This window comes from Sphaerodactylus townsendi, linkage group LG06, assembly GCF_021028975.2.
Source record: "Sphaerodactylus townsendi isolate TG3544 linkage group LG06, MPM_Stown_v2.3, whole genome shotgun sequence".
Lineage (NCBI taxonomy): Eukaryota > Metazoa > Chordata > Lepidosauria > Squamata > Sphaerodactylidae > Sphaerodactylus > Sphaerodactylus townsendi.
In genome coordinates this window covers 61,047,105-61,160,861 of record NC_059430.1, presented here as the reverse complement: position 1 = coordinate 61,160,861, position 113,757 = coordinate 61,047,105, and the positions used below count along the sequence as shown (strand labels likewise).

General features: G+C 41.7%; 2 protein-coding genes across 2 annotated transcripts; one reads left to right on the top strand and one right to left on the bottom strand.

The window, feature by feature from the left end:
* Positions 1–21,595: 21,595 nt before the first annotated feature.
* On the bottom strand, positions 21,596–83,952 carry WIF1 (WNT inhibitory factor 1). Its single transcript, XM_048500700.1, has 10 exons — positions 83,765–83,952; positions 82,495–82,634; positions 48,286–48,394; positions 33,679–33,819; positions 32,145–32,240; positions 29,646–29,741; positions 27,471–27,566; positions 25,935–26,030; positions 25,575–25,670; positions 21,596–22,423 (listed from the first exon to the last, which is right to left on the bottom strand). The coding sequence occupies exons 1-10, from the start codon at positions 83,913–83,915 to the stop codon at positions 22,302–22,304; spliced, it is 1,143 nt and encodes a 380-aa protein (XP_048356657.1). The 5' UTR covers positions 83,916–83,952; the 3' UTR covers positions 21,596–22,301.
* Positions 83,953–93,044: 9,092 nt separating this feature from the next.
* LEMD3 (LEM domain containing 3) lies at positions 93,045–110,435 on the top strand. Its single transcript, XM_048500539.1, has 13 exons — positions 93,045–94,401; positions 97,914–97,942; positions 98,814–98,868; positions 100,894–100,961; positions 101,475–101,554; positions 101,937–102,085; positions 102,603–102,704; positions 103,159–103,261; positions 104,233–104,411; positions 106,509–106,590; positions 107,914–108,019; positions 108,103–108,181; positions 108,355–110,435. The coding sequence occupies exons 1-13, from the start codon at positions 94,008–94,010 to the stop codon at positions 108,516–108,518; spliced, it is 1,590 nt and encodes a 529-aa protein (XP_048356496.1). The 5' UTR covers positions 93,045–94,007; the 3' UTR covers positions 108,519–110,435.
* Positions 110,436–113,757: the final 3,322 nt, after the last annotated feature.

Here is a 113,757-nt window from a genome sequence, read left to right as displayed (position 1 = left end):
CTTGATTTAATGTGGAGTTATTTCTATTCTTAAATTGGGACCCATAAACAGAACAATCACCACTTGCTGTGGGGGAGATGGATAAGATAACCATTCTCCCTGAGCAGTTCCTCTGGAGAAGATGACAGCTTCAGACAGTGGCCTCTACAGAATCATACTGCTGTTATGGGGTAATAAATTGGCCATAAATTGGCCATAACTCCCTCCTCTCTCCAATTGGCCATAACTCCCTCCTCTGCAGTCCCCAAATTTCTCTCCCAAATCTTCAGCAGTTTCACAAGCTGAAGCTGACAATCCTTGGAAGGAAAAAAATTCATAAATATATATCACTAATTAAGAGTGGGTCAACACTGCAGATTGGGCTAAAGATGAGGCGCATGGGTATTGATCTAGAAGGGGAAGGGGAAGGGAGCTAGGTAGCTAGGCCTTCCCCTTGGGAATGGCGGTAGCAGCAAGAGGCGACGCCTCCTGCCGAACAGGGCCAAGGGGGAATATCTCTTGCCAGGAGCATCCACACAACAGAGCCCTGCAGTAGGTGAAGCTTGGGTATGGGGCGCCCACCCTGCAGGAGCTTCAGCACGTTACCCGCATGACCAGATCCAGATCAATGCTTAGCCTCACGCTTCCGCTCAATAAAATGGCTATGGCCAATTTATTACCCCAGCAATGGAGTGGTGTGTATTATTGGTAAAGGGTTTCGCACAAGGAAAATGGGTCCACCCTCGGAAAGCAATGGATCCTCTTATATCCTTCAGCAACAGGTAAAAGTCAGACTTTTTTATGCAAAGATGACTCAGACCCAGCAAATCAGCCATGTGATGATGTAATAAGTAGACAAATCCTAAACTGCATTTATGACTTATGTCTGTTTTGGAATACAGGAATAAAAAGAAAAAAACTGGTGACCTGGAGTATGACTGACATGCATAACAGCAAATGTAAGGAAGGACAGGACTCTGGCCATTTTAATTGATGTGCAGAGAATAGTATCAGCTTGCTGCACCATGGACACAGTTTTCACAAATGGCAGACGAGAATCTAAAGCATTCTCTGTACATTTCACAGTGTAGTCACACAATTCAGTGCTTCTCTATAACAACCTCTCCCCTGCCCCCAAGCCCTTGCAAATAGAAAACTAACTTACTGAGGAAGATTTGTCTTTTGAAACTTGAAGAGTCCTGTGTTGTTGCACTCTTGTGATAATGGGTTTACCTCACTATTTGTTTGAGAAAAGTAGAAGCTACTACTGCAGAACCAAGGTTTCTGACATTCCCTACTCTACAGTCTTTAAAGTCTCCATCTTTTAGGCCTCTGTTGCAAATTCTGCAAGACAAATACTGCAAGCAAGAATGGTGAGAGTGGGCAAAGCTGTTTCATTAAAGAAAATCTTGATGGCTCCAAATTTGAATTGACTGGTGCTAAAAAAGACTATCATCTTAAGCATTCCAAACATTTTTGGGGTTCTTGTTCTAGGAAGGCTAGATTGGTTTGTGTGGTGGAGAGCAATTACATTCCCCCATCGACACCACCAACCAACACTGTCATTAAAAACATGGAACAAAATTTTGTTTACCATTTGAGGTTCTTTACAATGTATATTGAAGGAGGTATATATTTTTGTACCAAAACATAGCAGTCACCACAAACTGTATCTTGACATCTTGTATGCAACTCTGTGATGGCTTCCTGTTTTTTTCTGTTCTTTGTCCTGTTTAACCCAAAATTATTATACTTTTAAAGTACAAGACAAGAACACTGGAAACTTTGAAAATGAATTCATATGACCATGTCTGCCACTTGTTCAGAACTCGTAGACTCATTTGGATGATCAATTTTAACTGATTTTCAACTCTTCAGAGGGAAAACAATCAGCATAGGGAACACACTGATTATATGAGTTCTTAAGAATATGATCGTGTAACAGAATAATTAATACTGTTTTGACTGCCCTACTTCTCATTACATCACATTCTGAGCACTAAGAAGTTGGTTCATATTTCAATCTGCATCAAGGATGTAGGTAAGGGGGGATTCTCAGGTTCAAACCCCCCCATTGCATGTCCGAAGCTCCGCCCCCCGTTTGTGGGTTTTTTGTATTTTAAAGTGTTGTTTCAGTTTTTGGCCTGCAGGGGGCGCATTTTTAGTCTAGCGGCACCAAAATTTCAGGCTGTCGCCAGGTGACACTCCTGATGATTCCAGCCAAGTTTGGTGAAGTTTGGTTCAGGGGGTCCAAAGGGCGTGTTTCCAATGGGAGCTAATAGTAGATGGGGGTACCCTTTTGAGGGACCATATCTTTGGACCCCCAGAACCAAACTTCACTAAACCTAGGTGGTATCATCAGGAGAGTCTCCTGATGACACCACCCAGGCTTGGTGAAGGTTGGCTCAGAGGGTCCAAAGTTATGGACTCCCAAAAGGGGTGCCCCATCCCCCATTGTTTCCAATGGGAGCTAATAGAAGATGTGGGCTACATCTCTGAAGGTTCATAACTTTGGACCCTCTGAACCAAACTTAACCAAGCCTGGGTGGTATCACCAGGAGAGTCTTCTAAAGATACCCTGAAAGTTTGGTGATGCTAGCTTAACAATTAACCCCTGACATCAAGCACCCCCCAAATTTCTCCAGGTTCTCTTTTTGAATCCAACCCCTTCGGCATGGATTTAAAGGGAGAATCTGAGGTCCCCAGATTAAACCTTGAAAGTAATGCTGTTTCAGGATGGGGGATAATCCACCCCCAAACAGCATCACTTTCAATGTTGTTTTAACTGGGGAACCCAGATTCTCCCTTTAAGATGGATTTAAAAGGAGAATCTGGGCTCCCTAATTTAAACACCATTGAAAGTGATGCTGTTTGGGAGTGGATTTCAGCATCACAGCAGCCACCCTTGGTGGGCCCCCCCCCCGCAAACCTCAGGTTTTGCACTAGGCTCCATTTTCTCTAGCTACCCCTCTGCCTGGAGGGGAGGGAGAAGGGACTGCTGGCTACCAGCTGGAAGCCCAGTCGGTGGGGGGGCGGGGCAGGCAGGGCAGGGAGTCTGCCATCTCTGGCCTCGAAGAGCTGCTTTTATAAGTACTGAGGCCAGGGGCGGGGCTTAGGGAGGTGTGGCCACACCCCGAGGGGCAGGTGGGGATGTGGCCTTGCCCTGAAACCCCCCCCCCCAAATCTATACCTACGTCACTGGTCTGCATACCCCAACCTTTAATAATTTTTTTAAAAACTCTATATTAAAACCACATTTTTTGCTTCCTTACAGTACTGCAATGCTTCTATGAAATTCATGTTTTTTCTTCTTTACTCTGATCTTTCCCAAACCTCCTTTGGTGCAATGTTTTGGGAAGATCACAGTAAAGCTGGGGTGGCATCCCTGTGAATGGGATAGTCCATGACTGCTTCGTTCATCCCTTCTACATTGGCTCTATCTTCCCTGACCCAGTGCCCTGTGGTGGTCAAGCCCCACATGCCATAGGAAGGCTGTTTAGTGACCAGTAATTATCATATTAACATCATGTAGGTGGCCAGACGAAGTGTACCTCAACAAGTGTGCATACAAAACCTTATACCAAGAATAAAACTTTGTTGGTCTTAAAGGTGCCACTGGATTCAAACGTTTTTATATTGATATGTTTCACCATAATGAAAGTGGGGTAGGTTGCTCAAGGGTTGACCATCCAAAAAGCACCTATATGGATAATGGTATTAATGTATCAATATCTCTAATATTCAATATACACATACTTAAACAATTACAAATAAGCTTTTATACTGTATGACAAAAACAATCTCCACACAGGCTTATTACAAAGAAACATAAACAAACAGTCCCTCTGCAAAGGACTCACAACAAAATTAACATTAAACAATATCCACATAGGCTGTCATTCCCCAGTTGTTGACTTCATATACCTTCACAATATCCTGTTATCTTGTAATTTTCCAAAGAAATCCTTTTCCAAAAAGGCTACAAAATCCTTTCCCCCACTTTTTGCTTAACTATATAAGAACTGGCTCTTCAGGATAGAGACTCTAGCCCAGGGGTAGGGAACCTGTGGCTCTCCAGATGTTCAGGAACTACAATTCCCATCAGCCTCTGCCAGCATGGCCAATTGGCCATGCTGGTAGGGGCTGATGAGAATTGTAGTTCCTGAACATCTGGAGAGCCGCAGGTTCCCTACCCCTGCTCTAGCCTGTTACTCCGCTCTGGTCTCAATGCCTTCTATTGCCTGTGTAGAGACCGTTTATGTTATACACTATAAAAGCTGTATTGTAATTGTTTAAGTATATGTAAATTGAATTTTAGAGATATTGTTACATTAATATCATTAGCCACACAGGTGCTTTTTGGATGGTTACCTCCAGGTGGTGGTTGGAGCTCTCTTGTTATTACAATTGCTCTCCTTCTGACACAGATCAGTTCATCTGGGAAAAAATGGTTGCTTTGGAAGGTGGATTCTGTGGCATTAAACCCCACTGAAGTCCATCTCCTACTGAAACCCTGCCCTCCTCAGGTTCCCCCCTCAAAATCTCCAGGTATTTTCCAACCCAAAGCTAGCAACCCTGCACCACCACAAAGCCATCTTTAGATTAAACATATCACTGTTTAGAATTTGAGCAATCTTTCAGTCATCTGTTTAGCTTTATGGTATTTTGCAGCATTGTGAACATTGCTTTCTGTTTTGCTACAGTCAGTCTAAGGAAATCAAGTTAACAAGGACCCCACCTCTCAGAAAACTGCATGTAAGTATTGTGTTTTGTTTACATGTTCACAGTTTTGGGTGTCAGACGTCTTGACCAGAAATTAGTTTCCAGCCAGGTGTGTCTACAATATTGCACAATTCTTGTTTTCAATGTTGAAAGCATTAAAATGTTCACTTGGAATTAAGTTCCTTTGTTATTGCTGGGATTTCTTCTGGATGATTATCTCTACGGTTAATTTCGTCAAACTAATGCTAGATCCCCCACAAGGAAAATGCCCTGTTTTAAACTACAGCAATATGATTTAAATTGTGCATGGTTATAAGTGTGAATTGATATAATTGAATTGATTGAGTGACATTAGGACAATTCGACGTTTGTGTAGTCTAGGGCAGTAACTCTCAACCTTATCAAACATGCTTGTATCATCTCTCTCAATCTGAATCTCAACATAGAACCATTATGCATGCAGTGCTTATGCCACAGCTCTCCTATTCACAGTGGGGGTTTCCCATGGTTTTCTGTCCTCATCAGATTGCTCTGTTGCAAAGTGTCCCAAGCCAAGATAATCCACCATTTTGTCCACACCACTTCCTTTTCTCTCTGTTTGGAGAGGTTGCCTGCTGCCTTTTTGCTATTGTTGTTGCTGTCCATGGTCTAGATTTAATTTGCTACATTCAAGTTTCAATTGAAAATGAACAAACAGCCTTTTTGATCCCAAAAGAATGGGGGAAACTGTTGCTGTGTGGGAGGGAAAAGGCAAGAGTGAGTGAAAGAACGCAAAGAAAACAAAATGAATGCTGATTCCCTTTGCTTTCCCTGTGCAGGGAGAGAAAAAGTCGAAGTTTAAGAGATTTAAAAAAAACATGGGGATTTTCTGATCTGCAGCATGGTGAGTTTGGGAGGTAGTGGAGGAGAACATATACACAACTGAAAATCTGACCCAAAGGGAATATTTGCTCTCTGTGGGTCAGACCGCAAGTGCATAAATGGCCATAGAAACAAAAAGATCGCTGTTTTTGAAAAGGACTTTTGTATGTTTACAGGCACTCTGTATATGTACATATATGAATATACTGATTATTATTGATTTTATTACCATGACTTTAAACACAAACAAAAATAATAATTCCATTAGCAGCTGAAAATTGTGATAATATTTAAAAGTATGTTTTTTATACTCTCCTGTGCAAGGGTAATTTTTACTGCTGCAATAAGTGATACAAAAAACAAAACACTGGTGAAGCAATGAGATGACACACAAAAAGGTAAAGATAATGCAAATACTAAGTCATTAATGACCCATGGATTGATCTCACATCATAGCAATTACGCAGCAGATTTTATTTATGGGGTGCACAGGGTTCCAACAAAAGGATAAAGCGGTCTGTTGTTCTACCGTGTTTCCCCGAAAATAAGACAGTGTATTATATTAATTTTTCCTCCCCAAGATGCACTATGTCTTATTTTCAGGGGATGTCTTATTTTTCTGTGTTCTGTTCGTCGAGCATGCTTACAAACAAAAACTTTGCTGCGTCTTACTTTCGGGGGATGCCTTATATTTCGCACTTCAGCAAAACCTCTACTATGTCTTATTTTCAGGGGATGTCTTATATTCTGGAAAACAGGGTAAGCTGCCACAGAAGGAAGTCACAAATATCTATAATTTGGAAAATATAGGATATTTTATTAAGTAGGATGATATTGGGGGATTCTTCACATGATATTCTTTAGTTGCTGTGATAATTAGGACAATGTTGTGGCTCAAAATGGAAGCATGGGAAATGAAAGAAGGACAGAAGCACAAAAGATGATCCTTGGCATGAAAAATCAACAGGAAGCAGCACATCAAAGACACATGCTAGTGGGAGGGGGAGGGGGGATTAGGAGAAACTGTTCATGGTTACTACTAATATGCCAAAAGGTCACAGATGGATAATAGTGCATCAGCAGGATATGGCATGTCACACTTGCAGGTAACATGGGTATTGAGGAAGAGCAAAGTCTTAGCTATTGCTTTGAAAACTCTGCGTCTCACATAGACTACTTCTGCATCCCACTGATGGTAAACATGTCACTGTTTAAGAACTAGTGGTTTAGTTTTGCATATAATAACATGATGGTATTTTATATCATATAAACAAAGACTTAGAGGAAGCTGAATAGCTAGGGTGGAAGATAAACATGTTTTCTTCCTACTCAAGTCCCGGAAATGTGTGGACATAGAGTCCACCTTTCAAAACCACAATTTTCTCTAGGTGTACTGATCTCTGCAATCTAGAATCCATTGTAATTCTGAGAGATCTTCAGACTCCACATGGAGGTTGATAATTCTTCTGGTGATGCACACTAATACTGCTGCTAACTTCTGCTGGTCAGTTCTTTTGTCCTTAATAGCAACATGCATAAATGTGACTCCTCAGACATTACAGGTATAATCCTCCACCTGAGTGGCAGAGGCTTATCTGATGAACCAGATGTTTTTCTGCACTCCTACATTCCTTCTGGGTGACGTTGAGCTAGCCGCAGTTCTTCAGAACTCTCTCAACCAACTACCTAACCAGGTGTCTGTTGTGGGGAGATGAAGGGAAAGTAAGCCACCTTGAGTCTCCTTACAGGAGAGAAAGGTGGGGTATAAATCCAAACTCTTCCTCTTTGCAAAACTTTGGAAATTGTGTTACTGCCAATGTTGTTGTTGTGAATGTTCTTTTAAAAAGTACATTGAATTTTATATATTTACATCTTGCATATTTTACATCTTTTCTGCATTTCATAGCATTTTGATCCTGCTGTTTAAGCAATTTTCAAAAATTCATATCCTCAAGTATAAATGTCTGGCCAGTAAGGACCCACTATGTCCATAGGCTGAAGAGGTTTGTAGTCCCCAAAGGCTTATGCTATTGTTAGTTTTCAAGGTGCAATAAAATGCCTATTTATTTTTACCTTTAAGAAGATAAAACTTTGTTGTCTCACTTGACATCTGCTGCTGGGGGAAACTTTAATTTTGGGGAAGAACTAATTTAAAAAGATGGTTATCCTCTGACTAGAAATCTGCACTACTGAAGTTAAAACGTTCTTTAGAACTAGCTGGCAGACTGCAAATATCTCATAATCTAGCACTGGCTGTGAAGAATCCTACTATTAAAATGAAAGGTTTCTGTTTTGGTGCCTGCTGTTAATAGTTAACCACAGGCTAAGTGTTTTATGATAGACAAATTAATTGAAGATCATTGGGAGAAGCTGCATAAAAACAACTAAAATAATTTATTATAATTTAGGCAACTTAGAACTTAAAGTTTTTTTAAAAAAGTTTAATTGCTTTTCATTAAAATTCTCCACCCTAAAACATTCTTAGTGGGTGGATCACAAAGGGGGCCAGAGGAAACTTTGTTCTGTTTTTCTCTCTCTTGCAACAGCCCCCCCCCCCCCAAATAACATTCCTATCCAGGCAGAATAAATCCTTCAGCAGCATTCTTTATCCGTGGCTGTTTGATGTAGTTCCAGCAACTTCAAACACAAGAACCATCCAGACTGCTTAAAGTCGAAATGACTGAGATTCCACTGTCAAGGGAATGGGCAATAGTGACAATGCAGCCTGACTGTGATTAGTAAGGAGGGCCGCGAGGGAAATGCAGGGAACAAGCTGGCTATAGAGCCTCCTCAGCCCTCCTGCTTTTCAGCGGACCTTGATGCATCTTTTGTCAATCTGCTACCAACTAAACAAGAGAGGGAACTCCTGAATAGGTCTACTGCTGTGCTCAAAGGAACTGGAGCTCAGCACAAGATGTACGAGAAAACTTCAAGGAGGTCTTGGTTGCTGAAAACAACTGCGTGCTGAAGGGTTTGGCAGTAGTTTAAAATTTCACAGCCCTTTTTTTCTGTCTTTGGAACCATCTTGCAACTTCCATATGCCTGAATTTTCAGCTCATTCCTCAAGGGTGAGCAACTTACAGGCCCATCCCTTAGTCCAGTGATGGTGAACCTTTTCGAGACCGAGTGCCCAAATTACAACCCAAAACCCACTTATTTATCGCAAAGTGCCAACACGGCAATTTATTTATTTATTTATTTTATATTTCAAATTTCTATCCCGCCCCATCCCCGAAGGAAATAAATTATTTTAGTTGTTTTTATGCAGCTTCTCCCAATGATCTTCAATTAATTTGTCTATCATAAATTTAACCTGAATATTGAGGTTTTATTTTAGAAAAAACATTTGGCTCGGAGGCGTGCGTTACTCTGGAGTTACTCTGGAGTTACTCTTGGTGGTAGTCGGTGGCTTTGCTTTGAAGCAACCTTGCAACTCTTCCAACGGGTAAATCACAACCCTAGGAGGGTTTACTCAGAAGCAAGTCCCATTGCCAGCAACTGAGCTTACTTCCAGGTAAAGGAACACGTTTTAGTTCTTCGCATGAAAATCAGTGAGGTTTAACAGGGTTACCTACACTGCTTCCCCAAAACTAGGTCTTAGATTTAATGCTAATAATCAAGCCCAGCTGCCCAGGCCAGCCTAGATGTGTTGGGGGGGGGGAGGGGGGCGACTCTGTTTGTGAGTGCCCACAGAGAGGGCTCCGAGTGCCACCTCTGGCACCCATGCCATAGGTTCGCCATCACTGCCTTAGTCAATATTCAGAGCAATTCTAGGCATATATACTGAGAAGTAAATCCCACTTTCAATCCTAGAGTGTTTATCATGTGTACCATTCTCCAATAGATGAGGAGAGACAGAACTGACCATCAAATTCCAGTTATATTCTGCCAATAGCCAAAGAGTCTTTCTCTTCTTCAGAAGAGCAAGAGAAGGTGTGTGTGATTGATACACTGCTAATTCTTCACATGTTTTTTGGTACACAGCTCCCTGATGAGTGAGTGAAGCACTGAAAAAATGGAAGATTAAAATAAACAAAATGGTTCTATTCTGCAATCAAGCACTAATGCTGCTTGGTTGAATGACTGAAGCCATGAAGTTCAGATTGCCAACCTAGTTGGGAAATACGTGGAAATTTGGGGGATGGAGTCTGGGGAGGGGGAGACCATCTTAACCCCCGCCCTCCTCCCAGGTATTGACAGTAGGCATTTCCCTAAAAATGCTATCCAGTTGGTCACTTTTGAATTACTGGTACACCATCAACAATTATTTTCCACCAGACCGTGGCCACACAGTTCGGAAAACCCACCACAACCAATTATTTTCCAGTTATGAAAATACAAAGATCACTTTGTTTAAATGCTGGTGTCAACTTTACAGATAGAGCTGGGAAAAGGATAGATAAACACTGGCCTTTTAGAATGTTGAAAGAAAGACTCCATTTTTCATATTACTTTTTTTGGAAGGGGGGACTAATTTGAAAATTCACAAGAAGCCATGAGATATTTCCCCTTTAAAAAGCAAGTTTTATATGTAACTGTAGCTATGATACTTCTTATTGGCTAGAACAAGGGGAAAATAGAAGGGGCCTTTTTCCACAACATGAATTAAACAGAAAACTGATTTTTTATTTCTATCATTGTATCTAAGAAATCTAGAGACTTTTTTTTCAATGAAAGCTGGATACTAGGCCATTTAATGGACCAAACAGGTGAAGCTTGGACAATATAGCAACCCTAGCACATGAATTATTAGAACCAAAATCTAGGATAAAATGTGTTTAGCTATTTACATTGCCCTAGACCTTCCTGATAACATATTTGAAAGAACCTTTTATGAGCTTTTGAAGGGGAAAAAATCCCAAGTAGACAAACCCCAAATAAATTTCTCAGAACCACTGTAGTTACAAAATACCTAGTTTAAGACCATGTTGAAAACTGAATAGGTTGTACTTGTTATATGTGGTTAGATTGGGCCATTAACGTTCAACATAGTGCATATATATTGCAACCTTCTCTCATTTAGTTTGTGGTTTAGCTATCACACTTTCCAGGCTCTAGTTAAAAGATTTACTATACAACTTAATTCCTTTCAGCTGTCAGTCAGATAAAAGAGATCCCTAGAACAAGCTGCCAATGAAAAAAGCCAGCTCTCATCCAAAAGTTTGGCTAAGAGTGGGAGCCCCAGTTTGGCAGAAGGTTCAGGAGAGATCACATAACGCTCTTTGATCAGTCCCTGGCACCCAGCAAACTAAAACTTGTATGCTTATGAACTTCATGCCTACTTCTTATACATCACAGTCTTTTTGGCATGGCAGTTTGATTTTTTAAATTTTTAATTTATTTATCTGTTTCTGGTCTTGGCTTATGCACATTCAGTGCACCCAACACTAGGAAGCTTGTCCGTATGTGTATGAAGCAGAAATATCAATTTCATTTATGCTGGATCAAGATTGCTGAGAAGGAAGTAACTCCCATCAATTTTATATTACTGTATAATTTATTTTCTGAATACCACCTCAGATGAACAAGTCAACCTATTAAATACGGGCAGTGGCAAAATCCTCTCAAGACCATTTAGCAACATGGTGGTGGTGGTGGTGGTGGAGGAGGAGGAGGAGGTGGAGGAGGTGGAGGAGGAGGAGGAAAGTGCTGATAAGCCACATCTGACTTACGTTGACTTCTCATGTGGGTTTCAAGAGACACTGAGAGATAGTCTGCCATTGTCTGCCTCTGTGTGGTGACCCTGGATTTCCTTTGAAGTCTCCTATCCAAGTACTAACCAGGGCCAACCCTGCTTTGCTTCCAATATCTGAAGAGACTGAACTAGCCTGTGCTATTCAGGTCGGGGCTCAGCAATATGACCGAAGAAAATCCTTTCCCAATACTAGATAAGGTAATAGACCTTGAGCAAAGAGTGGCTGCGAATCAGCACTGCCACCATTGCTGGCTGGGAAAAGGCACTGCCATGCCTGCTCTTAGAGGCTCTACCGTGCCTGCTCTTAGAAGGGCAGAAGGCATGCAGCGGCCATGCCCATTATAGGCAATAGCACCATGATGCTGATGTGGCATCCTGACGTCATCAGGAGGGGCAGCTGGGAGCTTTATAGGCTTTGCCTGGCCTGCAACCCCTCCTTTGTGAACTAGAGCAGCACGAGTTTCCCACCCACCTCTCCCCTTTGGACAGTGTTAATGCATGTGTTTGCTGTCATAGTCAAGCCAGCGGTTGGCATATGGGAACTGATCTGATGGTGAGGGAAACTGGGGAGCTAACCCTCTTTGGCGGAACCTACTTAAGAGGTTTGGGGTGGAGCAAACCTTGGGTCAGGATGCCCAGGCAAGGGCTACTGAGGCTTGCGCCCCTTAGCGGTAAAATGGTTCTTTAGAAAGGGGCCTTCTGCCCAGCTGAGTTCCACTACTACTGCGCTGCGCAAAATGGATCTCCAGAAAGGGGCCTTCCACCCGGCTGGGTTCCACTGTTGCTGTGCAAGGTTAACGATTTCCTCCAGCAGGCGGGTTGGAGGAAGGTTTCACTGGGGGACAGCACTCGGGCTGCCCAGTGTATAGATCAGATCCCATGCTGCGCCTCATGCTTCTTTTCATCCTTTGTCAATGAAATGATTTGGCTATGGCCAAAATTTTACCCACAGACAAGAGTGTTGTGTCGTTATTTTGGTTGGGCACTCTGAGTAGTCCCGCCCTTGGGTGGCAAAACACATTTGAAGGACCATGGTAAGGGGGTGTAACTGAATGGTAGAGGATCTGCTTTGCATGTAGAAGATTCCAGGTTCAAACCTCACATCTCCAGTTAAAAGAATCAAGTAGCAGGTGATATGAGAGACTACTGCTTGAGACCCTGATAATCACAGTAGATAATGTAAACCTAGTTAATGGCCAATATCAAACTACCAATAGTCTGAGGCAGAGCGATGTCTATATGACAAATTATTTTTACTACAGAGCGTAATGTTTTGCCTTACTGACTTAAGCTTTGATATTTATTAGATGTTATCCCACCTTTCTTCTGTCTTGTAACTCAAGGCAGCACATGTACAGACCCCAGGCAGTCTGAAATCTGTAAGTGCTGACTGAATTACAATCTACTGAGTTTTAGCAAAGTTACTGGAACCATGTGCAATTATACCTTGCAATTTAGGGCAGATAGAGGATTGGATGCCATTTTTTGCTTTTTGTGCAGCAATGGCTTCCTTAACAAGGAATTGTTGCATAGTCTAGATAACAACTGGGAAAATATATCTAGTAACAAGAATAAATATGATGGTGTGTTTTAAGAGCTAGCAAGATAGCTCCTAGTTGCATGTTCCCATAGATTTCCATGTTGCATTTTGTGTGTCCTAAAATTCTGCAATAAGATGTTCCCAGAGTGCTGACTTCTCTTTGTGTTACATTTGTCTGTTTGAATTTAATTATTTACCTCTGCCTTCTCTAATTAAAAAGAACCCCAGAAGGCTGCATAAGGAACAAATAACCTTTATTACAAAAGCAAGGATGATCAAAAACAAATGTCACAATGTGCTGAGATTAAAGGTTCTGTTAGGATTGTGCACCCCCATTATCTTTCCTATGCTGGAACATCTCTGTGAAAATTTTTAAAACAAGTAGGCAAAGTTTGGAGATTAAATTTTATTCTCTTGTTAAATTAGGATGTTTTTAACCCACTTAACAAGTGAATATTTGCCTAAATATTTAATAAACTCTGGCTGCTTGTCTTGTATTTTCTCTTCTTAATGGATCTCCGTCTTTGATTTAGCTGTTTGTTTTTTCATTTGCTGCCAGAGAAAATTGATTGGTGCTTCTCAGGCAAAACAGAGCCATCTGAATGATCAAAAGGAGTTTCAGTCTAAATACAAAGCAACAAACTGTTTTCTCATTGTTCCTGAAATCCTCAAGATATTGTGCAGGCCTAACATTACTGGTTTCTTTTTTGCCTGTGTGTGGTCTCAAGATATACCCAATAGGTTTTGGTGGCAATACATCACCAAGGAGATGTGCCAAACTGAAGGATTTGTTACTCCAGTACATAATACTTTTCATAATGGCCTGCATGTCTTTTCTTTTTTTTTATAGACAGTGTTACCCAAAATGGTGGGTAACTCCCACTTTTCAGGTGGGAGAATTAGTGAGAGCAGACTCTTTGACTTAGCAAAAGGTCGGAGAAGCTCGAGATCATTGTTGCCTATGTATAGCAAGGTCAGCTGTTGCAAGAAATTAGCAGGAGAGCAAATAAAGTTTAACAATTTTATTAAGGGATAATAGAGTTACACAAGCACACAATAATCAAGGAAGCAGAACACACACACAGTCCTAGTATCTAAGCAGTATTGAGTAGATAGGTTTGGAATAGATTAAGGGAATTGGAAAGTAAGGGTTATAGCCACCTGATCTTGGAACAGAAGGTCTGATGAACAGAGCTGACTGACCCATGCTTAGTTCTGGTAGAAGAAAGAATGTGATGTGGGACAGTATCAATAGACAGAGAGGTGTCCATAGACACTGAATACTGGCTTCTGGGAAAGGAGGCTTCCTATAGGGAAAAAGGGACCCTCGGGGTTATGCAGAGTAACCCTTAAATCTCCCAGGATAAAAAAACAGTCTTGCCCTTCTGAGGAAAGACAAGAGGCAAACATCAACTTTAAGTGTTGATTTGTTAATCTAATAGCTGAAGCATTACCTTAATGGGCCAAGCTTGGAAATGCCTGAAGGTGGGAGGAAACTGATGAAATTACAGTTTCTATAACAATAGCAGCGTAAATGAGGTGGTAAAGGAGAGATTAATCAAAAGAAGTGGTTTTGGGGTTAATACAACAATGACTAGAGCACTTGGGACAAATACATTAACAAGTCCTTTGTTCTCACGGGGTGGATAGTCCAGGACTGGAGATGGGAAGTGATAGCTTCCAAGACAGAGGCATTGTGTTCTCTTAATCCCTTCAGGAAGGGGGTGTGACATATTTTGCATGGCAAATACAGGCAAGCACAAGTCCAGACAAGATTTTACGGCCTCCCCATTCTGTCAAGGTGCTGCTGTGCACCCCAACGGGAAGGCAGGATGGGTAGTGACATTGTTCTGTTAAAAACAGGGCTCCTTCAATCCGCCATGGGTCAGTCTGGTAACAACAGAAAAGCATGTCCTGTGTTTTTCATGTATCTAACACAACTGAAGACATGGTATTGGATGTGCATATATGTAATGCTTCATAGCACACATTGTTGAAGGGGGAAGTGAATACAAAGAAGTAACATTTAACCACTATCAAATAAACCTTGAAATTTATTTCAAAATATGATTTTAATATCCTTAACAGACACTTCACAATAAATCACTAGCAGCAGTGCATGGATTTAAATCTTGATACTTTAAAATTGTAATCTATTTGTTCTAGAGCACTGCTGCTGAAATCACTGAATGGCTTTAATGTACAGAGTACTAGAGGTTCTGCCTCTATTGAAATGTAATCTGAATGCATTTGTTTTGAAACAACCCTATAGATTTCAGTGATTTCAGTGAAGGCAAGGACTGCTCCTGCCTGGCTGTTTCAGTGATTTCAGTGAAGGCAAGGACCCTTCCACACAGCAAATGTATAGCAGGTTGCAGTTGAAATAAAGGAACTGTTTTTGCATCCACATGCATCTGTGCAGGTAGCCATTGGAGCCCACATCAACAATCCAGGTTACTGTTGTGCCTTCACACAGAGATGCATCTATTTTTTTTAAATTACCGCCCACCTATGCAGGAATGCACAAATGAAACCCCACAGCCATGCTGATGTCCCACAATACAACTATCTCCACCTGCATAGCTATATAGCTGCAAGCTGCAAAATTAAAAAAAGGAGAAGGAAAGCAAATAAAAAAGAAGAAGAAGAAGAAGAAGAAGAAGAAGAAGAAGAAGAATTTGGATTTATATCCCCCCTTTCTCTCCTGTAGGAGACTCAAAGGGGCTTACAATCTCCTTGCCCTTCCCCCCTCACAACAAACACCCTGTGAGGTAGGTGGGTCTGAGAGAGCTCTGAAAAGCTGTGACTAGCCCAAGGTCACCCAGCTGGCGTGTGTGGGAGTGCACAGGCTAATCTGAATTCCCCAGATAAGCCTCCACAGCTCAGGTGGCAGAGCGGGGAATCAAACCCGGTTCCTTCAGATTAGAATGCACCTGCTCTTAACCAACTACGCCACGACTGCTCCTGCCTGGCTGTTTGCTCACCAGTTGCTGCAACCTGGGATTTTTGAAGACTCTCTTCTTCATCAATTTTCAACAAATGTGGATTTGGAGAAATAACACAGGGCCAGAGGCATAGCGGGGGGGTGGGGGATGGCACCCAGCGGAAAATAGGGCCCCCGCGCCCCCCACACCCCATGCTAGATATGTTCCTCCACATCCTCCACACCCCATGGTAGCTATGCCCCTTCACCCCGCTTACCTGAGCCAGTGGCAGCCTAACAGGGCAAGGCCGAGGGGCGCCATCCCCTCAGACAAGCTGAGTCAGCATGGGGGAAGTAGTGGGGAGTACAAAATCGCCCCCACACAGCACACCCCTCCTCCCTTGCACCGACCCGGGAACGGCATGGCTGGAGAGGCCAGCAAAATGGTAAGGCCCTCTTCCTGGCCAGTGCCTCGGTGCCTCTTCCCATTCGTGCATGCCAGGCAGGGAGGTGGTGCTGGGCCCACAGGAGAAGGCTCAGCTGGCGCACTCAGGGCAGGAAGTGGCGTGGCTGGTGCTGTGGAGGGCATGCTGGCCAGGGAGAGGCTGACCCAAGCACTGTCTCCCTGCCTGGTGTGCCCAAATAGGAAGGCCCTCTCTCCAGCCAGCGCGTCGTCAGCAGCGCCGGCCATGCTGCTCCCGGCCCTGGGTGCACTGGCTGAGCCTTCCCCCTTGGCTGCCTGGCAAAAATAAGTTCACAATAAAAAACAAAACCTGATGGGAAGGTAAGCTGGCTGCATTGCAGACTGCAAGTGTTCAAATAATCACAGTGATTTAATTCTCTTCTTGTAACCAGTGGAAGTTGAAATACTACAGCTGATAATGTATTATACTTTACCCTAAAAGTTTACCCTAAAAGTTTTCATCAGTTGAGAAATGGTGAGACCATCTTCACCTTCACTGTTCTGTTGTATTTCTCCATTTATGTATACAGGCAATTATTATAATTTCATCAGCTGTATCCATCTATACTTGTGAAGGTTAATTAAAAATATCTAGAGACTCTGTTCTAGCCTTCCTTGTAGATATCTAAGGAAAGGTTACACAAGAATCTGGTGAGGGGCATAGGAGTCTGGGTGGGGGAATCCTCAACCTGAGGGTTCCCCTGTCCGGATTCTGCTATCCCGTTACATCCTCTCTAAGGGCTGTGGAAGCCATATGGGGGGGCATGACAGAGCCTGTGGGGCATGGGGGAGGCACAACTGCACATGGCCTCCACAGCTTTTCCCCATTGAAGAAGGGCTGTGGAGGCTGCACTCCCTGGATTCCATGTAAGGATGGGGGGCTCTGCCTGCACCGCAGTCTAAGGAGAGTCTGGGGCTCGAGCCCCCCACCCCTTGGTTATGCATCTGTAATAATGCTAGGAAAAGCTGAAGACAATAGGAAAAGGGGAAGACCGAACATGAGATGAGCTGAGTCTATAAAGGAAGCCGTGACCCTCACTTTGCAAGACCTGAGCAAGGCTGTTAACAGTAGGATATTTGGGAGGACAGTGATTCATACTGTTGCCATGGGTCAGAAGCAATCTGATGGCACTTCATACACACACGTTTGAAGGAAATGCTTCAGTTGAATTTAGAGTTTCTGGCAGCCTGGATAAAAATGTCCATTTAATAGTGGCTTAAGGTATTCCTTCATATGAAGCCTGTTGGATGACCTTGGGCTTTAATCCCATTTCAGGCGCTCCTACCCCCGCTCAGCACACTTTTTTTAGAACCTGGAATAAAGTGGACCTTTTAAAAAAACACGTGGTCAACCTGGAGCGGTGGGGAAATTTGGGGGGGGGGTGTTTGAATCCAGATTCGAACTACCTGCCCTTGCGAGTGACGTGGAGCCCTCCATCCAATCAAGACGCAGTGGGCTGTGAGCATGCACAGCCCTTTTAAAAATTTTTTTGCTGACCAGAGATCCACGTTGATACAAAGCTACATAGGGCCGGTTTTGACTGACTGAATAGAAGGCAATACAAAGCTGTGCTACATGTCGTATCCACGTGGATCTGACTACATGGAGGTGCGCGGAAACAGGGCTTTGCTTTAATCGTCCCTTTCTTCGCCTCCGCGTAGAGTCATTTTGCACATGCTTGTGCAAACGTGGATACGCAGTTTGAAAATAAAAAAAATTTTCCGCCCCAGCACAATGCAGCAGCCAATCAGGATAGTCCGAGCGGATCGCGCGTTTGATCCGCCGACACTGGGGACTCCTGCGTGGCTGCGGCATTTCTGGGAACAAGGGGGAGAAGCTGCAGTGGGGCACATGAAACTGTGCTCAAAAGGTCCCGAATCTAACCAAACTGATTTGAATCTACTTTCATTTTTGAAGCAGGGAATTGACCACAATTGATGTGGACTTTAGCAAGTGCACAGTTAAAGTGGTCAAGAAGGTAGAAAGTGAGGATTCTATTATAATGAAGTACTCTGGCTCCATTCCTATTAAATTTAATAATGACAAACAGTATAATCCATGGCATGTCTTTTCTGAATCAAGTTCCACTGTACTGGAACAGGAAAGGATGCAGCAGTTTGCAACCTAAATCACACTGAAAGCAGTGGTATATAATTTGTTCAGTTAACTTCAAAGGGGATAAGCAATTCAGCAATAGTAATGTTTTGGAGCATAAAGTTATGGGGATCAGTCCCTTTAAAGTGCCATGCCTTTTGAAGGTGCTGAGGAAAGAACAATAAAAATATATAAAGTAAGATCAGTTGACATCAATGGATCTTATTCTTATGCCTACTTACCTGGCAATATGCCCTGTCAGATTCAGTATGATTTACTCCATAGGATCAAGTTGTTGTTGCCCAACTCTACTAGTTTTTAACTCAGATTTTACTATGCACACTACATCTAAGTAAATATGCACAGAATTTCAATCTTCACAGTAACTCCTTACAGTTGGCTGGAAGCTCTGTCTGGTAATGCAGTTATGAGGTTGAAGATGTATGCTTCCACTGCACAGACGTAAAAACTTTTCATGTAGTTTTAATATCAAAAGTTCTAACAGTGAAAAGTTTGCCTTATGGCATCTGTTAGAGGCTAAGCCTGGCAACTGATCAATTACAAAAGGGAACAAGACATTAAAATAACAGAAAAAAGCTGTTGGATAATCATGATTCATAACAAACCAGAGCACCAAGTGCAAAATGCTTACACAGTAGCCAAGACTGTTCCATAAAATCTTGCAGCCAACTCAGAAATGCCAAATGTATGTTTAACCAGGGTCAAGTGTAAATAGGCCTGTGACAGCTACCATGTTATTGTCTAGAACACCAAATGCACAGCACCGTAAACTGGGGAGGGGGGGGGGGAACTGATAATTTATTGTGAATTGTTGAGGGCTCCCGTGGCTGGAATCAACTGACTGTTGTGGGGTTTCCAGGCTGAGTGGTAGTTTTTGCTCCTAACGTTTCACCCCATCTATGGCTAAGATCTTCAAAGACATGGCACAGTTTATTGCATTTGCAACTATATTTGCAACTGCATATGAAATTGCATTTGCAAATGCATTAGCATGTGTCTGGGTGGATTTCATTGGCAGTTGTATTTTAATATCTCTGGGTTTTGGTGTTTTTTAAAGTTCTTTTTTTCAGGTTCTGTTGATTTTCAGACTCTCCCTTTTTCATGAAAGTGTCCTGGTGTTAGTATATTCCATCCTACCATGAAACACATCTTACCATGACATGCCTTTTCAGATGCCAGCCATGGATGAGGGCAAAACTTTAGGAGCAAAAGTACCAGACCATGGCCACAAAGGCTGGAAAACCCAGAACAGCCAATCCATATATCCATATATCTAATATAGCTAATAAATCTATCTAATTCTGATCACAGGGTCAGAGTATGGATCCTAAGATCTGCACAGTGGGGCCATATACAGGTTAGGGAAAGTTTTTGCAAACCTGAGGAAACCCTCAGATTTTCAGAAAAATCCTACAACAAAAAGTTTTTGTAAACACCCCAAAATTCAAATTAAAGGAGAAAACAGATTTTATGAGATGTCATAATACTTTTGCTTAGCAATCCCATTAAATACATTAAAAGAGGCCCACAATTGCCACTACAGAAGGGGAATTAAGGTGGTGCAGAGAGCCAGGCATGAGAGACCAGGAGTCAGGTGGAAGAAGCAGTGAAGGAAAGAGGTAGCAGTGGAGGCAAGGGAGGGAGAGGTGGCAAAAGAAAGAATAGGCAGGCAAATAAGTGAACCAGTGGTGAAGAGGCAGCAATAGAGGTGGAGAAGTGATAGAGGAAGAGGAAGTAGCAGCTGTGTCAGGAAGGTGAACTACCAAGTGAGACATGGTGGTAGCTGCAAAGGAAGGAGAATGTAGCAATATGTAAGGAGAAGAAAGAATTGTGGATCAGGAAGAAACATATCAACAGGGACCAGCATGGGTAGGCGTGATATTTCCTCCCCACTTGTATATACATACTCACAAACCATATTTTAGTTTCTTATAAACCCCTGCAACATCTAGTTCTAATGGTATCTCTGGTCCCTGGACCTTTTCTCTTTTCGTTCAGACCTATCTTCATGTCTAGAAACCAACATTGCTCATATTAAGAAAGGGGGTAGAGGGTATCATATTTACCAGGATAGAAGTAAAAAAGAACGAATCAATCATATACTCTGGATATTTCATTGATAAATATAGGAATATGTATTTATCACTAATTTTCAAGATATGTGTATATTTTTTGATATATTGATTTGAGTAGTATTGCACCATGCCAAGCGAGTAACCTTTTTTGGGCATGCATCTTATATAGAGACACCTTCCCATTTGTTTCTACTATAAATATAGTTTTTCTTCCCTATAAAGGATGAATGCCACAGCACTCATAAAACAGTGGAATCCTAATAAAATGCCTCTGTGCATACTGGCACTATGGCATTACAGTATACACTGAGACACATTTTGGCATAGTGGGAGATGCAGGCATTAAGCAGAGTCTTTAAATGACAACACAGAAAGAAAGCTGGAAGCCCTCTTGGTGAGAATTTCTGAAATTGGTCACCTGGTGACAGTGTACAGAAGCACAGGAAAACCCCATGGAGAGTTAGGTGGTTGTCATTGGGCGGAGGCTCAGGATGACTACCGAGTGCCCAGATGCATCAGAGGGCCAGAATGGAATGGGGTTGGAAATGTTTTTGGAAAGCTGCTTTACTCTGAATTAGACCATTTAGTGTACTGTCTGGGGCCGTTTCCTCACTTTAAAAAAAAATCAGAGGCAAAATGGTTTTGTAAGCTTCGGGTGTTTTTGAGCACACAGTCACGCTCCCCACTGCAGGTAGTCGTGTGTGGTTTCCCAAAAGGCGCTGTTCCGAACAGGAACAGAAATGACGCACGCTGAGGGGTCGCGAGGGCGGCAGAATCGGTGCGGCTGCGTCGTCGCCACTCTGGTAGTGGGGAGTGCCGCTGGAACCCGCATTACTTGGAGCGAGTAGCGCGCAACAAAAGGTGAGTGGGGAAACGGCCTGAGTTGTGATTCTCCAAAGCGTCAGGCAGAGGTTCTTTTGCATCACCTACTAACTGGAGATGCCAGGGACTGAACCAGGGAACTATTTTATGTTATGGCTTGAGTCCACCAGTATTTTTCCTAGTATGGAAGGATTTCTGCTGGTGGGGTATGATTTTCTATCCTTAACCCCCCACCCCAGCACTCCTCCTGCAGCCCAAAAGGCCTCTTGAAATGCTGTTTTCAAAGGTCTCCCATCCTCCCGAAGCAATACTGGGGGAGGGGGCTGCTGCAGGATTGGGGAGATGAAAAAGCCTGTGTACTTCATCACAGTGGTGCATGAAATCAGTCCACTAATAAGATTCTTTAGACACACTGCCCTGTGTCACTGTGTCTCCACACACAAAAACAAAAGCAGCATCTTTATTTCATACATAACCATCAGTATAAAAATGTTTATTACATAAGAGCTGTTTTGTATACAATATATTATACTGCTATAAGCTGATGCAAAGACTGTGTTCATACTTCATAGTTCCACTTTGTTTCCAATATATTATATTGTTTCAATGCCACAACCACATTTTGTTTAAAACAGAGAGTTCAGTAGAAATGTGAATTGATTTTAAATTTAAAAACTTTTTGTTGTTTAAACAAAATATGTTTTTTTAAAATTGTGCCTCCAAATTAAATTATTTACTTTGCTTAAGTTGTCTCAGCATAATCAGGTGCTGTTTACTCCAGCATATTTACCCCCACCCCCCCTTTTTTTTGTCAATTTGTTCCAAGGAATAAATTGCAGATAGCTTTATCTCGGTGAAGATTTGAAATAAAGTACAAAAAGAAACAGGCCAAAAGCACTGAAAATAAGAAGCCTATATAACTGTGCTAGGAGAAGTAAAATTTAAAAAGGAGTAGCAACTATCAACTCAGTGGTTTATAACAAAGCTAGTAAAATTCAGGCCAGTAATCTTAAAATGTAATGAACAGCGTTTTAACATTCAACACATGAAAGGTTAACGAAGGCGATGAACTTTGTGTAACCTAAAACGTTTCAGATGTTGGAGTTCACCAGATATAATTGGATTCAGGTGGCGTTTGCCTCTCTTCGGCCCTTTTAGGTGAAGGTGTGTGTTGCCTGTGCTTGGTGCCTGTTGGCCTCAGGGCATTTGCAAGGTTGGCTCCATACCCTGAAAAATGATCCAGTTCAAGAGTAAAGAAACTACAAATGCAAACCTGCTGTTTTTCACTGTTAATATTTCGCATGGAAAGAGTTTTCTGTCCTTGAATGCAGCAAGAGACCATACAAACCCTGGCACCATCCAAAGCAGTGAAGTGTGACTCAGATCTCACTTGGGCAAAAAAATTTTTGGACTTTCTTCAGATGGCACTGTTGGAGGGAATGGCTATCATAGCTGATAGGTGTTAAATTTGTGTGCCCCATCATGTTTTCTCGTCAATCTAGTTTGGCCAGTTTTTGTAAAATTTGAAGTTCAGTCCCCAAAAGTTTAAGATAATCTCCCCAAAATTGTACCAGTGATGCAGCAATAGATGTATGTTTATCAGTACCTATGGGTAACACTATGGTTCCCTTAATGATTAACGTACTCCCTATACTGGCTAGGGCTTCTGCCTAATCTTTCATTCATATTATTGACTTGTATGTCTGATGGTTTTATCTTGCTGCCTTTTAAAAAAAAAGAAGCAGTAGCGTTGCTTTTTATACCCTGCTTTTCTCTACTGTAAGGAGTCTCAAAATGGCTTACAAGCAACCCCCACACAAGGCATCTTGTGAGGTAGGTGGGGATGAGAGAGTTTTAAGAAAACTGCAACTAGCCCAAGGTCATATGATTCCTTCATATGAAGGAATCAATCCCGGTTCTCCAGATTAGTATCTGCAGCTCTTAACCATTGCACCATTACAGGCTGTCATAGAGATTATTTTACTTTTTAAAAATTAATATCACATTTTTCAGACCAGTCAGAGCCAACAAGGCAGCTAACAACTAAAGACACATAGTGTAAAACATAACATAAATTGAATTAAAAACGAAAACTAAAATATACATATAGATTAAAAACAGAAAAACTTCACACAATAATATAGGGCAGGGAGGAGGGATTATTGACGGAATACCAGATGAAACAATACAGAAATGCCATGATCACTAAAACCTTCACTAAAACCTTGGTGCCATGATCAAAAGACCATCTCTCAGGTTGCCACCTCCCTAAATATAGAAAAGAAGCACCCAAAGCAGGGCCTCAGAAGATGACTTGGTGGTTAGATAAGTTGGTGGTTAGATAAGTGGTTAGATAAGTAGGTGGTCCTTAAGTCATGCTGGTCCCAGATCATACAGGACTTTGAAGGCACCTTGAATTGCTCCCAGGAACAATTGGGAACAAGTGAAAATGAACCGACTGCTATGATATGGTCCCTATGACTCATTCCAAACTACATCCTGGTTGCAGCATTCTGTACAAATTGAAGTTTCTGGACCACTGGCAATGGCAGACTAAATAGAGCACACTACAGTAATGAAACATAAGCCCTTTCCGCACGGGTCAAAAGCAGCGACGGCGGGCCGGTAAAACAGCGTTTTGGCGGGGACTGCTCGCACAGGCTCTGCTGCCAAATCGCTGCAGCGGCTCCCGGCTCCCACCCAAATGGTGTTTTTGAATGTCGCTCAGGGAGTGAGGTATTTTGGAAATTCCTGCTTCCATTTAGTGCCATGCGAATGGCACCAGGTGGAAGCCGGCGTTTCTCTCCCAACCCTCCCAAACACTCCTTACCTCCAGTCACCTTCTGTCGCGTTGTGCAGGCCAGGAGACATGCCCCCTGGCCTCATTCTCCAGTGTCGTTGCTCTGGCAAGGGGGGGGGTGTCTCCTGGCCTCCACAACGCAAAAGAAGGCAACCGGAGGTAAGGAGCATTTGGGAGTGGCGCAGCCTGTGCGAAGGCTGTGCCCCCGCCGCTGCCGCTTCCAGCGGGACCGTCCATGTGAACGATCCCGCGGGGGTGCGCTGGCATAAACTATGCTGACACACACACCCCTCAGTGCCCGTGCAGAAAGGGCCATAGATTTCACCAGTGCATGCAACACAGTGGCCAGATATTTTCTGTCCAGGAAAGGCAATAGCTGGCTAACTAGTCGAAGCTGGTAAAAGACCGTTCTGGACACAGCTGCCACTTGCTTGTCCAGCAGTTGAGCAGGGTCCAGTGTCACTCCTCCCACAAGCTATAGACCTATTCCTTCAGAGAACAGCAATCCTAACAGAGCAAGAGTCCTTCTACCCATCGATAGCACTTTTATTTTTCAGGGTCATTAAGTTTTATGCTGCACATGAGGCTTTTATACAGTTTTGTGTACTATGTTAGTTTATTGCTTCTCTTGTTATTGTATTGCTGTTTTAATTTGGAGATTGCCATGGACAATCCTGTTCAAGAGGTGGTAAAGAGATTTTTCACTAAATAAGCAGAACAGACTGTTTAAAACTATTGTGTAAAGGGTAGAATGCTTCCACATAGGAACATCAGTGCTCATGTAGCTATCACTTGCTTCCTTTTCCCTTCCTTAGATTTGAATGGTTATCAAAAAGCAGAAGCAGAATCATGGTTAGTGCCATCACAGAAGAAGGCCAAAATAATTTCCATCGAACCCTTATAAATACTTATCTTTACAAAGCCTAAGGTAGATTTCAGTCTCATAAAATCCAGGGAATGTGCTTTGAGGAATATTTTGCAATAAGCAAGCAGAATATCTCAATAATTCAAAGACTTTCTTGACTATTAAATAAGTTGCCCCAAACCATTCAAAAACTGTGGCACTGGGCTACTGCTGCTAGTTGAACCTATTTCACAGCAGCATGGGTCCATGTTGTCCTATGAGGAGCAGGTACTATTGCTGGATGTAGCCTAGGGGCTTTGCATAAGACTATTCATTCATTCATTCATTCATTCATTCATTCATTCATTCATTCATTCATTCATTCATTCATTCATTCCATTTATACCCTGACCTACACCGAAGTCCCAGGGCGGCTTGCATAATGGGGTTGAAACCCACCTTAAAACATACAATTCTAAAAGCATAAAACCATTAACATTAACAACCACCATAAGAACATTGCTTGCAACATAATTTTGGGAGGGGCAGGGGAGAGAATGGCTAGATACTCCTTTCATACAACTTTCACGATGGATAAGCTTCTGTACTGAACGGCCTGATTGTATTTCAGCTGGCAGATGGGAAGGAATGCCATTGTGCCTCCCCTATCTTAAGCTGTCACTCTGCTGTATATTCACAGGTTGGAGAATCAAGTATTTTTAAATGCCACTTACTTTTATTGCAATACCTTCCATGCCATCCATCCTGACATTGGCACTTGTTGGGTTCAGTACAGGTCCCATATAATCCACAAACAGGTTCACAAACCGCTGAAAGAAAATATCTGCTCTTAATTGCTAAACCAACTTTATTTTCGTTGAAGGGTCAATATCTTTATTTATGTATAAAAGCAAATCTGTAACATGGACACCCACACATTGAGTCTGAATGTAATACTTAGAAAAGTTTTGGAAAAGCTTTATTCATATTTGAAGTGCAAAACACTTCTGATTTACTGTGTGTCCTAGATTTTAAAAACAAATAACTGAAATAAAACCCTGGGAAAAGAGACATAACATAAATTTGGCACTTACGCTTTGAACAAAGATCTCCTTGGTAGGCTTTGGAACACTTGCATTTATTTTTCCCTGTACATTTACCTCCATTTCGACATGGCTGATGGCATTTGCCTAGAAATAGGAAACAGTGCCTTTAACACCGTAAATGAAAACCAGGCCAATATCACCAGAACCTGGAACAGTTACAAGACAACAGTAGTATGAAGACTATGATATACAAGTGATATAGATGCCATTATAATCAATACAACTGGACTTCCCAGCAATAAGTAGGAGGCAGATATCTTGAGTGACATTGCCTCAATTTCCCCCCTTTCAGAAAAATGGCATGGAGAGGGCTGTTGTTCAATTAAGTTTCAAGGCTCACTGGAAACATAAATACCTTTGTATTCTAGCAGAGAAGTACAAGGAGCAGAGTATGTGTTACACCCACAAATGGGCAACCAAAACCTGGTGCCAGGTTGTTTTAAAGAAAAGCAGCTCTGGGAGAATGGGGAAATTTGACCATTTAACTCAAAATCAATTCATTACCAAGCAGGTTTCTTCAACACTGTGCACAGGATCTGTTACACACATATGCTTGTAACATGTAATCAATCAGCTCATAAAAGTGCTTTGTCATTCTCATGGCTTTTTGCTGCTGTGGTCTGAGAAGGTTTTTAGAAACTGGTGACTAACTGTGCAGTCTTAGACAGACTTACAACCTCCTTAACCTATAGACTTCTGAGGATGGACCATGGCTCAGAGGTAGAGCATCTGCTTGCATGTAGAATTCCCCAGATAAGCCTCCACAACTCAGGTGGCAGAGCTGGGAATCAAACCCGGTTCCTCCAGATCAGAGTGTACCTGCTCTTAACCTCCTACGCCACTGCTGCTCCCTGATGAGCTCCTCAATGTTGATGAAGCACTGAGCCTCATCAGACTTCACCCTCCCTTGGACCCACCCATGTCATTCCGGGGCCGAGGCAGGAAGGACAACATCTGAGGAGGCTCTGTGCCTCATCAGACTTCTGCCTCCTATGGCCCAGCCCATGACGTGTTGGGTTGAGCCAAGGGAGGATGAAGTCTGACAAGGTATGGAGCCTCCTCAGACTTTGCTCTGAGGCTGAGGCAGGGAGGATGAAGCCTGAGGAGGCTCCATGCTGCATCAGACTTCTCCCTCCCTTGGCCCTGACCCCATGCATCCCTGCTGTCGGGCCAAGGGAGAGGCTCTGTGCCTTTTCAGACTTCGTCCTCCCTCGGCCCCACCCACAACATGCAGGGCCAAGGGAGGCAGAAGTCTGATGAGGCACAGAGCCTCTCCTTGGCCCAGCAGCAGGGATGCATGTGGGTGTGGCTCTGTGCTGCATGGGTGTGGCTCTGCCCCGCATGGGGCAGGGCTCCATGCAGTGCACCACATGCACACGCGCAAGGAGGGGCACCATCCAGAGTTTGTTTTGTCTCCGGGCGCTGTCTGGCTGGGGCTTATTTTGGCCACAAATAACTTCTGTGTTTTAGAAACTCAAGCAAAAGACTTTGGCTTTAGTAAAATGATTTAAAACTGGAACTTACTAATTTCACACTGATCCCCCTCAAATCCTGCAGGACAAATACATTTGCCAGGATAAAAGCATGTTCCTCCATTGAAGCAGGTTGTTGTGCAGTTTGCTGGTGGAGATAAAACAAAATATTAACATGAATATATATTTATTTTGAAAATAATTAACCCAACTGGTGATAGTGGAAAGTGCCATCAAGCCACAGTAGACTTACGGCAACCCTGTAGAGGTTTCAAGACATCCGAGTAACAGAGAAGATATGCCATGACTACTTGAAGCTAAATGTTTTTGAGGCTGCTTACAAACTTTTGGGGCTGCCAGCCTGTGTTTGATCCTGTATATATATTTAAGAAAGAATATGGTATAGTTTTGATATACAACCAATTTTTCAGTCTCTTATAAGCAAATTCAGACAAAATGTAAGGTTCTGCTCTATATCCCCCCCAAATAATATATTTCCAGAATGACCTTTTCTATCAAATTGAATGGAATAGCTCTCAGGAAAGAGAACTCTGTGTGTTTAAACACAGACTAGTTGTGACAACAGTTAATGATAGTTCCTGAATCTGACTTATGTGCTGTTGCTGGGAGTCCCTGCTAGGGCTGACAGCCTGAAATGCAAACTCAGAGCGCATGATGTTAAGGTTATTGCTGTATTTGTGCTGGGAATTAACTACACTATACTGGCTTGGTTTTTTCAGTGCAAATTGTCAGCATGTCACAGAATGGATGCTGGTCTGTGCTCTTGTGAAAATTCTGATTTCACTCCGGGAGGTAGTGGGAATTGTGACTGCTCCTATTACTTATGTGACCTGTCAGAGCCAACATAGGCAAACAGAAGCACGAAGCAGAGCACAGGGACTGAACTGAGACAGGGGAAGAGTCTTGACTCTGGAGCCAGAAGGAGTAAAGAGAGAAAAGGAAAGAGGAAATCAGGCCTCTCCTTTTTTGCTGCTGGAAACTTGTTCCTTCCCCTAGATGCTACCTAGTTGGGCATTTAGTCTACCATTCATTACAAATGCGGAGGCCATGGCCTGGATCACACCAATTTTCGCTCATTAACCTATTCTCCAGAGTAGACCTCTGACTTCTCCCTCTTGCTATTCCTTGGAGTCCCTTATTCATCAGTAGCAAAATTTCAGAGGGCATTTGGGGAGCTAGAGAAGTCATGCTCTACAGACATAAATCCATTAGTCCCTGGAGGTTTTGGGCATAATCCAACCCCACATTTGTTCTCCATCAATTTATGTACAGGAATATGAACTATTATTAATCACAATAATAAACCAGAATTAAAATGGTTTCTGAAATTAACAAGTTATCATCTAGCCCATATCACTGAAGTTCCTAACTTACTTGTTCAAATCTTATCCACTCAGTGAAATAATACCCACTGAATGGATGGAGCAAGATAAAGTAGTATTGCTCCTATGGGACTCACTTGAAGCTTTTTGTGTTCAGAGAAAGGTGTGAAAGCATCACTGCACATATGCTTCGCACACAGTCAGGAAACTTGCCTTGTAAGGGATTCTTGCTTTGTTTACAATAACTGTATCAGTGCGCATGAAACTAGACCAGTATAGCTATGGACCGAATGAAAATGCAATGCACGTTTGCTGCAAAGTGGCTTTTTCTATTGTCTTATTGCTGAACACCCCCTTAGTCTAATGTACAAAACACATTAAAAAGCAATATTGCTGAACATGCATCAACCTCTCAACTGAAATGGTGTCATATTAAAACACAAAATATTTGTTAGCTGTGGATCAGTGTGTGTGTGTGTTGTCAAGTCACAGATGATATGTGGCAAGCCCATGGGGTTATCAAGTCAAGAGATGTTCAGAGGTGGATTGCCATTGCCTGCCTGTGTAGCATGAGAGAACTCTGAGCGAACTGTGACTGGCCCAAAGTCACCCAGCAGACTAAAGTCCCCTGCTTTTAACCTAGGCGTGGATAGGATTGGGGAAAAAACAGCAAAGGTGCCCTCCATTAAATCTGGCCTTGGAAAGTGGCAAGTCTGTGTAACCTGCAGAGTTCTGTGCTTTTCAAGAGATTTTTTTTGATTAATTATAACTTCATCAATTAACTGGGGGTCTATTTTCAATCTGCAATTTAAGGCTTTAGTGGCTTAGTCTCTGATTTAATCAACCAAAACTTGGATTTGTAATCATAATCCTTTTTAGCATACCTTTGTCACAGTTGATGCCACTGAATCCAGGTGGGCAGATGCACAATCCAGGCATAACGCAGAGCCCCCCATTCATGCAGTGTGGTGTGCACAGAGCTAATGGAAGGAAATAGAAAGAGGAAATCAAGTGAACGTATGGAACATTAAAAAACGGGATGAAACAGAAGAGAAAGCATTGCAGTTCAAAGTCTATTATAGCTCACAGTTTTCTCTTAAGGTAAGCACTCAGTCTTGTGTGCATACAAAATAATTGATTCATTGGCAGTGCTGCAAATCGGATGGCACGATAGCCACAATTTGGCTTAAATAGGGTCTATAAATGGTATTTTGAACCTCATATTTCTGAGGGAACAAAGGATTAGATTGCTCATAGACTCATGAAGATTACAACATAATATAATGTAATAAACAATATAATGTGATGCTGGCTGTAGAATTGTGGAGACCTTTGAACAAAATACTCTGCATTCCCCTGACGTGGAAGAGTGGGGCATACAAATGGAAGTTTCTCTGAATTTTTGAGGTCCTTCATGTAAAGTATGAAGAGCAGAGACACTGCCTGGCAGTGCTACCGAAGTAAATTTCTGACTTTATCAAATGCTCAGCTGTAGTAAAATCTTTCTACCCAAAGACAATCTGTTTAACGTTTTTTTCACTTTACAACGTGGAGAATTTTCCATTTGGGGATTAGGCTCTGGATCAGTGTTGGGAGGCTACCATAGTGATTACAATGATGGGCAGGGCCAGTGAGCTGGGGCTGCTTCCAGTCCCTTGCACGCTGTTTGGTCTCTCATCTGTCTCCGTACCTCCTGGCTGCTGCCAGAAAATGCATCTCCCTAGACTGAAAGCTGTCCCCACAACCCCATGCATTCTGGCTAGTGCCAGACAGAAGAAAGTTACCCCCCCCCCCCCCCGTCACTATCTATTTTACAGGGCCATCTGTTCAATGCACCACTATCACCACCTGCTCCTCCTTTTTCTGAAGGGGGGGGGGTGGAGGCATCTTACCTTCACTGTCATTATTCTTTTGGGTAAATATGGTACTGTACAAATAGATATCCTGTTATGACACACCATCTGAATACTGGACTGGACAAATGTCAAAGTATCTATTCCTGAAAATATTCTTCTTTTGTACTGATAGTACATTTCATTTCATTTCATATTTAATTTATATCCTGCCCTCCCCTGGAGGGCTCAGGGCAGCAAATATATCAACTAACCCCCAAATCACAGTTCCCACAACTACAGAAACTAAAATACAGTGAACTAGCATAGAGTCTGCTCCAACAACCCTCCCCAAACAGTCCTTGAACGGGTGGTGCCCTTCGGCCGCTGCCCAAGTCAGCTGCCTTGGGCTGCTGGTGGAACTCCTGTTGTAGCTGCCAGACCCCACCCCCTGCAGGTGTTTCCAATGGGGTGGGTGGGGAAGGACTCTCACTCCTTCCCCTGGGCAGCATGTGGCAGCTCACCAGGTGGACTTCTGCTTGGCTGGCAGGCAGGCAAACCAACAGGGAGGATCTGCCCCAGGCAGGGCTGAACAGGCTGGCTGCCTTGGGCTGCTAGTGGAACTCCTATTTTAGCCGCCAGACCCCACCCCCTGCAGGTGTTTCCAATGGGGTGGGTGGGGAAGGACCCTCACGCCTTCTCATGGGCAGCAGGCGGCAGCTCACATGAAATGCCTTCTACTGGGTCAGACCATGAATTTATCAAGGTTACTACCATCTGCTCTGATAAGCAGTGGCTCTATGGGATCTCAGACAGAGGTCATTCACATCACCTCTATCTGATCTGTTTAACTGGAAATGCCAGGGTCTAAATTGAGAACCCTCTGCATCCATATTTTCATAGGATTCACCACTCAGAAGAACTGCTGTATGGTTGCTGAAAACTCTTGCCCACTTGCATGCGTTTATTTTGCAAAAGGCTTCAGTCTTTGCACCATATTGTATGTTAGTCTCTATAAGCATGCATGTATATGTATGTGCATCTGAATCAATGTGCCTTCTCAGAAATTAAAGACCTCTCAGAAGACCTCTCAGAACTGTCCCTGGTTGACTCCTGGGCTTTTGTAGTATCATTTGTTGTCTCTCATACAGGCTGTTAGAGGCATCTGCACAGTATAGATTTACCTTTATGATCAAAATATTCTTGATAAAAGTAATAGCAGATTAGTATTTGTATATTGCTGGGGTTCATTAGTGACAGCATTATACTTAATATTTTGCCAGATGAATTCTTGTGCAGTCATTGGTCAACTAGATTCCATGCTTGATATCATTCACTGGAAACAACATTATCTTTTCTGTAAACAATCCATGCTTTCTTAGAAGCCACAGATCATTAAATATTTTTCTCATGTATTCAGATTTAATTTTTGGAATCATCCTAACCACATTTGAAAATTTCCACAAAACAATATTTTGAAAGGCATTGATGGCTGGCTGTTCTTGCAATATAAACAGTACATAAAATAATTGAAGAAACCATTTTGATTACCCTTTTCACAATGAGGCCCGTAAAATCCATCTGGACACTCACATACGTGCTTTTCATTGCAAAACCCTCCATTTCTGCATCCACCAGGACATTCAGCTTGAAACAAAATAATAATAATAATAGTAATAGTAGTAGTGGTAGTAGTAGCAGCAGCAGCAGTAGTAGTAATAATAATATCTTTTATTGACATAAGATTAAATAAGAATAACTGTAATCATGACTATATATATACACACACATATGTACATATATAAACACATATATACAAAGATTTGAAGATACAAAATGAAGAAAAAGACATGAAAAAACTATTGATTCTGTAAAACTTTAATAAAAAATTAGCTACCCATCCACAGACAGAGAATCAGAGTTACCTAACAAGAAAAGAAGTCTACGTGAGTGTGACATTTCATCTGGTAACAGAGAAATCAAACTGGAATATTTAGCAGCTGTGCTTTGTTCTACCACCAGGGGCTCTGGATTGTGCCATATATAACCAATAGTTTCCAAAAAGTCTGATGTATCTACTACCCCTAATCCAGCTAATACTGGTTCTGACTAAAACCAATGGAACAAGTTAGTAATGTCACTGCTTTCAATGGGTTGTACTTAAAACTAAAACAGGATGGAACATTGAAGATAGTCTTCAGCAACTTGGATTTGTCTTGCAACAAAGACTGTTACCATATATGGAACAAGAAATGCCTGATGTTCAAACTGGATTCAGAAAAGGGAGAGGCACTTAAGATCATATTGCAAGTGTTCACTGGTTATTAGAGCATGCGAGAGTAGAAAATCAGCTTGTATTTCATAAATTACAGCAAAGCCTTTGACTGTGTAGATCATGAAAAGCTATGGCTGGTTTTAAAAGAAATGGATGTGCTGTAGTATCTGATTGTTTTGGTGTACAACCTGCACTCTGGACAAGAGGCTACTATTAGGACAAAATATGCAGAAACTGAATGGTTCCCAATGCTGTTAGACAAGGATGAATTCTATCTCTCTATGTATTCAACCTGCCTACAGAACATATCATAAGGAAAACTGGATTAGATTCAGATGAAGGTGGAATGAAAATTGGGGGAGGAATATTAACAATTTGAAATATGCCGATAATACCACACTGGCACAAATCAGCAAAGACTTGAAACAACTACTGTTGGAAGTTAAAGAAGGAAGTACGAAAGCAGGACTACAGCTGAACATCAAGAAGACGAGTAATGACTGCTGGGGAATTAGACAACTTCAAAGTTGTGTAATTCACAATGAAGAAACTGAAATTGTTCAAGATTTTCTATGAATGAAGAAACTGAATGAAGAAATGAACTGAAATTGTTCAAGATTTTCTATTCCTTGGCTCCATCATCAATCAAAAAGCATGATATTCTGATTGATTGAATAGTATTTGGATAAAACAGGGAAAGGCAGTTTTGCATAGCACACTGATACTAAGTTCAGTCACAGTTTTTTGCATCTGAATGGGTGTATAATCTGTTGAACATCCTAAAATGTGACAAGAGCAACTTCTGGTTACCTTGCTGACATGTTTTAAAGAAGATGGCATTCTGAGGGGTCTGAAGTATGATATTGCCTTCTGAGTTCATTATGATTACCGTAACTTCAAATGCTGCCACTCCGTCTTGTTTCCCCAGACAAGGAAATCCAACCCGAACAACTAAAAAGGAAGTGGGGGGGGGGGGGATGAAATTTGTAAAGTTAAATACAAAGTTATTAATGACCAGAAAGGCAATTTATATGGAAAACAATTACTGTGAAGAGAACAAGACAATTCCATTTTACTGCCAACCATATTTACACTCCTAATGCCTTATTCATTTCAGTGAACATGGTTTGCTGGCATCCATCACAAGATTGTCTTAAGCCAAAAGTCAATCTGTCCCAGTATCCCATTTCTGTAACAACCTGATGATGCTCTCATAGCTATGGAAAAACCTATTCTCCCTGTCTAATTCAAACACTGGAGATAAATAGAAATGGGAGGAGGGGAAATTGTTGGGGTTTTTTTGTGGGACTCATTGCTCGTGGGTGTTATGTTCATATCACAACACTACCACCAATTTTGATGACCTAATTTCTTATTTTGTATGTCTAAATATTCAACTTATTTTATGTAAGTCTTATTTTATATGTATTCTCCCCTCACCAGTCACAATTACTGAGACTTATGACTGTCTTATGTTGCTTGGTTTTCTGTCTCACACATACCATGGTTGGGGAATCCACCAAAGAAGCACTTTCAGTATAAAAGTCACTACTGATGAAGGATGTCTTTTTGTTTTTGTTCTATATAAAGTCAGAAATATGAAGATGTCTGAAGTAGAATTTTAAAAGGTTTATTTTTCTCAGCTTAAGGAATGGTATTGGTCAGGTTAACAAAATGTCATCAACATTAACTTGGCTTGTAACTGAGGCCGTTTCCGCATGGCCTCTAAGCGCCCCCACGCCCGAAGCCAGCTTCTTCCCCTTCTCTTCCAAACCTGGTTTCAGCCAGCCGTCATCTGCTGGTCTTCCTGCCCTGTTTGCCCACGCTGCCCTCCGGACTCTCCAGGGGTCGGAGGACAGCGAGGGAGGGACTTAGGAGGCCAGCAGGACGCATCGGTACAGGGACGAGGTAAGTGGGAGAGGGAAGGGGAAACAGCGTGTTCCCGGCGGTGCTGTTCGCACCGCGCCGCCAGGAAGTCGCTGTCCCCTCAAAAACAACCCTTTAAAGGGTTGTTTTTTAGGGCGGCCTGACGCCGCCCTGAGGGAGGGGAAGGGCAGCCAGGTCGGCGCTGCTGCGTTTCAGCAGCGCCACCTGTGCGAACGGCGGCCTGGGGGCGGCGTTTTTACCGCCCCCAAGCCGCCGTTTTTGGCCCATGCGGAAACGGCCTGAAAAAGAACGATAAGGAACTTCACATAGATATATACATAATATATTTTGTATTTTAAGATGTAACTAAGGTCATTCTCATACAAGTTGATATGTTTATTATGGACTGAGGCTGATTTCTCTTGGGAGTTGCTATTCTGTGTCATGTACATAAGCTTCTAAAAACAATTGTTCTTAACTTGGAAGAGTTAGGAATGTATATATGCTTTCCCAGTTTACTTCTTTAAACTAGCCTGGGATAACTCTTTTCCTTAGAGCTATTTCACATGGACCCCTTCCACACATGCAGAATAATGCACTTTCAATCCACTTTCACAATTGTTTGCAAGTGGATTTTGCTATTTCGCACAGTAAAATCCAGCTGCAAAGTGCATGGAAAGTGAATTGAAAGGGCATTTTTCTGCATGTGCGGAAGGGGTCATTAATCTCTTCGGGATTACCCACTCTAGAATAGGGTTATTTATCTTTATGGATCCTGCTTGATCCCAAAACCAATGTGTGCTCTCCTCAAGGAGAATTCTTCACAGACAGTTTATAACTCACTCAGTTCTCTCCAAATTATGTCTGATAATTTCTCTCCTTTGACTTTCAGCCCTCCACTGTTTGTTTTCAATATCATCCTTGGTATGCCATTCAAATTTCCTGTCAATCACTGGATTTTATGACTGGGACAACTCAGCTGTCCATCACAGTGGCCTCAGTAGTCTTGGTGAGGGCAGAAAAGAGAGGGTTACAAATTCAGGAAATAAAGAAATATTAAGGGAATGCTGTTAGTCTCTCATGTCAGAGCCATCTCCACCTTGCTGCCACGAGGGGTAATGATGATCACAGATGGAGAATAGACAGGAGTTATAACCAAGGATCATTACCATACCCAATTTATCAGATAGATCCATTATGGGAAAATATGTTATTTCAGTTACATTTACTTCAATGCAATTGATAGTTTACTTTGAAGAAGTCGGTGGGAACAAATGCCAGCGAGAAGGGAGTCAAAGGAACCATCCTAAAGTTTTTAGTAAAATTGAACTACATTAACTGTTAGTAGCAGCACTTTGTAAATAAGGTATCAAAATGTGTGGGAATATCAGTGGTTATTAGCTGCAATGAGTAAATGGATCTTCCATGTTTACAGACTGTATGCTATTGAATACCAGTTGCTGAGTGCAGCAGTGAGGAGAGCTAATCTTTTTACTCAGTTTATGGCTTTCCCAAGATGGTTGGTTGGCCACCCTGGGAAGTACAACATCAGATCAAATGAGCCTTTGGTCTAATCCAGTAGGGCTCTTTCTATCATCTTCTGAAGAGAAATGGGATGGGGGGGGGGGAGCAAAAACAGACAGAGCTATAACAAATTTTGTCAAGTGTTCTAAATACAATGAGGAGTATTTAGAATAGAGAGAGATGGCTGCTTCCAATACAAACTTCTTTTTAAAAAAACTACAAAGAGTCAATGGAAGGCAGTAAATCTGTAGTATTTTACTGAGGAGAAAGGCCTGGTAACTCTACAGCCTTGGAATGCTGTTCTGTGGTTGTTTCATCCAGAGATTGCTAAGATTAATAGTGACAGTTATTTGCTTTCTTCATGGCTGGCTTCTCATTGATACTTTAAAAACTACATCTGTTACTTAGTTTCTTCCTCCTTCCAGCACATTTGAGATTTTCATGCAAAATACTATTCTAATGTAGTGTAAGTCTATGGCGTAGGAGGTTAAGAGCTCGTGTATCTAATCTGGAGGAACCGCGTTTGATTCCCAGCTCTGCCGCCTGAGCTGTGGAGGCTTATCTGTGGAATTCATTTTAGCCTGTGCACTCCCACACACGCCAGCTGGGTGACCTTGGGCTAGTCACAGCTTCTCGGAGCTCTCTCAGCCCCACCCACCTCACAGGGTGTTTGTTGGGGGGGGGGGAAGGGCAAGGAGATTGTAAGCCCCTTTGAGTCTCCTGCAGGAGAGAAAGGGGGGATATAAATCCAAACTCCTCCTCCTCCTCCTCCTCCTCCTCCTCTTCTTCTTCTTCTTCTTCTTCTTCTTCTTCTTCTTCTTCTTCTTCTTCTTCTTCTTCTTCTTCTTCTTCTTCTTCTTCTTCAACCAATAATCAAATATACCTTATAAAGCATGTAAACATGGATCATCATAATTTTCTTCACTTAGATGGTCAGGAACAAAGTTAAGGTCATAGTTGTAATGGTCATAGTTGTAATGTTCTTGCTGCTTAATTCTTTTTCAGACATATACCTTTAGCCCTGCTTCAGTTCCCATTGACAACCAAAATGCAACATTTGGAGCCAGGAAATAAAATGTTTCCTCTGAGGAGTTCTGCAATATTTTTTGCTCAAAATGTTTTAATTGCAGCTTGAAAACATTTCAACTGCATCCTTGATTTTAATAATGCTTTTGTTTTCAATGTTTTCAAAATGTTTTGGTTTGCTGTACATATCTCTTTAAAATGTTTCCCATGCCTCTCTGCAGTCCCTGGACTTCCCCCTTGGCACCATTTTCTGAATTTGCTTCGTTGTCTTGCCTGCTTATTTTTGTCAGTTTAAAAAAAATGGAGGGGGATGTCTTCTCATCTAGACACAACCTCTGAAGAGTTACAGCACAAGACTTGGAAGCACTGAAGCATTGGATCCATGGAGAAGTAACTCTGCCTCCTGGAACTATTAGAAAATGGAGATTGGAATCATTTCAAGGGGGTGAGTGCAAACAAACGGGGATGAGGGTGTGCATTTAAAAATGTTTTGCAAACATTTTGAAAATGTTTTCATTGACTTGTGCAGAAATGGCCACTGTTATTCATTTGGCTGAATTTGGATTAACCATTCCTGTTAGCTTACTAATACGTCATTTTGACACATTCAAACATTTCAAACCAGTTTACTGATTCTTACTGCATGCCATATGAATTAATTTAGTGTGAGCATATTCTGCGCTACAAGGTGTAAGTGTATTGGTCTATCTGCACATGACTGCCACATGGAAGTATGATCTTCATCTTGCTAACAGTCTTGAAACTCAGTCACCAGAACTACAATTACAAAACGCCTATCTTCATTCCATTCAGACCTCCCAAAATGATAGTTAGTGGAGTTCCAGCTTAAAAAGTAAGAAGCCATATCTCCCTGACAAGAGTGGGGCATGAAGTTAGTCAAAATGGAGAACTAAATTTCAGCCTTCTCAAATGGTTATTCACTGAAACTGAAGCAAGTTTCAGAATAATTATGTTCTCACAAGTTCTTGGTGCTTTGTTAGCTGCTTTGCATCTGAAGATATCAGCTGGCATATGCATGACTGGACAAATAGAAATATTGTGCACTAGAACCAACCCTTTCACACACCTTGTTCAATTTTTATGTTGAATCAGATTTCACAGCACACTTTCATTGTTGCAGTCTATTGCTGTCTATTTTGAGTTTGTTTTGTGTTGGATGTTGTGGGTTTTCCAGGCCATGGTCTGGTAGATCTTGTTCCTAACGTTTCGCCTGCATCTGTGGCTGACAACTTCACAGAGGGAAGTCTGTTACACACTGTGTCTGGTAAGTTTGACTGGTTCATTGTCAATGCAGGGGAGTCCTGACACTAAGCCTGTTCTGTATCAGTGTCCTACTTCATGCTCCCATCGCCGGCTGAAGTAGCGCATGTTTTATCGGCAATATTAGTCTTTATTCAAGGACTAATGAAAAGACCAGTGGTCCCTAGCTCCATTATGGAACAAACACTGTCTGAGATGTTGAATGTGGAGGAGGAAGCTTTGAAGTCAGACGTAGCTTCAGTAGCTCCTCTGATAGAGCAGTCTGCACCCCACCGAAGTGCTTTCGGATTTGGTGTGGGGCCTTCTGTCCACTCATCTCCTTTCGGGCACCGGGAGGCTATTGGGCTCGGTCGCCAGCTGAAAACTTACAAATCAGTGCAGTCGATGGTTCTGGACATCCTGGCTGACTGGTACTCTTATCTGGGTAACCAACCTGTGGATTACAAAAAACCTGTGGATTAGAAAGTATGGTATCCATCGGACCCCAGTGGAGGAGGCTGGCATCCACGGCATGGGGCCCTGAAGAATTGGGAGTGCCTCCTCAGTCCTACTGGGCCAAGCAGGTTCGGCTGAATGGGGATTGGGCCCAACGGGAGCGCCGATGGGCTTAGCAGTGGTCTACCCCGGCAGCGTGTGCAGCAACCGGTGATAAGGAATCTGAAACAGCAGCAACCAGGGTGACTGGAGGGGACAGCAGAGACCAAGGATCCGACAGAAACATGGCAGCAGTCGAGGCCTGGGAAGAAGAGTGACAGGAATACGAGCAGCGGTTTGCTGAGATGCAGAAGGAGATGGAGAATCTACAAACAAGGGCCCTGACAGCCAAAGGACAACCAACCCAGCTCATCAACAACCCATCAGGCGGAGGCCAAGGAAGTGGTGCTACATCAGCACAGACGAGTACTGGAGTCGCTGGGGGAACGGGAGTGCAAGGAGCAGCGCAGGTAGTGGTTCCGAAGATCAGGATCCTTCCTATACCCACACCTAGTCCAATGAGAAGGCGGATGTCACTACGATTTAATGGATCAGCCCAACAACTACCATTTTCTTGGTACAAGTGGATGTTCATATGCAAGACTATGGACAGCAATTCCAGAGCGAGAGAGAACGAGTTCATGATGTTGGTGCACTCCTGGAAGGACTGGCGGCCCAGTGGTATGTGGAACTGTTCAACAGGCAAGTGGATGAATTACGCACTTTACCTTGCTTCCTGAGAGATCTCCGCAATCATTTCGAAATCCCATTGGTAGGGGAGCAAGCCAAACGAGAGCTGATGAAGATACGCCAGCAAACCTTTCGTTGAGTTCTTGGACCAGTTCCGTGCGGTGGCCAGTAGGATTTCAGATTGGTCCGACCAGATGCTTGTCTATGCATTCACTGAGGCATTGAATCTGGAGCTCCAAAAATGGGCCCTGATGGGGGGCAAACAAACTAATCTGGAAGAGTGGATCCTGTTGATCGGTGATACTGATGCTCGGATGACCATGGTAAAATCTTTTGAAACCAAGCCCGTGATGCCCCGATGCCCAACTATGGCATTTGGAGCTTCTGGTGCCCATAAACCATCAGACTGTACAGCAGCTGAAGAATCAGTTTATGCCCGCAGAAGAAGATTGGGGCTGTGTCTGTAGTGTGGAGACAGTGGGCATCTGGCAGCTATCTGCCCAGCTAAACCGGCTCCTCAACCGGCAGCCCCACCATCTGCCAAGCACCCTAGCGTTAAGCCAAGTAAAGCTAAGCCCAGGAGCTCCAAACTTGCCATTGAAATTGACCCCTCCTTTGCAGATTCGGAGGGGGAGGGGAGCTCCTTGCCAATGGCCCGGTCAGCAATAAAAGTGACAGCTGAAGAGGATAGGGTGAGTGCTGGGGATAAATCCATTGTACTGTCACTAACTGTGACAGCCAAAAAATACCAGGATGTTGGTGCAAGCCTTAGTGGACTCTGGTTGAAATCATTGTTTTGTCCACCCCAGTGTAGTTGAGGGGCTTGGACTGGAATTATTTCCATTGCGGCATCCCATTCAGTTCTCCCAAATGGATGGTAGCCCTATGGTGGGATCACCCTCTCATTTTAAAACCACCAAAGTTATGATCCAATGTGCCCAACATTGGGAATGTAGCAACTTCATTGTCACCAACACCTCCAAATATCCAGTGTTGTTGGGCATGCCTTGGTTAGTGGATCATAACCCAACAATTTTATGGGTTGACTGCATTGTTCGTTTTACTGATCCCCTTGTGAGGAACATGTTCATGAAATCCCCCCTGAGCTTCCAGTAATAGGGCAAGAGGACTTCAAGAGGCGGATTGCCCCACCATTCCAAGTCCATATCAGGACTTGGGGACTGTATTTGAAGAACGAGAATGTGATACGCTACCACCACATCAAATCATGGACTGTATAGATTATAGGTTTTAGCAAGACTGCACAGGCACTTTACAAGTGTAGCTATACTAACTTTTTAATCTTTTGCCATAATCAAATGTATTTTACCTACTGCTTGCTTTTTTCGTGAGCTGACCTTTTAGTAAACAGTCACTGACTCTGTGTAAGTACAATAATAATTATAATAGTGTTGCAAATATTCCTTCTTGTAAATACCATAGACTATGTAATATTTTGTATAGTGCTTCTAGTACTCTTATTATAGATTATAGATTATGTAACATTATCAATAGTGCTTCTAGTACTCTTTTGTCTATATATATACTATGGTAACGGTACCTTGAAACTGATGTACCTTGATCTTGTACTACTGGTCGCTGACTGTAAATAAAATGACTTGAGACTTGAGACTGTAAAATTGAGTTAATTCCAGGGGCAAAGTTACCGAAGGGGAGATTGTACCCCATGAGCCCAAACGAAGGGGAGATTGTACCCCATGAGCCCTTACGTGAGTTTTTGGAGAAGAATTTGGCTAGGCACTTTATCAAAAAGACCACCAGCAGCTTTGCCGCCCCAGTTCTTTTTGTCAAAAAGAAAGATGGTTCCCTTCGCCTCTGTATTGACTATAGGGGGTTGAATGCAGTAAAAAATTCCAATAAATACCCCCTCCCATTAATCAAGGCTTTATTGGCCAGTTTGGGGAAGGGGTATATTTTTACTAAACTGGACCTTCGAGAGGCTTATTACCGCGTTCGGATTGCTGAACGTTTTGAACATCTTACTGCTTTTAACACCCAGTATGGCCAACATGAATACCAAATCATGCCCTTCGGGTTAAGTGGGGCTCCCGGAGTGTTCATGAGCGTAATTAATGATGTTTTACATTATTTACTATTCAAAGGAGTAGTGGTGTACTTAGATGATGTTCTCATTTACTCAGAGGATGAACAAACTCATCTGCGTTTAGTGCGGGAAGTACTCCAAAGACTGTTGGACAATTCCTTATTTGTGAAATTATCCAAATGTGCCTTCCACCAGACTAAGTTGGATTTTTTGGGCTATAGAGTGTCAGCTGCTGGGTTACAGATGGACCCAGCTAAGGTGGAAGATGTAAGGAAATGACCGGTTCCCACTACCCAGAAGCAGCTGCAGTCCTTTTTGGGATTTGCTAACTTTTACTGTGACTTTATTCTGGACTTTGCCAAGCTTGCTCTTCCCCTTACAGATCTGTTGTGGACCAAGGGGAAGGGTTCTGCAGCCACCCGTCCCATGGTCTCCGCCATGGTCTGCGGCATGTCAACAAGTCTTTGACTCTTTGAAAAATGTGTTTACTACTGAACCAATTTTGAGACATGCTGATCCGACCCTCCCATTTGTAGTGCATGTATATGCCTCTGACAAAGTGCTTGGTGCAGCCCTGCTCCAACAGGACCAGGAGGGCCAGTTATTTCCATGCGCCTATCTGTCCCAAAAGTTCTCTGGTTCCGAATTAAATTGGACTGTTGGTGACAAAGAAACCGGTGCCATTGAACAAGCACCGGCTACATGGCAGCATTGGTTGGAAGGGGCGGCGCATCCTTTTGAAGTCTGGACTGATCATAAAAACTTGGCTGCTCTTGGCACCCCCGGCCGCTTGTCTGCTAAACAACTCTGCTGGGACGATTTCTTTTCCCACTTCAAGTTCACAGTGCATTTTTTCCTGGGCAAATCTTCCTCCAAAGACTCACCAACACTCTCAATTTCACCCTCTGATTCAGTGGAAAGACTGTCTGTAGGACCAGGGTAAGCATTTCCTTTCACTCCTACCATTGGCAAAGGCATTGGAATGGGCACTGATAAATTATCCAGGCTCTGCTTAACTGCAGGGGACATCAACAGCCGAAGTAGGTTCCTCAGTAATTCTGGATGCACTAACAGCAGCTGCTCCTGAACTGTCAGAACTGACTCCAAAGGCACAGGAGCTGGAACCAAGTGGGAGTCTACATCCACAATCGACCCAGTTGGTGACAAGGATAGAACAGATGGGGTCCTAGTTGTCCTTACTGGAGACACTTTTGTTTTCACACTGCCTCTCTCTTTTGAAGGACTCCTTCTTCTTGACAAACCATCCTCAAAGTGTTTGGTCTTCCTCTTAGCTTTTTTACATGGGAGTTCTGAAGCGCAGCTCCCCTCTGTCAGAGACTGCCCATGATTCCAAGGTTGAGCTGATGGAACCGAAGGCCCCGCTGATTAAACAGAAGAAGCAGATGGTGATTAAACAGAAGAAGCAGATGGCGATCCAGCCCTTTCTGACAAAAGTGGGACTGGGTAATCGACCAAAGTCAAAGTCTTTTGCCATAAGGCAGCCTTAGGTTTTGATGCTCAGACATTACTAGCCTTGGATGTGAATTTTTGGCAGACTTCACATGCCCCAACGTTGTGCCTTCTTGCAGGCAAAGTAAGCACAAGCTATACTCATCAGTACGAGTCATTATAACACCACACTGGATGAATTTCTTAAACAAACTGTTGTTCGCCGTCATAAACAACCTCCACCCCAGTGAATGGCACAATAATTTTTAATCTTTTACCCAAACATGCAGAGAAGCTTTCACCCAACTGATTTTCGTTGCTTCAAGAAAGGAACTGGGGGGAGGGTTCTCTACTGTTGGGCAAGGAACCATTGGAGGGAAAAGAGGTCATGAGGCAAGTATAATGGTGAGACCGCCCTTTAGGAAGGAAACTCATGACTGATCCATGGCTTGCCTGCATAGGCGCAGTCCCTGTGTGTGGAATGCACAAAAGACTGAAGGAGAACAGCCTTAATGTACAAAGCCTATGTTGTGTCCTCAATCTAGTGTTATCACTACACAGAAGCAAATAGTTTTTTTAAAATGTAGTAATGGTTGTTGTGATATTGAAATGCAGACCCAACATCCAAGAGACCCCTGGCCTCAGAAAAGAAAAACTCTAGCCTGGGAATCAAGCAATTAAATCCTGGAGGTTCAGAATGAGAGAAATTGATTCCCCTTTATGGAGGCAGATAGGCAGGGAAATGATAATGATAATTTATGCACAAGATAGATTGTTAGCGGGCCTGAGTTAGAGCCACAAGCACCAAATACATGATTGGGTAAAAGGAATGGCAAAAAGTGTGTGGAGTCTCATTTCAGGATAGGTCAGATAGTAACCTTCTCAGCTGGAATAGAAGGAGTTAAAAGCCTCAGCACACTGTGAAAACATGCAAGTCAAGACCTGGGAAGCAGGAAAAAATGAAGTTTGTCTTGACCAGCCTCTATGTCAATGTTCCAGCGTTGCTTGTACCCATTCTTCTGAAGAGAATGTCAAGGTAAAATCAGTGATTTGTACAACCTGGTTTGCTTCTTGGTTTCGTTGTTTCTTATTCTGTTCCTCTAAGACTTCTGCAAATGTTTTAATGCTTAATGTTTTAATGTTTCCTGATACTAGAGAAATATAGATATATGTTACTAAATGAAGATCACTGTTTACTTCTGAAGATCTCAGACTGTGGCCAGACATTTTGTACCTATGGACCAAATTACCTGGTCAGGCTCGAGAGCTAGGGGCATGTTTGTCTTTAATGTTTTCTCTTGTTCTCAGTTTGTCTGTGGAATAATGGTGTATATATGTATGTATTTCTTTACTTTAAGTTTTTAATTCTGCCCTTGTCAATAGCAAGCAACTGTTCTCTCTTTTTATGTCTCCATCTTCTTTCTCATGTTCTCCTTTGATTCCCAACATGTCATGACAAACCATTGTTCGTTTTGACCCCAGTTTATTGTGCAAACATTGGTTAGGCTACCAAATGTACACAATAGACTACAGTTAATTTGGTCTATAGTTTGCTTCCTTTGTTGCCTCTAAGTCGTATTCCAGATGGTATCCTGAGCTGCCTTGCATCGCCTACAGGCTGGCAAAGGTTCACATAGTATGCAGCCCTCTTGGATAGCCGCAGTAAATAGAGTGGGAACAGGAAGGCAAAGCCGAGCCTTCTTGGAAGCTCTTTAGTTATGATGACTATTAGCCCCTCCCCCTTACTCTTCTTGTCTAGCCATTCTGTTGCATTCTGCACAAGTTTTTAACAGAAACAACATAGATCTTTTAAACTACTCATCACCTTTCTCTCTTGCCATTTTGCCACATTTCATATTCTTGTTTTCTCTTGTTTTCTCTCAGAATTAAAACCTTGGAAACAAGCATATGATCATAGGCACTAAATCACTAAGTAAAGGCTTGAAACAAAAGTTTGGAGTGATGAAAAAAGTGCTCTGAGAACTGCTTTTGATTGTAACAGTGTTTTGTGTAGAACAATTTCTATTGAGTATATTGGAGAACTTGAATTAAAATACATGAAAAAGTAAGACTACTTATCCTGCTATCTTTTAAATTCTCCTTGGAAGAAGCTGAAGCTACACAGTCCTGTTTCATGAACAGGAAAGAGTAGAGAGAGAAGTCAGAGAGAGGGAAGTATTAGAAAATGCCTGTGATAATTGACTGTAACTGGAAAGGTTATTTTTTTCTGCTGCTCTGTTCAGTCAACTGTATTCATGTACCTAGGAAGAGCTGGGCTATTGAACAAACTGGGATTTGTGAATTCAACAATAACAAAAACAATGCTAATCATATTAACAAGTCAGTTTTATCATCTACTAGCAAAGTACAATACATGTTACAAGCTCAGGCTAGCTTGATCTTATCAGATACTATAAACTAAGCAGGGTTGGCCCTGATCAGTATTTGGATCGGAGACCACCAAGGAATGCCAGGGTCATGATGCAGAGGCAGGCAATGCCAAACCACCCAGTGGTGGGATTCAAAAATTTTAGTAACAGGTTCCCATGGTGGTGGGATTCAAACTGTGGCGTAGTGCCAATGGGGCTGGGCGGGGCACCACAGGGGTGTGGCTGGGCATTCCGGGGGTAGGGCATTCCTGGGCGGGGCTGTGGCCAGGATGCAGCCGCTGCGCCGGTCCTTGGGCGGGAAACGAATACATGCAGGCGCAGGCTGCCACGCACGCCGGTGCACCTCCTGCTAGACTTCTTCAAGTTCCGTGCACTACTGCTGAAAGGAGGGGCGTAACTAAGGCAAAAATCACGTGGCAACATCACCAATTAGTAACCCCCTCTCGGCACACACAAATAATTAGGAACCTACTCTCGGGAACCTGTGAGAACCTGCTGGATCCCACCTCTGAAACCACCTCTGAAAATCTCTTGCCTTGAAAACCCTATGGAGCTGCTGTAAGTCAGCTGTGACTTGACAGCCAGAAACAAAAATACCCCAGGACTTTGCTGGGCAGCTTTTGGTCACAACAGTATGGACTCCCAAAGGGGGTGCCCCCATTGTTTCCAATGGGAGCTAATAGGAAATGGGGGGTACACTTTTGTCCCCATGAACCAAACATCACCAAGCCTGGGTGGTATCATCAGGAGAGTCTCCTACTAATACGACCCAGGTTTTGTGAAGTTTGGTCCAGGGGGTCCAAAGCTATGGACTCCCAAAGGGGGTGCCCCCACCCCCTTGTTTCCAATGGGAGCTAATAGAAGATGGGGGCTACAAATTTGAGGGTCCATAACTTTGGCCCCCATGAACCAAACTTCACCAAACCTGGGTGATATCATCAGGAGGGTCTCCTAAAGATACTCTGCCATTTTGGTGCTGCTAGCTTAACAATTGCACCCCTGACATCAGGCACACACACCCCACCCCACAAGGGGCAGGCCTAGACATCTTCACTAGAAACATGCTGCAGTGAGGATGTTGGAACCTGGATGAAAAGGTGCCAATTTTTTTGAAATGTTTTGGTTGTATCTAGATTACAATTTTTTGGTTGTATCTAGATTACATATTCAGTGGGAATTCGGCCTTAGAGAAGGAAGGATGCATGCAGACATGTTCAGCTGGATCAGAGTCTAAAGTAACTGAACTGTCTGCCCAAACTAGATAATGTTTTGGTGCAATTCACTGGAAACTTTCTCTCCATAAACCTAACTACAATAATTGGAAGGGGTGTGTGTGTGTGTGTGTGTGTGTGTGTGTGTGTTCTATTAAATAATTTGTGTTCCTTTTGTCAGATTCATTTATTAAATTAACCACAGGCAGTCAACAGAAAAACAACCAAAAGATGACACAAATATGCAAGACAGGTAATAAAGTCAAGAATTTATATAAAAATACATCAGGTAATAAAGTCAGTAACATGCAACAAAATAAAACATTTTATAGAATACACATAAACTAAGCTAAAGGACTTTGGGTGTCAAACTCATTTGTTACTAGGGACAGATATGACATAGGTGTGACTTGGTTGGGTCAAGCCCGAAGTAGTGGCTGTGTTGGGTGGTGAGCCTCCAGCAAGTTTTTCAGCCCAGTTTGGCACATGAGAGTTCACTTGCCAAGCCAGATCAGGAGCATGGCCGGGGGGTGGGGGGCTGACTGCCTAGTCTCGTGAGCCTCCAGCCAGGCTAGATTGGAACAGGGAATGGGTGGGTGCCTGAACTGGCAAAGCCTACAGATTGACAGTGAGGGGATGTGTGCCTCATCTGACCTGTGGGCCTAAGCAACCATCTCAAGGAAATGAATCTGGCCCCCTGGTTGCGTGTTTGACACCTCTACTTTACAATATCCAGATATTCAGTTCTACATGCATACAAAAGAGGCTGAACAGAAAGATTTAGTTCAGATACACATTTTTATAACATTCCATCCCTTCAAAAGCTTGCACGGTATTCAAGACAATTCTACTAATATAGTTACAGACTTTACAACTTTATGAGGCCTCTGCCACACTCCGTCTTTGGGCACTAATTTTAGAGAACCCCCACATTTCCGGTCAATTACAATCTTAAAGTGGATGTAAAATACCTTGGCAGTGTTATTACTAACAGCACAGTTGTATCCACCAACTAGAGCCACCAGCTGTTATTTGGCTAACACTGTGTAGATGCTGAAGATTTAAAATAGTGGTGCCTTTGTGAGCATTCTGAGAACCGCATTTTATATACATGAATTTTATGCATTGCACTTTGAACTAATTCCTGCTAGACTGCATCCATTAACAAGTCTAACAGGGTTTCATTGTATAGAGAAAATATATAAAAGAGGCTATTCAGGAGACACCTTAAAGGTGAAGTACAGTTAATTGATGTCACATTATTTCTACATTGTAAATGTGTGTCATTATGGAAACCTTTCTCTGGATGGGTTGCTGACAGAACAGCCTTCTTCTGCTGGAGAAAGCTTTCCTCTGACAGAAGAAGACTTTTTCCATTCAACGATCCAACCCACTGTTTCAAAACATACACATTCATTAACTGTATGCAAATACCACAAACCTGATGCTTTGTGAGGTACTGTGCCAAGTAGAGGGATGTTTACAGTTGGGTCAGCCATTATGCCTTTATCCAGTGAGCGCAAAGACAGGAACTCATAAAAATATTCAGCCTATAAGAAAATGATTTTAAAAGAAATGTTATTCTAATTGTTTCACTTGGCGTCATTTAACCTATTCTAATGAAGAGAGGACAATAATGTGGTTTTTACATTTTAGTCTATTTACAGGTGTTGTCATGTTTATGTTTACTGCTATTGCAAAGTGTTCTACACAATTTTAAACAAAAATCAAAGGACCAGAAAAAGACTGCACAAATATATCTGAAGCAGAGGGCCTGTCCTCCCTCCTACTGAGTCTTATTGTAACTGAGGGGATTTTTAACTGGAAAAAGGTACAGGACAGATGCTCCCTTTCCCAAATCCATATTGGGGCTTGTAGGGGTGCTTTATTTAACTGGACTTGAAATTGCTGTGAAAATTATGTAGCTCTGAAACAAATAATATAAAGTATTCAACACTTACCAAATTGTGCAATTTTTGTCATATGCCAGTCATATTATAAATACAAATTTTAATTAAACCTTCAGTTTAGACTTACTGGGATTTCTTGATTAATTTTGGCAGGCATCAAATATGAAATCTTAAAAGCTGTCATGAAATATAATCACAGTACTAAATATTATTACAGTTCAAGGACGTAGGAAAGGGGGGTTTCCTCTGGTTCAACCCCCCATTACATATCCGAAGCTCCACCTCCCGTTTGTGGGTTTTTTTGTATCTTTTAGTGTTTTTTTCAGTTTTTGGCCGGCAGGGGATGCAGTTTTTAGGATAGCAGCACCAAACTTTCAGGGGTTGTTTGGGAGACTCTGCTGATGATACCATCCAGGTATGGTGAGGTTTGAATCAGGGGGTCCAAAGTTATGGACTCCCAAAGGGGGTTCCCCATCCCCATTGTTTCCAATGGGAACTAGTAGGAGATGGGGCAACACCTTTGAGGGTCCATAACTTTGGACCCCCAGAACCAAACGTCACCAAACCTGGGTGGTATCATCAGAATAGTATTCTTCTGATATCATCCAGGTTTGGTGAAGTTTGGTTCAGGGGGTCCAAAGTTATGGACTCTCAAAGGGGGTGCCCCATCCCCCATTGTTTCCAATGGAAGCTAATAGAAGATGGGGGCTACACCTTTGAGGGTACATAACTTTGGACCCCCTGAACCAAACTTCACCAAACCTGGGTGGTATCATCAGGGGAGTCTCCTAAAGATCAAGAACATTTGGTGCTGAAAGTTTGGTGCTGCTAGCTTAACAATTGCACCCCTGACAGCAGGAATCCTCCAAATTTCACAAGATTCTCCTTTTAAATCCACCCCTTCAGCATGGATTTAAAGGGAGAATGGGAGGTCCCCAGTTTAAACATTGAAAGTGATGCTGTTTCAGGGTGGGGGATAATACACCCCAAAACAGCACCACTTTCAATGTTGTTTTAACTGGGGACCCCAGATTCTCTCTTTAAGGTGGATTTAAAAGGAGAATCTGGGCTCCCTAGTTTAAACACCATTGAAAGTGATGCTGTTTGGGTGTGGATTCCAGCATCACAGGGGCCAGTCATGGGGGGGGGGGAGCAAAAAGATTTTGCACCAGGCTCCATTTTCCCTAGCTACACCTCTGCCCAGAGGGGAGGGCAGAAGGGACTGTTGGCTGGGAACTCAGTTAGGGGGGCGGGGGTTAGGGCAGGGGAGTCTGCCATCCCTGGCCTCAGAGAGCTGCTTTTATAAGCACTGAGGCTGGGGGTGGGGCTTGGGGGTGTGTGGCCATACCCCCAGGGGCAGGTGGGGGTATGGCCCCACCCTCGAACCCATCCATAAAAATCTATACCTACGTCACTGTTACAGTTGCCCGAGGCTGGCAACTGATGGGTGATGGGGAAGAGTAGGAACATGTCAGTGGTGTTATCCATGGCATGATGATGTCATTTTCCAGCATGACTTGGAAGTAGCATCATCACACTGGGAAGTGAGATTCTACTATCTATCTACAATTCTGTGATTTAAGCATAGAGTTTGGAGAAAATGCTACAGCATTGCCCAGTTCAATGACATCACTTCCAGGTTGCGCCAGGTCATATTGATTGCCCCTCCCCCAATTTTGCTGGGCATTTTTTTCCACTTCCCAATTGAGCAATGATGGGCAGAGGCAGTGGGGAGCAAGAAGTCTCCTGCCAAAGTGGAAAACCGTCTAAACCTGATTACCAGTCATCTATCAAGTATAAATCAACTGTCAGGTGTGAGATATTGAAATAAAATATGGAAGTGAAGCCTCAAATAAAATGGAAATGTAACACAGATACCAAATATTTTATAAATTTACATAAACCATGCTGTTAGCTTTTTATTACACAGAAGAGTCTGTGCACTTAAAATTAAAAAACAGAAGAAAGCTTAGAAGTGCTGAAGAAAACAATTTTGTAAGACATACCTCTCAAATGTCGCTACTAATGATTATACTGTCTTTCCCCCACAGATCCATAGAGCTGACGTCCTTAAGCAGGCATACTCAAAATCCTATTCAGGTCTATTCAGTGGGGCTTATTTCCAGGGAAGTGTTCTTAGAATTGCAATACTTGCATGTAGACATAACAACAAATGGAGGGTTTCTCTAATTTCTCCTCTGTCTGCCACATCCCAAACCATCCTGAAGAATTTTCTAACTCCCCAGAGTAATTTTTGAGAGGTACAGGAGCTGCAGTGCAAAGAGGAAGATGGCAACTCCTTATTTTGCAAGGAAAACTCCATGTGCAGCACTGTGAATACAATCCTTGGCAAGTAAGTCAAATTTAGCGAAATATAGGATGCTTCTCTTACTGCAAGATGCTTTGAAAAGATCAAATACAAAGCAAGAGAATAGCAAAATGTGAGATCAGAGATGGACTACAGCACTATTTAAGGCTGGGTTTTAATAAAAGAAATTTTATGTAATGTGGAATAACAAAATGACTCATACAGCTTAGTTTATGTACAGTTGGTTTTTAAAACAAAAGTTCAGGAAAGAAATAATTGTTCTGTTCCTTGCAGACCCTCACAAAGCCATGGCAGCAAAGCTACTGCCACTTTGTCTGTTTCTCATTGTTTAGCTTTGATGTTTTAATTATATCTAAAAACAGGTTATAATGGATTTTGTGATTAAAACAACATGTTCTTAGTAGCAGGAAAACAACAATTGGTTAGTCAACCAAAATAGCTCCACACTCATCTTTCAAGCTTAATAATATTCACTGTATGCTGCTCCTCCCTTAGAAAGAAGTCTCTTTGAGTCTCCAAGGGACTATTTGACATTATTTGTATTTCTTGCATAAATGTTACTAAATCCATTGAGGTGAATAGGGCAGTTGCTGAGAGTACACAACTCAAATCATTCTTTTTCTGTATCCCCATACATTTGCCAACTCTGGGTTAGATAATTCCTGAAGATTTGGTGGTAGAATCTGGGGATGGTGGAGTTTGGATAGGTGAGAGACCCAGATGCCATAGAGCCACTATCCAAAACAGCCATTTTCTCCAGGAGAACTGATCCCTGTAGTCTGGAGATCAATTGTAATTCTGGGAGATCTCCAGGCCCCAACTGGAAGTTGGCAGGCCTATGCCTTCCACCATAATTCCATGACTCCCTGGAGAATTCCAAAGTAATAACAGAAAAGATTTTCATTTTCCAGTCAAAGGTACTGTGGGACAGGAGAATAGGTCTTAAAATTGTATTTGATATTAAATAATAAGAAATGTATAAAACCAAAGATTCAAGAGGGTTTTCTCTATAAAGGCCAGCTGGTCAACAGTTACGCAGCAGAGAAGATTTTATCCCTAAGAAATTTATAACATCGGGATACAGGTTTAGAGACGTGAGAGAGAGCACAGCATAGACCTTTAAGGCATACCCAGTTATATAAGATGGGCTATGTGAATAAACACAGAAATGAAGAGACCAAAGGTTAGAATAGAGATGAATCTGATCAGATAATTGAAAATGTGTTTTTCTATAGTTTAATGAACACTGAAATGACAGTGAAATATACTAAAAGTATATATAACATGCATTCTACTACATATTATAATTGTCATAATCATTTTTAATCTTTTAAAGTGAATAAGATGTGGTGAAATCTGTATTGTTGAAGGCTTTCACGGCCAGATTCAACTGATTGTGGTGGGTTTTCCGGGCTATGTGGCCGTGGTCTGGTGGATCTTGTTCCTAACGTTTCGCCTGCATCTGTGGCTGGCATCTTCAGAGGTGTATCACAGAGGTAACAGACTTCCCTCTGTGATACACCTCTGAAGATGCCAGCCACAGATGCAGGTGAAACGTTAGGAACAAGTTGTTATGCTGCATATTGATCTTAATGTTTTTAGAGGTATTTTAAGTAATTTATTGGTTGTTATATTGTCTGTGTTGCGAACCGCCTACAGCCCTCTGGGGATGAGGCGGTCTATGAAGTCCAATGAAACAAATAAATAGATAAATGAATAGGAACAAGATCCACCAGATCACGGCCACATAGCCCAGAAAACCCACTACAACCAGAATGTGAAATCTGTTCACCCTGAAGATGTCTCTCCCTGGAAAATAACCTCACCCTTAGGAATGTTGGGAACTGTCTATCTTGATTGAAACCAAATATAGAATTCAGTTTATTGTCCCCTTGGCCTATGGGAAAGGACATGTAGCCTTGGGAAAAGGACAGAACTTTCCAGCTTTTGTGTAACAAGAATCAGACAAGCCAATCAGACAATCAGACAAAACTTCCCACTAGAGATTATATTACACATTTCCATTAACTAACATATTAACACTTTCAACTATTTACATCTTTACACAAATTAGTTACTAAAAAGAAAGAATGTTTATATCGCTGTTGATTCTTGAGCCAGTTCCTAAAGTAAGAAAGATTTCTCTTCCATCTCTTCTTCACTAATCTTGTACACCCCATGGCAGATGTTTACATTTTTTTACCTCTAAAAATTTCACTAACAATTCCCAACCTATTTTAAACTTTTCTAAATTTTGATATTTAATAAGCACTGATAACTTGTCTACAGTCATAAATTCTACCAGCTTTTGTTATCTATTTCTTTACGGTCAGAGTATGTACAGACTTCCATTCCTTGCTATCAAAATCCTTGCAGCTGCAACCATATATAATACTAACCTTTCAGTTTTTAAATTCACCACTGGATCTAGATTTCAGACCTCAATTTGATATTTTTACCTTATATGTTTTCATTTAATTGGAGATTTCAAACCAAAATTTCTTAGTTATTTTGCAGTCCCACCACCTCACATGCATAAATGTTCCTTTTGCATAATAACATTTCCAAAATACGTCAGACATGGTATATATTTTGGCTCGGCTTACAGGATACAAAAACGACTTATAAAACATTTTACAGAACTGTTCTTTCAAATTTATGGAACATGAAAATTTCAGACATCTTTCCAATTGTCCTTCTTCCTGCACCAACAAAGTGGTTGAAGAAAAGATGAACAATTTTGCTCATAGATGCACAGAATGTTATTATGAAATCACAAGATTACAATTTCACTTGGAAGAAACATTCAATTTTAAGGCTATTATTTTGGCAGTAGTGTGTTCAAGTAGATTTGATGCAACAAATCGTAAGAATGATTTGTAAAACATTTGAGCGATATCCTGTTTCACTAAAGAGAGATATTTCAAGGAGCTTCATCTTTCAGTGATTTATGCTGACCTGATGTGATGACAGAAGAGTTCACAGCCTTTCAGTAGGCTTAATCTACCTCTTTTAATGGTAGGAAACATGAATCAGGCACACAAGCTCACTCTGGTCATGCTTCAAACTGGTGAGCCTTTGTTCTTAAGGCACAGAAGACAGCTTTGAAGTTGGGGATAAAACTCCTCTAACAAACCATTACCAAAGAACAACCTTTTGATTATGATCTCATGAAAGTATAATCAATAACGTACATACATGAAAAGTGTGGCTAGAAGCAGAGGTCTTGTAACTGGACCTTTATTGGTTCCGCATGTTTCTCTACTGGCTTCAGCTTGCTCTCTTGTATAATAAATACCCCACCCCCGATTTAAACTTTTCTATAAAATAGATGGGACTTCAGCAGCTACTATCAGCCATGAACTTTTTCAGCTCATAAAGAAAGTTTTCATTGCATCTTAGGCATGAAGGACTTTTGGTGAAATCTAGCCTCCAACAGACTTCAACTGTTAATGAATATTCAGTGAAGTGAAATTCAAAAGGGTTTATAAAGCAATCCTTAGAAAATAAAGAAAGACCAAATATTAGAAGACCAAAGAAAGAAAGACCTACATTTGGGGAAATATATCTTACTATTAAGAACATACAAGCTAGAGAACTGCAATAAACTGCAGAAAAAGGGAACAATTTGATATTGATGAAAATGTTGAGATGATTAAAACTCAACACTTAATACTGTGCCATAGAACTGCTTCCAAGTAGTTCATATGAAAAGGTTTGATTTCCCTTTTATATATCTATCACAAGAAATTGGAGGCAGTGTTAAAATCCCATATAGGGATAAAATATTCTGTTTACTCACTTTTATACTCACTTATATCCATACTTTTTTAAAAATGAAAAACCCCAAACACTTTAACCTTTCATGCATCCATCTCTGCATCTTTTGATTGTCATTTTCTGCATCTTTTTCAATTTTGGATTAGTGTTTGGATTAGTGTATTATACTATATTTCAATTTGTATAAATTGTATAAAATTTGTACAATCTGTATAAAATATATAAAAGCATAATGGATGTTTTGCTTTTCATTTCATTAGTTACTTTGTTTGTTACTGCAGTTGGCTGAGTATATGTTTTCCTTTATTTATCATGAGTGCAATATATCTTTCCTAAATAGTTATAAATCAGTTCAAATGTTTGGTGATATGGTTGCCTCAATGGTACATCATTTTACTTCTATTAAATCTCATTTGCCTGCTGTTGCCCTTTCACCAGTGCAGTTTGAGAGGTCCTAGACTCTTTAGGCTGATATTTGGTGGGAAGGAGTTGTTTGTTGTAAAGCTGTACCCTAGCCTTCACTTTGACATGAAATCCTATGGGATGCATCCTACTCTTGTTCTCCATTCCTGAATTCAGTTTAAAAGCTGATCTTCAACTTTTGAGGGGAGGTTAAATACCAGCAGTCTGGTTCCACTATGCTTCATAGAACCCATTTTTTGCACAAACTCAATGTGTACCAAAGTATCCACAGCTCCTAACAAATCCAAGTATTTCATTCTAACACTCGCAAAATGTGTATTATCAGTCTTAACTGTTTTTTTAAATGCTACCTAGCAACTTACAATTGTCTTCCAGAACCATACACTTTGTACCAACACTGATCAGATTCTTGCCCTACCCTGTCTAAACAATCCTTCAACTTTTCCACAAAGTAAACAAATCACTATGTGGTCAATACACACATATTAAATCATCCATATTTTGGGGTGCTGTCTGGTTTCCGGGATGTATGGCCGTGTTCTAGCAGCATTCTCTACATCCCGGAAACCAAACAGCACCCCAGTGATTCCGGCCATGAAAGCCTTTGACAATACATCCATATTTTGTTTTTAACAATCAAATCTTCCACTACCAAGACTATCTCACACCAGAGATGCAGATTCAGCATGAAAGAAAACAAATCCTATATTTGAAATCATTTCCTACCACAGTCGAAGTCCTCCTGCCCAAAGATGAAAAGAACACTGATACACTTGAGTTCCCACAATACTTGCAGGCAAGAACGTGATTGAACTTTCTGATTGAACTTTCCATCTTTGGGAGAATCTTTTTTGTGCTTCATCCAGTGATAGTAGTGGATTTAGGGAGCTACAGAGATTTTCCTCCTAGGATCTCTTTCACTGCATCTTTCTTTTCTACTGCTTTCTTGTGCCCTTCTACTTGATTAAAAAACCCTTCTGTCAAAGTAAAATATTGGTTATCTTCAGAGTGAGGCACAGAAATTCCTAGGAACAAGGGAGCCACCTGATTGGCTGTGGCCTCCTGCATTCTGATTGAACAAGTAACTGCATGATACAGAGAGGGAGGAGGTTAAACTCATCAGTACATTCTGTGAGGCTTTTGGTCTGAAACATGCCTGATGTTGAGTGCTGCTTGCCTTAACTGTGTGAAAGATTAAACTCTGAGGAGAGTAGATCAGCCAAAGAGCATGACTAATTCTACTGATTATCAGCCTGAGTGCTGCATGAAAGCAATCATATTAAACAGATCAGCAAATATATACAGTCAAACCAATACTAAAAAATCTGAGGCCAGCCCAGCCTAGGAAACATGGACTGTATATATAGTGACACAAGGCAATGAACTAATTGGTATATGCAATTAGTTTGAAAGCAATCATACACAGACACTATATACTTGTGGAGTTTAGGGCCCATTCCACACGGGCCAATAAAAGCAGAGTGCAGTCAGTGTACACAAAATTGCTGTTGCCTCGGGGTGTTCAAATGGGCGGGCGTCCTGTAGACAGCTTGTGAATTGGCTGGGCCTCAGGCCTTCACATGGGGGTGCAGTGTGTTTAGTTTTGTTGGTTGCCAATTTCTGCATACACATGAAACCCAATTTCATGCACACATGAAACCACACAGCCACGTTGACATCCTGTGATACCCCAAGACGACCCTGTGCGCCTGCATGGCTATGCAGAAGTGAGCTGGGAATTTTAAAAAAATCCAGAAGCATGGATGGAATAGAAGCGCCTCCTGTCCGGCCATTCACTCGGCAACAGCGGCAGAATGGTGTTTTTAAAAAGAATTACTAGTTTAGCGATTCTCAAATACGCCAGTTTGGGGAAAATAGGACGTTGCAGCTTCGTTTTAGCAGCAGTGGATATGCGAAGTTTCCCCCCAAAATGGTGTTTTTACTGTCCTCACACTGCTGTTTTTGACCCATGTGGAATGGGCCTTTGTTTATGGGAGAGCTACGGTGAAGGCTACCTAAATCAGGATAAGAACTGTTTCTAAAAAGAGGAGAGTTCCAGAGTACCAGTGGGTCTGAAGTATAGGGATTTGTTTTAAGTTTACCTCAGTAAAGAGTTTGTTTTATTTTTGAGGGTTTTACCTAACTGTGAGGACTGTGTGAAGGTACAGTAAAAAAAATACCAAACCAGTGTTAAGTCCCATTTGTCTCTAATTAGAAAAGAAAAGTCACAAATACCAAGTCACAGTGTTAAGCCATATGCCAGAACATCTAAGCAAAGGAACTGTAGAAACTGGGAACCATCTATGAAACTAACATGTAAACAAAACTGAAGTAAGTAATCTTAAGTGCTGTGCTGAAGAAACCAAAAACTATAAGACTGTGTGCAAGCTCTCTTGTAACTAGTGTATAAATATTCATCTTACCTCCTACCTAGTTTAACTCATTCAATCCATCTCCAAGTTGTAATTCTTGTTTTACCATCTCTTGTCTGTTTAATCTGTTATTCTGGTTAAGTTAAAATCTGCCTCAAGTATTTATTTTATTCGTACTGTTGTGAAGGGAATGCTTGTGAAAAAGAGAAATAAAAATCAATGGACATCCTTCACCTTCTGGGTGTAAACAGGCAGAGGAAAAATGCTTTCTACCTTATGTTACCATCAGTCCCTGAAGGGAAAAAGGCAGGAAAAAGGAAAAAGGCAAGAAAAAACAGAGTGGCTTCTCAGCCTGAAGGATTATAGAAGGTGTAATAGGGGGTGTGTATTGCACCTTTGTTTGTCCTTCAGTGGCTTTTTCTGCACAGCACAAATAAAGCATCTTGCAGATGTAATTAAAAGAACCACTGTCAGTTATTTTGTCTGCAAGCATGGAAAAATAAAGCACTGCCAAAGAAAACAGTTCTTTTTCCCATCATTTTCTGCAACTCTGACTCCTGCTGAGTTTCCCATGGATGTTTCATCTGCTTGCATTGCAGCAGCCTGCCATTTCAGCTTTTAAAGTAGGTTTGCCTGGTGATTCTGCACACATGTCACCCCCCCCCCCTTTTTTGTTTTGTTTTCAATGAAGTGTCTTTGGTGGAAAAAAACAAAAGTGAGAGCTTTGAAACTGGGTGGGAGAAATAAGATGTTTCCTGAGCTCCCCACAGCAAGCAGGAAATGTCTTATAACCATCTTGGGGAAAAATATCGCTAGTTTAGTGTTTTCAAAATACAATGGGTTGAACTGAAATAAAATGTCCTGAAGACGTCTTGCTTCTTTTCACGTTCTCAATAAATTTTATTTGTGCTATGCAGAAAAAGTCAGTGTCTTGTCTTCCCAACAGCTGCATTTTCTTGCCTACTGTTTCAGTTGTGGCCTCTACCAGATTGACAGCTGAAGCCTTCAACAATGAGGGAAAGTTGGGGAGTGTTATCCCCATGTGGTGGAGAAGGAGGCAATTCCATCTGCTTGTCTGTCCTGCAGCAGCAGAGTTTCTGGAAACAGCCATTCATTCATTCGTTCGTTCGTTCGTTCGTTCGTTCGTTTTATATCCCGCCCTATCCCTGAAGGGCTCTAGCTCAGAGAACCAAGAAACTGGCTCATTTTTTGCTATTGTGCCCCCTACCAACTCACCAGACTTCTTCTACATGGTCTTCAGGGGAAGTTGGAAAGCTGAACTGATGGGAGAAAATAGCTCCCCAGTGCAGGAGCCCAGGAGGGATGAGAGTTTGTTGCTCTGCCAGGCTTTCAGGACTAGTTAGAACCATTTGTCTCTAATTAGAAAAGAAAAAAGAGCCTTTTTACCTTTGAGGAAAAGATAAAATGAGGGCTCTCATTCCCTCAACCCCCCAGCACTAAAAAAACCAAAATAAAAACCAAACAAAAAAAATCCTAATGACTTCAGAGGCTTTTTACAGAGGAAAAAAGCAAACATTTATTATGGTTTGTGGTGGGTTTTCCAGGCTGCATGGCCGTGGTCTGGTGGATCTTGTTTCTAACGTTTCGCCTGCATCTGTGGCTGGCATCTTCAGAGATCTATCACAGAGGGAAGTCTATTACACACTATGTGTGACACAGTGTGTAACAGACTTCCCTCTGTGATACACCTCTGAAGATGTTGTTATCAGATGTTGGGCTGATTGTTAAGATTTCAGTTGGTCATAGAGTTCTTAATGCTTTAAAATACAATAGACTTTCAAGATGTTTACAATAGACTTTCAAAATGTTTCACAGATTTAACCCAAGCAAGCACTGAGGGGTTCAAGTGTTAATTCTGATGCCTGAAAAATAAACATTCTTCCTTCAGACTTCCTAAAGTCTAGGATCATCTCACAGTATTTGAAATATGGTAAGTTAGAACTCAGCTTTACTTTATTAGGCAACTAGACAATTCATTATCATAAACCCTATGATATTCAGTCCATTGGCCAAAGTGATTTGTATAGCCATTTTGAGAAACTCATGCTATATATAGTTGCATGTGGTCTAGTTAGAATTAAAGGGTTATCTATCTATATATATATATATATATGAGGGTTATCTATATATATAAAAATCTATCAGTGCGTTTTTCTGCTGACAGGTAATCTCCCAAACTACTGGCCCGATTGCTTTGAAATTTTCACACAACGTCGCATTCGCGTGCAGCCAGGTTTCCATACTGTTTCCACACCTCCTGATGTGTACATGTCACAACTGTGCCAGTTATTGTGTACATGCCACACCTGTGACAGTTGGAACCACAGTTCTGTTCCGCAACAGCACCATCTGCTGGCCGTCAAAGCAACACCCTCTGATACAAGGGAAACAATCATGCCTTCCTTGAAAACCGCTGCCATCTGGGGTGAAAGGGATGGGGTCCGCCATCTGGACATGGCACACCCACCGTAGCAGAGGAAGGGGAAGGCGAGGGAGGGTCCGGGGGTTTGCTGGACCAAACGCTATGAAATTTGAACACAACGTACCTCATGCCTCCCAGCATTTTAAGCTAGGTAATTCGCCTGCAAGGGAAGGGAGTGAAAGGGACATGGCCCACTCACCCTAGCAGAGGAAGGGGAACATTAGGGAGGGACGGGGTGGGGTGCCATGCAAGGGAACGGGAGAGAGGGAGGGGAGCGAGGGGCCCCTTTCCCTCCCCTCCTTTGCAAGCATTGTGCAATGACACATGTTCGAACTGTTCGTTTCCCCTTTTCTTTCTTTTCCACTTTACCAGACTGAGCCACAGCAATGCGTGGCCGGGCCCGCTAGTTTCTTAAAAGCAACATGAAAAGAACCAGTATCTCTACTACATTGGAAATGACACTGTAGCTACAATTGACTAAACTGTGTTGATGTCTGAGAGGGATTATCCAACCAGAGGTATATGAGAAAGAAAGAGGGGGATAGAAAAAGAGGAATGGTTTCTAAGCATGGCCAAGTGGCAGGGCTGATGGGAATTGTAGTCCATGAACATCTGGGGGGCCATAGTTTGAAGACCCCTGATGTAACATAACATGGATCAGCAAAAGCCCTGGCTCGTAACCCAGAAATAAGTCATCAATCATCAGTGAATAAAGGAACTAATTCAAAGATTGGCAGGGCAATCCTAGTTCCTTCATTAACTTCATTGAACTTAAGACCAGTTTAATTCTGCATAGGATAGCACTCTAAATGACTGTAGTGAAGTCCCAGGTTGACCTGCACATCTCAGGAGATCTGCAGCACTGCAGCAAACACTGTGAATATATTGAGTGTGATTATTACATTACTTGCAAAAGAATATACAATGACAAGGAATAAATGCCATTCAAAAATTATGACTGGGAAATAACACTCATATCCAAACACCATTCAAATATAACATCTAAAGAATCTTCTTCAGTTACAAACAGCAGTTGAAAAAAAAGTTCTGTCCTCTTATGAAGATATTCATTGCCATAAATAAAAATGACATATAGATTTTTTAAATTTAAATGATAATAATTTAAAAACTATATAAAAAAGAATTTTATTTCAGAGATTTCTGTCTTGCAACCTGGAGTTCTACAGAGCGAGGACATATGGGGCAGCTGTGAGTGACAGAATGAAAATCCAGCAATGATGTCACACCTCTCCCAATTCAAGAGATTCCAGATTTTCAATGGAAGCAACATCAGTCAGGTTTTCCACAGAGTTTCTGAGAATTCCTAGTCTGGTTTGTGTGTGTGTGTGTGTGTGTAATATCATGCTGTCAGTCCAATAGCCATTTTTAAATATTCTTTCTCTCACACTGCTACATTGAGCAATGGTAAAAAAAAGAGGTGCTAGGGCTGAAGATCTTCCACATGACTAGCTACCCTACTATTGCTATGTAGAGGAATATGTAGGTATATGGGATCCTTGTGTATGGAACATTTTCTAGTTCAAGTTTTTATTTGTTTATATAGTATGTTATGGTTTGCTATGGTTCACAGATATTACTGTATATGATATTGTGTATATACACAATATTGTGTATATGACCAATTTTTAAGAGAAGATGAGATGCAGATAACAAAGTTTAATAATAACAGTTTTGGTGTACAGCAGCCATATAGCCTACACCAGCTGAATTGCTTGCTACAATTACTGTAAAATTTCTGCCTCACTTTTTAAAAGCCAAAACTAGACATCTAATGGAATTTTAATGTATGTTTGCTCAATATGGGCAAAGAAGAGTTCTCTTTCAGTGATATATCTCTGATTATCCTGGAGAATTTTGTTGTACAGTAATAAATTGTGATATTAGATTAATCTAAACTTCCTCTATGCCCTTGATCCTATCTAGCTGACAGACAAGCAGCCTCATCCAATGGGCCAGGGGCCTGACTGCAGTGCTGCAGCCCAGAGACGTTGGGGCCAAACGGCGCCCGGAGCCAAAAAACCCTCCAGGTGCCCATCCCTGGCACGGAGCACCACTTACTCACGAGTTGGGCTACAGTCACTCTTCCCAGCTCAGCAGCTGGGGCGCCAGTTTCTCTGGCATCCTGGCTGCTGGGCAAGAAGGGGAGTTGACGGCAGCCCCTCTTCCCAGCAAAGCAGCTGGCTGTAGCCTGCGCCCAGCTCGGATCTCACCTGGATCCAAGCTGGGTGCAGGCTGCAGTCGCCCCCTCCCTACCTCCATCAGATATCCCGCAGGGCTTCCAATAAAGGTGGGGAGAGCAAGTCCAGCTTCAGCCTGCGCCCAGCTCGGATCCCGGCTGGATCTAAGCTGGGTGCAGGTTGCAGCCGCCCCCTCCCCACCTCCGTCAGATACCCCATGGGGCCTCCAATAAAGGTGGGGAGGGCAAGCTTGGCTGCAGCCTGAGCTGGGATCAGAGCCTGACAGGTTCCGAACCGGTGCAGGATGCTGCTGCCCCCTCCCCTCTCCCTCGGCCTGGCAGCAGGGATGCATGGGGGCGAGGCCAAGGGACTTTGTCCTCCCTGCCTTTGCCCTGGGACGATGTGGGCAGGGCCGATGAAGGGCGAAGTCTGACTCTCTGGTCACGTGAGGGGCCAATTTTGCATCCCCACGTAACTGGATTGGTTGTGCCCTAGGCAAATATGTTTCTGCTGCAGCAGGGCCAGGTTGTCACTCCCATGGAGCTTCCCAGCAGCAAGGGAAGGCTTGAAATACAAAAAAGTCCCTCTGTTGCCAGGAATCCCCCCTGGGATTAATAGGCTTATGCACCTTTTTGGTGGTGTAAGTCTTAAGCCCAGGCCAATGGCAGCAATGACTGGGAGAGAGCTGACTCGCATTGGCTCCTCCCCTGGCCCAATCCCAGACTGCCTTTGCTCACTGATGGTGGCCATGGGAGCGTAGGGATGCTGGTGCCACATCCAGCACCATGGCCCACTTCCAGGGAGGGCTGCAGTGGCCACATGTCAGCAAGTCCCCCCAGGAAGGGCAAATCTGCTGGTGTGGCTGCTTGCTGGTCCCACTTCTTTGGATGGGGGTGTTATTCATGGTTTCCTATTACACAAATTAAGCTGTTTAAAAGTTCTTGCACTTTCTAAACTTATATTAAAATTGGGACATTAATAAACATATAGATTATTGTTGGGAGTATATATAATGTTAATTCTGCCCCAAAATGAGGTATTCAGTTTTGAACCGGTATCCATTTTTGCTTTGATTTTCAGAAATAAGTGGAGTAAAATTGCATTTGAATAGATCTTTATTATCTATTAACTCCTATTTAATTTCCCCTCAATTTAACTTCATAGCATAAATGTCCTCGAATATGTTTATTAACCTTAAAAAACATTATATTTATTTATTTATTTATTTATATTTCAAATTTATAGGCCGCCTCTTCCCCAAGGGGCTCGAGGCGGCTTCCAACATGGCTGTTCTCTGACAGCAGCTCCAACAGCATAAATTAACACATTTAAAATCCAGCATAAATTAACACATTTAAAATCCAGCAACAATCATATACAATTTAAACAATAAACCAATAAAACGGTAAAAACGGGCGCCCAATCCCAAGGCTAAAAGGGAGAATTAAATAATAGAAGAGGAAAAAGGGGGGAGCGGCGGCCCCAGATAGAATCAACAGTGGGCCCGACCGAAATAACAAGGGATGGAGAATGGCAGCCTCAGTTTCAATTCCGATGTTTCAGTGGGGGGCAGTAAAACCGCGGCCAGCCTCTCCAAAAGCCCGGTGGAATAGCTCTGTTTTGCAGGCCCTGCGGAACTCACCAAGGTCCCGCAGGGCCCGGACTGATGGAGGTAGAGCATTCCACCATATGTATAACCAGATACTGCCCCATACTCATCAAGTATGTTTTAATCTTTTTTCAGATTGTAGTTGGTCACTTAGAAATATAATAATGTCATCTGAATATAAATTAAACTTATAGTGATGTGTTTGTGTCAAGTACTGTCAAGTAGTAGCTGACTTGTGGCAACCCGGTAAGGTTTTCAAGGGAAGACACATTCAGAGGTGGTTTGCCTTCCTCTACATATCAACCATGGTATTCCTTGGTAGTCTCCTATCCAAATATTAACCATGGCTTCTAAACTGGACCATCCAGGTTAGGGGCCTGTGATATATCTTTATTTTACATCCTGAATCTCTTCTGACTGCTTCACCATCTAAGCCAGTGGTTCTCAACCTTCCTAATGCCGCAACCCTTTAATACAGTCCCTTATGTTGTGGTGACCCCCAACCCTAACACTTATCCATTTTACAGATGGAGAACACTGATGCAGAGAGTCTTAGGCAACCCCTAAGAAAGGGTCGTTTGACCCTCAAAGTGGTCGCAACCCACAGGTTGAGAAGTGCCGATCTAAGCGAAAGGCTCAATTGTTAGTGCATAGCAAAGCAGACAGGAACAGTATAAGGCCTTCTCTGTGTGCACAGCTTACCACAGATGTTCCTAGTGGTCAAACCTTGTATCTTGGAAATGTTTTCTGTGAAATCATTCTGCATACCTCCATAACCCTTGCCTCTTCACACACTACTGCTGAAAATGCATTATTCTGAATGGTGGTGGGATGTCATCCGTGATGCAGAAGAAAATGTATTATTCTGAATGGTGGTGGGATATCATCCGTGATGCAGAAGAACAATTCTTGTCCCTTTTTTCTTTTTTGCAAACAGTGTTATGGTGCACTTACATTGGAAAGCAATTAAAAAAAATGTCTCAGCCTCCAGTTAAGAACATAAGAACATAAGAACTAGCCAGCTGGATCAGACCAGAGTCCATCTAGTCCAGCATTCTGCTACTCGCAGTGGCCCACCAGGTGCCTTTGGGAGCTCACATGCAGGATGTGAAAGCAATGGCCTTCTGCTGCTGCTGCTCCTGAGCACCTGGTCTGCTAAGGCATTTGCAATCTGAGATCAATGAGGATCAAGATTGGTAGCCATAGATCGACTTCTCCTCCATAAATCTGTCCAAGCCCTTTTTAAAGCTATCCAGGTTAGTGGCCATCACCACCTCCTGTGGCAGCATATTCCAAACACCAATCACACGTTGTGTGAAGAAGTGTTTCCTTTTATTAGTCCTAATTCTTCCCCCCAGCATTTTCAATGAATGCCCCCTGGTTCTAGTATTGTGAGAAAGAGAGAAAAATTTCTCTCTGTCAACATTTTCTACCCCGTGCATAATTTTATAGACTTCAATCATATCCCCCCTCAGACGTCTCCTTTCCAAACTAAAGAGTCCCAAACGCTGCAGCCTCTCCTCATAAGGAAGGTGCTCCAATCCTTCAATCATCCTCGTTGCCCTTCTCTGCACTTTTTCTATCTCTTCGATATCCTTTTTGAGATGCGGCGACCAGAACTGAACACAGTACTCCAAGTGCGGTCGCACCACTGCTTTATATAAGGGCATGACAATCCTTGCAGTTTTATTACCAACTCCTTTCCTAATTATCCCCAGCATAGAGTTTGCCTTTTTCACAGCTGCCATGCATTGAGTTGACATTCCCATGGAACTATCAACTAAGACGCCCAAATCCCTTTCCTGGTCTGTGACTGAAAGCACTGACCCCTGTAGCGTGTATGTGAAGTTTGGATTTTTTGCCCCTATGTGCATCACTTTACATTTTGCTACATTGAACTGCATTTGGCATTTCTTAGCCCACTCACCTAATTTATCAAGGTCCACTTGGAGCTCTTCGCAATCCTTTGTGGTTCTCACCACCCTACATAATTTGGTACCTCAGTTCTACCTCTGAGAATTACCCACACAAAATGGAAGCACCCCCCCCCCCCCAAAAAAAAAACAGTACTGTAGCAAATGCCATTACCTGGAGTTAAGAAACATGTAGCAACCCCCTAAACACATTTTTCTGCCAAGTCAGAGCTGCAGTAACATACAATTTCACTTGCTCCTAACTGCTGACACAGTGTATCTTCACCTCAACATTACATTGCTAACTCTATATGGAATTGATAAAGCCGATTCACTAGCTCCTCCTCCTTTGTATGTGTGCCTGAACATTAACATTGCTATGTGAAATTGACGAAGCTGATCCAATCGCCCCTTCTTTTTCATATCTGTGCTTGAATGGTGGATTCCACACAGCAAAAATATAATGTCTTTAGGATGTTATGAAAGGATCCGTTTTGGAAGGTCGTGTTCCCGAAGCATGGGAGACCACAACCATTGCCAGTCAAAACGGATCTTTTCCCCCACCTGCTGAACAGAGTTCTTGTCAGCTTCACAGTGGCGCCCACCATTTTGTGTGCTGCAACAGATTCTCCATGGAGATTCCCCATGGAGGTTTCCTCTGCTTGCAGCTCATCCATTTGCTATTTCACTGTAAAAAGTAGATGAATAGAGTTTGTTTAGCCTAGCAGTCCCAGGCACATATTGTTTTTCCCTTTTTTTGTTTTTGTTTTGAGGGGGATGTCTGCGAAGCTAGAGCAACACAAATGTCCATACTGCAGGTTCACAGAGCTTACCAGCCTGGACGCAATGAAGCACATGACTGCTGCAACACTTTGTTGACTCAGTGCATTCTGATCCTTGGACTGGTCTTCTGATGCTGAAATTGCTTGACGGACTCCAGGGCAGATTCCGTGTAGGCAAAAAACAGCGGTGTGAAAATAGTGTGAAAACGGTGTAAAAATGGTTTAAAAGGGTGTAAAAGGGTTTACAACATTTTCACACCACTGTTTTTGGCCTATGCAGAATCCGCCTTTGACTAGACTCAGTTCCCTGCTGTAACTTGTTACCTCTGCCTGGCAGTCCAACCCGGGACAGTATAAAATGCTATAGAACCCTGGTTCTTCCTTAATGAAGTAGTCACAATTTTATTGCTTTTAAAAATTCACTGTATTATCAAAGGCCGTTTCCGCACGAATGGGCCAACCCGACGACGCTAGGACCGTCCGCATGGACGGTCCTAGAAAGAGCCGGGCAGCCGGCACTGCGGAGCGCTGGCACCCGGGCGACCCGGCGTGTCCCCGGGCCTCCAGCGCGTTGCCAAGGCCTGGGGACACACCCCCTGGCCCTGCGCGCCTGCTCCAGCAGCGCAGGGCGGGGGGTGTGTCCCCAGGCCTCGGCGACGCGCCGGAGGCCTGGGGACAAGGTAATTACAGGGAGGGAGTGGGGGGGGAAGAGCTGGGAAGCCGCTGCTGTTCGCATGGCAGCGGCTTCCAGCCGGTGTTTCCCAACAAGTGTGCTTCCAAGCGCACTGGGAAAACGCCGGCGTCGGGACGGGCGGCCGGCATGAGGGCGGCACGGCTGCGACGCAGCTGCGCCCCCTGTGCGAACGGCAGCCTGGGGACGGCATTTTTGCCGTCCCCAAGCCGCCGTTCATGGCCCATGTGGAAAGGGCCAAAGAGTTTTCCTGGTCTTTCTTCCTGATCAAAATATTTCTAGTGAGTAAATAAGATATTTTTCTGGATTTTGTCCTTATTCATTTGTCCTTATTTTTCTGGATTTTGTCCTTATTTAGCTCATTTATAAAGTTATCAGAGACGTGTTTTATTTATCCTTGCCAATAATTTAATTTTCTTCAAATAGATAACTTTCCTTTTCTTTTTTCTAAGTCATAATGTTAAAAAATATCTCTTTTCCAAAGGCCTTACTAGTTTCCCAGATGCCTATTGTTGTATTGATCTAGAAAACAGTTGTAACTTGTCTCAGAACTTGAATCTGTCATGCCTGTTCATGGTTCCAGTCATCGGATTTAAGTATCCAAAGGTCTGGCTGATATTGCTTTGAGAAAATAAGATTCTGTTTTCTGTTTTCTGTTTTCTATTTACAGAAAAACAGTGCCACAAACTCTTTTGCCTTAATAATACTAATTTTTAAAATAATAATACAACAATAATTATAATATAATAATATACAATATAATACCATATAATATGTATTATTTATGTATTATATAATGTATAAATAATATATAATATAATAATCATACTTAATACAAACTAATATAACATTTAAACACTAGTTTAAACATCAACTGTAGTCAATATTCTTAGTTCTTAATTGTCCAGTAAAAAATTAAATGTCACATTTGCGAGGTAAATATAAATGTTATTTCCCAGTTATTGATAATTTTGCGTTGCGTTTATTCATTGTCATTTTTGCAAATAATGCAATAATCACACTGAACATATTCACGGTATTTGCTGTTAGACAATACTGTAGTTCCTCTTTATTCATTTGTCATCTCAGAGGAGCAGCTTCCTTTGTACTGGATGAAACCTTTTCAGTGGCCTTGGGCTGTGATAGCTGTTAATAATGCCATACCATTTAGCACAACTAGTGTGTCCACAACCCATCCGTAGGTGTAGAAAACTGCTTCTGGATTAGAGTGACCACATCCTTTTGTTTAATTAAAGTAAAAGGCACCTCTGATAGTACTGTCACTGCTTGTCTACTATGTGGATCATGGCACTGTCCATAAGAAAACAGCAGCCTGGATTGCTTTCCAATTAAGCAAGCATATCGCACACTCTTTAGTGATGTATGCACACCACTTCAGCTCATTTATTTCAAGCTTTCTCTATCAATAAACATGGCCTTGAAATTTCAAAGCAAAGGCATCATCAGTTCCCTTTCATCCAGATCTCTTTCTCTGCCAAGACTCTTGAAAATAAAAGAAGGGTACTAATTAAATTCAGCAGGGTGAAAAGGAAAATAAGCTGAATGTAACGAGATGCTAAAGTCACTGCAGCCCAGAAGTCTCAGTTTCCCTTGGTGGCCTCAAATGTGCACAGAAGAATTCTCAGTAGGCGTCTTATAGGATCTGACAGGAGAACCCTTAGCAAAAAGTAAACATTTACCCAACACCGCATTCTAGAATCTCTCAGCATGCAAAAGAAAAATTCTCTCTCTCTCCAAAATTGGGGTCCATGGGTGAAACTTGCTTAGGGACAAAGCAAGCAATGGGGTGAATATTGAACATCTTATGAGGCAAAAACCTAGATTGTTACTACCTTGTGCAATAACAAACATAAAACTGAGTGGATTATTCCTAACAGTAAACTGGTTTATCATTTTATTTGTTAGTATTTGTTAATTCCAACCATTTCCTGTATTAAATAAGGCTACTGAGAGGTACAGCAGGAAAGCTATATTTGTGGAGACAAACTAAAGGCAAAGTGTGGGTGATCTTTTTTAATTGGAGTGAATTTTTTGCTCTCCAGTTGCCCTTAAGGCTATGTCATGGCTGATTTTGAAACAATATTTAAATTAATTAGTATATGCATATAAGCAAGGACTGGTATTAATTTTTCTAAGAGAAGTGAGAAATTTTACTATTAAGGAGAGAATGATGGTCATCTCATTCAAGCCCATTTCTTCTGAACTTATTTGATAAATTGAAGAAAGAATTTAGTACATTTAGCACATTTTCAAAGCAAATTCATTTGAGGACTGCTTCCAAGAAAATAAGTTTAGAACAGAGTTGTTACTTTTTGTATTATATGTGGTTAGCATTATATTACTTTTATTTTACAGTGCACAGCATGCGTACTACCAACTTTTACTGTGTTACCAGTTGTGTTCTGGTATGTGATTCTTAACACCTGCTGTCTCATGGAATTCAGGGTATGCCCAAGTAAAATGTTACAGTATCTATTGCAAGACATTTTAAAGGTGACAGATTTCAGTTTGAATACCAACACTTTGGGTTGGATGCAGACTAGATTTTCCATTAATGGAAGCCCTTCTGTCAACTGAGTAGATGTTTTCTGATTGTTCCATTCAACTGCAGCCCATTGATCTCCCCAAAATGTTGTTCTTGGCAAAAGGTAAAGGGGATGACAGCACCACTTCAGGCCTCAGTAGGCTTTAGTAGGAGAGAGGAAACAGAGGAGTTCCATCCCTTTGATGGAAATGCCTTCTCTTAACAGAAACTTTGGATTCAAGCCCCTGGGTAGATTCTCAGTTTTTGCCCAAAATAAACTGTTTATACAAACAGCAAATTGGGAGAAATTCCCACTACACAATTAAAGAACCCAGTTCCTGCCAAAAGAAAGAAGGAAAAATGAACCAATGTGCTTTCTACACATAATTCCTGATATGTGCATTTTGGGTCTTGATTAGCAAAGATAATTCTTTTATAACTTTCATAACTGGGGCCTGATTTATTCATTAACTGTAGGAGGCTTATAATTTTTAAGCAGAAGGTGACTTTCTTTCACACAAACAATCAGATATTTTACATGTTTCCTTTGTGACAATTTCTTCTTGAAGGTGTGTGATTTCACGCAAGCTGTTTTTTTGGCCGAAGTAGACAATATTCTTGAGCTCACTTTAATCATGAAGTGGGAACCTTCTAAAACTAGCCAGTGCTTCCTGTAGTATTCACACTCAGAACAATGGTTCTATGTGTTAATGTCTTTCTAGTTCTATTCCTCTTCTAACTGGTAATGTGCCCCTTGTAACAGATATTCAGTTGCCTTGTCCTGTTTCTTTGATTCCACTATAATAATAATTGGGAAGTACATTTAACTTCTACAAGCTTTATCAGCAACAAATTGCAATCAGAAAACTTTGTTGTTGTTGTTGTTTTTAAACTTAAACAAGTTGCCAGTAGAAAATCATGCAGTGGTAGCCACTTAATTTGCCAGTAGATACCATCAGAAATGTCTGGGTATAATTATTATTTTTTTACACTAAGCTCTAGAATGATCAAGAACTCATAATTGGTTGGTGCTGAAATCTGTCATCTGAGCTGCAAATATGGAGGCTGGTCCATTAGGCAAATGAGACAGTGTCCCATCAACTCAGGCTGCTCCCCACTCCCTCCTGCTTGCCTCTTTACTGTCCTCACCAGGGAATAGCAGGCAACTAAGTCAGGGAATAGTAGGCAGCTGAGTCAGCCTCAGCCTTGTCTTTGTTTAACTCTGCACTGAAAGGATGTGTGGATATGCAGAGGTCATTTTACTGTCTGGCCCATTATGTATGGAGCGCTTTCCTCAGGGCTCTTAGCTGCACAGTGGGGATGTAGTGTGTTCCTGTCGCATTTCTCTGTTTACATGCAAGGAAGCATTCACTGCCTGCTCTCAGCTTGCTTGCTGAAGTTGCAATGGGACTCTGCTTTTCCTGGTTCTCTTAACACCGCGCATCAACTCCTCTTAAAGATACAGATCTCATCACACCTGGTAGTTGCCAGATAAAGGGCCTTGTCAATATGCCTGTGATTGCAATTATATTGAGATTGTATTCTCTTTCTAAAAAAGAAAGAGGCAAGCCAATTACCTGGACCATACTCTGCTGAAGAAGACCATGTCCTAGAACTGATATCTTTTCTCTCCCCTCCCTTCCATACACACACACATGCACACACATTCTTCCTGCTGCAGGAGGAGAGGCTTGTTATTAAATAGTTAGCCCACCATTTATCCTATAGATATCTCCTCCAGTCCATTGAAAATTGTAACTAGGGCTGGATTTAGACGAAGAGAGACCCTAGGCTTTTCTACCTTTGAGGCCTCCCTCCCAATCCCCCACCCTCACAACCAGAGGAAGATGGAGGAGTGTTTTACACCTAAATAAAACCGAGGATTATGGCAGGTGTTTAAAATTCTGCAATTCACAATTCCTCCTTTAAAGAACAGACATAAGATGTTATTGTTAAATAGTATGGTGGTTGGGAAAAAATGCATAAATGTTAAAATTAACACTGGATTTTTTTTTGTCATAACCAAGCTTTGTAAACATTTGTGGAATAAGCAGGGGGTTTTAGGGAAATGAAATTGTAAGTTTACTGATATCATGTTTAAAAATCTAGATCTAAATTTTTGGTTTTTGCCTGGGAAGTGTTACTAAGATGATCATGACTACCTGACAGTGCCTGTGTGACACTTTTAGATCCTACCTTATGTTGAAATTAAACAGTTGTTTTTAAAATACATATTAAGAAATAAACTACAATAATCAAATACACTATCAGTCCCATGCAAGGGGGGGAAATCTCCTTGTGGGAGTGGAGAGGTGGCCATGCCAGTGGATTTGCCATCTCTGGGGCACCTACCCCAGCAGATGGGCAAAACTGCTGCTGTGCAGCCGCCACCGCCCTCCCCCAGCAGTGGAATATCCCTGTACCTCCACAGCTGCTGGCGTAGCAGGGGTGGACTGGGGGAGAAGCCAATGGGTCCCTCTGCACTGTAGGATTCGACCTTAGTTCGACGTAGGTCCGACCCGGGTACTCTGCACATCTGTAGCATTGGACTCGTGTCTGTCTTGGCTCACCCCTCTCTCACCGTTAAATTTTTGAGCTCGACTGGGAGGTGCAACTTCCTGGTGAACTCAGGTTGCACTCAAGCTGAAGCCAGCGGAGTGCGGAATCTCCCTCGCCTCGCCTCTGCCAGCCAGCCAATCACAGTGCAGTATTTTCGGCCACGCGCAGAATGGGAGACTCGTGGCGGCAGCGAGAAGTGAGCCTTTAAAAAATCCTCCTATGTAGCTCCTACGTCGGTAAACGAAAAAAAGGGACGTGCACTCACGTTTCCCACCATAGAACGGCAGCCAATCGGGAATGAGGAGCGGAACACGCAAGGAGGTAATCCCGCCCTCTGAACTCGGCTCCGGAGACACGAGTCAGCTGCTGTGCGGAGAAACGGAGAAGTCGAGCTCAGGTAACGGATTTCCGCAGACACGAGTCAAACCTGAGTCGCCTTGTGTGTGCGGAGAGGGCCAATGTTTGTCAGCTCCCTCCCAGCCATTGGGCACATTGCACTGGTGGCCAAGAAATTGAACTTATGCTACCCTTTTGGGCAGTGTAAGTCCATTAAGGCCAATGTGGGCTTCTCAGCAGTGGGGAGTCTTTCACACTTTTGAAGTCTTCCTGTGCCCCTGGATAGCCCCTTTGGGAGTGGTGGAGCAGCGTGGTTACAGTGCTGCAGCCAATCAACTGAGGTTTGGATGGGGCTAGAACAGGGGTAGGGAACCTTTAACACTCGAAGAGCCATTTGGACCCGTTTTACACGGGAAAAGAAAACACTTGGAGCCGCAAATAATTTTTGACATTTAAAATAAAGATAACACTATATATATAGGGGTTCTTTTACCTTTTACTCCGCTTATTCTGAGAAGCGCATGGATGTGCCCGCCCTGCTGCCTGCAGGGCAAGCAAGGATGAAGCTGGTGGCTTGGCCTCGCCGGCCGCCAGGAAAGTGCCCGCCCTGCTCCAATGGGGCGGGTGAGAAGGGAAGCCTGTGGTGCGGCCCAGCCGACTGTGGGCAGTTGATGCGCCCGCCCTGCTGCCTGCAGGGCGGGCAAGGATGGTGCCGGCGGCTCGGCTCGTGGAGCCACAGTGCAAGGGCAGAAGAGCCGCATGCGGCTCTCGAGCCACAGGTTCCCTACCCCTGGGCTAGAAGACTTAAAAAGTTTTTTCTAGTCTTCCTCATAGCAAAATCATCCAAAAGTTCATCAAAATGTGTTTGTCTAAGTTTGTCACTTTCAGTGCACAGAATGCTCAGTGTGGACAACCTCTCTTCAGACATGGTGGACCTTAATTCATTTTTAATTTTTGAGTTTTGAAAAAGATATATCTCCCAAGCAGTTAGTGACCATTAAGTAAAGAAATAGTCACACTTTAGGAAAGGCCATCAGAATTTTTTCCTTGTATATAATTTGATAAAGATCTGTGTAAGACAGACCTTCTATTGGCCTATGGCTTTGTCTCACATACAAGTGAAAGTGCAAAAGTTCATCAGTAAGTTTCAGGTCTACATCTTCAGGGTATGGTCCCAACAACAGTTCAACACCTTGTTGAATTTCTTGCTTAATTGCTGCCAGATTAGCAAGAAAGGAAAACATCTGTGCAGTATCACTATACACAGTAGTTCTTCTTAAACTGGCTTGAAGTGCATCTAATATAGGACTAAAGGATTTAATTCTAAACTTATATTTTAAATAAAGTTCATCTAAAGCATCAGGACCAGGTGCACTTCCCTAATTTCCCTGCCATTTCCTCACTCTTTGTCTCCTGTTCTGTAGTTAACACTTGGCAAGGTGGTTTTTGCTTGTTGCTCAAGCTCATCCAAATCTTCTGTAATTTTGTTCAAAAATCTTGACACAAACTGTACAAATTTGCACAAGTACTTAATAGCAATTCTAATTTCTGAATGACTTTGCTGACCCTGTAAAAATGGCCAAGCACAAGGGTCCAAAAATGCAGCATAAACACCAATTCCAGTTCTTCCATTTTCTGCAAAATATTGTTATCTTGAAGCCTGGTACCACCCTTCCCATTAACATCAGAGTACACATGATTGAGGGCATCAGTGGTAGAACTGTAACTTTCCAAAACAGCTTCTGCGGCTTTTGCATGTGCCTCCTACCTAGTATCTGACAAATATTTAGGCACTTTTGACTGAGGTGTCCTGGGAAGTGTAGTTCCCACCAGGCCATTCTCAGCCTCAAGTGAACAGGCCGCTTTTTCCAGCCTGCACTTTCAGGCTGAACAAAGGTAAATGTGTGTGTTGGGGGCAAAGCGCAGCGGAAAACACAGAGGGCTCACTGGGCGCAGTATGTACCAGCTATGCCTCTGGGTTGTAGAAATTATTTTAGAACTGCCCATATCTTTGTGGAGGATGAAAAAAGGTTTACATTTCATTGATAATGCCAAAACAGTTCACTGCATCAAGACAGCAGTGAGCAGCCGAATGGCTCTCCAAATTTAAACAGTGATCAGCGCATGGAATAAATAATAAAATTAAGCATGAAATAAAGCCTAGAATTAAAAATACAGTGGAACCTCAGTTATCCTCGACATCAGTTTTCATCTATTTCGTTTTTCGTTGGGTGTTTTCAGCCGGTTTTTGTCTCAGTTTTCATCAGTCACCTTGGATTTCATCAGTGTGCTGACAAAATTTGCTGAGACTTTTGCGTTTCTCCTGCTCCGATTGCGTAGCCTCGGTTTTCGTCGGTTTCGGTTTTCGTCAGATGTTTCCAAATGGATTACCGATGAAAACCGATGTTCCAGTGAACAGGTTAATAGCCAATTAATATAAACATGGGCCCCCCTTCCAGCAATGTATAAGAAATTATCATACCTAGAATATTAATATGTAGTTAATAACAAGATTGGAGTCCTTCTGAGAAAAACTACCTGCAGCGTCAGGACCTCTAGTGAATCTGAGAAGATTGCACCTTTCTTTCTTATATGGACTATCTAACTCTTAAGCTCCCCTAGTGGACAAAGGGCTACATAAGGAAAATTACTGAAGGGTTGTTCAGAGACTGGACTATGTTATTACAGCATGTGTAAGAAAAGTCTGTGACACAGTGTCAAAAATATAATACACCTTGGCTGGAGGCTCCCTAGATTTTTAGGCCTTAAACTTCAGCGTGCCTAGCACTTAGATAAACACAGCCCTGACTGGATTGACTCTGGAAGTGAGAGAGAAATGGCTAATTTGCCATTTGGAGGTTTTTAAATGCAATAAAAGTAAGTGATTTTACAGTGATTACATCAACATATCAATATAATAAATAACAAAAATTGAAGTAATAACAAATCTGAAAAGGGGAAGAGGGAGAGGTGTGAATGGGGGTGGGAGGGAGTGGGAGGGGCTGCTGGTGAGCAAAGGGAAAAGTTCAGGGCAAATCTGTGCTCACTAGCAAATCTTCTCTGCTCTGGTGGTGAAGAAAATTAAAGTCACATTTAAAGTGCTGTCACTTGACACGGAGAGAATGGAAACTGAAAGCGGTTCCATCAAAATCCATTGACACTTCCTCTCAAACTTTTTTCCCCATGGAGGAGGAAGGGAAAAAATGACTCAGAGTTTCTCAGAGGGACCATTATTAAGCTACCAAAGGCACAATATACTAATGTACTGTCTCTTTAAGGCCACCATCAACCCATAATTCAGAACTGTACAAGAGAACAAATTCAGGTATTTTTGGTACACATGCCCATTTTGCTCAGGATATTTAGAACTTCCTCTTCAATCTCAGAACAAGACAGCCATTTGCTGTTCATAAAAGGAGGAAATCCTGGAGAGGATGATTAATAGATACGTCTCCTGCAGTGATATTTTGCTGCAGCTGCAGCAAAATTAATGGTTTTTGAATGGGAAAGTGTCCTTCAACCTTTCTCTTGACTCTGAGAATTTGAAGAAGGTGGATTCTGAAAAGTAACTTTTTCAGTGTTGAAAAAAGGTTGGAACTTCACCCCACCCAAAATAATCATTGTTATCCAAATAAAAAAAATCTCTTTCAGGATGCACTACTGTACATACTTACTTGAGAATTAATCCTACTTAATACGGAGATTTACATAATATGGAGATAAACATTTCTAGGATTGCACATTAGTATATTAAATGTATTCTGCACATGCTTTCAATAATTTTATCAAAGTTTTAGAAACAAATGTTACCTGTTGAAAGGAAAGGTTGCTGGGTCTCTTGAAAATCTTATTTTGAAAATCTTATACTTAATCTGGTATGGGATTACTGTATGCAGTTAATATCCCTGTGATGTAGGAATGCCTTTGACTTTTTCATGGTACCAGATATCTTCTTACTTTATGTTATTTTATAGCATGGAAAATTAGTTCTTGAGCTGGCGGTCTGGAAAGCTGGTCAAATTGAGATCTGCAGTACTCATAGCCTTCTTTGTCTCACATACCTATTTTGACTAGAATACTGAATAATGATGTTTAGGGAAGGAGATAATGTGACAGGATATCTCTCCTTTTTTGGGTATGCCTACAGTTGAGGGAGAGAGGCTTCATTAGGAAGCAACCTAAATGGGGATCAGTGTTCCCTCCTTTTTGCCTACAGCCTCTACTTGTCTCTTTTAAAGATGATTGTCTTCTGCAGTGTTACAAGGGGATGAAGATAAAACCATGTTTAGTTGTCTCTGCTTGCTGTTGATTCTAGCTGTGCTGTTTGCTCTACCAGCCGCTATGGAAGGTCATTAGCGCTGCTGAACAGAAAGAATAGAAAGCTTGACTAGAATGCACCTATGGCAGCTGCATGTGATAGGTGAGGAGGGAAGAGATCTGCACCTGCAAAGACTAGATCAGGGGTAGGGAACCTGCGGCTCTCCAGATGTTCAGGAACTACAATTCCCATCAGCCCCAATTGGCCATGCTGATGGGGGGGGGGGGGTGGGGGGGGGGGGGGGTGGGGGGGGGGGGGGGTGGGGGGGGGGGGGGGTGGGGGGGGGGGGGGGTGGGGGGGGGGGGGGGTGGGGGGGGGGGGGGGTGGGGGGGGGGGGGGGTGGGGGGGGGGGGGGGTGGGGGGGGGGGGGGGTGGGGGGGGGGGGGGGTGGGGGGGGGGGGGGGTGGGGGGGGGGGGGGGTGGGGGGGGGGGGGGGTGGGGGGGGGGGGGGGTGGGGGGGGGGGGGGGTGGGGGGGGGGGGGGGTGGGGGGGGGGGGGGGTGGGGGGGGGGGGGGGTGGGGGGGGGGGGGGGTGGGGGGGGGGGGGGGTGGGGGGGGGGGGGGGTGGGGGGGGGGGGGGGTGGGGGGGGGGGGGGGTGGGGGGGGGGGGGGGTGGATGTTCAGGAACTACAATTCCCATCAGCCCCAATTGGCCATGCTGAAAGGGGCTGATGGGAATTGTAGTTCCTGAACATCTGGAGAGCCGCAGGTTCCCTACCCCTGGACTAGATGGAGTACCTGCCCCTGTGCAGCATGGGGTATTGTAGTAGCCCAACCTCCTGATCTCCCTGGTGCAACCACTGCTGCTCAGACCAGCCATTTTGTTGATTCCTGCTGCCTTCAGTATGAATGCCAACTGTTGCCAAAATAAGAAAAGCAATTAACTGTGCTTGTAGTTATAGTCAAAGCACTTTGTCTTTGTTTGAGAAATGTACACATAGAAAATACTATATTTTCCAAAAGTCAATGCTGCTATGAAAAAAGAGAGTAATTCTGTAGTTTACATATATGCCATGTAAATTACTATGCAAACCAGATGTACCTTACAAGGTACCTTGTAATTCATCTCTGCTGAGCAATAAAGCCTTTTTGGCAAATGTTTGAAAAATTTACTGCTGTTTTCTGTCAGCAGCTACACAGATGGCTGGCACATGCCTCTTTGCTAAATGAAGTGGGATCTCTACAGCATGATTCTTTGATCTCTGGTGGCATGTCTACAACACCAAGATGCAAAATACCACAGCAGAACTGAATCTAAATATTAAAAGTTCAGAGTGTTGTTTTTGATACAGAGATTCCCAGGTTTTCTTAGTTGTGTCCATAAGTATATCCACATTCCACATTGCAACTGCAGTATGGAAGTTAAAAAGATTGTATATATCCTGCTGGGTGACATGAAAGCATAGTGAAAGTATTGTTCACGGTGGAGGGTTGTACACAATTGCCCTAGCATCCAAGAGAGTTTATGTCTCTGTTGGACACTTGCATAGTTATTGGCTAAAAATTGTGTAATAAAAAGACAAGGACCTGAATCTTGAACAGTTGAGTGGGAAAATTGGAATATCTTTCTGCTTTTATGTAAGATTTCATAGCTATTCACACACATTCCTATACTTTTATGTGTGGCTAAATTGATAGCTGCCAATTTATTTTTCATTATCCTCCTTGGTTGAGAAAGAGGAGAGAAGCTAAAACAAAATAGAATCACTCTAATATATAAGTATTTTCTGTAGCAGGAAGATTCCTGCTTTGTGAATTACTTCTTTTTCTTTATGAAGGAAAAAGCTTAACAGCAATGCTTGTGACTCAGGGCTTCCCTACAGTTGAGCTGGATTCAGATGTCAGTGCAAGTACCAGTTAAGCTGAGATACACATGAACATGGACTGCTGTCAGGTTCAAACAAGTGCTTCTTCCTTCATGCACAGGGCAACTAAGGCTTGGGCTTCCCAGTTCAGGCAAACTTTGGTTCTTCATGATATACAAATTCAGTCTACAGTAGATTTTATTTATTTTCCACAAGCCAGAATTCTAAACCACAAGTCAATTCAGACATAGACATCCTGCCTTACAGAGAGTAAAGAATCTTCAATTGGCCATGCTGGCAGGGGCTGATGGGAATTGTAGTCCATGAACATCTGGAATGCCATAGGTTCCCCATCACGGCTACAGGGTAAGCAATTATAGGGTTTGTAACAGTTTTGAATGAATTTGGTACCAGGTTTTTCAAATATGCAAAGTATAAAACACTGCGTTTTGTGCTACAAAACCTGCTGCTTTGAAGCATTGTCCTTATCACTGTATCACCTCCATTTTGTTTGTACAGTTTTTAATACTTCTGCCACTCTCTTAGATAACCACATTTTTACATATTGTAAAAAAAGAAGAAAAACAAAAGAAATGTCATGGAAAGCCCTACAACTACTTAATGCTCAAAGACATATTGTATGTAAATGCACAATGTAAAAGAAGCTTAAAAACTAACTCTCAAGCTAAACATGGCTGACTGGCAGCCAATCCCCTTTTGCCCCAGGCAAATGGACTGAGGAAGGGGGGCACATGAAACTACAACAGCAGACCTCCACATGGTAATCAAACCCAACCCAACCCAACCCATCATGGTGACACATTTGCTCTTTCCTCTTATTACTTATTTTGCATGGCTGCCACAGCAAATATTAAACAAAATGGGTGAAGACTAAACAAATGGGGAGGGTAGAGAGAAAGTGAGAAGAAGGTAGTTAATTCTATAGCAAACCCTCTATAAAGTATCCACTTTCTACTTTCTATTTTAGTTATAAAGGTAAAGTGTGTTGGCGAATTGCAGCTGACTCATGGCTACCTCATGACGTTCCACTGTATGGGATTTTTAAAGCCAGAGATGAGCAGATGTGTTTTGCCATTGCCATCTTCTGCATAGCAGCCTTGGTCTTCCTTGGTGGTCTCCCATCCAAGAACAGATTCTGTTTAGCTTCTGAACTCTGACAAGATTTGGTATAGGCTATTAGGACTGCTACATTTTTAGTTATAGCCTCATTTAAAGTTGCATGCTATTGCAAAGTATTGCTATTTACAAATCACAATGCCAGTACGTTGTGGGGGTTAGAGTGTCTGGGAGAACCATATTTAAATCTCCATTCTGTTGGAGAGTGACCTTGGTCCACTCATTCTCTCAGCCTAGCCCATCTTACAGAGTTCTTGTATTGATAAAATAGAGGGATGCAGAATATAGTATGCTTCCATTGGCATAAAATGGGATAGCTAGCATGCCAAATAAAAGACAACATAGATGCAGGGACAAAGCTTGTCTTAAAAAGACTTTCCTGTTTATTGAGAGACTCATTCAGAGTCTGCCTTCACCATGAGCCTTTGAAAAACACCGCCCAGTAAAATGCAGAAAATGGTGGAAAAATCCAACCCAAAACTCAGAAGCATGTTTTCTGAAGTTTCACGCTTAACCTCATTTGTAAATTCACTCATATGAGCATTGTCAGTGTACCAAACCATGTATGTGTTTGGTTTTCGAAGTATGTCTTACATGACATTCTTAGAGATGTAACCAAAATAAACTTTGGCCATTTATGCACTTGTGGTCTGTCCCGCAGTGAGCATACATTCCCTTGACTGTATTCCTGCTGTGCCCAGCTTCCTGCCCCCTCCCCTAATTCTGCAAACTTACTACTCCCGGGTGTAAATCCAGTAATCCCTGCGGTTTCTGGAAAGTGGCAGTGCAACTTTCCCCCCTGTCCGTGCAGGGAAAGCACAGGAGACTGGTGTTCATTTTGCTGGTTTGGGGTTTTCTGCTCTTCTCCACCTTCTCCCACCCACACAGGGGCAGTTTTCCCTACTCCTCATCTGTCATTTCTGAGGGATCAATTTTTTAGTTTTAACACTTTAGATTTGTTGCAGGAGCAATAAAACATTGAAATGCACCCCTCCAAAAGGTGACATGCAATCTCCCAAAATGGAGGTTGAGGATATGATCCAGAAACAGGGGACAGGCAAAATGGTGGCTTGGCTTAGAGAAATCAGAAGAGCACTTCATGGTGGGCCAACTAACAAATATGGGAAGACCCCACTGTAAAACAAACAGCCTTGGGGTAAGTACCACATGTATAAATGGCTTTTGCCTGATCAGATGATACCAAAATACCAAAGCTGTTAAACACAAATCAAACTCTTCATGGCCAGTCCATTGCAATTTTCCAGGTTTGACATTTTTAAATGTATGGTAAAGTCTGAAGGTGTTCATTTTAACTGTGGTTGTCACCCTGAATCTATAGGCATACCAACAGTGACACAAATCTAATAGCACAGGGGGTAGCAGTACAAATCCTGAGTAGCATTACGCCCATCTAAGTCAATTACGATCAACTGACTTTATGCACTGCTAATGAGTTTAATGTAAAAAACTAAGCTCAGAGTTAGGAAATGTTAGTCTTGCCTGGATTAGGGTTCACGTTCAGAGTCTATTAGATGTTTATCCTCTAGTAAGGATAACTCTCAGCCTGAACCCAGTGAAGATAATAATGCTGACCTACTTTATAAGACAGTTGTAAATATTATTTGTTTGAATCACAGAAGTGTTGCATAAATGCTTTCAAGAACATTATTTAAAGGCACAAACATAGTTAGAATTCTCCTTGCTAGTTATCAAGCTCGTTTTCTATAAGCCTGAGTTTTTTTAAAAAAATCTGATAGGTATATTTTATCTGCTAAGAGTTTTTTTTCATATGCAGACTGGTAAGCTGCAGTACTGTTGTCTAATCTCTGCTCACAACCTAAGTTTGAGTCAGTTTCAAGTAGCCAGTCCAAGGTTGACTCAACCTTCCATCCTTTTGAGGTTGTTAAAATGAGTACCCAACTTGCTGGGGGTAAAGTGTAGACAACTGGAAAGGCAATGGCACATCACCCTTTAAAAACAGTCTGCCTAGAAAATGTTGTGATGTGACATCACTGCATGGGTCAGCCAGTCCTTACACGGAGGACTATCTTTACCTCTTTAAGCATAATCTGCCAGGGTAAATAGACAACACTGACCTTGATAGATCAATGGTCTGGCTCAACCTAACGCAGTTGCACATGTTTTCAGATTTTTGTTATATCCATTTTATATGCATACAATAGAATTTTTATTCTATATATTCTTTATATTTGATATTTTCCTGGGTTAAATTGTGAACTATTTATTTAGGGACACTGTTTCCTGAAGAATGAGGAAAAGGAGCACTGTTTACTTTTGCTCACTATGGTTTGATTTATTAATATTTCTCATGACAGATTATTCAAGCTACCACTCTGTAACAACTTTTTTGGCACATCTCTGAAATTCTTTCCATAATTTTTTATAACCCAAATATTTGCTCCAGCTAAAAGTCTTGCTTCTTTTTGCTACCAGCCCTGGGCTTCTCCACCACAGCGGTTCCAATCTCAGGTTCTACTTACCCTGCCAGTTGCTTGCCAGGTAAAATTCATTGCATGAATATTGACAGGGATTGCTGGCATCCTTTGCTGGGCTTTTCTGAAATCATGAGTGAAAGGGGCCATTTTCCCTTCTGAAACAATCAGGATATCTTCTTCAAAACCTAAAAAGAAACCATTCATTAACTGGAAACGGGTGGGAAATTCATCCTAATGTGGGATGAAAAACATTTTACTCTGAAGCATCTTCACATTCAATCACAGATGCTCTCCCCACCAACCCAAGAGAGCTGTTCAAAGCTGCTATCCGGAAAACACATCTATAGAGGGGGAACTGTGTAAAATGCATGCCTGCAAACTGCAGGACTGATAAGAGTCTCTGTGGCTGTCACAGGAGAGATTTTCTTTGCCCTCTGTTCCTCATCATCCATGTTCAACCAGAACATCGTATGAAAGCCAATAACATTCCCAAGTTGACCAAGGCTCTGAGAATTTTATTCCCCTGGTCGTAGGCAGATCAGACAGACTGCAGTAAGATAAAGCAGGAGTTCTGTGGCATTTTTGAACACTAGCAAATTTTCAGGAGCCAGACCTCGTTTTTTTTTTCATGAAAGGTTATGGGGAAATAAACTCTGTTAGTCTTTAAGGTGTTACTGGGCTTAGGTTTTATTTTGCTGCAATAGAGTAAAACAGCTACCCCCCTGTTAGACTACCATGCATGACAATTTCATATTCATCCATACAGGACAAAGCTGTCATTGGCTACAGTGTGTATTCACTGTAATGGACGTGTATGTGAGATCATCACATGTGACACTGTTTACACAGAAAAGGAGTGGGTTTACTGTGGAAAATACACACATGTACAATGAATCATAGTGCCCAGTCTGGTTACAGTTTTCACAATTTCCCTGGAGTGCATGGAAGAGCTTTCCAGGTAGAAAAACTGGCATGTTCAAAGGAGAGATCACTGCTTGCCCCGCACTGTCAGTTTCCATGGGGTGCATGCAAAGAAGAGCATTTGAACAAAGTGAATTTAGATAACAAAAAGGTGAACAGCCTTTACAGAATGCTCCTCTTCAAGCCCCAACTGACATGCCTTTCAGTGGCGCGGCAAAATGACTCCAGAGAGACCCTAATATGTCACCGACACCCGTCCTCTATCTGGTACAGCCTGCCCAAGAATGAAGTTGTTCGGAGAAGATTCCCACCCGCCCCCGCCAGCGCCGAGTCCGTAGAAGGTGGAAGCCACTGTGGAGGTAAGATCCCCTCCTTGCACCCCGCCCCGGCTTACCTATCAAGACTCGGGCTTGGTGAGCATCGATCCACATGTAGAGCGTGTCCTCCTGGCGCTGAGCGGCGCGGAGAGGCGGCAAGCTGGCAAGACACAGGACTCCGCAAAGCCACAGCGCGGAGGCGCGGAGGGGGCTGGCTGTACCGGCCATGCTGCGGGTCGCTTAAAGTTCCAGTTCCGCCTGAACGTCCTTCCTTTGCCGTTCCACCGGTAATGTCGATGGATACGCCTTCCGTCCGGTTCACACGCGACCATAAGAGACTCCACTCGGCACGCTCTGAGCGGAGGGGCCGCCTGCTTCTTCGCCTGCCGTCCGCGGTGGTGGGTTTGCCTCTTGGCAGCCTCCGCAGTTTTGTGAGCGGCGGGACTGCCAAGAGGGGGACGTGCCGGGGAGAGGGACAGGAGCAGGCGCTCCCGCTTGGCCCCGCTAGGAGGCGCAGGGCACCCAGGATCCCCTGCCAGAAGCGCCGGGCATCAGGTCAGAGCGGGCCGGCATGTAAAACCTGGGCCGGGGGATATCCCACAGAAATAGGTCTTCGTTTTACAGCGAATATAACCTTTCATCCCTCAAGGCCTTGGCATGCTACGTGTGTCCATTTGAGCAAAACAATGGTTTTTTTTGTTTTTTTTTAAAGGATCGCTGCTGAAGCCATTGATTGCCATCTGGTTCTTCTTTGTGTCATATCGTCATCCCGTTCATGAACGTTCGAAGTCCTGTTCTGGTTCAGCTCGTTCTCTCGGTTTTTTTTAGAAATACATCTTTCAACATGAACACAAAACTGGTTCCCTTGGACTGAGACAAAAAAAAAAAGAGAGCTTAGTGAAGAAATGAACGGTGACATATTGACCATCAGAGGCATACATGGCAAAGAAACAGGGTTAGATAACAACAAGATTTCACCCCAGGCCTGCTCGTCGAGTGATCAGTTTCGAACATCAGCCCATCGAACGCTCCATGCACGCCCGAACGATGAGCCACGATTCAAATGCAGACCGTTGCACGAACTTTAGTGGCCCGTCCGCCTGAAGTCGAATTTATCCAGCAATCAGTCCGCACTTCCCTTCATAACGATCTCCACCGTATTTGAGCAGCGCATGAAGTCAGCACTTGCCTCCAATTGTATTCTGTGAATTTGTGAGATGAGTTAATGATTTAAAAAAAATTAACACTAGGCAGCGAACAGTCCAGCCCTAGTCACATGCCTAATAGTATTTTCTTTCTTTACAAGATTGAATTTTGACTGTTATTTCTGTGAATTAATACTATTTTTGGTCTTGTTTCTTATATATACTGCTGATTGCTTCTACTGGCTGAAAATATGTATGGATGAGTTCCATTCTGCACTGTCGAGACATACGAACGATGGAAGCGAGGCACGGCACGTACCGTTATACGTCCACCACCCAACCAACTTCCACACCGCCGTTAACCACCATGTTAAAACGCCTGTCCAACCCAGATGTTGTACCAACGTCTTCCGGCTTTGTTCGTCCGTCCAACGATTATACGACAGTTCAGACTGCCAATCTGGCATAAGGAAAAGCTCGTGAAATGGACAATTAAGAGCTGTATTTTTACCCTGCTTTTCTCTACCTTTTAGAAGTCTCAAAGTGGTTTACAGTCAGCCCTTTCACAACAGCTACCTTGTGCAAGTAGGTGGGGCTGAGAGAATTCTCTGTGACTAAACCCAAGGTATCCCAGCAGGCTTCATGTGTAGGAGTGGGGAAACAAACGGGGGATATCAGGTTGATGCTTCCAAAAACATAGTTCAAGAAAAATGCCTGTATTGAAGCTATACACAACTGTACATGTGTTTTTTTTGCAAGAAAATCTCACAGAATTCAAGTGGGTTGGGCTTATTTCCAAAAGAATGTATATAGGATCACAGCCTCAGGATAATTGTTTGTGAATGCTAATATCTCTTATAGTTTTAAATAGCCAGTTTAATCCAGCAAACAATGTCATTGTGCTTACACTTACTTATTCTAATCAGCAATTTACCATTTAAATACACTTGGGCATGTTGTTAATCAATTCTATTTAATTCTTTGTATTGATTTTGATAAACAGTGTTTGTGGGCTTTCCATTTAACAAGGGATTAACAGCTGTTCAGTATAAGGAGGCCCTCTGGTGGCTGATAGCAAATAATTGGGATAAGTATATATTCAGCAGGTGAAATCCCAAGCTTATTCTTTTTTTAAAAAACCTCTTTTTAAAAATTTCGGTCAGCACTGGCTCTCTTCTAGAGCCTGTGCCAACCCCAAAGAACAGATTGGGCAAGTGTATTAAACTTATCTAACAAATGTTAGCTTTTATGCCTTATATATCCTTAATAAACATAACATTTCCCTAGGATGTCTACTTTATTTAGCATTTTTAGTACTTTTTTCCTAACAGCAATCCCAGATCTAACTGGATTTGCAACGTTTTAGCAGAGTGCTTCACTGAAGCTTGCACCCTATCAATAGTTGGGAGAACTGTCCCACTGAATGCAGACTTCATACAACCAACATCTGGTTCATCTTACATGGATTCAGTTTATTCTCCTTCAGTCACTTGACTGCAGCATTGGGGTACTGGAATCAGCAAAGATATGTCAGCTTCTGTTGATTTAGTCATGCTAATATACATTGCATACCCCATGTCCAAAGTATGTATGATCTTGTTCAGGTGTCACTCACAGATACTGAATAACATGGAGAAAGAAAATGAATCTTATGGGATTTGTTCACACTATGGATCCTACAAATCTGATACTTCATCTCCCACTGTCACCTTTTGTGTTACCAGTAGTTTTAATTTTCATTCATTAGGCAGTCTGATCTGCTTCTATAGGAGCCAACATGATTCTGCATACTCAGTATTATTTAAAAATATATTCATAAATATTCAAAATATTCTGAATAAGGCATTATTTAGTGAACTCTGAATATCTCCGATTGCACATCCTAAATTACTTATTTATGCGTCTTAAGTTTTGTACTGACTTTTTAGTGTTAGTCACATTGACCTACAGTTCTCCCAGACAACCATCAACATCCTTATCTACACTAGATTTTTCTGGACCTTACCAATGAACCTGAGCCTACTACTTGGGATGAATTGCAAAAAGCCAAGCATTTATTTACTGTGTTTCCACACCACTTTTCTTTGTTGCTTAAAGCAGCTTACAATAAATATGCCTTTTTAAGACTCCAAAAGGCCTGTGGCTCAAAATGCTCATTTGAATATTGTTTTGCCAAGTCCCCATACCTCAAAAATGGAGAGTCATGGAGGGGTGTGGAGTGGGGAATGGTAATGCCATTTTGAATAGCAGCATTAATGGTAGCAGTTCTAGACACCAGTAGGAATGGTACCTTATAGCATCTGTGAATTTCTGTAGTCACATTCATGTGGCTTCAAACAGATGGACTATTAACCCCTTCTCCAGAAATAACATAGAAACAAAATATGTGCTAAGAAAACGCAAATGACTGTTTCACTGTTAATGCCAGTTATTGCCTCCCATCTCCAGTTACCATGTGATGCTTCTACTAAAAGCAAGCATGCATAGAAGTCTTAGAAACTATCAACTGTGTAGTCTACCTTATAACGCTAAAATTACACCTTGCATCTTATAACTCCTGAGAACAAGCTTCATGGCTTGGGAATCTTATTTGACAACCCCCTCCCTCAATGCTCTTTCTTCTCATTCCCCCAGCACTCCTTTTCCTTGAAATGTTTTTGATTTTCATCTTAGCTTCATTCTCAAAGTATCACAGAAATTGCAGGAAAGGAGGTGTCGAACAAAGAGGGCTGTCCTAAAGATCCACTGAGGAAAGAAAATCCTGCCCCAGCTCACACCTCAGCTGGAAAATTATTTAGCTTTATACTTCATATCCTCCTCAATGGGGACCCAAAGCAGCTCATTCGTCATTTACCCTTTCTTCATTTGATTTTCACAACAATCTTGTTTAGGCTTGCCAACCTCCAGATCTTCTGTTACTACAATTAACCTCCATATTATGCAGATCAGTTCCTCTGGAAAAATGGCTCCTTTGGAGGGTGCACTCTATGGAACTGTATCCTGCTGAGGTCCCTCCCCAAACCCCACACTCTTCAGGCTCCATCCCCAAAATCTCCAGTTATTTCCCAACCCAGAGCTGGCAACCCTAACCCTGTGCAGCAGAGAAGGCTGAGAGAGTGAACTGGTTTTAGATCCTCCAGCAAATGTCTATGGAAGAATGCAGGCTCAAACCTAGTCTAATATTTTAACCTTTACACCGTTCTAGCTAATGCAAACGAATTTCACCTGAAAAGTCCAAGTCTGAAGCAAAATTTTAAAGAGACAGTCTTGTCATTTCGGAATGCATATTGATGTAAACAAGCTTGTATTAAAACATATCATATTTCAACCAGTTATAGAACTACCCTTCTAGCTAGTTTTAAGGGAAAGTGAATTGGTGTCAAGGATGAATGGGTGTGAATGTTCTGTAAGCCATTAAAGGTTGAAATGGAAATTGGGTGTGAATGTTTTTGTTCTTTTACTGACTTAAGCCCTTTTAAACTGGTACAAAGGTCTAGACATGCCCTATGAGCTTTGCTGATGTATAAGCATTCAAGGTCTTTTAAAGTCTGTAAGCACTTGGAAGGGAATAATGTGATCACTGAAAATCAACAGAGGTTTCTCAAAAACAAGTCATGCCAGACTAATCTTATCTCTTTTTTTGATAGGAGAGGGAGGGAAGGAGGGAGGGAGGGATGGCATCAGTGGTGGGATCCAAACAGTGGCGCCGCCGCACATACACACCTCCAGTGCCTATTGGGCAGGGAGGTTGCTTTAGTAACCCCTTCTCGGCACTCAGAAAAAATTAGTAACCACTTCTAGAGAAGTGGTGAGAACTGGTTGGATCCCACCTTTGGATGGCATGCAAGGGAGGGGAGGGGAAGGCATTTGGACATGGCCCACCCACCCTAGCGAAGGAAGGGGGAGGGGTGCCATGCAAAGGAAGGGGAGGGAAGGGAAAACCATTTCCCTTCATCTAGTAGATGTATTTACTTAATTTAATTTCAAATTGTCTGCACTGCAGAGTGTCAAAAGTGCCATCTAGGTATTCATTTTTGAAAGAGATGTGCAGATTCTTTTAAAAATAAACGACAGGGGTTGATGGCTAGAATCAGTAGGTAAGAATTATTTTACTGTAAGGCAATTTATATTGGCAAATATGACTTTCACTAAAGGAACTACACTGAGGTTTGTTCTTTAGTAGTTTTGTGACATTAACAAGGAATATGATGGTTACATATTCTCTGAAGACATTCATCAGCGTTTCTAACAGAATAGTATTTTTTAGTTGCACTAAAAATTGCTGGGGACTCAAGTTTCTCCAAACAAATATTCATTCTCATTCCGGGGTCAAAGACCTTCACACACTTTATTGTAATTCTTACAACAGACCAGACAGTAAATAGACTGATATTAATTTCCCCATATTGCAGATGGGCTATAAGAGGTATAAATAGGCATTTTTACAGGACTTCTGTTTGAGAAATGGAAGTCTTGTTCCAGTAGTTCCAAATACACAGGGGGCTTTGCTGAGCAGGAAGATAGAAGAAGAAAACCCTCCCTATAATTATTCAAATTTTTTGATTTATGTATTATTTTAATTTTCTTATCTGTAAGGTTTGGCATATACAGATACATGCTTCATTTTCTGATCATGCTCCAACATTTTTAACTTTTCAATTTCATCCATAAAAACACCAAAGGATGGAGATTAAATAGCTGGCTATTACATGATATATTTTAAAAAATTAGGTACAATAAAAAATTTAATACCGTGTCCAGTTCTGGGCTTCACAATGCAAGAAGGATATTAATAAGTTGGAACGGGTCCAGGGGGCAACCAAAATGGTAAAGGGTTTGGATTCCATGCCCTATGAGGAGTGGCTTAGGGGGCATAATATGTTAAGTCTGGAGAAGCGAAGGTTAAGGGGTGAATGTTTAAATATTTGAAGGGATGTCATCTTGAAGATCAAGCAAGCTTGTTTTCTACTGCTCCAGAGAATAGGAAAAGGAATAATGGATTCAAGGTACAGGAAAAGAGATTCCACCTAAACATTAGGAAGAACTTCCTGACAGTGACAACTGTTTGACAGTGGAATACACTGTTTCAGAGTTTGCAGGAGCCTCCTTATCTGGAGGCCAACAGAGTGCTGGATGCTGCATCTGCTAGGAAGTGCCTTGAGTCAGGAGCTGCTCTGGCAGGGAATTGAATTCCCATGTTTCAAGCCCTCAGCCCTAACTCCCAGATTCGGCGATTCATTATCTAGGAATCCTGCAGGCAACTTTAAACAGACATCTGATGCACATAAATGTCAACCAAAAGTTGCCTTTCTTTTCAGCTGGCAATGCACCTGATCTTCACCACAGATTTTCACAATCCTCCCAGCCATAAATGTGAGCCCCTGAGTGCTTCTCAGTGAAGGAATTCTCAACAGTCTCCTGTCCACACCCCAGTAGCCCTGTACCTGCCATATTTTAATTTACATTTGTCCACCATCTTCACTGTGCCTCAAATGCCTAGACCTGGTACATCCCAGCACCCTTGCCTACTTTGCCAAATCATGTGTCTGACCTGAAGGAAACTGTAGCTGTTTCTTTGCTGTAATTACTTAATGCAAAGGAAAGGGCACTCCACACAGATTCTGATGGAGTGTTTTTTTATTCAGGGATGAGTTTTCTGAACACAGCTTTCATAATAGGGTACTGGTGAGCTCACTTTCAAATAGGATTGTGAATTTCCATGTAGGGCCTGGATATCTCCCAGAATAACAACCAGACTTGCCATATGCTTGCTTTCCATATGCTAGACTTACCATATGCTTAGATGCTAAGTCATTTTAAATTGATTTGTAGTATGAATAGGCAACCATTTTCCTAGTGATGACATACTAAACCAGTCATACATGTTGTCCTGCCAAGTGTAGGGTTGCTATCTCCAGCTTGGTAAATGTCTGGTGATATGGGGTAGAACCTGGGGAGAGAAGGGTTTGGAGAGGGAACTCAGCAGGAACACAATCCCATAGAGTTCACCCACTTCAACTGACATTTCTTCCTGGGAAACTGATGCCAGTAGTCTGGAGATCAGTTTTAATTTCAGGACTCCAGGCCCCACCTGAAGGATGGCAACTCTACAAGTTGGAAAATTTGGTATAGCTCTGTATTGTCGAAGGCTTTCATGACTGGAATCACTGGGGTGCAGTGTGGTTTCCGGGCTGTATGGCCGTGTTCTAGTAGCATTTTTTCCTGACATTTCGCCTGCAACTGTGACTGGCATCTTCGGAGGATCTTAGTATAGCTCTGTTTTCTGAGATTTGTTAAGTATAGAAGGGTAGTAAATTTCACCTCACCAGATGATTAAGAAAGCACATACAGAGGACTAAACTATCCCAGGTGAACTATGTCAATCTGGCTAGACTGGTTGTATCACCCTGCAAACAGTAAGAATATTTTTACTGCCCCTTTTGTGGCAAAATGTGGTGAGGTCATCTATATGACTCAAACAACCAGTTCACCAAGTACTTATGATTACTACTTCTGTGCTGCTGAAAGTTAACCATAAAGACATCCATGCAACAGAAACAAATTCATGAAATGTAAGTAAGCAAAACATTTATTCCTCATATTTGGTTGCAGACATTTTGCATCTTTATGCAGAAACAGATGTTTTAGGCATGATTTCTGACTGCATACAAAGTAGTATGATAGTAATACTTACATCTTTGTCTTGAATCTAGAAAAGCCTTAAATCTTTTATGGTTGCCTCTTTAGACTACAAAAAGTACTTCTTTAGCTCAGAACACGACACTATCATATACTAAATGAAAGTGTGCGTGTGTGGGGCGTGGGACCTTCTAGTAAGTTTCAAAGAATCTTTTGTTACTGACCTTCACAAAACTTCTCGCTGCAAAGTGATTGAAAATAGGATGGTCACGTAAACTGAAACGCTAAAGGCCAAAAAATACACTTATTATGTTCTGGCCTTGGGATTGTGATGGGCGTGTACAACGCTTTACAAAACCAAAATGTGCGTGTGAATGGCTTTTGCGCTTAGCCAAGCCACCCCGCCCTCTAGTAGGCGGCGAGACGGCTCCAGGGTGACGGGCGGGTCTAGGCCACAGTCTAGTACGCACGCGTCAATTCAGGCCGGCGGGGATCAAAGAGACAAAACACACACAGGACCTATTCTATTAGATTCCGGTTAAAAAGCGTCCGCCTGAGTGTCAAGATTGCATAGGTCGGAAATCCATGCAAATTTTTAAATGAAGCATAGCAGGTGTTAGGGGGTTCCGTTTCCTTTCTGTGGCTTCTCGTGTTCTCTACCCCGCAAATATAAAGGAAGCTGGAGTCTGCGACACGTCACTGTATTTATTTATTTATTTATTTGTTCCACTTTTATACCGCCCTCCCCCAAAGCCCCTCTGCAGTCATTACTCCCCCCCCCCCCATTCTTCTTCTCTACGCTGTGAGCCTGTTACTAAAATTTTCTTTAAAAGTCAACAGGATTGTGGGACACTAGTTCGAGTAAAAAATTAGTTTTGTTTCTAAAAGCATTGAAGGACAGTTGGAAAGCAAATGACCGGTTACTATATCCTGAAAAGATATAGTCTGCAAGGGTTTGCTGAGATTTGTGCTATCGTTGACAGATACATCATATACAAATGGAAAATCATCTGTGCTTTTAAAAGCTGCGTATCAGACAGACTGTATCAGGACAACTAAGGAGGGTGAGTCCCTTTTTTCCTGTCACATAGTCTTGAAAGCCTCAGGAGCCTTCCCATAGGTTTTTTTTAAATCATATCAGGTTTTTGGAGCAATGTTTAGGACCTCAAAACACTGCAGCATAAAGAAAGACCTAATGAGACAAAAGTCCGAAAGAAGGGAGATATATGAATTGTGTCAAGAATTTTTTGGGGAGGGAATATAAAGAAGTTCTATAAAACAGGAAGACAAATTAATCCTCATGGTCCTATTAATTTGCCACTTTCCTCTGCTATGGAAGGCTATAATGAGTGGTAATCTGGAACTGAAAGCCTGAAAATCAGCTCCAAAACCCAACAATCCCAGAAGAATGGCGCGTGGGTCGGAAGCGGCGGCGGTGGAGGTGGGAAAATGAAAGTGGCCGCTGCCCACCTCAGCGACGATGGTCTCTTCACTGAGCCAGCACTCGGCTTCTCTCACTGTCACCTAGGAGCAACCGTCTGGTCTACCCAGCCCATGTTGCCTGAATGAGGAAGAGCGGGCAGGCGGGGCCGCCGCCAGCAGGACCCGGAACAGTAACAACAATGGCCAGCTAAATGGCAGTGTTGGTGAGTAGGAGAAGAAGGTGGCAGTCAGGAGCGAGGCTGCCTGGTCGTCCCACATTGCCGCCCTGTCCCGGCAATATCTAGTGGGAGTGGCTGGGCCTGCGCCAGCCTGCCTGCGGCAAAGTGTTTCAAAACTGCCTTCGGATAGTTTGATGCGGAGGCCAGCCCCAGGGGCCAGGCTGGCGCCGCCGCAAGCCGGAGAGAGCGGGCTTCAGCCTCGCGCCGAGACCCGAGGCCTGTGGCTGCTCTGCACAGCAGCGGCTTCTCGCCTGAGGCGTCGGCCCGGAGGAAGCCCAATGCCTGGTGGGGGGCGGTGGCTAGACGGCCGGCGGTCACGGCTGGACCTTGGGAGCAAGTGGAAGGCGGCAGAGAAGAGGGAGACGCCGCCCAGCGAGAGCCGCAGCGCTGTAAGAGCCAGGCTGTGAATGGAAACAAGTTCCTCTCCTACGGCGGCCCGGTTAAGAGGGATAAGTATTCGGACTCTGAGGAGGAGGAGGAGGAAGACGACGACGGCCAGGAAGAGGTGGCAGAGACGAATCAGCAAGTGTGGAAAGAGGAGTCGCTGGCCCGCCAATACCTGGCCAGGAAAAGCCTGAGCAAGTCTTCTCCACCTTTCTCTGCCTGTAAAGGTGCTGCAGCCAGCGATGGCTTGATGGAGACCACAGGTGAAAGCAGTTGGTGGCCTTTCTACCTGAAGCCACAGGGCAGCGGTTGATAGTCTCAGCCAGCAGACGGCATGGAAATCAGACAGTGAGATGGACTAATCAGTGTCAAGCAGAAGAGGTGAATGTTTGGACTCAAGCCCGCTGCTCCCCAGATACCGCTGCGGCTCTTCTAAGAAGACTCATCCACTTTTGTTGCCACCCCTGCTTGCTGACTTGGACAGTAGCAAGATGACAGATTCTTTAAGCGCTAATAGGAAACCAGCCAACAATCATGTCCTCACAGGTGCAGTCGGGGGCTATGGTGTTGAACCCAGGATATATACTGCTGCCAAAACCCTCTCTCCAGGTGCTGCTGCTTCCTCCTCTATTAGAGTAAATCACTCCAACCACACAGGTTCTAATCACACGTACCTGAAAAACACATACAACCAGAAGCTCTCAGAGCCTGAGGAGGATCTTCTTCAGCAATTCAAGAGAGAAGAAATATCCACCACAGGAGGTTTCAGTGCTCACTACCTGTCTATGTTCCTTCTAACTGCTGCATGCTTGTTTTTTCTGATACTGGGACTCACGTACCTAAGAATGAGAGGTTCTGGAGCAACTGACGATGTGGGAGTTGACAGTAAGTATTACAATCTGGAGTAGAGCTCTCTTGCTATCTGCTTGTATGACAAATAGGTGAATCATAACAAATGCACTATGGATGGGTAGAGGGCCAGGAAGCCTGACTTGCTGTCTGGTCATAGTTTTCTATTCACAATGAAGGTAGGAATTGCAGCCATGGCTTTATGTTACCTAATTCAGTTTTGTTTTCCTGTAGATTTATTCTGTTTTTTTTCACACTAGTAGTTATCAGGGGGAGGGGGACTGTAACCAGGTGGCTTGTGCACATGACTATACTGCAAGAGAGTTATGTGTTTGACTATTTTGTTGTGATAGTAGATTTTTACCTTGTTACCTCTAGCCTAGAGACTGCTTTTGTGGCATGGTTAGAGGTTTACATGCATTTGATGCTAAAATACTTGAACTTTGGCTAACTTGCTTTCTTGCAGAGGGTTGCTGCATGTGCTACAAACATTTCCAGTGGGTGACACTTTTATTTCGTACTTAATGAATTGCATGGTGTGGATTATAACATATAAAATAAAATAGTGGCCTGGATCCCATCTAAATTTCTGTGGGTGCGAGGGGCTGTGATTTTTGCTAGTTCTCTCTTCTCTTGGGATACCTTTAATCCTGCCTACAGCTATTGGGAGGTGTGGTCTGCATCCCCCTGGAGCAGCATTTGAGAAGCTGTTGTGGGAGAGGGGTAAATCAGCAAAATTTGTTCCCCATTAACAACGAAATTTTAGGAGAAATTCAACATCTGCATTGTGATCTGCATGTATTACACTTATTCCTGTCTGGGAAACAGTTATGTATGAAGTTGGGAGGTGGTCAAGTGTGTCCTTGATTGAAGTTCTGTTGGAATAGTATCTGGATTAATTTCTGTTAGCAATGGTTACTAAAAGTTACTTAGATAAAAGGCACCCAAGTAGCTGAAGGAGCAGAATAGTCATAAAAAGAGCCAGTTTGACTTCAGAGAGAGAGCAAGGTAGTGAATAGTGAGAAACCTTTTTTCCTCATTAGTTAAAAGTAGTTGTAGCAATATGCTGTATTCTGTTCAGTACACAAGTTCTTTGCATTTTAATGTGCTCCGCATAAAGGTAGAAAGAAAATACTTTGATTTTTGTTAAAAAATCTTGTTTTCCATTTGAAAATATATTTTAAATATATACCATGTGTCTCATTAGGCCTTCTGAATTTTGAGTTTGAGGAATTTAAAAAAAAATCTTGGTGTTTTCTTCATGTTGACCCTGTTCTGATGGAATAAAAATGGAACATAGTGAAATTCTTTCCCCTGAAGAATAAATAATAGTTCCATAACTTAATAAAATATTCTTGTTAATGGGAGAACTTATATATAGAGTGACAATTAAATGTGTTACTGTTTTATTGCCTAGCCAGTATTTAAGTGAAGGCAATGCAATCTTGGGAGAAGAGGGCATGGTAATTGTGCCATGGCCAAGCCAAAAGTGATGTTGCTCCTTCCCCTGTGAAAGTGGCCTATGTAGTTTAATGGGTTGCACCACTGATTTTGCCAGTGTAAGTCTGCTCTGGACTGAAAGGGCTCAGGAAGCTGACTAAGGGCTGGCCCTTGGGCACAGATGCTGCAGCTGTGCTGGCGGTCGGGTATCATGCTGCTGTGTGGCTGCTCATAACCAACTTGGGTGCCTCTGCACCGATATAAATGCCCTTTAGACTGTGCAAGTGGTATTTTATGCTGGCGCTGCTTCCTGAGCAATTTTGGCCCCATCCCCAAGAATTACACTGAAAATATTTGAACAAATAAGGCAATTCCCTGAAATTTGTATCAGAATATACAACTATTCTTCAGCTACGATGTTTTAATTTTATTACTATGGGTAGTCGTATTATAGGTTAAACAAGTGAAAGACAGTTGGTGAACAGACTGTTGGAATTGTGCTTCTGTATACAGGTGATTTTGGCAATGAATACTGAACCTTTTGCTATGCTTTGAAATCATTTATAGTTTTCCTTTCTCACTGGGACTGAAAATGGATTACACAGAGGAAGTCACAATAGGATGAGGCATTAATAAGCAGTGCAATAGAACCTGTGTTATAGAAATCTAGAACCGACCAGAAATCTGAAAACAAAACAAGTAAAGCATAAATATTAACATGGTGTGTTAAACAGTGCAAGGATTACATACTAAGACTGTGTTTTGTAAAAAAGATTAATATCCTGATTTTATGATTTTGCCATTTGGGATTAAGTACATGAGCATGCCGTGCAAGGCTAGCAGTGAGCTGTTATGTCCAACTTACTTTTAAATGTAGAGAGAAATATATTGCAGTTAGTGACTAGGATGAGACTGCTAGTGCTGACTGTTGTGTGGGACAATACTGTACCAGGTTGCTGAGCTTCTGTACCATATTTAATAAAGTATTTGGGGTAGTTTTACTTCTGGCTCTTGACAGGGTTCAACTAACAACTGCATCTTCTGTCAGGAGGCTGGGTGTGATCTTAGATGCCTTCCTCTCCATTGAAGCACAGGTCACACATACTGCCAGGCTGACATTTCTCCATCCACACCAGCCAACTGGTGCCCTACTTGCTTCACCCAGACCTTGCCATGGTGATCAATGCAACCATTACCTCCAGACTAGACTTCTGTAACTCTCTTTGCACAGGTTTGCCCTTGAGGCTGCTTTGGAAACTCCAGCTGGTTCAAAATGCAGCTTCACAGGGATACCTTGGCAAGCCTACATACAGCTGGTGCTCCATCAGCTGTGTTGCCTCTAGGTTGAGTACTGAATCACATTCCAGATGTTGGCATTACCCTAAATGGTCTGGTACCATCATATCTACAGGGCCGCCTTTCCCAGTATACTCCTTGGAGAGCATTAGACTCAACTAATAACAGCCTACTGGAGATCCCTGATCTGAAAGTTGTTCAGCTGACCTCAACCATTCTGGTCTAGAGCCTTTTCCATTCTGGTCCCGGCATGGTAGAACACTCTGTCTGATGAGACCATGTCTGATGAGACCAGGGCCCTGGGGAACCTATCTCAGTTCTGTCGGGCCTGTGAGATATGATGATTCACTAGGCTCATGGCTGAGGACAGCAGCAGTAGTCCATTTAAGCTGGCCTGCCTTCTTTTTATGTTGTTTTATGCTTTTTTATGTTTTACATTCTTCATTGATATATATTTGTCCTATCCTCAGGTTTGTAAAGAGAAGAGTGTTATGCTGAGTGAATTGTAGTTTTACATTTGTATGTTTAATTGTACACATTGTTGTGCACCGCTCTGACTCCTGCTTGATGGAGCTCAGATTAAATAGGAATCCTATTAATCATGCCTGTACTTTCCAACTTAATAGTACCTTACTTGCATTAAGGGGGGAAATAAATGATTGCTCTCAAATATTATGGTTGTACTGTGACATTTAGTATTATACAAATGATTTGGTTCTTCACCATTTTTGAATGCAAACTGTTGATGCCGCCTTTAATTTGAGATGGTACTGTTGAAATGGTTCTATTAACTTTTTGTTTTTTTCTATTAGATAAAAATCTGTTCACAGAAGAATTACAAGTAAGTATATGATTAGTGTCTACACTAAGAAGACACATTCGCTTGAAAAGTGCTGAGGAATAGGCTTACATAACCGTTGTGATTTTACTATAAGAAGTTTGATAACCATTATGTAAGCATTTTATATGCTCTCCAAAATATTAACGGTGTTGGAGAGTCAGTCTTGTTTGACTGGGCCATATTTTAATGTTCGGTTTGAATCCCTTGTACACCCACACTAAAATTATATTGTTGAGAAGAAAAAAGGTGAATTGGGAGATCCTGGTCATCTTAGACAAAACATGTTTGAAGCTTTATTCAAGAAATTTCTGTCTTAAGGCAAAGTGCTGGTTCCAATTACAGACTTTGAATGAGGTACACACATCAGTTCATACTGCTTTGCTTCTAACATGTATCAGTTTTAGTCTGGCATTTCATAAAATCTCTGTTAAATCCTCACTGTCATTGAGGAATTAGTCCTTAAATGACAGAGAGTTGTGCACATCATTCTTGTATCGAGATATAATTTTATATTTCACATACTCTGTGTTCTTTATGCCATTTTGTAATAGTGGTTGTTGATAGTTTTCCTCCCATGTCTTAGGACCCATGGAAATGTAAGTAGTCTAACAGTTAATCTAAAGTTCCCATCATTCCAAGTTTAATAAAGTCATTAGAAGAGTGTAACTACCTAGTTATACCTAACCAGGGAAGAGTATTCTCCAGTCTTCTTAGTGTTGAAACACACTGTACTTTAATTGGGGTGGGGGTGGGGAATCTCGCATTTAAATTGGGGAATTCTAAATATTTGGGATGCAATACTTGTCTGTGTTAATAAACTGAGTGCATTAAATAGTTTCAGTATTTGCTAATTAGCTGCTTAAATTTCTAGGCAAATCTCATGAACAGCTTGTACAAACTTCATGATAAGTTGGCACAAATAGCAGGTAAGACTTATAAACTAATATGTTGGATTTCCAAAGCATGCACATAGAGGGGCAAGAAGTAGTTGTGGCAATAGACCAATATTTGTTCTTTTTAATTATAGGAACATTAAGGCAATAGTTGCTTCATTTATGTTAGGTTGATTATATTGTTTAAAGGCTTAACAAAATGCACTGCTACGAACAGGGGAAATTGATAAAATTGTTCCCACTTTCCTTTTGAAAACTTGGTTTTCTTTTTGAACAGATGTGTGGGTACAGGTAGTGCCAATCCCTGATGCCCCTGTCACATTCCATACATGGGTGTTCATGTCTCTGAGTATCAACTTTTTGAAAGACTTAGAAAATTGCTGGGCAAATGGGCAGTGATTCGCTAATGCTCGTTCACTCATGGTCCATAGAATCCAACCCTGTATAACTCCATAGCAGAAATAGACTAGATTAAAAATATTCCTGGTACCAGTTAAAAAATAACCATTGCTGCTGTAATACTTTTGTGCTACATTCAGAATTCACTGTTGATTATGTTAAGTCCAGAGAGGAAGGAAAGTAGCAACAAGTACAGTTCTAGACATGCATGTGGAATGGTTTGTGCAATACTCTTGTATGTTATAAAGCAGTTCTTCTGTTTGTGCAGGAGGCTGTCCTAGCTTTTGTTTTAATCAATCAGTTGTGCAGGTAAAATGAAACCTTTGGATTTAATTTCATTTTTCATATACATTACTTTTTTCATAAGATGTGAATCGTCTTCCCCAAAATGGATGATACTTTTTGCATATCAGAATATGCATCTTTGGACCCAATCAGTGTTTTTTTTTTCAAATCATTTGAAGTTTTAAAAACATTGTGAGGTGTGTGGGACATTGTGATAATTTTCCAGGCCTATTTTATTCAAGTATATGCTTTTAGTCCCAGTTGACATATCCCACCAAGCTGGTACTATTGTTGAAAATGTATTTGCATCTGGAAGCAATATTTTTAATAGTTCTGAATTCTGGTACTTAGTAACTAATTCAGAAAGTTATGCCTGAATCCTTGGACACAGTTTAAGCTTCCCCTTTGTTACAGGTTGATGGGAGAGGATCAGGTTTGTTTTTAAGTTGTCATTTTTGGGTTCACATATGTAAAACTATGAAGAGGTACTGTATCATTTATGTGATGGCCGAAGGCCATCATACTCAATAACTGAAGTGGTTGATTATATGATATTCTGAAACTGAACAACTCAGAAGTAGGAAAGGCTGTATTTTGTCTCACAAAAAGATGTTATTGGATTGTATATTCCTCTGTCACAGGTTTAAACTCAACCCTGCACCATCCACGAATGCCACCAAACCGAAAAAAAGCCCCACTTAGCCCCAAGGTTTCCCTTCCTCAAGAGCAAATGCCATTTGAACGTTTGATGATAATTGTTCAATGAACTATAAATGCTCTTGTATCAAAGTACCATGTTCTGTAATGCACAAAATAATGGTTTTGACAAAGGCAGCATGTAAAAATGAAAAATAATTCTTATATTTGTTCAGGACTATATTCTGATGTGGAAAGATACAATTTTTCAACCACAGCACGTCAACTGACCATACTCAATGGTCTCATCTCAGTATGTGAGTCTGCATCAAAGCCTGATCAGCCTCTTCCTGTCTTATTTTGTGTGCAAAAACAAATCACTAAAAATTAGTTTCAAATCCCCATTCAATTTTGACTTCACTTTTACACATAAAATTAAACGAGTGTACATTTAATGAACAGTACAGAGATCTAATTTTAAGTGGATGGAAAGTTTAAGCAGTGTATCACATACAAAAATTCTAAAATGTTGAATCAAAGCTATTCAGATTCCTGTTCTGAAGCTCATACTTGTGATATGCCCCTGACAGTGGAAATGCACTGATAGACACAAACTTTATTTATGCTGGGCATCAGTGAAATATTATCATTTTCAGTTACTTAACAGTGTGAATTCAGTTTTGGCTATGTGTTCTCCAATATAAAGAAGTAATAGACAAAAATATTTAATTCAACCAGGAGAGCATGAGTGTGGCAACTCTGACAAGCAAGGTCTTTCCATTCAGGAGGCAGCTGAATATTTGAAAGTAAGCAAATGTTTATCTTTATATGAATGTTATGTATATTGAGTTTAAATTACTAGTTTTAGATGTACTTAGCTTGAAAAATTGAGCTTTGATTATATTTATTCAGATATTCATAACTGAAAAAATGTAAAACTAACCCAAAGCAACAGATCTTGTAAGTGAAAGAAAAAAGCACAGGTTCTTATTTTGTTCAAAGTAGTGTTAGTTTTTGCCTCAGACTAAATTATTGAGTGTAATCTGTATTTTTAAAGTAGAGAGTGTTAATATATCACTTGAATTCTTGCAATATTCTTGCAATCTAAACATGCTTTACTAGAGACCAGAAAGCTTTTTAAAAAATGTCCTGGTACAAATGTGTATATGCCCGTTGCAATATGAAAAATTTCCTCATTATTACTGTGAATGTATATATCAAGGGATTCTCATTATCAGAATGTAAATGTTATTTTTTGTGAATTGGAAGAGCAAGAGAGACCAAGATCCACACTTACCTTTTAAATTTTCTTGTTTTAGAGTTTAGGTCCAGAATATGAAAGTGAGCTTAACAAATCCCTGCAATGGATTCTAAAAAGTGGAGAAGATGTTGGCATAAAGTAAGTCATTTGTTTAATAATTACTTTTTTTAACACACAGGTCAGTTCAGGCACTATCTGTATGTGAACAAGGTGTAGGCTCATGTGTGCTCTTCCCACTCTGTTTTCTGTTCAGTGCTCACATAATTTGCTGTGATGTCTGATGCATTATGGTTAATACTTCAAGTCACAGTTAGAAATAACAGTTTTGAAATGAGTTTCTGGGTGTGATCTCAAGGTTGAGTGTTTGCCACAGTTTGCTGATTTGGATGCCTCAGCAAACCATGGTTAATGCTGAAAATAAAATGCATGTTCATGATTCTCCAAACCATGACTTACATTATCATTGTAATTGAGCCATAGTTATTATGAAAGTAAGGGTTTGGAAATTTTCTTTCTGTAGGTGTATTGGCCACAACTCTGATGAGGAATCTATAACTAATTCAGCTGATGTAAAATACCTGATATCAACCAGGCCACAGATGTCATTTACATGTCGTTTTCGGCGTGCATTCGTTACTGTAACATGTAGATCATTAATTCTGCTTTTAGGTGAGTGTCCTCTCATATCAATGTTTATTTGAATATGTCATCTTAAAGTACAAGATCATTGTTTGCAGATTATTTCTTAGGAGTGTGGGAATCTACTCTGAAGTACAATACAGTGTCTGAAAGAAGTAATATGCAAACTGTGTTCTAAATACTTTGTTTAGGATTGACAAGGACATAAAATGTATTAATGCAACTATGTATTTCATTATAAGGGGATAATATAAATAACTTTTGATAACTTCACAGGCATTATTTGTTCATGCCAAGCAATTATTACTATTTCCATAGCTGCTCATCTAAACTTGGCATAAAATAGAAGTTTGTGCGTACTTTAAAGTAGTGAAAGAAAATATGAGACTGTTAGTTCCCTGATTCCATATTTAGTCTAATCCCCACTGAAAATCATTAGCTAGCTTTAGGCTGTTGCTGAATATAAGTTATTTGTATGGCATTATCAAACCATGAATATTAATAAATGTTGGGTGATTTAACTGACCTTTTTAATGCTTTAACACAGGTATAGGCATGATTTGGGCAGTCTTGAGGTATATGAAATATTGGTGGTCTAAGGAGGAAGAGGAGACTAGACAAATGTATGATATGGTTGTAAAAATTATAGGTAAGTTTTTAAAAAATGCACTGTTTTCAGAAAATAGCCAGATGGACAATGTATGATTAAAATGAGCTTTCATAATTTCTAGCCTATGGGTTGAGAAATACAGAATGTGAATATTGAGAATATTTGGATGGATCTTGAATGATCTGCATTGATCTTAAATGTAAGTGGAAGAATATCCAACTATGTATGTGTTGGAAAAGAGAGCATTGGAGGAAGAGGCTTTTCAAAGCTTGTTCTGCTAGTTAAGCTACCACTTGTTACATCAACATTCCTTTCACCTGTACTGTTGGGTGGCTCTGATCCTGGGTTGCCAGCTGTCTGGAATATTTCTTACTGTACCCCTCAGGCCTATCAGAAAAGGTTGTATTGGTTGTACTGTCCGTACATACTTCAGATCACATTTATCAATGTGATTGTTTCCAGCTTAAATTATGTTAACTGTGATTTTTTTCAGATGTCCTAAGAAGCCACAATGAAACATGCCAGGAGAATAAAGATTTGCAGCCATATATGCCTATTCCACATGTACGCGATTCTTTGATTCCACCTCAAGACAGGTACAAGAAAATGAACATGTAACAATGTTAGGTCAATTCATATAATGATTCAAAGAGCATCTGTCATGCCCCCAGAGAGGCTTTTGTTATTTCCCCATTAAGCTTCAGTTTCCCCATAGTTAGCATGGGTTTTAGTTCATTGTAAAGTCTTCTAAGGAAGGGAATTTTAGTTAGCCCCTGTCCTTTTAGGACATTTCCCAAGAGGCAGTCTTTGTTCTTTACCCAGCAATCTCCTGTTTTAACTCTAGCCAGTCAGTCAGTGCGAGGTGCCAAGGGTAGCTGGAGACTGTAATGTTCGTGACTGTTCTGCTGCCCAAGTGAATGTGTTTTTGGTGCCCTGTACTTGGCTAGGACAGAGTGGGGAAGACACAATCCAGATTCAACAGTTCAAACAATAGGTTTATTACTTCGGAGAGTTAAGACCGTAACTCCTCCTTTGGGTCTGTCTAAATCAAAATACTTGATTGTCTTGAGCAGATTTGAAGCTGTAGACTGTGTCTTCTCTTGGTTGCTTTCAGGAAAGTCCACTGTGCCTTTCTTCCTTTTAGTTCCTTCATTCTTTGTCTGATTCTAATTGCTGTTAACCTTAACTGGCTCTATATATCACCATAGACTACTACGTCACAAATATTACAGTCTCCAGCTACCCTTGGCACCTCGCTCTGACTGACTGGCTAGAGCTAAAACAGGGGATTGCTGGGTAAAGAACAAAGACTGCCTCTTGGGAAATGTCCTAAAAGGACAGGGGCTAACTAAAATTCCCTTCCTTAGAAGACTTTACAATGAACTAAAACCCATGCTAACTATGGGGAAACTGAAGCTTAATGGGGAAATAACAAAAGCCTCTCTGGGGGCATGACAGCATCTTTAACTTCAACCTGTGATATAAGATGTATAATGTTCCTAATAGTTACTGGAACAAAGAGATATAGTTTTTTTAAATATGTGAATTTTTTTGTTCTGTATTTAAGGAAAAAAATGAAGAAAGTGTGGAATAGAGCAGTTGATTTCCTTGCTGCTAATGAATCTAGAGTTCGGACAGAAACACGGAGAATAGGTGGTGCTGATTTTTTGGTTTGGAGATGGATACAGCCATCTACACCATGTGACAAAATGTTGGTTATACCCTCTAAAGTATGGCAGGGACAAGGTATGTATGTACTTTGAAAAACATACCAGTTTTAGTTGTCAGACTTGGCCTGTTCAGAAAAACTTACTTCAGACACATCATGCATTTGACTTCCTGTGATGCTTCTTAAGCTACCTGAGACTTTAGAATATAGCAATAGTTCTGAAAGTTATTTCTGTCTTGTACATTGTGTATATTCCTTGACTTGTACATTTTGTGGAGTGCCTAACTTGGACTCTGGCAGACCCCAACACATGTGCACATTTTGGGAACAACTATGAGGAGAGAACAACTTCAAAAGCATAAATTTCTGTTTAACAATGAGCAGCTAGTTTCCTTCAAATCAATCCTCTTTTAGCATATCTGTATAAAAGATTAAAACAGGAAAGGTGTTTGGATTAGGCAATAGCTATTGTAGTTGCCAACAGTATGAGTGTTTGTCTGGCAGAGTTGGCAACCAGACATGGCAAAACTGTTTACTAGTGTTGTATGTTGGGATGCTGTTTGTTCGCTAGCTAGCCTATGGGTGTTCTCAAGACAATAAACTTGACTTGCATTGCTTTCAAGAGAACTGCTTTGTTGCCTGAATAAACGTTAAGTGTGATTTACTGAAATAAACATTAGAATGCCCAGATTGTACCTTCTTAAAATTGAGTTTGCTTAAACCTGAGCTATGTTCAATCCACTTTTTTGAGCAAAAAGGCACACACAGAAGGATGACTAAATCCCCCCGCCCCCGCAAGCTTCTGTGTTTAGAATGCAGCCAGGAATAAAGTGATGGAAGGATTAATCCTTTACACCTTTTGCTGTAAAATGTAGCTCCCCATCTTATTTGTAATATGGGCCCCATTGAACAAATGGGTCTCCAGTATTGTGCATATGTATTTGGTTTACACATTTACACATATAGGCAAATGGGGTAGTTAAAGTACTGTACCTCTTCAGACTTAATGAGGAATTGGACTTTTCCCATCCCATGCTTCCTTATGTGCAATTCCCTGCTTAACAGAAAATATGCATAGCAAGCCAAGAGAGAGGCTGGAACCTGTCTGTTCTATGTAGTGCTGTTGTATTTTATACAAAGAACCATCCAGAACTGGAATATACAATCTGAAATGGTGCAGTTCGTTTTCCCATGGGCTTCAAGCATGAAATGTGGCCACATTTAATTACGTGAATGAACCAGATCTCACATAGTAGTTCTATATACACTTTCTTAGAAGTAAATACTGATAGGACTTCTGAGTTAACATGAATATAAGTGAATTATGGTGTTGGCTGCTTTCTTTCATGTCTATATAGTGGGCATAATTCCTTTTTTCCTAGCTGTTTTGTTAACAAACATCATTTTATCTCCTTTGGTTGGCATGTTATATTGTAAATTCTGCTTTAACATTCCTTCACTCCAGATCTGTAAGTAGAATTTGAGGAATGATTCTCCCTTTGAGCCATACAAATTCTGTTTTAGTGGGAGGAAGAAATTTCCCCTTCTGTCACCAAAATGGACCCACGAGATAAAAGCTCTTAAATGTGTTTCCATTTGGATTCTAAATTTGAGTGATGCCATGAGTCATTTCCAGCTACACATTTGGATGTCCATGTATCATTGGTCTTCTGAAGAAGCATGCATGCACATGAAAGCTTACACCAATAATAAAACCTCATTGGTCTTAAAAATGCCACTGGGCTCAACCTTTTTCTGTTACTTCAAACCAACACAGCTATCCACCTAAATCAATGGTCCGTGTCGTTGAATACATACTATATACATATAATAAAAGCATACGTATAATAAAAGCATAAGTAAAATCAAAGAATATCCATGTTGTTCATTTGCATTTGTTAAATGTGTCAGTGTTAGCACTGTGGGTGCCTGTTTTTATAGTTTCTTTGAAAATCAGTTTTAAACATAACCACAACTTAGGAAAATAATAATAAATAAGCTTAGGAAAATAATAATTCAGTTTTCCCAATTGCCTTTTCATTTATGCTTTTTGGGGGGGCAGTAGTGAGTGAAATGCATTTATACCAGTCTGTGCAGGAAACAGTCTAGTATTTAAATTATATTTGAACTAGTGTGGTGTCTTTGCAACATAAATACTTTTGATTTCTTCATAGCATTTCATCTGGATAGAAGAAACTCACCTCCAAATAGTTTGACACCATGCTTAAAGATTCGTAATATGTTTGATCCAGTAATGTAAGTGTAATTTTTCATTACATAAGAAAATAATAGTATTTTTGGCTAGAAGTTACAGAAGCAGAAAGAAATGCAAATGGATTCACTGTTTCAGTACAGGGTAATGGCACTGGGGGTAAGGGCAGGGGATGGTAGAACAAAATTACTCCTTGGATCCTGTAACTGTTTGTCTCTATATAAGCTTCCTGTTGAGAATCTTATTCACAAATCTGATTGATTACTTCTACCCAGTGCTTGGTCAGATCAACCTGTTGTATAAATGAGAAATACAAAGAGTTAAGTTTATTGCCAAATGGGAACATACAGAACGCTCTGCCATTGCTCACTGACTTCATGCAAGTCCTGCTGCAATTACCCCACTCATAAAAAAGTTACTGTTCATCATACATCATTTACAGGTTTTATGTCCTGGTGCTCCAAAGAAGTATCCTTTGTATTACATGCTTATCCTGTTCACTATCTTTGGGATATAACTGCTGTGTAAACTACTTGTTAATGAATCAGCTAATCCTTTGACATAAGTTACATTCTGTTATCAATCGTTAATAAGAACAATCAGTTACTGTAAATGAAAAATATTAACAAATATGGCTTTTCAGAAATACTGGTGTGCTTCTATTCCATCCCAGGATGGTTTTAATCCATTGAAAAAAGTGGCCTGGTTTTGGCTTCACTAGAAGAGAAACGACATGCCATTGTAATCTCCAGTTAGTGCTACTCAAAGTATCCTGTTGCATGTTGTTACCTATTCTGTTTCATTCTGATTGAGGATTTGAACCTGAATCTTCCTGGTCCTAGAGCAGTCTCACTGCACTGATTCACTAGCTTTTTAATATATCTTTAAAGTTAGATTATATTTGAACCAATAAAAAGATCATTGGTTCTTACCTGTAATATTTGCAGGCTTTTTTGAGACATTTTTTGTGTCAAGCAAGTCAGCCACTGTGCACTCCTAAGTCCACTTTGGCAGTATGCTTCTGAGCCTTTTTTCCTCCACATCATGCAATTTCAATTTTGTGACAAGTCATAATTTGCTTTTCATAGTCTGGATGCGAATAATGGATGCATATCTAGCTTGGAGATAAACATACAAGCACTTGGAACAGTAGATGAATCTCAAAGGAAGAGAGGCAAAAACATGACACAAATGATAACTGAATATGGTTTGATGGCCAACACTCCCTCTCATTGCAGCCACTCCTATTCTGCTGACACATACCACTGAAAATATATCCAGTTACTATTGTTTCCTAAATTAAGACTGCTGTAAACTTTAAGAACAAAAATTGGCATGCAGATTTTGATTTTTGATGTGTGTTCTAGGGAAATTGGTGATCATTGGCATTTGGCAATTCAAGAGGCAATTTTGGAAAAATGTAGTGATAATGAGGGAATTGTTCATATAGCAGTGGACAAAAATTCACGTGAGGTAAGACTAATTTTTAATTTTTAATTCACATGCTAAACTTTGTCACTAGATCAAAACCAAGACATTATATTTTTCCCTTGCAGGGTTGTGTGTATGTCAAATGTTTGTCTCCAGAATATGCTGGAAAAGCTTTTAAGGCATTACATGGTTCCTGGTTTGATGGTAAGAAGTTTGAATTTGCAAAATTCGGTAGTTGCCTTAAATAGCAATAATAGTTAACTTGTAGCATAAATATTGCAGGCCTCTTTTTTAGTAAATGTAAGCTTGTTCAAGGTTGTATTAAAAAAAACTTTTTAGAAGTTAAAAGTCTTAAATATTATTGTACCTTATTGCAGGAAAATTGGTAACAGTAAAATATCTACGGCTAGATCGATACCATCATCGTTTTCCCCAGGCTATTACTTGCAATGCTCCATTGAAGCCATCAAATACACACATGAACTCGATGTCCCATCTTCGTCTCCGAACAGGCACAAGCAACCCTCAGGGGAACTCCTGAGACATTGCTACTAGAAACTGCTAACTTGCCACGGGAACATTTCCTGTCTGGCCCCGTCTTCCACTTTTAGTACTTTTGTATGTAACATTTTCATTAATCCACGTTCCGGAAGTCTCATGTTTCAGAATATCTGAGTAATAAGACAGTAAAACTGAACTAAAAGAACAATTGCTTTCGAGGTGTGTTGGATCTCAAGCAATCCAACTAATTGTTTTGCATGACAAATGTTGAATTTATTAAACATTCTCAGATGTGGCTGTATTTTTGCACCAACAAGTGTTTGATAATCTAAAAGCATGGAGATGTACCGTATTTCCATAATTTCCTGTGAAAAAACTTGTAGGTATTTTGTAACAAAGCCCCCTACAGTTTATGATGGCAAGTGAATAGAAGTGTTTCTTTCTGTCTGGTCTTGGTTGCTGTTGCAATAAAAGTTTTATCTATGTCAGTCTAGGGATGGAAACAAAATTCTGTTTTGGTGGGAAAACCAACAATGCAGATCTGCTGGTTTTGTATATAAATGTAAATGCAGGTGGTGGCAGCAAAGTAATCTTGTTTTGTGAAGATGTCTGCATTCAAGCAGTGAATAAGCTTCCTGTTTTATTCATAACCTAATGTTTTATATATTTTGACTGTACCCTTACATAAAGGTCAAACAGTCAAACACCTTGAAGTATTAGATACAAGTTAAATATCTTTTATAGGTTTTATATTAAAATATCTGGTTATGATTTTATGTGAATGGTCTGATATTGTGATTGTGATGATGGATTCAAAATTATGTGAGCAATAAAGAAGTGATTGGCAGGTACTCAAACACTTTGTGAAAACCTGTTATTTATTACAGAAGGAAGGCAGTGGTAACATACCACTGAAGGAGTAGACTTTCCTATAGGGTTTTGCTACCCAGACATGTAAAACTAAAGATGCACATATTTTGGAAACAAAATTTTGGTTGTAAGAGCTTAGGAATGCAGTACATTTACATGAAGAGTTGTATATGTTTCTATATTAAATTAATGCTTTTTTTACACCTAAAACCACAAAATTTGTTGAGAAATTTAGTTGAAAATATAAAATTATTGGCTACAATAATTCCTGTGAATGCAGCATAATTTGTCAATCCAACTGGACATTGTATAGAAGAGATGAGAAACCAACCAGTTTAAGAAACATTGATTAAAGCCCAGTTTTATTGTAGATAATGGATCTGCAGCATGAACTTGCACAAATAATGCACATTTTTTAATGGTTAAGTGAACATGATGCACACTATTCTGCAACAGAAAATCCTATTGTGCCTTACCTTCCTGCTTTTTGTGGGCAACATGTTTAATAAGGGAAGGTTTCTTACCTGGAAAAAACCCTTAGTTTTATGTCTTGGATGCTAACAAGTATGTGTAATATAATCAGCCGTGCAAAATTCTACTCCCCAAGAGCAAGTACATATTTTTGACAAGCGAGTAGATTTTTGTTAAGTCTGATAGATTTTTCATTACTACATACATATACAAATATATATAATATACATGTATATGTATTATATGTATATAATCAGAGTTTGCTGTATTTGTGCATCATAGTGATTTTATTGACCTGATCTTAGTAACCATCTTGTGATCTGTTGCAAGCGTGAATGTAAAATTAGTTGTGGCCGTTTAAAAGGTTGCCTTTGATGCTGATGCATCTTCCTTGCTTAAACTATTTGTAAACACTGTACATTTATTATAGTAATCTGTACTATTATGCAGCTTATTTTACCTAAAAACGTTGACCAATATTCCTTCCTGCAAGACAGATGGGAATGTGTGTAATACCTTGGACACTTGAGAAAATGAGATGTTTGTAATTTGTAATTTGTCCTGTAAAAACACAAAAGTAAAACAAGACTAATTAAAGATTTATTAGGGCTTTTTATACATGTGTCAGTTTTTAAATGCTTAAATCAGGGATCATTGGAAGGTCTTGCGTGTTTTGTGTGTGTGTGAGAACGCATGGAAGAGAGGGGTATTGTACTTAAAGCCACACTTTCTGAGGTGAATTTCTTCCTAAGAGTCAGTCTGTCTTCTACTTACCACTAAATGACCCTAAAATCCTAAACTACAGAATGAGAAATAGTATTGCATTGACAGGGTCAATGCAGCTCTCAGACCAGTGAGAATGTTTTGGGATTCTATAGCTATCAGGTGTCTGCTGATTCTAATTTATAATTGCAAGTAGTTCTAAACCCCCTTTGAAAGATACCCACTTCATTTCACTTGCACAAGTTCTTTATTTTCCCTTTGTTTACCAGAGGCAAGTAAAGGATGAATGTATCCTAAGCACCATTCCTTCTTTCAAACTGCCTTCAACCCCCTAGGAACGTTGTTAGCATACAGCAATAGTTCTTGTGAAGAATGTGTGTCAGAATGCAGGTGCTTGCATCCAATCATTCAAAAGGAAGGAATGTATTCCAGTGGCCACTTCTTGTCATTCCAAGTTTTAAAAAGCATTCAATGTTAAAAACGTGTTTTAAATTAATATTTTAGAGTTTATGGGGCTGAGTTCTTAATGTTAGGTATTTATTGGTTGTTATTTACTCACCCCTCTTGTTGTATTTTATGTCGATGTTGTACACCGCCCAGACCCCTCCGGTGATGGGGCGATATACCAAATTTAATAATAATAATAATAAACGCCAACAACCAGCTAAAGATCTGGCAGCCGTGAAATCTACAATAATAACTTGTCAAGAACTTCAGTGGAGGCTGAAATTGATTTAATTGCAGCAATTATGGAAGTGTAGTTTAAATGTTCAAAGTTGACTTAGTAAATATCTAGACTACTGTAGTTCCAACAGGTTTCATAAAAGCAACACCATCTCTCAAGATCTTAATGCAATTAAAAGTTGTGTTTTAAGCACATGCTGCTACAGTACATTTTCATCTCTGAGGAAGTGGACAATATTTTGTACATGCTTATGCTGTCATAGTAAATTAGTCATTAAGCCAACTACTGGGACAGAATCTCAAAAGTACATTTGTTACAAACCATGTGCCACCTTATCTTGCACCTTTCAAAGTGAATTTAAGAAATACAAGAACAGAACTGTACCCACCCTTCAAAGTGCTCGTCTTTTGGGGGGTTTGGTGAGGAAGCTGATGCGTACTAAGAACCAGTGGCATACCTGCCTAGGGATGGGGGTACCCTATGTCCCCGAGCGGCCCCATTTGGTCATGGGGGGGGGGGCACCAACATTTCAGGGTCATTTGTATGTTTTAAAATTTTTAAGTGTTTTCATGTTTTGGCCCCTGCAGGGGGTGCATTTTTAAGGCTAGCGGCACCAAAATTTCAGGGTACCATCCAGAGACTGTCCTGATGATACCACCCAAATTTGGTGATGGTTGGTTCGGGGGGAGCAAAGTTATGGACCCCCATCCCCATTGTTTTCAATGGGAGCTAACAGGAGATGGGGGCTACCCATTTGAGGGACCATAACTTTGGTCTCCTTGAACATAACTTCACCAAACTTGGGTGGCATCATAAGAATTGGTACCAGATGATACCCTGAAATTTGGTGTGTCACTAGCTTTAAAAATACACCCCTTCTAGGCACCCCAAGAAATTTGCCCAAGATTCTTGGTTTTGCAGTGACTTTGCTCCATTGTAGCCAATGGGGAATTTCTGAGGGTGCAGGCAGGCTGCATTTTTGAAGATAGAGGCACCAGACTTTCAGGGTGGCTCCAGGAGGGCCTCCTGGTAATAGCATCCAGGTTTGGAGACCTTTGCTTCTGGGGGTTCAATTTTATGGGCCCCCCAAAGGCTTATTTTGTTTCCCCGCTCCTGCACATTAAGCCTGCGGACTGAGTTCTCTCAGAACTCTCTTAACTCGCGCCCCCCCCCCCCCACTCCAGAAGCAAAGCTCACCAAGCTTGGATGCTATTACCAGGAGGCCTCTTGGAGCCACCTTGAAAGTCTGGAGCCTCTATTTTCAAAAATGTGCAGCCAGTTCCAAGACACTCAGACATTCCCCAGAATCTGCCAGGCTCTTCAGCAAGTTCTGTGGTCTTGCTCTGGGTGGGGGCATTTCCTGTAGGGCTGCTGGTGTGAGTCTCCTGAAAGGAACCAGCCAAATTTGCTAAAATGTGTGTGGAAGAGGAAAATGCTGTAGGCACCGAGTTGAAGGTGAACCTGATGCCCACATCATTCAGCCATCCCAGGCAAACTTTAGCAAAGTTGGCTGGTTCCTTTCACACCAGCAGCCCTGCAGGAAATAAGTGCCCCCACCCAGAGCAAGACCACTACCACATTGCCTCCTGTTGAAACCTCTACACAGAGCTAGCAGGGCATAACAGAAAGCCCCACTGAAGTCTATGGTGGGAAAATTATTTTTCCCACCACAGAACTTGCTGAAAAGCCTGGCAGGTTCTGGGGAATTTCTGAGTGTGTAAGCAGTGACCACACATTTTTGAAGATAGAAGCGCCAGACATTCAAGGTGGCTCCAAGAGGCCTTGAGTAATAGCATCCAAGCTTGATGAGCTTTGCTTTTGGGGGTGGGTGGGGGCACGAGTTGAGAAATTCTGAGAGAACTCAGCCAGCAGGCTTTATGTGCAGGAGCGTGGAAACAAAATAAGCCTTTTGGGGACCCATAAAATTGGACCCTCAGAAGCAAAGGTCTCTAAGCCTGGATGCTATTACCAGGAGGGCTTCCTGGAGCCACCTTGAAAGTCTGGTGCCTCTATCTTCAAAAATGTGCAGCCTGGCTACACCCTCAGAAATTCCCCATTGGCTACAATGGAGCAAAGTCACTGCAAAACCAAGAATCTTGGGCAAATTTCTTGGCGTGTCTAGAAGGGGTGTATTTTTAAAGCTAGTGACACCAAAATTTCAGGGTATCATCTGGTAACTATTCTTATGATGCCACCCAAGTTTGGTGAAGTTAGACCAAAGTTATGGTCCCTCAAAGTTATTGTCCCTCAGTTATGGTCCCAAAGTCAGGAGGACCAAAGTTATGGTCCCTCAAATGGGTAGCCCCCATCTCCTGTTAGCTCCCATTGAAAACAATGGGGATTTGGGCACCAAACTCAGGTGGTATCATCAGGGCAGTCTCTGGATGATGCCCTGAAATCATGGTGCCGCTAGCTTTAAAAATGCACTCCCTGCTGGCTGAAAAAACACCAAAAATACCCCCCAAAAGCCCAAATACTTTGCATTCGCATTTGTTCATATTTGGGCAGGACATAAGCGGACAATTTCTGT

Bases quoted from the DNA above. Each gene is read 5' to 3' on its own strand.
- WIF1 (XM_048500700.1), bottom strand. From the start codon at position 83,915: ATGGCCGGTACAGCCAGCCCCCTCCGCGCCTCCGCGCTGTGGCTTTGC. The intron at 32,241-33,678 runs GTAACCAGAAGT...TTTTGTTTCAAG, and splicing joins CTTTAAAACATGTCAGCAAG to CTGAATGTCCTGGTGGATGC. The intron at 29,742-32,144 runs GTAATCAAAATG...TCCTTCCATTAG, and splicing joins CGGGCCTCATTGTGAAAAGG to CTCTGTGCACACCACACTGC.
- LEMD3 (XM_048500539.1), top strand. From the start codon at position 94,008: ATGACAGATTCTTTAAGCGCTAATAGGAAACCAGCCAACAATCATGTC. The intron at 98,869-100,893 runs GTAAGACTTATA...TAATTCAACCAG, and splicing joins TAAGTTGGCACAAATAGCAG to GAGAGCATGAGTGTGGCAAC. The intron at 102,705-103,158 runs GTAAGTTTTTAA...GATTTTTTTCAG, and splicing joins TATGGTTGTAAAAATTATAG to ATGTCCTAAGAAGCCACAAT.